Genomic DNA, 121,896 nt, shown 5'->3' on the forward strand with positions numbered 1-121,896 from the left:
AGTAGCAGCAACCCATTGCCTTCTGGCAGCAGACGGTGCAATATGACTGGTAGCCGTCATCGTAATGTCCGAGGTGCTCCTGGCCACGTCGGCCGGGAGCGCCTGGGCAGACATGGGCGCAGGGACTAAATTTGGAGTGACTTGACCAGGTCATTATCTTTAGTCCTGCAGTCAGTCCTATTGAACCATCTTATGGTGAGCAGGCAGGCAATACGAATTGCTAGCAGTCGTACTGTACCATCTTCTGCCGGGCAGGCAAGAGATGAGGATGGCTAGCAGTCATACTGTACCATCTTCTGCCGAGCAGCCATGAGATGTGGATGGCATGCAGTCCATCTGCACTGTCTGCTGCCAGCCAAAGATGTAAAAGATAGATGGAGTGGATCAAAACAAGAAATAGACCAGATTTGTTTTGTACTCATTTGCTTCCCCCCTCCCCTGTCTAGGGGACTCATTCCTCTAGGTCACACTGCAGTCAATCACAGAGAAGGTGCAGCGAGGTAAATCTAGCCATGTATCAATCAGAGGCCAGACTAACCTCCTTGTTCCAATAAGAACAATAACTTAGATGCACCATTTCTTATTGGAACCCTCCGTGAAGTCCTGCCTGAAACACTCCTTGATGTAAAGCCACCCCCTTTGTTGATTTTAGCTCCCTGAAGCCAACCCCATAAGCCGTGTCGTCAGTCGTCCCTCCCTCCGTCAGAGCAATGGCAGACAATCGTTCCACGCCTTTTTACTGTGCTGACGCCATACCAAGGCAAGCGTGGAGGCCGCTCAGCTCACTTTGGCAATTAGGAGCACATTAAACACCACACGCATTATCCAGCAGTATATGCAGCACCAGAACCTGGCAAAGCGATACCGGGCGAGGAGGCGACGTCAGCGCGGTCATGTGAGTGATCAGGACATAGACACAGATTTCTCTGAAAGCATGGGCCCTGCCAATGCATGCATCATGGTGCTAATGGGGCAGGTTCATGCTGTGGAACGCCGATTCTGGGCTCGGCAAACAAGCACAGACTGGTGGGACCGCATAGTGTTGCAGGTCTGGGACAATTCCCAGTGGCTGCGAAACTTTCGCATGCGTAAGGGCACTTTCATGGAACTTTGTGACTTGCTTTCCCCTGCCCTGAAGTGCATGAATACCAAGATGAGAGCAGCCCTCACAGTTGAGAAGCGAGTGGCGATAGCCCTGTGGAAGCTTGCAACGCCAGACAGCTACCGGTCAGTTGGGAATCAATTTGGAGTGGGCAAATCTACTGTGGGGGTTGCTGTGATGCAAGTAGCCCACTCAATCAAAGATCTGCTGATATCAAGGGTAGTGACCCTGGGAAATGTGCAGGTCATAGTGGATGGCTTTGCTGCAATGGGATTCCCTAACTGTGGTGGGGCCATAGACGGAACCCATATCCCTATCTTGGCACCGGAGCACCAAGCTGGTGAGTACATAAACCGCAAGGGGTACTTTTCAATAGTGCTGCAAGCTCTGGTGGATCGCAAGGGACATTTCACCAACATCAACGTGGGATGGCCGGGAAAGGTACATGACACTCGCATCTTCAGGAACTCTGGTCTGTTTCAAAAGCTGCAGGAAGGGACTTTATTCCCAGACCAGAAAATAACTGTTGGGGACGTTGAAATGCCTATATGTATCCTTGGAGACCCAGCCTACCCCTTAATGCCACGGCTCATGAAGCCGTACACAGGCAGCCTGGACAGTAGTCAGGAGCTGTTCAACTACAGGCTGACCAAGTGCAGAATGGTGGTAGAATGTGCATTTGGACGTTTAAAGGCGCGCTGGCGCAGTTTACTGACTCACTTAGACCTCAGCAAAACCAATATTCCCACTGTTATTACTGCTTGCTGTGTACTCCGCAATATCTGTGAGAGTAAGGGGGAGACGTTTATGGCGGGATGGGAGGTTGAGGCAAATCGCATGGCTGCTGGTTACGCGAAGCCAGACACCAGGGCAGTTAGAAGAGCACAGTAGGGCACGGTACGCATCAGATAAGCTTTGAAAACCAGTTTCATGACTGGCCAGGCTACGGTGTGAAAGTTCTCTTTGTTTCTCCTTGATGGAAACCCCCCGCCCCTTGGTTCACTCTACTTGCCTGTAAGCTAACCACCCTCCCCTCCTCCCTTCAATCATTGCTTGCAGAGCCAATAAAGTCATTGTTGCTTCACATTCATGCATTCTTTATTCATTCATCACACAAATAGGGGGATGACTACCAAGGTAGCCCAGGAGGGATGGTGGAGGAGGGAAGGAAAATGACACACAGCACTTTAAAAGTTTACAACTTTAAAATTTATTGAATGTCAGCCTTCTATTTTTTGGGCAATCCTCTGTGGTGGAGTGGCTGGTTGGCCGGAGGCCCCCCACCGCGTTCTTGGGTGTCTGAGTGTGGAGGCTATGGAACTTGGGGAGGAGGGCAGTTGGTTACACAGGGGCTGTAGTGGCAGTCTGTGCTCCAGCTGCCTTTGCTGCAGCTCAACCATACACTGGAGCATACTGGTTTGGTCCTCCAGCAGCCTCAGCATTGAATCCTGCCTCCTCTCATCACGCTGCTGCCACATTTGAGCTTCAGCCCTGTCTTCAGCCCGCCACTTACTCTCTTCAGCCCGCCACCTCTCCTCCCGGTCATTTTGTGCTTTCCTGCACTCTGACATTATTTGCCTCCATGCATTCGTCTGTGCTCTGTCAGTGTGGGAGGACAGCATGAGCTCAGAGAACATTTCATCATGAGTGCGGTTTTTTTTTCTTTCTAATCTTCACTGGCCTCTGGAAAGGAGAAGATCCTGTGATCATTGAAACACATGCAGCTGGTGGAGAAAAAAAAAGGGACAGCGGTATTTAAAAAGACACATTTTATAAAACAGTGGCTACAGTCTTTCAGAGTAAACCTTGCTGTTAACATTACATACATAGCACATGTGCTTTCGTTACAAGGTCACATTTTGCCTCCCCCCACCACGTGGCTACCCCCTCAACCTTCCCCCATCCCCGTGGCTAACAGCAGGGAACATTTCTGTTCAGCCACAGGCAAACAGCCCAGCAGGAACGGGCTCCTCTGAGTGTCCCCTGAAGAAAAGCACCCTATTTCAACCAGGTGACCATGAATGATATCTCACTCTCCTGAGGATAACACAGAGAGATAAAGAACGGATGTTGTTTGAACGCCAGCAAACATACACTGCAGTGCTTTGTTGTACAATGATTCCCGAGTACGTGTTACTGGCCTGGAGTGGTAAAGTGTCCTACCATGAAGGACGCAATAAGGCTGCCCTCCCCAGAAACCTTTTGCAAAGGCTTTGGGAGTACATCCAGGAGAGCCGCGAATGCCAGGGCAAAGTAATCCTTTCACGTGCTTACTTTTAAACCATGTATAGTATTTTAAAAGGTACACTGACCGGAGGTCCCTTCTCCACCTGCCTGGTCCAGGAAGCAGCCTTGGGTGGGTTCGGGGGGTACTGGCTCCAGGTCCAGGGTGAGAAACAGTTCCTGGCTGTCAGGAAAACCGGTTTCTCCGCTTGCTTGCTGTGAGCTATCTACAACCTCATCATCATCATCATCTTCTTCATCCCCAAAACCTGCTTCCATATTGCCTCCATCTCCATTGAAGGAGTCAAACAACATGGCTGGGGTAGTGGTGGCTGAACCCCCTAAAATGGCATGCAGCTCATCATAGAAGCGGCATGTTTGGGGCTCTGACCCGGAGCGGCCGTTCGCCTCTCTGGTTTTCTGGTAGGCTTGCCTCAGCTCCTTCAGTTTCACACGGCACTGCTTCGGGTCCCTGTTATGGCCTCTGTCCTTCATGCCCTGGGAGATTTTGACAAAGGTTTTGGCATTTCGAAAACTGGAACGGAGTTCTGATAGCACGGATTCCTCTCCCCATGCAGCGGTCGGATCTCGTACCTCCCGTTCAGTCCATGCTGGAGCTCTTTTGCGATTCTGGGACTCCATCATGGTTACCTCTGCTGATGAGCTCTGCATGGTCACCTGCAGCTTGCCACGCTGGCCAAACAGGAAATGAGATTCAAAAGTTCGCGGTTCTTTTCCTGTCTACCTGGCCAGTGCATCTGAGTTGAGAGTGCTGTCCAGAGCGGTCACAATGGAGCACTCTGAGATAGCTCCCGGAGGCCAATACCGTCGAATTGTGTCCACAGTACCCCAAATTCGACCCGGCAAGGCCGATTTAAGCGCTACACCACTTGTAGCTACACCACTTGTCGGGGTGGAGTAAGGAAATCGATTTTAAGAGCCCTTTAAGTCGAAATAAAGGGCTTCATCATGTGGACGGGTGCAGGTTTACATTGATTTAACGCTGCTAAATTCGACCTAAAGTCCTAGTGTAGACCAGAGCTAAGCTACTTAAAATCAAATAAGTACACAGCCAATATTCATAACTTCAAATACACAAATGATACCTGCATAGAAATAGGATAAATATATCCAGTAGATCATAACCTTTGCAGAGATATGTTACATGGCATATCTATCATAACACATATTCCAGTTATGTCATATTTACATTTATAAGCATATTTCTATAAAGCATTATGGGGTGCAACGTCACAGACCCTATACCACAAGATTATGGGAAAAGATATAACAATGGGTGATATTGTAAAAAATTAACAGCAAACTAATTAATTTTTTTGCTTACAAGATACCCGGTAGTCACATTTTTCTCACACATGCCCTAATCACAGAGTGCACTATGTGCATAAATGCTAATGAGCTATAGTCAGAATCACATCATAAAAGGAGGGTGCCCAGATTAGGAAAATTGAGCTTCCTATGGGAAACTCCATCAGGAACCATCCCTCCACTGATGATCAACTGGCAAGGCAGCCATCAGACCCTAATACTATTGTTAAGGATGTCAGTATAACTATATTTTTAACTTGTGCATGGGTCTTTATAGAATTTCTATATGCTTGTGTAATCATAACTTTCATTGTAACTGTAATAACACTTGTAAAACAGACTAGACCTTGTATTTGTAAATGTGTGAGTGGTCACTATCCTTGGTCTTGTGTTCCTAGAGACTAAATCTTGAAGTAAGTGACAGAGGTGACTTTCACTCTGTTGAGCTTGAAACAGTAGCCACTGTAGAGCCAAACCATGGTGGTGTAATGCCACATGACAAAATTCACTTTAAATAAAAGGCTACGCAGCATTGAATTTCATCTGCCATTTTGTTGCCTAGTCGCCCAGTTTTATGAGGTCCCTTTGTAACTCTTTATAGTCAGCTTTGGACTTAACTATCTTGAGTAATTTTGTATCATCTGAAGACTTTGCTTTCTTACTGTTTACCCCTTTCTCCAGATCACTTAAGAATATGTTGAACAGCACAGATCCCAGTACAGATCTATTTACCTCTCTTTGTTGTGAAAACTGACTATTTATTTCTACCCCTTGTTTCCTATCCGTTAGCGAGTTACTGATCCATGAGAAGACCTTTCCTCTTACCCTGTGACTGCTTATTTTGACATGGTCCCTAACCAAAAGCTCTCAAGCAAAGGTTTTTTGAAAGTCCAAGTACAGTATATCCTTTGGATCACCCGTCTCCATATGTTTGTTTACCCCCTCAAAGAATTCTAATAGGTTGGTGAGGCATGATTTCCCTTTACAAAATCTGTGTTGACTCTTCCCCAACATATTGTGTTCATATATATGTCTGATAATTCTGTTCTTTACTGTAGTTTCAACCAGTTTGGCTGGTACTGAAGTTAGGCTTACCAGCCTGTAGCTGCCAGGATCACCTCTGGAGTCTTTTTTTTTTTTTTTTTTTAAATCTGCATTATGTTCGCTATTCTCCAGCCATCTGGTACAAGGCTGATTTAAGCGATAGGCTACGTACCACAGTTAGTAATTCTGCAGTTTCACATTTGAGTTCCTTCAGAACTCTTGGGTGAATACCATCTGGTCCTGGTGACTTACTACTATTTAATTTATCAGTTTGTTCCAAAATCTTCTCTAGTGACACCTCAATCTGGGGCACTTCCTCAGATTCATTTAGCATCCCTGCAATGGCCTCATCTTCCTTGAGTGCTCCTTCAGCACCTTGATTGTCCACTGGCCCTAACTGATATTTTGGCAGTCTTCCTGCTCCTGATGTACTTAAAAAGAATTTGCTGTTCGTTTTTGTGTCTTTTGCTAGTTGCTCTTCAAATTCTTTTAGTCTGCCTAATTATACTTGTACACTTGACTTGCCAGAGTTTATGCTCTTTTCTCTTTTCTGCAGTAGGATTTGACTTCCAATTTTTAAAGTTTGCCTTTTTTCTTCTAATCACCTCTTTTACTCTGTATAGTGATGGTGGAATTTTTTTGGTCCTTTTATTGTTTGTTTGTTTTTTTGTAATTTGAGGTATACGTTTAACTTGAGCATCTATTATGGTGGTTTTAAAGAGGTTTTCATGCAGCTTGCAGGCATTTCACTCTTTTGACTGTTCCTTTTAATTTCTGTATAACTAGCTTCCTAATTTTTGTGTAGTTTTGTATTAATCTCTTGGACCAGATGCTGTGGGCCAGTTAGGACTAAATCAAGAATTACTTCTTCTCTTGTGGGTTTCATATCCAGCTGCTCCAAGAAGCAGTCATTAATGATGTCCAGAAATTCTATCTCTGCATCCCCTCCTGAGGTGACATGTTCCCAGTCAATATGGGGATAGTTGAAATCCCCCATTATTATTGAGTATTCTATTTTTGTAGCCTCTGTAATCTCAAACACATGACAAACCATTCTCACTGCAGCTCTGAAGCTGACAAACAGTTGGGGGTGAAAGCATCCGTTTCACATGCGTTTCAGTGAGTATGTCTACACTACACGCTGTGACGTGGGCAGTGTAGACACGCTTTATCGCCGTGGAAGAGCTCTCCCAGCGATTCAAAAAAAAAAAAATCCAGCCCAAATGAGCGGTGGTAGCTTTATCACCGGAAACACGGCTCCCAGCAATAAAGCGCGGCCTATACTGGCGCTTTTCAGCGCTGAAACTTTTGTCGTTCAGGGGGGTGTTTTTTCACACCCCTGGATGACAGAAGTTTTAGCGCTGAAAGTGGCAGTGTAGACACAGCCCTAGTGTTACCGCACAAATGAAAGACAAGTTTTAAATTTGATATCATGTTTGCCTGTGCATTGAAGACAATAGAAATGTGCATGTACATCTCAAGCCAGAGTTTAGTCCTGTCTGTACATATTTTTATAGATTTAGGTTCAAATGATTAGAAAAGATTCTTATCAATGTTAACTCACACTGAAAAAAATTGGCTTGCTGACAATATAGCAAGCATGCCTATTTTGACAAACAGCTCAACAGCTTGAAACTAACAAACCTCTTGGATAATATATCTTTTTGTGAAAATACAGTTTATTGGGAAAGAGAGATCCATCATTTGTGCACACAGATAATTTAGTCAAGCAAAGCCATTTGCACATATGAACGGCATGCAAGTGTTTATGCAAATCCTGCCAATTGCATGTATTTCTGCACACTAGCACTTGTACATGTAAGTGTCAGGGCTGTCAGGTCTAGTGGTTAGCCTAGAGTAGCAGCTGGGTCCCCCCACTTGCCAGGGTTCAGAACCAGGAGCTGAGTTGGTAATTGAGAGTCTGATACCAGGAATCAGACTGAGTCAGGAAACCAGGAGATCAGGATCAGGATATATGTCAAAGATCAGGAACCAAGAGTCAGATACCAGGAGTCAGGTCAGAGACAGGAGTAGGTAGCATTGGATGAGCAGGTCAAATCAGGGTAGAGCCCAGACAATTTCCTGCTCCTCCGTCAGGCTAAAGTAGGGGGAGCAGTCGAATCAGGCACTTCAATGTTCCACCAGTCAGGGCCCCAGGGGTGGAGGTGTCTATTGAAGCTGGGCTTCATGGAGTCTCAGTTCTAGTTGATGCCAGTAAGCTGTCCAGTGGATGGGTGAAGTGTGGTGACCTCCAGGAACCCTGCAGCCCTGATTTGGGAGCTGTAGGTCATGACAAAGTGATTTTGTGTACATGCTAAAGCAGTGGTGGTCAACCTTTTTTTTAGGGGTCCACGAATAAAAAAAAAAAAATCTCAAATGGAAGTGCCAACCCCTTTGGAAATCTTAGCCATAGTCTGTGGACCCCCAGGAGTCTGCAGACCACAGGTTGAAAACTGCTGTGCTAAAGTGAAGGTCAGGTTGAAACTCCTTTAAAAATGTGGCCATAAATGTATGCATACTGTACACTGGGATTTGATATGTTTCTTATGCAGCAAGTTTGCTATTCAGGGCACATGTGGATTTTGGAAATTTGTGCAGTTGTAACTACATTGGTGCCAACCCCAATGTAGACACACCACACCAGTGCGAAACAGGATTTGCACAGGTGTCACTTACTCTAGTAATTTATGAGGGCATATTACACCATCAGTGCAAAAACCTCACTATAGGCAGGGCCTAAGTCTCATATGTTTCTCCAACAGAGTAAGGTCCCAGTTCTGTAAGGTGCTGAGCACCTCCATGGGAGTTGAGGAAGCTCAGTACCTCACAAGAAGCCATTCAGCATTGCCAGCTCTTATGATGTTTGCTTCAGCTCTTCCTAACAAGCCCCAGCCGTAGTCATGCAATGATATGAGAATCTCAGTTCTCATATAAATAAAACGAAGTTTCTAGCCCTCATGGTTGAGGAAAAACGCTGGAAAATGTAAACCCTAAAGGCTCAAAAACCCAAAGGCAAATAACCCCCCTTCCCCTAAAATTTATTAATTTTTAACAAACTCATGATTTTTAAACCAATTTGATTTTGGGGGGCTGAGTCTTGAACGTTGGGATTGATAATACAGACACCTTGAAGGATCAAGGTCTACAAATGGAAATTTAGTACAACACAGGAATACTGGAAAGCCATACTTATTGTCTAATAATCAGATTTAAAGTATATAATATACAAAAGGACTTTTTCATGTAAATGTTCCTTAATTCCATATATATTAAGCTTGTGTGAAATCCTGGTTTCATTGACATCAATGGCAAAACTCCCATTGATTTCAGTGGACCTGGAGTTCACTCCTGGCATTCATATAGAAGTGATGTCTGAAGTGAGTGAGGGAAGATATATGAAAATTGGTATTATTACATGCACAGTTTCTTGTTATGGTGTATGTTTATTTGCTTATAGTATATAATACATGTGCAAAATATTACATACAACATATTATATAGTTATATTCTATTGCATGTGTAAATATATATTAGTAATATAAAATTCAAGAATATGATTTATTTAATCTGGAAAGATAAATAATTACAAAATGCTACAACTGATAAGCCTGTTCCTGGGGAAGAAGGAAATCGGATGGGATTTGTTTGTAGTTAAAAAATAAAACAGAACAAAAACCTTTAGACTTGATACGTGTGTAACTTTTTCTCTCCAGATTTTTATGCCTTGTCCACCCAGTCCTGTGTACATTAGCAGCAGACACCAGTAGACAGGAGTGAATGGGCACTCACCCCCAGAGTTGTTCCTGTAGATTAGTATTTAACGATGATTTCACTGAATCCTCTTATTGTGAAGAATTGCCCCCATTTCAGCTGAAGAAACTTGTAACCCTAACAGTGCTGGAAAGAGTATGTTTGTCACTAACTGTTATTGACATCATGCTAGAGACACAGATTGGACATGGGTCCAGGTGTTGGCCTGTAAACAGAGTTTGAAATTAATATCTGGTAAATATTTGTGGGGGGTGGTGGTGGTGAGAAGGGTATAATATTTACCATCAGGATTTTTCAGTCTAGTTCTCTATTCTCTCTGATCATAAAATAGGTTACAAACATAAATGCAGAACTTGATGTAATTTTTTTTGCCATAAACTGGAAAATAACTTGTTGGAAGATGACTCATTAAATATACAGAGTATTAAAAATAGGTTAGTTAATTTAATCCCCCTCTAATTTAGAAACTAATTAAGGGACAGAGCCTGCAAATTCTTACTGATAGATTCATAGATTCTAAGGCCAGAAGGCACTACTGTGATCATCTAGTCTGACCTCCTGTGTAACATAGGCTAGAACTTCTCCAAAATAATTCCTAGAGCAGATGTTTCAGAAGAATATCCAATCATAGGAGTAATCTTTACCACGTGAGTGGTCACCTTAAAGCCAACCAGACTACTCACGTGGATAAAGATAAGATATTCATATGTGGGCAGATTGATAGCCCTACTTGTATTGAGTAGCACCTTAATTCATAAGTAGTCAGACTGAAATCAGTGGGGCCGCTCATGGAATAAGATACTACTCTGCATCAGTCAGGGTATCAATCTCACCCATTATGAGTAATAATTTACAAGATCAAGCCCTATATTTGAAGTTGGAAGCTAGAAAAAAGAGATGTGAATATCAGGATATAAGATTTAGCTAGATTTGTCAGTTGACTTCTCTGACTTCACCATTTCTGGCAGAAAAATCAGCTACAAAATAAACCTAAAGCAAAATAAAGTCCTTAATAACTGTCTGGATGGGATGTGTATGAGAATAACATTTCTTTTCTCTAATAAAAAGTAATTGTGGGGTGGGAAAGAGACTGTGTCTCAGTTATGTTGTGAAGGCAGAGAGAGCCTAATTCTTTCTCACAAGCAGTTTTACTGCAGCGCAGAGCTATTAGATCTGTCTCCTAACTGGCTTCAGTTGCATTACTCCAGACTTACATGGGTGTAAAAGGAAAAAATCAGGCCCAGAATCTCTAAAAATCCCACAGAAATTTCAGTTCATTTCAAATATTTATAAATCTCTATATGCATGCAAAATTATGAACCTGGCTTAAATAACTTCCTGAACTTTACATATATATTTCATTTTTAAGAGCCTCTGACAGAGACTACTGTGACTGTCATTTCAGAAATGAATTTACACAACTCTGTAAATTGGCTTCCCATAAGTCTCTGAGGCCAGCCCAACTAATAAATGAAATTTTTAAAAAATCTCACATGCTATTAAAAACTGTCTCTTGAAATGCCCCAAGGAATCTTGAATTGAAAAAGAACTACCTTCTACATTAAGACCAGCACTAATGTTCCCAATCTCATCGCACGATTCTGCCCCTCAGGGTACAAGTAACTCTCATTGACTTCAGTGGAAGGCAGATACTCATATACTGTGGGGAAAGAAAGGAGCCTCTGCTGACTGGGAAAAGACAAATTCAAACAAATGGAGAAAATTGGAAACTATTTCCCTTTGCAAAAAATGTATTACTGTTTGCTACTTTCTCCCTCCTCCCCCCCCTTTTTGTTTTAAATTTGATCGCATTCAAACAGAATTTATTAAAAATGGGGGGGAAATGGAAGCAATCATTGATGTTGCAAAAGACAGGGAGAAAAATTTGTGATACTCAACTGGTATAATCTTTGGGCCCGATCCTGCTCCATGCCAATGGCGGTTTTGTCATGAATCTCAGGATCAAGGACCTGAGTTTTAGTCTTCCGATTTTAGAACTTAAAGCTTTTGTCCCTAAAATCTTATCTCTGTTTAGTTTTTATAACCTGTTTGGGGGGAGGAGGGGCGGGGAAGTATTCCTCATTCTAAATATCCAGTAGTTTGGGTTTTTTCAAATGTACCAATCCATCAGGAAGATATTTTGAAAGAAAAAGGCTGCAGTAGAGAAACTGTAAATTACATATTGGGAAAAACTTTACAACTGTAAGGCATTGTTTTTTAAATGCACCCTTTTTAGAGACTAAAGATTATAAAATGGATTTCTGTCTGTGGTGCAGTTTTATGGACTTTCCCCCTTTTTATTCACATTGCATTAAACATGCCCAGATGGAATTAAACTTCATCCTGAGATCTTTATCATAATTGGCCAGGAAAAACAGTTTGGTTAAGACTGACACCTTATTAATGGGCATTAAGTGATAGGTCTCAATGATTTAAACATGTGCAGGGCTCTGACCTTGCATACTTAACATCTGATATTTTAAAGAGGCTGTCAGATTGATGGGATTTTAAATATCAGGTGGATCTCTTCTGCTCCTGATTTGTCTTGCTGAATAAATACAGTAGAACCTCGGAGTTACAAACACCTCAGGAATGGAGGTTGTTCGTAACTCTGAAATGTTCGTAACTCTGAACAAACATGGTTGTTCTTTCACAAGTTTACAACTGAACATTGACTTAATATAGCACTGAAACTTTACTAATCAAAAGAAAAATGCTGCTTTCCCTTTATTTTTTTTTAGTAGTTTACATTTAACACATGACTGTACTGTTTGCCCCGCCCCACCCCCTTTTTTTTGTCTCGGCTGCTGCCTGATTGCATACTTCCGGTTCCAAATGAGGTGTATGGTTGACTGGTCAGTTTGTAACTCTGGTGTTCATAACTCTGAGATTCTATTGTATTGGAAAATCAAAGCGGCCCAGCTTGCCTCTGCCTAGCATTACTGAAGCAGAGGCCTGGGCAAGGGTATTTATTATTAAAAATCATGTACATAGCGCTGTCTATTTGCAATGTGCTTTCTAAACAGTGTAAAACAGTGTCTGATTTGAAGAGTTTGCAATCTAAAGGATTAGTACTAGGAAAATCCAAGTCACAATGATTTCTTCCATGAGTAATGAAAATGTGAGTAAGGCTTTGTAGAACTGGGCCCTAAGATACCCAAAAAGAAAGAAATGCAAGACATAGGTCAAGAGTTCAGGGAAGGGAGTGTGATGAGAGATTGCTGAAGAAAAGTTGGAAGAAAGGATTCCTGGAACAAGTAGGTTTTAAGGAGGGATTTGAAAAAGGAGGGGGGGTCTTGATGGATGCGGTGGTAAACTGTGTCGACTTTGAGGGACAGTATATAGGAAGCACAAAAACAGGAGTGAAAAAGAGATATAGGGAGTGATAAAGTGAATTGATTGGGAGAAGAATAGGGAGCAAAGGCAGGAATAGAAAGGAATGAGAGCAGGGAACAAGATTGTGTAAGGTCTTGACAGAGAGGACTAGGAATTCCAGTTTGATCCAGTAAGAGGCAAAGTAAGCAAACAGATTCAAGGAATGAAGTGTGTGATGGAGGGAGAGCAGAGGGGGAGAAATTTGACTTCAGCCGTTACAAAGGGAGAGGAGAGGTTTCAGCAGTCAAGGTGTGAACCATACAGTGGGGCAGTGTGGCTAGTGAGGATAGGATGGATTTTGATGACACTACAGGAAGGACAGGGCTTAGAGAGTGGCTATGTAGGAAGAGGAGAGAGAAGAGCTGAAGATGACACCAAGATTGTGAGCCTGAGAGATGGGAAGGAGAAGGGGAACTGTTAATAGCGATAGAGAAGATAGGTAGAGGAGAGGAATCAGGAGGAAAGATAAGAAATTCATTTTTGGTGGGGGTTGATGGCAGTGGAACATTCAGTACAAGATACTTGAAGATATAACACTGGATGATAGAGGAGGAGTCATTGGTAAAGAGACAAATTTGGCAATTAGATTTGAGAGACGGCAGATGAAGCCATGGGAGTGAGTGAGATCACCAAGAGAAGAGTATGCAGAATAAAAAATGATGGAACTGAGGACAGAAACCTGATGGATACAGACATTTGGGGAAGAGGGAAGAATGAGGATCCACTGAAGATGCAGAAAGAAAAGGAGTACTTGTGGCACCTTAGAGACTAACCAATTTATTTGAGCATGAGCTTTCGTGAGCTACAGCTCACTTCATCAGATGTATACCGTGGAAACTGCAGCAGACTTTATATACACACAGAGAATATGAAACAATACCTCCTCCCACCCCACTGTCCTGCTGGTAATAGCTTATCTAAAGTGATCAACAGGTGGGCCATTTCCAGCACAAATCCAGGTTTTCTCACCCTCCACCCCCCCACACAAATTCACTCTCCTGCTGGTGCTAGCCCATCCAAAGTGACAACTCTTTACATAATCAAGTCGGGCTATTTCCTGCGTAGATCCAGGTTTTCTCACATCCCCCCCACCCCCATACACACACAAACTCACTCTCCTGCTGGTAATAGCTCATCTAAACTGACCACTCTCCAAGTTTAAATCCAAGTTAAACCAGAACATCTGGGGGGGGGGCGGTAGGAAAAAACAAGAGGAAACAGGCTACCTTGCATAATGACTTAGCCACTCCCAGTCTCTATTTAAGCCTAAATTAATAGTATCCAATTCCTGATAACACCATCCTGGCTACTATGGATGTAGAAGCCCTCTACACCAACATTCCACACAAAGATGGACTACAAGCCGTCAAGAACACTATCCCCGATAATGTCACGGCTAACCTGGTGGCTGAACTTTGTGACTTTATCCTTACCCATAACTATTTCACATTTGGGGACAATGTATACCTTCAGATCAGCGGCACTGCTATGGGTACCCGCATGGCCCCACAGTATGCCAACATTTTTATGGCTGATTTAGAACAACGCTTCCTCAGCTCTCGTCCCCTAAAGCCCCTACTCTACTTGCGCTATATTGATGACATCTTCATCATCTGGACCCATGGAAAAGAAGCTCTTGAGGAATTCCACCATGATTTCAACAATTTCCATCCCACCACCAACCTCAGCCTGGTCCAGTCCACACAAGAGATCCACTTCCTGGACACTACAGTGCTAATAAACAATGGCCACATAAACACCACCCTATACCGGAAACCTACTGACCGCTATTCCTACCTGCATGCCTCCAGCTTTCACCCTGACCACACCACACAATCCATCGTCTACAGCCAAGCTCTACGATACAACCGCATTTGCTCCAACCCCTCAGACAGAGACAAACACCTACAAGATCTCTGTCAAGCTTTCTTACAACTACAATACCCACCTGCAGAAGTAAAGAAACAGATTGATAGAGCCAGAAGAGTTCCCAGAAGTTACCTACTACAGGACAGTCCTAACAAAGAAAATAACAGAATGCCACTAGCGGTCACCTTCAGCCCCCAACTAAAACCCCTCCAACGCATTATTAAGGATCTACAACCTATCCTAAAGGATGACCCAACACTCTCACAAGTCTTGGGAGACAGGCCAGTCCTTGCCTACAGACAGCCCCGCAACCTGAAGCAAATACTCACCAACAACCACATACCACACAACAGAATCACTAACCCAGGAACTTGTCCTTGCAACAAAGCCCGTTGCCAACTGTGCCCACATATCTATTCAGGGGACACCATCACAGGGCCTAATAACATCAGCCACGCTATCAGAGGCTCGTTCACCTGCACATCCACCAATGTGATATATGCCATCATGTGCCAGCAATGCCCCTCTGCCATGTACATTGGTCAAACTGGACAGTCTCTACGTAAAAGAATAAATGGACACAAATCAGATGTCAAGAATTATAACATTCATAAACCAGTCGGAGAACACTTCAATCTCTCTGGTCACGCAATCACAGACATGAAGGTTGCTATCTTAAAACAAAAAAACTTCAAATCCAGACTCCAGCGAGAAACTGCTGAATTGGAATTCATTTGCAAATTGGATACTATTAATTTAGGCTTAAATAGAGACTGGGAGTGGCTAAGTCATTATGCAAGGTAGCCTGTTTCCTCTTGTTTTTTCCTACCCCCCCCCCCCCCCGATGTTCTGGTTTAACTTGGATTTAAACTTGGAGAGTGGTCAGTTTGGATGAGCTATTGCCAGCAGGAGAGTGAGTTTGTGTGTGTATGGGGGTGGGGGGGATGTGAGAAAACCTGGATCTATGCAGGAAATAGCCCGACTTGATTATGTAAAGAGTTGTCACTTTGGATGGGCTAGCACCAGCAGGAGAGTGAATTTGTGTGGGGGGGTGGAGGGTGAGAAAACCTGGATTTGTGCTGGAAATGGCCCACCTGTTGATCACTTTAGATAAGCTATTACCAGCAGGACAGTGGGGTGGGAGGAGGTATTGTTTCATATTCTCTGTGTGTATATAAAGTCTGCTGCAGTTTCCACGGTATACATCTGATGAAGTGAGCTGTAGCTCACGAAAGCTCATGCTCAAATAAATTGGTTAGTCTCTAAGGTGCCACAAGTACTCCTTTTCTTTTTGCGAAAAAGACTAACACGGCTGTTCCTCTGAAACCTGAAGATGCAGAAAGACCCATCAGGGAGATAGGAGGAGATGCAGTAGACCTAGCACAGAAATTTATAAGCCAACAGCATAGAGAAAGCTTAAGAAGAGAGAACAATAAACTGTGTTGAGGATAAATAAATGTTTAGACTTAGCCATGAGAAGATTGTTAATAAGTTTGGTCAGAGCAATTCTAAAAGAGTGGAGAGGAGAGAAGCCAAAATCTACAAATAGCAACACAACTGCTAAAATACTTATTCTTTTAAGATTTGTTTTAAATGATATTTAAAAGGGCTTAAACCATGATAGCCATAAACCACATGTGATTGCTAATTTTGAAGTAGTTACAATATTCCATGGAAAATGTGAATTTTAAGAAGAAAAATGTATCAGGAAGTTTAAATAATAATTTTAATAGAAATATTTGGGGGTGACCTGTATACAAATAGCAATTAAACAACTTGGAGTATGACAGCAAGTAAGCATATCTAAGCAATAATTATTTAGGACCCAATTCTGCCTCACTTACTCAAATTGAGTAGTAGCTTATTTTGAGAGAATATTATTCTTATTCAATGGGGCTACTCCCAGAGTAAGATACTTTTCAATGTGAGTGAGAGCAGAATTGGGTCTTCAATATTTAATGATAATTTAAAAAATTCTCCCTGTAACTGTCCTATGAATTGTCTTACTTCCTTCTATGTTGCCCTTACGTTGTATACTGTATATTATGCCTGGTGTATTTTTTAGTATCTTGTCTGTTGTATCCAGTATGTGTTTAATAAATCCATCACTATCTGTAGTAAATTTGTTGTTTTAAATTAGCATGCATTTGATATCTGCTATATAGTCTGCAATTTTTGTTCATGTATTCCGTAACCTAATAAAATGTTGTGACTAAGTAATAATCCTAGCATTATGTCCGACTTTTCATCCAAGATTCTCAAAGCACCTTACAACCATTAGCAGCCAGATTCTGCCACCACTAACACTCATTGAGCAGCACCTTAATTCACAAGTAGCTTTTTCAATTAAACTACTCCGAGTGAATTACTGTAATATCGAATATCAGGGTAGCAGCATCTGGCCGTAAATACTTAACTGTCATCATACCCCTGTGAGGTAGAAATTATTATCCACATTTTACAACTGAGGAAACTGAGGTCCCAGTTCAGCAAAGCACTTACAAGTTTAAAGTCCCATTGACATCAAAGGGAGTTAAGCAAGTGCTGAAATGCTTTACTGAATCAGGGCTTGAAGTTCAGGAACAGAGAGTAGCAGATCAGTAGCGGACCTGGGAAGTGAGCAGTAGCTCACCAAAGCTTATGCTCAAATAAATTTGTTAGTCTCTAATATGCCACAAGTACTCCTTTTTGCGGATACAGACTAACAGGGCTGCTACTCTGAGACCTGGGAAAAGAACCCAGGAGAATACTTTGTTCCCTGAGGCATTTACTACTGGATTGCTTGACATATGTAAAACTGTACAAATATTAATACTCATTAGGACATTATCTATAGTACCTGAACTATCACAGCAGGCAATGATTAGTCACTGAATATTGATTAGGTCCCCATGGACAGAGAATGGAGCCTTGAGTGATGAAGAAGCCAGAGGTAACATATAGGACTGGAATCTTTGCGTGCACCAGTGTTTTAAAATGGAGTAGAGCAGCTCCAATCTCATGTTTGTAACTGGGAGCCATGGAATGCACAGGGCAGGGAGAAGGGCAATAGATGGGCTTGCTCCCTCCTAGCACTGGGGACTGGAAAGGCCTGAGTTAGTCCATGTCTACACTAGTACTTATGTTGGCAAAACTTTTGTGTCTCAGGTATGGGGGGGGGGGAATGGTCACATCCCAAGTGACGTACATTTTGCCAGCATAAGCACGTGTGTGCCCAACGCTATATCCGTGGGAGATGCCCCGTGAGCCGCTTTTAGTGTGTGGAGGGGAGAGCTCTCCCCCCACCCCGACAACAGGCGGCTACACCAGCACTCTTCCAGCGGCACGGGTAGGGGGCTGCCCTGTAAGCTTAAGGACTTGGGGCACCTAGGAGACCAACACCTTTATTTGCGCAGAAGCTTCCCTGAGCGACAGCTCCCTTCGCAGCCCGCTCCCTGCAGGGGCGAGGGGACCGCGCCATCCGCCTGCACAGCGGGGAGGGAGGCCGAGGGACAGAGCCAGACATCTCCCCCTCCCCCACAGCAGGCCGGTCTGTGTGAGCCGGAGCACCCCCCCGCCTGGGCCGGGGGCGGGGGAGTGGAGGCTCCTTTCCGGAGGTGCCCACGTGTGCCCAGGCGGGGGGAGGAGGAGGAGCGGGGGGAGCTGACGGGAGGGGATGGGGGAGAAAGCTGGCGGGGTGGGTCTGAGCCAGGCGTGAGGTGGGGGAGGGGAGAAGGGCTGAGGCAGGAAAGGGGGGGGCAGGGGGAGGCACGGGGCGGGCGGGGGAGCAGGGGACACGGGGAGGGAGAGCATGAGGGAGGGGAGGGGCGGGGCCTGCGAGGGGAGCGGCTTCCCTCCTCCCTGTTGTTTGTTAATGGGCGGGACCAGGCAGCCCCGCCGCCTGCCCCGTTCGCTGGGGAGGAGAGTCCATTGAACGTGGCGAGAGGGGGGAGTGGCGGGCTGCGCGGCGTGGTTGAACGCAGGCGCTCGGCCCTGGTTCCGGGAGAGCCCGTGCCCGGAGGCGCAGCCAGCGGAGTCCGTGGCAGTCGGGGACGCTGATCGGACCGCTCGGCTCAGTCTCCCCCCGGGTCCCGGCGGGGGATGGTGCCTTCCGCAGCGCGCGCCTTGCTCCCGCGGTTCGGCTGCTCTGACGGGGGAGGGGACGTGAGCGCCAGGCTGGTCCCAGGGAGCGCGGGCCGCGGCTCCGCACGGACTGGACCATGTCGGCGGGCGGGGAGGAGCTCAAAGTGCCCGAGGAGATGTTCAAAGATGTCAAGTTCTTCGCTGTGGGAGACATCGACCCCAAGGTACCGAGTCACCCCCCCCACCCCCGCTGGGCACTGTGGGTTCTTCCACCGCTTCCCCGCGCGGCTCGCGCCGGTGACAGCCGTGGGAGCTCGCGCCGCTTTAAAGCTCGCGCCGCGCAAAGGTGGGGCGGTGGGGAGGGACTCGCGCCCTCTCTGAGGGGGGTGCGGGCGAATGGGCTGCAGCCTCTGTCGACCCCGCGCGCCGTAGAACCGGCCGGCCGCCCCCCGGTGCGCAGGCCCCACAGCAGCCTGCGCCGAGCTGCCGGGACGGGGCTGGGGAGAGGGATTTCCTGCGGAACAGAGGCGGGCCGGGAGCCTGCTGCTGTTGCTGCCCCGGGCCGAGCCAGTGCCCCAGGCCGCTGGGGCAGCGCTGATTCCGGCCCCCTCCGACGGCGGCAGCCCCCTCTCTGGGCGAGCCCGTGGGCACGGCCCCTTCTACCACCCCTCCCCTCGACAGCCCTCCACCGTCCTCCGGGCCAACCCGCGGATACAGACTCCCCCACAGCCCTCCCTTCCCTGGGGCCAGCCTGTAGCCCCCCCCCCGACAGCCGCCTCCTTCCCCTCTGCCCCTCCCCAGGCCAGCCCGTGGGCACTGACCCCGCTGCCAGGCAGCCTCCCCCTTGCCCATCACCAGGCGGCCAATACAGATCCCACTGGCAGGCCCCTTCTCCCCATGCCCAGTTCCAGGTGACAGCCACTGGCAGTCTCTCTCTCCCTGTATGCTCGGCGCCAGCCTGCAGGCACTGACCCCATTGACAGACCCTTCCGACCAGCTCCGAGCCATGGGCACTGACTGCTCCCTCTCGTCCATGCCCAACTCCAGGTTGCAGCGATTGACCGCACTGACATACCCCCTTCACACACACCCCCCATACCAAATTCCAAGCTATGGGCACTGACTCCACTGATAATTCCTCCCCGCAGCACCCGACCATGGGCACTGACCCCAGTGGCAGCTCTCTCCCCAGCTCCAGAGCATACTGGTCATGTTGGCTTTTATGCAGAAAGTTAGCTTGTGGGGGATGGAGAACATACAGAGAACCTTGTCATTGTGTTCTTGGGTTGAAAATGAATACACTTTAACATGTGTGGACTAGGGGTGTGAGCAGCCTACTTAGTTACTATATTTGCACATAACTTTGTTAAAGCAGACAGTTATTACTTTTTTGCATGTGAAAAATGTGATTTGGGGGCTTTTTAGGACTTGTTATAGTTTCATATGATAAACTTGAAACATTCATCTCTGTAAGTATTAGAATTGTATAAAAAAAACTTATCGTAACTAACTGCTGGAGTTGATTAAAAGAACTTTTCTCTACTTTTTAAAGTAAAGTAAATTAGAATATTCTTGCAGTCTAACTTCTTCACAAAGTTTTGGCTGATTGTCAGTAAGTAGCACACAAGGCCCCAATCAGACCATTCTAAGAAATCACAAACATTCCAGGAGTGAAAATAAAACAGAACTTGAAGTACCACCTGCAGGGATACATGCGGAGGGATGGAGGGAGCAGGTGGTGTTGTCAGGGCAGGAGGTTTCTAAATGGTAGGGTGCACTTGCATCAGAGACAAAATAAAAAATGGCAGAGTTTTCAGAGACAATTTACCTAGATTTGTTCTGTTTTTGTAGTTATAATATTATTAAACACACACACCCAAAAATGTTTTTATTATTAAAGTAGCAAAGTAAAGCACCCAAAAGGTAGGAAATGCCAGAATTAATGTTGCCTGTGCAACCTAAATTCAGCTCCCTTATGCATATGCATTATGAAAAGTTTTTTAATTATGTGATCATGTATTATTTTTCCCATAAGACCCCTGCCTCATTCCTTGCAAGTATGGATGTCGCTTACTTAATAAGCGGCTAGCTATTCAGTATTTTGTTTTATCCTCATTGTTCAATGTGTGTGACCCCATGCCTTGTTTACTGCACACTATTCAAACTCTGCTGTGGAGACAGAATTATTAATTTTCTCAAGGGTATTTCTGTGGTGCCCCTCACTGTAGTATTAAAGTGCTTCACAAACATATATTAATTAAATCTTCACAATGCTGCTGTAAGGTGAGGGGACGGTATTATCCCCATTTTACAAATGCAGTCTTAATTTTGTTTTTTCCTAACTTTTGTGTGCTTGACCTGGCAATGTTAATAGTGGTATTTCAATATAGCTTTTTATGTGTAACTTTCTAGGTTTTTAAAAAAACAAACTAAAAAACAGAAATTCTAACGTGGTATTATATTGACACCCACAGTGGTCATCAGCAGGGTTGGAATCTTTAGATCCAGTGAAGAGATCTCTGCTATTGTTGGAACAGACCTCCATTATGGAGTAACTAATAGCAGTAGTAGTTTGTCATCCTCTGTGTGGACCAGCACATTTGCCAGTTGGTTTCATAGATATTTGCTGACAACAGAGGGATAGTTAGCCTCAGCAATCACAAGTTCTAGTCCAGCCTGTGGGGTGGAATGTACCCTACTAGGCACAGACTCTTTGGCAATTCGTCCCAAGCATTAGCCCTTCTACCCTGTCCCTCTTTCAGTCTTGTCTCTTTCCCACCCCTACTTCCTTGTCCCATTCCCACTGTTCTTACCCTTTCAGTCCCAGTCTGCCTTTTCAGGATTCTCATCACAGTCTCTCCCCATTCCCACACCCAGTCCCCATTCACCTCTTCCAGCTCCTCATCTGATCTGTGTCTCCTATCTTCCCACTCCTGCCCCCTGCTCCTTGTCCCAATCTCTTTGCCCAGCCAATCCTAATTCTCCCCTCACATCATAGCTCCTTGTCAGATTTGTCTCCTCGCCCCATCCCTGTACACACTAGTCCTACTCTGCTTTCAGATGTCCAATCTCAGTGAATCCCCTGTTTCCACCAGCAATGTGGCTCTCTGTCCCAGTCCTCCTCCAACATATCCCTTACCAGCTCTCCACCCCAGTTTGCTTGCCCAACTAGCCTTCTCTTCCCCTCCAGCTCCCAGTCTCAGCAGACCGCTCCAAAGCATCGGGACACTAGAGCAGTTCAAATAAAAGGTTGCCAGAATTTTTTAACATGGACAAAACATTGTATTAGTTTCTAGTCTGATTCTCGTAAACGACTGAATTGTTTTGGGGCCATTGCTGTTCAACATTCATAAACAATCTGGAAAAGGGAATAAAAGGTGAGGTGGCAAAGTTTTCAGATGATGCAAAATTACTCAAGATAGTTAAGTCCAGTGGTTCTCAAATTGTGGATTGGGACCCCAAAGTGGGTCACGACCCCATTTTAATGGGGGCGCCAGGGCTGGCTTAGACTTGCTGGGACCCAGGACCAAAGCTCAGGCTTCAGTCCCCCCTCCTGGATAGTAATTTTTATTGTCCAAAGGTGGTCACGGTGTCATGAAGTTTGAGAACCCCTGATTAAGTCAAAGCACACTGAAGAGTTACAAAGGGATCTCACAAAACTGGGTGACTGGGCAACAAAATGGCAGATGAATTTCATTGGTGATAAATGCGAAGTAATGCATATTGGAAAATACCCCAACTACACATACAAAATGATGGGGTCTAAATTAACTATTACCACTCAAGAAAGAGATCTTGGAGTCATTGTGGATAGTTCTCTGAAAACATCCACTCACTGTGCCAAGGTAGCCAGAAAAGCTAATAATGTTAGGAGCCATTAGGGCAGGGATAGATAATAAGACAAAATATTATAGTGCCACTATATATATTCATGGTACGCCCACACCTTGAATACAGCGTGCAGTTCTGGTCACCCTTTCTCAAAAAAGGTATATTAGAAATGGAAAAGGTACAGAGAAAGCCAACAAAAATGATTAGGGGTATGGAACAGCTCCCATATGAGGAGAGATGGAAAAAACTGGGACTGTTCAGTTTGAAAAAGAGATTAATAAGGGGGGATAGGATAGAGGTCTCTAAAATCATGAACGGTGTGGAGAAACTGTGTACAGGGAGGAGTTATTTAACCCTTCACAGAGCAGAAGAATTAGGGGTCACCCAATTAAATTAATAGGTAGCAGGTTTAAAACATACATAAGAAAGTACTACTTTCACATGATGCACAGTCTACCTGTGGAACTCATTACCAGGGGATGTTCGCCAAAAGTATAACTGGGCTCAAAAAAGAATTGTCAAGTTCATGTAGGATCGTTCCAACAGTGATTATAAACCAAGATGATCAGGGATGCAACCCCACGGCCTGGGTGTCCCTGTGCTTCTGACTGCCAGATGCTGGAACTGGACAACAGGGCCTGTTCTGTTCATTTCCTTAGAAACACCTGGCAGTGGCTGCTGTCAGAAGACAGGCTACTGGGCTAGATGGACCATTAGTCTGACCCAGTATGGTCATTCTTACGTACTTATGAAATTTTCCAAAATAATTCAGTATAATTCCCCATGTAAAATTTCAGCCAAATGGTTAAAGTTTGGCAAAGTTATAAGCAACTGAAAACAGGGTCTTTTAATGGGCAGTGTGGGGCAAACTTAATATTAGGCAGTGCTACCAGCCTTGCCTACAACATAATTATGATTTCTATAAGAAGAGAACTAAGTGAAATATTACTTCTCCAACCCCCAAGAGTTGTTAGTGTTGCTACATTAATATTTTTCTCAAGCCAAAAATTATCAGATGACCTTTTGATTTGTCTTGCTCTTTGGTTTTTAGGTTATTCAGCTTCTGAAAGCTGGGAAAGCAAAGGAGGTTTCTTATAATGCACTGGCTTCACACATTATTTCGGAAGATGGGGACAATCCCGAGGTTGGAGAATCTCGTGAGGTCTTCGATCTTCCTGTGGTAAAGGTGAGTAACTACTGTATAACACAGTAGAAATGTTAATATAATTGTTTTCCACTGTAATTCATTGTAATTTGGGGTTGTTTTTTTTAAAGTATCATTCATGTTCACCTGATGTGTGAAGAAAATGGGGGGAGGGGTGTCTAACCTGCTCTAAATTTGGTGCCCAACTTGTTTTCTGAATGACAGTTATAGGTTTTCAAAGCGTCATATAACCCTTTTACCAGCACTGTGCTCTTCCCCCCTTTTTTTTCGGTTATTAGTTGCCTGTTTGTTCTCATTGTCCTTCCCAATTTTTTTTATCACCTTCGCCTTTCTTCTTCCTCTGTTATCTAGGGTGCTGTGGTCCTAGTCACTTTACAGTTATTTGGCCTGGGAAAGTCTGTCTGCAGTTGCGGGCAATAAAATACTGTTATAAAAAATAGTCTGCATATACATTTCTTCTTCACATGCACATTCTGAGACCTGTTTTTTTAAAAAGTAAAGCCTAAATAGATTCCATATAAATCTCAGTGTTGCCAGCTTTTGTGATGTTATTGTGAGTCTTTTGGTGCTTTTTCTTAAAGTGTAGGAGTCTTGTGAATACACCAGAATCTCACTTTTTTTTTTTTTTTTTAATGAAAGCTATGTTTCTTGATTTCATGTTTGTGGAAATAAGCTTGAAAATATGAACCTAATTATTTAAGAGACAGAAAGTCAATATAAAGATCTTAGAATATATTATTTTAAAAATCTCATGGTTTGGGGATGAGAGGTCATGACTCATGATTTTTATTATTATTATTTTTTTTTTAATGCTAGAAGTTGGCAATACTGAATTCTGGTGGCTCGTAATATATTGTACAGTAGAACTTCAGAGTTACGCACACCAGAGTTACAAACTGACCAGTCAACCACACACCACATTTGGAATCCGAAGTCTTCAGTCAGGCAGCAGCAGAGACCAAAAAAAAAAAAAAAAATAATAAGGCAAATACAGTACTGTGTTAAACATAAAGTACCCCCCGCCCCACAAAAAAAAAAAGGGAAAGCAGCATTTTTCTGCAAAGTAAAGTTTAAAAGCTGTCTTAAGTCAATGTTCAGTTGTAAACTTTTGAAAAAATAACCATACTGTTTTGTTCAGCGTTAGGAACATTTCAGAGTTACGAACAACCTCCATTCCCAAGGTGTTTGTAACTTTTAGGTTCTACTGTAGTACATGGGTTTGCATGACACTGTAGAAATGCAAGAAAACTAACAGGACATAGTGGAAGTCAAAAATGAAATACCATTAGGAGCAGGTTTCTATTTAAACACAAATCAAACAAGTCCATTTTGGCTCTTCGGTTTAGTAATAGTGATGATAATACTTTACTAATACAGCTCTCTTTACAATGCTTTTCATCTGTGACATCAGTGGAAGGGGAGTATCATTTCTCCCTATCACATTCTGGGGTGCAATCCAGATCAGTGGGGGGTTGTGTTACCACCTGCCTTCAACATTGGGTGCCTCACTATGCTTTCAGAGTAACAGCCGTGTTAGTCTGTATTCGCAAAAAGAAAAGGAGTACTTGTGGCACCTTAGAGACTAACCAATTTATTTGAGTATAAGCTTTCGTGAGCTACAGCTCACTTCATCGGATGCATGCTGTGGAAAGTGTAGAAGATCTTTTAATATACACACAAGGAGGAGGTATTTTTTCATGCTTTGTGTGTATATAACAAGGTCTTCTACACTTTCCACAGTATGCATCCGATGAAGTGAGCTGTAGCTCACGAAAGCTTATGCTCAAATAAATTGGTTAGTCTCTAAGGTGCCACAAGTACTCCTTTTCTTTCCACTATGCTTTGCTGCCATAGCTCCCAACCTGGGTCCTTAACAAACAGTATGCAGGTCTCTCCCTGAGCATCTGTATTGCTGCAGCCTGCCAGCCACGCCCCAGTCACACTCTGGCTTCCACCAGCCTTGGATACCACTTGGAAGATGACCCCAACCCACTCCCAGTCCCAGAATTTCCCCCAAACGTGTGTTCTTCACTGTCTAGCTGTCTCCTGGACAGTTCAGATGTTAGAGGTCTGTTGCCCCTATAAGGGATCAGTATCCAACAGTTTGCTTTTTAACTGGAGATACCCAAACAGTTCAACTTAAATACAACACTGGATTTAAATAGAACACTCGTTCACCTGCACATCTACCAATGTGATATATCTACCAATGTGTGCCAGCAATGCCCCTCTGCCATGTACATTGGCCAAACCAAACAGTCTCTATGCAAAAGAATAAATGGACAGAAATCTGACATCAGGAATCATATAATTCAAAAACCAGTTGGAGAACACTTAGAATATCAGGGTTGGAAGGGACCTCAGGAGGTCATCTAGTCCAACCCCCTGCTCAAAGCAGGACCAATCCCCAATTTTTGCCCCAGATCCCAAATGGCCCCCTCAAGGATTGAACTCACAACCCTGGGTTTAGCAGGCCAATGCTCAAACCACTGAGCTATCCCTCCCCCACTTCAGTCTCTCTGGTCACTCAATAACAGACCTAAAAGTGGCAATTCTTCAACAACAAAAACTTCAAAAACAGACTCCAATGTGAAGCTGCATAACTGGAATGAATTTGCAAACTGGTTACCATCAGCTTTGGCCTGAATAGAGACTGGGAGTGGTTGGGTCATTACAAAACCTGAACTTAATTTCCTCAATACTAATTTGTCCCTACTGTTACTCACACCTTCTTGTCAACTGTCTGTAATGGGCCACTCTCTTACCACTTCAAAAGTTATTTTTCCTCCCTTGGTATCCTGCTGTTAATTGATTTATCTTGTTAGACTGACCTCACACTTGGTAAAGCAACCCCCCCATCCTTTCATGTATTTGTACCTGCTCCTGTATTTTCCTCTATGCATCCGATAAAGTGGGTTCTAGCCCACGAAAGCTTATGCCCAAATAAATTTGTTAGTCTCTAAGGTGCCACAAGGACTCCTCATTGTTTTTGGTAACACTGGATTAGTTTTGATCTTTAACTACAAAGAGAGATTTTAAGCGAGTACAAGTATGAGGCATTAAAGTCAGAAATGGTTAAAAGAGAAATAAAGATAAAATGTTTTCTGGTAACTAAAACTTAGCAAACGGACTTAGTTCGAGGTAAAATCCTTACACATGTTCCCAGCAATGGGGCTGACCAAATTCTCAGGTCAGAACCCTTTCAAATTCCAGAGTCTGGTTCCTTTGTTGTTTTAGGAGAAAGAGAGCGAGAGACAGATACGGAGAGAAAGAAAGTTAGAATACCTGGGTTGTTTTTGACCCTCACTTATAGTCTAAAGAAAAGGAGTACTTGTGGCACCTTAGAGACTAACCAATTTATTTGAGCATAAGCTTTCGTGAGCTACAGCTCACTTCATCGGATGCATACTGTGGAAAGTATAGAAGATCTTTTTATACACACAAAGCATGAAAAAATGGGTGTTTACCACTACAAAAGGTTTTCTCTCCCCCCACCCCACTCTCCTGCTGGTAATAGCTTATCTAAAGTGATCACTCTCCTTACAACGTGTATGATAATCAAGGTGGGCTATTTCCAGCACAAATCCAGGGTTTAACAAGAACGTCTGGGGTGGGGGTAGGAAAAAACAAGAGGAAATAGGTTACCTTGCATAATGACATAATGCCACTCCCAGTCTCTATTCAAGCCTAAGTTAATTGTATCCAATTTGCAAATGAATTCCAATTCAACAGTCTCTCCCTGGAGTCTGGATTTGAAGTTTTTTTGTTGTAATATCGCAACTTTCATGTCTGTAATCGTGTGACCAGAGAGATTGAAGTGTTCTCCGACTGGTTTATGAATGTTATAATTCTTGACATCTGATTTGTGTCCATTTACTCTTTTACGTAGAGACTGTCCAGTTTGACCAATGTACATGGCAGAGGGGCATTGCTGGCATATGATGACATATATCACATTGGTGGATATGCAGGTGAACTAGCCTCTGATAGTGTGGCTGATGTGATTAGGCCCTATGATGGTGTCCCCTGAATAGACACAGTTGGCAATGGGCTTTGTTGCAAGGATAGGTTCCTGGGTTAGTGGTTCTGTTGTGTGGTATGTGGTTGCTGGTGAGTATTCGCTTCAGGTTGGGGGGCTGTCTGTAGGCAAGGACTGGCCTGTCTCCCAAGGTTTGTGAGAGTGTTGGGTCATCCTTCAGGATAGGTTGTAGATCCTTAATAATGCTTTGGAGGGGTTTTAGTTGGGGGCTGAAGGTGACGGCTAGTGGCGTTCTGTTATTTTCTTTGTTAGGCCTGTCCTGTAGTAGGTAACTTCTGGGAACTCTTCTGGCTCTATCAATCTGTTTCTTCTCTTCCGCAGGTGGGTATTGTAGTTGTAAGAACGCTTGATAGAGATCTTGTGTTTGTCTCTGTCTGAGGGGTTGGAGCAAATGCGGTTGTATCGCAGAGCTTGGCTGTAGACGATGGATCGTGTGGTGTGGTCAGGGTGAAAGCTGGAGGCATGCAGGTAGGAATAGCGGTCAGTAGGTTTCCGGTATAGGGTGGTGTTTATGTGACCATCGTTTATTAGCACTGTAGTGTCCAGGAAGTGGATCTCTTATGTGGACTGGACCAGGCTGAGGTTGATGGTGGGATGGAAATTGTTGAAATCATGGTGGAATTCCTCAAGGGCTTCTTTTCCATGGGTCCAGATGATGAAGATGTCATCAATATAGCGCAAGTAGAGTAGGGGCGTTAGGGAACATCAGCCACACTATCAGAGGCTCGTTCACCTGCACATCCACCAATGTGATATATGCCATCATGTGCCAGTAATGCCCCTCTGCCATGTACATTGGTCAAACTGGACAGTCTCTACGTAAAAGAGTAAATGGACACAAATCAGATGTCAAGAATTATAACATTCATAAACCAGTCGGAGAACACTTCAATCTCTCTGGTCACGCGATTACAGACATGAAAGTTGCGATATTACAACAAAAAAACTTCAAAACCAGACTCCAGCGAGAGACTGTTGAATTGGAATTCATTTGCAAATTGGATACAATTAACTTAGGCTTGAATAGAGACTGGGAGTGGCATTATGTCATTATGCAAGGTAACCTATTTCCCCTTGTTTTTTCCTACCCCCCCCCCCCCCGACGTTCTTGTTAAACCCTGGATTTGTGCTGGAAGTAGCCCACCTTGATTATCATACACGTTGTAAGGAGAGGTTTCAGAGGAACAGCCGTGTTAGTCTGTATTCGCAAAAAGAAAAGGAGTACTTGTGGCACCTTAGAGACTAACCAATTTATTTGAGCATGAGCTTTCGTGAGCTACAGCTCACTTCATCAGATGTATTGTTGTAAGGAGAGTGATCACTTTAGATAAGCTATTACCAGCAGGAGAGTGGGGTGGGGGGAGAGAAAATCTTTTGTAGTGGTAAACTCCCATTTTTTCATGCTTTGTGTGTATAAAAAGATCTTCTATACTTTCCACAGTATGCATCCGATGAAGTGAGCTGTAGCTCACGAAAGCTTATGCTCAAATAAATTGGTTAGTCTCTAAGGTGCCACAAGTACTCCTTTTCTTTTTTGCGAGCACAGACTGATACGGCTGTTAGTCTGAAACTTATAGTCTAATCACCCTTTGAAATGCATCTTCTTGAGGGTTACCCCTAGATAAAATTTCTTTTCACTTTGAGGATGGAGACATGGAGTCTTATGGTGAGAAGTTCCATGTTGCTTCTTAAAATGCAAATTGATCTGTTCTTGCTCCCCGCCAGTGCCAAAGAATGGCCACTTGACCAGTGATTGCCAGTCAGCTTTGATGAAACCTGGCTAGAGGCGTTAACTTGTCCTTTGTCTTTAAGGAACAAGTTTATTCCTCCCAGACTTGTCTGGTAAACACATTTCAGTCATAGTTTCCGCTTATGTTCATAACTTTACCTGTAATGTTGCTACTCACATTTCACCATGATGATATTGACCAGTGAGTTGTTAGATTTCAAATGATGCATCAAAAGGCGTATGTTATACAATGATTATTAAACTAGTGTGTTGGGTGTAAATACAGGGTTGCATTTGGTCACACACCCCACTTCATAGATGGGGAAACTGGCACAAAATTGTGTGACCTTGAGACACTTCCCTGCCAGTCTCACACACACAGCTGGGAAACAGACCCCAGGTTCCAGATACTTACCCATTCTGGTGCCAAGAGGCAGATTAGGGGTTTGTGGGACCCTGGGCCAGAGCAAGTGGGGGTCCCCTGTTCCCCCTCTGCTCCTGCCAGGGAGCTGATGTGGGGAAATCCCCCACCCACCCAGGACTCCTGCCCCGCCCAGTACTCCTGACAGGGAGCAGGGTCGGGGCGCGTGGACTTCCCCCGCTCCCCAGCAGGAGCGCCAAGCAGGTTGGGGCACGGGGGCACCCATTTTTCTGGGGACCCTCAATTGGCCGGGGCCCCTGGGCACAGATTCCGTTGGCCCAGTAGCTAATCCACAACTGCCGGTCCCCTGTCCATGCTGCTTCTCAAACTTTTTTATCTTTTCTGGTAACTCCGTGCCCCTGCTTTTGTATACAGTAGATATGGATCTGTTCAGCTGGGGCACTTGCAGACACATTGTATGCTATGGCTGATGGTTTGCATGGAATGCTCTGTGGCTTACTTCTGTATTCACAAACAAGGAGATTGCTGTAAGTCTTAGGTGCAGAGGAAGGGCTTAGAAACATTAACAGTGCTTTCCACTTCCTAATGGCTTTAATTTAAATAATTTAATTTCATGTAGTAGTACCAACTTTTTTTTAAAACATTTATCAAGTATAAGGGCAGCACTTCTCAGCTGTTTAATCTGATCTAATAACATCATAGTGTGAGCTTGTAAATCAAGAAGGTTTCAGAGTAGCAGCTGTGTTAGTCTGTATTCGCAAAAAGAAAAGGAGGACTTGTGGCACCTTAGAGACTAACAAATTTATTTGAGCATAAGCTTTCGTGAGCTACAGCTCACTTCATCGGATGCATTTAGTGGAAAATACAGTGGGGAGATTTATATACACAGAGAACATGAAACAGTGGGTGTTATCATACACACTGTAAGCCCGTTGCCAACTGTGTCCACATATCTATTCAGGGGACACCATCATAGGGCCTAATCACATCAGCCACACTTTCAGAGGCTTGTTCACCTGCACATCTACCAATGTGATATATGCCATCATGTGCCAGCAATGCCCCTCTGCCATGTACATTGGTCAAACTGGACAGTCTCTACGTAAATGGACACAAATCAGATGTCAAGAATTATAACATTCATAAACCGATCGGAGAACACTTCAATCTCTCTGGTCACTCGATTACAGACCTAAAAGTCGCAATATTACAACAAAAAGACTTCAAAAACAGACTCCAACGAGAGACTGCTGAATTGGAATTAATTTGCAAACTGGATACAATTAATTTAGGCTTGAATAGAGACTGGGAGTGGATGGGTCATTACACAAAGTAAAACTATTTCCCCATGTTTATTCCCCCCCCCCCCCTGACGTTCTTGTCAAGTCCTGGAAATGGCCCACCTTGATTATCACTACAAAAGGTTGTCTTCCCCCCCCCCCCCCCCCCCCGCTGGTATTAGCTCATCTTAAGTGATCACTCTCCTTACAGTGTGTATGATAACACCCATTGTTTCAGGTTCTCTGTGAACATAAATCTCCCCACTGTATTTTCCACTGAATGCATCCGATGAAGTGAGCTGTAGCTCACGAAAGCTTATGCTCAAATAAATTTGTTAGTCTCTAAGGTGCCACAAATACTCCTTTTCTTTTTTTAAATCAAGAAGATAAGCCTAAGTATGAAGAGAGAGGGAAATCAAAGGGACTAAAAGTAGTTATAGTGTGTGGCTAAAATAGGGAAAAGAAATAGAGAAAATGGAAAAGGTAAAGCTGGAAAAAAGTTTAAGGAAAAACAAAATGAATCTTTGGGATGGGGAAGAGGATTAAATCCTCAAAATAAATACATATATTTTGAATTCTTCATATCTTTAAGGGAGTCCAAATATATGGTGTTTAAAGCCGGGGACTGGAAGTCAGGAAACCTGGGTTCTGTTCCAGTCTTTGCTGCTGACTTGCTCTGTGAGCACTAATTTTTTGTGCTTCAGTTTATCTGTGTTTAAAAGCTAGTAATATCACGTGGGCTGTTGTGAGAATTAAGTAAATTGTTTATAAAGCACTTGGTGATCTTAAGATGAAAGGTGTAGAACTGAAGAGTGGTTTTAAAATTAATACAGACAGAAATCAAACTATTATTTGTGTGTGTTGCTGTAGATACTTCACTAAAAATATACTTCATTAATTTTGTCTTGCAGCCTTCCTGGGTGATTTTGTCTGTTCAGTGTGGAGCTCTTCTGCCGTATCCTTCCTATTGAGTTGTTCAAATTGTAACATACGTATGAAAAATATGTAAAAATTAAAGTATATATTTTGCATATTAAATGTTAAAATCTGTTGCAGCAATATGCGCACACTGTTAAAGCCAAAAAATCAGGAAATACAGAAGATAAGGCCCTGATACTGCAAGCATTTACACACGTGGTTAACCTTACTAATGCAGGTGGTCCCACTGTTACTACCTGTGGTAGTAAATGTAAACCACATGCGTACACATTTGCAGTATCAGGGCCAAAATGTCTAATAATAGTGTCATCACAATGCAAATAATAAATGGTAACTCAGCTACACTTCATATGTCTAGTATTATCTATTCCTGTTCTTTCTGATTAAGAATGTAGCTTTATTTGTGTTTATGCTTTAAAAATGTGCATCAGAAGACACTGTGCAGGTTGGCTGAGTCAGTGTTGCTGTATAACCATAAATTTTCACTTTCTTGACTTTATTTTAATTTTGCAACCTTTTCTGACCTAAGTGTTGTATTTTACAATGTATTGTATTTCCATTTAATAAAAAATGAAGACTGGGGGGCAGGTGGGAGTTGCTTGGATGACTTGCAAAGACACCTTCAGCATTCTCAGCATTCAGTGGTTTCAGTCAGGCTTTTAAGTTAAACCTTCAGTGAAGGTGAATAAAGTGCCAAGTTCCCCAGCCTTTGGTTCTACTACTGCCTTGAGACAGTTTTCTGCAAGTCTGGGTTAACTCAGTAGCAGCATGTCTCTTTATGTTGTGATGGTTGTATCTTTTGTATAAAGGGGCTAGAATTATTTCTTTTTAATGGAAGTTTTGAATTTGCAGTATATTGGTCCATGGTCCAGATACTCTAAATTGGTTATCCCTTTATTTTTTTAATGCCCTCAATTTGTGGCAGTTCTTTTGCAGTAACTTGGTTTTGTTTCAATGAGCTATGTACAGTATCTCTGCAGCAAGTTTTCCGAGCAGCAGCCCATGAGTAGCTACCCCTATGCATGTCAGATTTGTTGGGGAGAACATGCAGTATTAATGTAACAAAGAGTGATGGGCCTTAATTAGGTATTGCAGAAATGGTTAGCAGATGATTGATTTAGTATGTCCAAGAGTGATTTTTTTTTTTTAAATCACGTTATTTTGCCAAGTTTTAAAAGCTTGGTCATGGACATACTGGTTTGTGAAGGCTATTAGCAGGGCAAGTTTCAAAGCTGAGCCATTTGAGAATTATTTGGGAAGAAGGGAAAAGCAGTACATTCTTTTAAAATGTGGAAAAGTGGGGATTTTTTTTCACTTTTTCAGAGTTTACACTTTCAAAACAAATAATTTTACAGCAGAGGCAAAGTATGGAAATTTCAGTCAAATAAGTGAATTTCTAAAGATCTGAACATGTACAAATGGTGGTATAATTTATCTGTAATAATTATTGCCAGGCTTCCCCAAACAGGCAGGCATGGCCTCGCCTACACTCCAACTCCAGACCCATCCTGCCAGTTCCCCTGACTCTGTACCATGGCCCTGGCTCGGGCTGGCGCTGGGGCTGCACTGCCCTCCCAGTGCTCCAGGGCTGGGGCTGTGCCACCTGCCCTCCCGGCTGTCCGGGGCGAGGCTTTGGGTGGAAGGGGCAGGACTGGGCACTAGCCTCCCCCAGCCGGGTTGCTGCCCATGTTGCCAGGTGACTTCTTTAATAGCATTCATAACACTGGAGCATGTGGTAGTGCGTTCCCCATGCTATATTACTTCTATGTACTGTTTATTTAAGGTGTAGATTTTTAAAATTTTAGTGTATTTTTCAGTTTGTAGCATTGCCATCCTTAGATGTTGTTTTAGTTGAAGGCTACGGGCTACTTAACATTTTGGCTTTTTTGCTAAGGCAAAGATTGAATGGACATGGACACTAAGGGCTTGTCTACACTGGGCAGGGAGATCGATCTAAGTTAAGCAACTTCAATGTACTTACCTCGGGGTCCACACTATGCAGTGTTGACTGGAAACTCTCTCCCGTTGACTCTCCTTGGGCTTCTTGCTCCGGTGGAGTACGGGAGTCAACGGGAGATGGATTCGCCGCCGATGCATCGATCGCTGTATGTTGAACTCCGGTAAGCGTAGACAAGCTCTTACACTTTTTTGCCAATAGGGATGTCCAGAGAAGGATTTATGCAGTGTTGTAGCCAAGTCGGTGCCAGGATAGTAGAGAGACAAGGTGGGTGAGGTAATGTCTTTTATTGGACCAACTGCAGTTCATGAGTGAGACAAGCTTACACAGAGCTCTTCTTCAAGTCTGGGAAACTTACTCTGAGTGTCACAGCTAAATACAAGATAGAACAAATTGTTTAGCTTAAGTAGTTACTACATATTTCAAGGGACCATTCAAGTGAAGTGATCCATTAACACCTCTCCAGTCATTGGGAGGAAAGCAGTCTGGTTGGTGAGGGGGTGTTGTTTGTGGGTTATAGAATGTTGTAATAAACCATAAATCCAGGGTCTCTAGTCTGTTCCTGATTTTTAGGGTCTAGCACAATTATGAATTTAGGCTCCCAGGCTCGTTTTTTGAAAATGTTCTGATAGGTGAGATATAGAGTAATAGCTTTGTGAAAAGGAAGGATTTGCACGTTGGCAAGGCAGTGTGGGGAAGCCATGCAGCTCCTGCAGATACAGCACAGTCTTTAGGACAGCAATTCAGAATTTTTTTACAATCTCTACATTTAGTAAAATGCAAGCTGTGGAGACACTGGTAACCAGAAAAATACCATGTTATCATTGTAATTTCTGGATGTTGGTGGCCAAATTTTCAGACAGGCCTCTACACTTGTGCATAAGCAGTCTGCATGTGCACAGAGAAACCAGGTAGTTGCCTACCTCACCAGTTTGTGCATAGCCGGTTTGTCCAGGGATGCAGATTGGGTAATGAAGCAGCCTTCTTGCAAGGGTGAAGTTTGAAGCGTGTTTGAAAATTTGGTCCTAGGAGAGCCTTTATAACAGACAGTGATTCAGGCTGATGCTTTCCTTCTGTGAGAATTGCCTGGCAGATGAGCTCAGACTCTTGTTACCTTTTCTTCCCTTTGTACCAGATTCTAAAGGTATAAAAGGATAGCATTCTTTTTGACTGCCAAAGATGCAGTGCGCGTTTTCTGCCCTTTGAATGTTTAAAAGGGCTTGAAATACTTACCAGATAACTACTAGCCAGTAGACTAAAGCTACTTGCCAGAAGCTGATAAAAAAGTTGATAGCTGTTGAGGGTGCACCCCTTATGGGTCCAGGGGACGCTGCTAGAAAGTGTGAGAAGGGATAATCTGAAAACATCCTATGATAGGATTTTTAGAAGTGCTCAGCATTGGCCTTACTACTTCCACAACTTCACTGGCAGCAGAATTAGGCCAACACTTAATCACTTTTGAAATTCCACATTGAATGCTGTACTGCAGAGTTTGTTTACTTATTCAGAGACAGCAAGAGCATGTCCTATATGGGGAGGATCATGTCCTGTATCTGTCCCTGCTGAGCTCCTATATTTTATGTCATTCTTGACTTGTCTGATAAGTTCTTTTGGAGCATGTTGTCTTCATGCTGAGGTCCACAGCTCTGTTATGATTGGTATTTCAGTCTGTTTGCAGAGTAGGGGCAGAACCAGACCTGTCAGAGCCTGGTAGCAAGGGAATGCTCTGCCTTCTGAAGTTCCTTCCGTTTTCTTTTTTGCCTCCCCAGCAGCAGGTGGCTCAACCGGATTCCCTGGATACAGAGCTTTTCTGAGGAAAATTACAAAATTTATTTCAAATGTTCAGACTAACAATTTGGTTCATTACACCAGATTAGTGTCCCAGGGCTGCATTTTAATTTTTGGGAGCTTCCCCTGAACTCCCCATACCCTTCTGAGGTTTTTCCAGCATCTATAGGGATATCTATAGCTTTAATCAAATGTGGTCACAGGACACTGTCCAGAGGTCATACCTTATGGAGCTACGCAAGAATTACAGAAACAATTTTATCTGGTTTCCAGTCTCAGCAACCCATGCAAAGCTATCACATGAATTCAGTCATCAGTCATGCACATCTGGTGATGGATTACAGCCTGCTCCTCATCCTATTTTTAGCCTCAGAGAACCAGGGAGAAGCAGAGCAGGGCCCTGTCTGAAGCATCTAAAGGAGGTTTGTTTTCAGAGCATTCCCATTTTACCATGTTCAGACAATTCTTATCTTTTCCTAACTTGGATCATTTTCATTTGGTGTTTCAATGTGCTCCCTACAGACTCTCTCCAGGATCATGGTATCAATAATACTGGATTTAGGGAAGAAGGAAATTTGCGTATCTTTTTCTAGACAATTTTTCTGATGAGGGATCTGTACCAAGAGAAAGCTGAAGCAAACACACCGAGTGATACGGTTCCTGGAGTATCTTGGATTCAGGACAAACACACACATATGGTAGCAAGGAAGTCAGTAATTGACTGGGGATGAGGATAAATACTGTCAAGTACAAGATTTCATCTTGGAAGAATAACAGAAGATGGCCATAATGGACAGCAAGTAGTATCAGAAACAAAAATCCAATTCTTATTGGAGCCTATTATGAATTCTGAACTCATTCACAGGCATGCTTCTATGCTCTAAAGTGTATATGATACCTGGAATTACTAAATAGATATCTCCTCTGCCTCTTACCCAATCTTACCTGTTTTCAGAGATCTAGCTCCAGTTGTATATTCTCTGCTTTTTTGTTTGTTTGTAGATTCTCCTGATTCTTTTCAGGGAAGGTTCCAGAAAGAGAGAATACAGCATCCACCAGGTAGAACACAGTGATTAATTGAGGTCTCAGAGCACTGTTCCTTCCATAGATAACAGACTTGGTCTGTTAAACATCAAAGTCCAGTCCTTAGGAGCACTGACAGTTTCAGGGCAGGGTAGTCATGTCTCCTATAGAATATCGAGGTCTGATAGACTGCCACATAGTCCTCAATACATAATTTCACCAAATTCTGCATATTGGTCATCCAGTCTTAGTGAATGCCATTTCCTTAGTTTTGGCAGAAGTCTTTTCCATGCTTACTGCCCAGTGGAAGATGGAGGATATAATATATGCACTACCTCATTTTGGATATCCATATTAAAACGATTGCCCTGCTTCTTACCCTGGTGGCACATACCTATAAAAATCCCATTGTAAGAGCTCTGTGGACCTTGGAATGAAGAATAGAAAAATTATCTGTGATTACATGGAAATTTATTTTCTTAGGGTAACAAGGTCCCCAGATCTGGCCCATCCTGCACACAAATGGATCATACAGAATAGAGATGGCAGTGGACATCCAAAGATTTGGGTTTGTTGTTAAGTGCAATTTACCATCCTTTGTAGTAGGAGAAACCTTTATGCTTTTTTCTGAAAATATAGTTAACACAACCTACTATTTAGGAAGGTAGATTTACATAAGAACAGCCATATTGGGGCAGACCAGTGGTCCCATCTATCCTAGCATCCTGTCATTTGACAGTGGCCAGTGCCAGGTGCTTCAGAGGGAATGAACAGGACAGGCAATCTTGAGTGATCCATTCCGTCGTCCAGTCCCAGCTCCTGGCAGTCAGAGGCTAGGGACACCCAGATCATGGGGTTGCATCCCTGACCATCTTGGCTAATAGCCATTGATGGACCTATCCTCTATGAATGTATCTAGAACAGTGTTATAGTTTTGGCCTTCACTACATTCTCTTGCAACGAGTTCCACAGGTTGATTGTGCGTTGTGTGAAGAAATATTTCCTTTGTTTTAAACCTGCTGCCAGTTAATTTCATGGGGGGTGGGGAGGGGAGTCTGGTTATTGTGTTATGTGGAGTAAATAATACTTATTCACTTTCTCCACGCCAGTCATGATATTATAGCCCTCTATCATATCCCCCCTTAGTCGTCTCTTTTCTGAAAAGCTGAAAAGTTCCAGTCTTTTTAATCACTCCTCCTACAGAAGCTTTTCCATACCCTTAATCATTGTTGTTGCCCTTCTCTGTATCTTTTCCAATTCTATTGTATCTTTTTTGAGATGGGGTGACCAGAACTGAAATTGAATTATCCTGGCTGTAGAAGTTATCTCAGTGGGAGGGAACTTATGGGAGCAGGGCATTCCCCTGGTGCCAGCATCTGACAAATCTGGTTCTGTCCCCAACCTGCAAGCAGGCTGACATACACATTGTAATGGATCTGTTGTTCTTATTACTCAAAGAAAAGAAATATTCAGGTAAGCACAGATCACTTTTCCTATTTTACCATCCTGAAAAGAGGGGCAATTATACTTTCTCCTACTAGCAACCGAAGAGGCAGTGGGAGGAGTTTCTCTCTTTCTTACTGCTCTGACAGATGGTAGGAGATAGTCTGCACTCTTCTCCTTCTTTGCTACTGGCAAATAAATGGGAGCTTTACAGTTCTTTCTTTCTCTTTCGTTCTTTCGTCTTCCACTCCCACTTTTCACACCTTTGTTCTGCTTCTTGTAATTTTTCTTAGAGGCAGAATGAAAAGGATCGGTTTCACTCTTGCTCGGTATACAAGTGAGATTTCCATTGAAACTCGAACTCTTGAGCTATTGCTGCTGAGTATGCTATGAGCAGCTGCTAATGCAGGGAATAGACCTCCACCAAGTAGCAGAGGACTGAACCTCTGCCTTATATTATATGTTTCTAAGCAGTATTAAAGTGAAACGTATAAAAACTTTTCATTAATCTTAGTGCTGTTTGAACACTATCTGTAACAGCAGTAAAACTGGTTATATTCTTGTAAATTTTAGTGTGCTGTGGAAGTCATTGACAGCTTTCCACTTGCTATGTACGGTCTTTCTTCAGTCTCTATGGTTTAGTTATTATTTACAAGGTGCCATATATGTTCATGGCACTCTATGGTAATGTAGGAATTAAAGGTGTAATCATAGAGGTTTTTGCATTTTGTGATGTCAGTTACAGTATAAGTGTGTGTGTATTTATATCTATATCAGCTGTATAAAATAATGTCTCAACAATGTGTGTTTTTTCTTAAACATATTAATAACACTATGCAAATTTTAACCACAACATGCATGTTTATGTCCTGTGTATTCTGGGGTGCTGATTTAATTTGAAGAATTTTCCTTCTGACGCCTGGCAGTTTCCAGCATTCTCTAATCAGTATTTTCAATCAGAAACCAAGGCCAGGCAAAAGCTCTCCTGTGTATATTAAAGGGGGAAAAAAGTGAAGCTATGGAGGCGTATGAGAGTACTACATAAAATGACTGTAAATGTTTGTTATCCTCAAAGTTCTGCTGAACGTTGTAAACATTTGAAGAAGAGCTCTTTCAGACAACCTGTTACAGGTTTAGCTAATAGAAATGTACAATAATGAGCATGCTATCGCCATCTTTGAATATGGTTTTTTTTTGTTTTGTTTTTAGTATAGTACTATTAAGCTGTGGTCAGATGAGGAAAGTTATACCTTTCTGGTGAAAGTTCTTATAAGTTTCACTTTGATATCGCTAAAAAAGAAAAAAGAGCTAAGGCAGAATCCTCTGCTGCTTGGATGAAGTGTGATGATGCAGTCTCTGGCTTAGCAGCTGCTCATAGCATATTGAGCAGCAGTAGCTCAGTGAATAACTTCCAAGTGTCTCATTAGTTTCACTGGTGCCCTCAACTGTACAGAGAACAGGAGTATATCAGCAAGAAGTATGCACACGCTTTCTGTATAAATTGTGAAGTACAAATAGATTTTTAATTAGATTTTGTTGGACTTTCTACAAAAAGAGCACCATTTCACTGCTGTGTTTCAACTACTCTGAAAAGACAATGAAATCCAAAAGGCGAAATCTTAGTATTGTTTATAATATTTGATTCCCTTTCCCTTCCAAAACACTTGGTGGGGGCGGAGGAACAAAACTAAGTCAAAATTAAGGTCCTTATTCTGTACATGCTTAACTCAACGCATACGAATGGTCCCAGTGAGTGTGTTAGTGTTTTATTCCTGCTTGTTTTAGGATTTAGCTCCTGAACATAATATCAAAAAGTCAAGCAGAGTTATGTGATTGTGATCTTCCAGTATGGAGGGCTCCTGGTTATAAAGACAAGATACATGTCTGAAAAATAAGTTGATGGTTTAATGTCTTTGTTGTTTTTCTTTTTTTTTCTTTTAGTGGGATAGAACGTGCTGAGAGAGCTGTCCAGGAGGAGTACCATTTGCACCCCCACAGTAGTTCGAAGTAATCTGTATCAGTTTGACTAGAAACTTTTGAATTTTCACTGAAACTTACAACTTGAAGAAAAAAAGCTCTCACTTTGAAGGACTAGCTTTTTTTTGTTTGTTTATTGGTTTGGCTTTTTTAATGATAAAATCTATGCAAAGTGCTGTGCATGATGTCATTAATTCTCTTCTGAAACCCCTAAAGAAATTTCCATTTTGGTTTTGTTATGTCCTTGACATCTGTTGCCCAGGGTGAATGGTTTCTCTCCAGAATCATGTCAGATTTTTTTTGGAGTCACTGCTTGTCTCTCTCAGGTGAGAATATAACGATTTAAAAGAAATATAACTTAGAATAATTACAATACATTTGTATACTTTTGTATTCTGATTCTTGTTTTCCTTATCTTTCTATATGTACCATGACTTTTCTTCTTTGGTGTACAATAGGTGAACTGCTACCTGAGCAGCATATGACTAAATACTTAATTGGATATCAGACATGGGGATCCAAGAATCATTCAACACTTAGCATAAAAGGGGAATGATTTATATGGCATTTAGCAATAAAGAGAAACTATAGTATGCAGAGAGCAGCATGTAGGAATTGAGTGTCTTTTACTTGTAAATTTTTTACAACTTCTTATTTCTGGGTTGTTTTTGTTTTGCTTGTTATCCATGCACTAAGCAGAATAACTGATCACTATGATTATACCTATTCTTCTGTGCACTAACACTTTACTGGAAGTGCCACATCTAAAATTTGAGACAGGCTAGGCTAGAGTCTGGGAAAGATGTATTCATTTGATTAACTCTGAACACTGTGAGCATTCTTATTGAAATCAGTGTGTGAACAGGTGCAGTCACCTTTATAGGGTGGTGCCCTATGGTTTTATATTGCTGGTGCTTTCAGGAAAATGTTAATTTTCTGTTGCATATGAATGATTGTCCAGGTTTACCTGGCATGTCAGGTAGAATAGAGCGTAATCTGTTAGAGGCAACAGGCACTTCTGATTGTCTTCTTGTGTTGTTATATGTGGTCTCCTGGTCTTAATTCTATTTTACTTTGTTAGTGCCTTTCTCTGTAACAGACGTTAATACTTCAAATGAACTTATCCTCATCCTTAAAAATCTGAAGAATGTTGAAATTGGAATTTGTTTAAGGCTGTGGGTGTCTTGGTCATTACAATTACATAAAATGCCTAGGAATTAGGTAGCCATTGCCTTGGATAAACTACAGATTTTGGGTTGTTATTCAATAATGACATTCCCTAGGTTGGAGAATGCTGATACAATAACTAGGACTGCTTTATGGACTTTACTTGCAAGAGGGTTTTTTTTGAGTAGCTAGTTTTGTAAGGTAATGGTTGAAGCTAAATGAACAGGCTGTCTTGAATGAATCTACAAAACCTGATATTTGCATTTTAGTACTATAGTTGTTACTTGCTCCTTCTCCCCCCAAAATAATACCTTAATTTCAGGTTAGCAAAAGTGAGGAACATCTCTAAAGTTTCTTTTCATTGTATGGGTTCAGGAATTGTCCTTCAGTGTTTTGTGTAAACTTTAATACTAATCCTTTATTTAAAAATGGTAGGAAGTAGAACATAATTCAAATTGCTAAACAATATTTTACAAGCTATAATAATGCTCTTCAAGCAAAAGAAGTATTGTTGCATAGATCTAAAAGGTTTATTTTTAACTTCCTATTAGATTTCATCTGAAGACCGAAGTGTGCTGTGGGCTTTGATTACTTTTTATGGAGGGGATTGCCAGCTGAGCCTCAATAATAAGTGTACTCATTTGGTTGTGCCTGAGCCAAAGGGGGTAAGAGTTTATGACATGTACAATCTTTCCTGGTGTAGTTCTCATTTGCTTCTGAATAATCAAACAATTTTCACCTTTCCTGAAGTTCTTTAGAGTCTCAAATTGCTTGCTGGATTTGAACAGCTGAACTGATCATGTTAATGCTTTGCAGCTAATTGTCTCATATTTATTTTCCCTAAAGCTTTGAGTTTGATTAATTCAAAAGGTATCCCAGCTTCAATTTATGTATTTCTAATCTGATTTGTAGCTGCATACAAACTTTAGACATCAAATAGTTATTTGATAAATAACTAACTGGCTTTACAGTTGCCTTCCTAGTTACTCATATACACTAGTCAGTAGAGCATGTGCATTAGTTAGTATATGTCCTTTATAATGACTGCGTGGCATTCCTGAAGAAAAATTACAAGGCTAGAGTAGAAATACTGTAAAACAACATATTGACTCTCTAATCTTATTACTGGACTATCACTGAAAAAAGATTTGCAGTGCCTTCCATTTTGTTGACATTTTAGGGGTATGTGTATGGGGAGAAGAATCCAAAAGGAAACCCTAAATAACAAAATCCCCAAAGGATTTTCCTCTTGGAGGAAGATGAAGGGTTATTTTGTCCCACTAATTACTGCACCATATTTTGATGAAAAATACTGAGCATTTATACATAATTTTTAATATTCAGAGCTCTTCACAAACCCCAGCTAACCTTCAGATTAAATAAGTGGTATTGTCTTTATACAGATGGGGAAACTGAATAACAGAGGCTAAGGGATTTGCTAAAGATGGCACATGGAGACAACACCAGTACAGAGTCTTATAGTGTCCTATTAGTAATGCTCTAGTTATGGCAGTTCCAGTATAATTACTTATGTCAGGAGAAAAAAAGTCCTACTGTGTGTTCTCAAACCATAATTAAATATTTTAAAAAGACCAAACCACAAAATATTCTACTTAGACATTTCTAGCTACCTGATACAGCAAGGTTTTCCTTGGTTTTTGTTTTGTTCTTTGGTAACTTAGGCACTGATCCTGCAAGTACTTCAACACATGCTTGACATTATGGATGTGAATGGTCTAAAAAAATTGTGACGTTAAGCGTGTGTCTGAAGGCTTGCTGAATTGGGGGGTCTAAAATATATACTTTAAACTTGTGTAGACCTTTGTCAAGTTTGGAAATTTTTTGATTGAGAAATAAATTTTTTATAAATGTTTGCAAAGTACATAGTGTCTGTATGCAGTACATTGATTCAATTTACTACCATCCCATCAACAGTGTGATTTTTGTTTTTTTTCACAGCTATAAAATTAATCTGGGAAATCTTTGGGCCTCTTGTGGCCTGGAGTTGGGAGAAGGAAAAGGTATTCCTATTGATTGTGTGCAGGAATCTTAGTATTCCTCCCTCTCTTCCCCCCCCCCCCCCTTTCTCCACCCTCCAAAATAAATAAATAAAACTAAAACACTATATCAACCAGTACAGTTTAATAGGTTCCAGTACATACGTAGTACTGGTATCCAAAGCATACATTGAATGATTCAGAAGCCTTGAAATGACTGATATGTCTATTGTGACCCAGGAACCTCTTAGTGCCAGAGGGCATAGGGGATGCATAGGGTTTTACAGGGATCCTCTGGGTCAGATATATGCATATTAAGTTCACCTAAGGGTGGCATGTGAGGTGTCTATCAAGACGCAGTAACCCACTGGTCGCCATGATCATTTTGAAATGTATGTAAGTATAGTATTTAAGGAGTTATTTCTCTGTACTGGAAATTATGTTCTCAAAGCCTTGGAGTTAAGGCAGGGAACCAAAAGGTGACTTGTCTTAAACAGGTTCCTTTCAAGAAGTAGCAGACACTTATTTGTCTATCTGGTCATTATATATTGTGTGTCTTATAATGGAAGCCTATTTACATATGGAGCCAGATGCTAATTAAATTATTGCAAAGCCCACAAGAGAGGGAGACCCCAAGAAAAAACAGTCAGCAGGGAATGTCTTGTGTATGAATAAGAACAAAGACTATTGTAATATGTCTAAGGCAGTGGTTCTCAATTTGCGGCCCATGGTCAGCTTGCGGCCTGATCAGCACACAGCAGCAGCCCATGTGACATCCTCAGGGCCATGTGGGTAGTATTGGATGCAGCCCACATAACATATTGTGGGCCGCATTTGCGGGCCACAGTAGTAACTAGGTTGAGAACCACTGGTCTAAGGGTACCAAGAAACACCCAGCATCCTTCACCAAGGAGACAAGCTGACAGTATGGCTTGTCTCATGAAAAAGGGATCACAGCCTTCCTGGATGAAAAATGCTAGAAGGGCTTTGGGGGTGAACTTCTGCTCTATAAGACATGAAGTATTTATAGGTTCTAGAATGCATGTTAGGACTCTCTTATATGTAACCATTTGTTTCCAGTACTTGCTATCACTTGAATCTCTATTCTTTTGGTAAATAAAACTGTTGCTTGTATTTATTTATTAACTTGTTTGAGTGCTGTATGTTAAGTGGAGTGGTGATCTAAGTTGTAACTGAGAAGCTGGGATATACTGCTTCTTTGAGAGAAATGAATCCCTGAATACTGCAAATGGCCTATTGAGCAGAGGCTAGACACTCCAGGGAGATGCTTGGAAGGCTCAGGAGTTGCCTATCTCTAACACGGGGGTGGGCAAACTTTTTGCCCCAAGGGCCACATCTGGGTATAGAAATTGTATGGCAGGCCATGAATGCTCATGAAAACTGGGGGTTGGGGTGCCGGTGGGGCTGAGGATGAGGGGTTGGGGGTGCAGGAGGGTGCTCTGGGCTGAGACTGAGGGGTTGGGAGGGCGATCAGGGGTGGGGCAGTGGATTGGGGCACGGGAGGGGGTCAGGGATGTAAGTTGTAGGGTGCGCTTACCTCAAGCAGCTCCCAGAAGCTGTGGCATGTCCCCCTTCTGGCTTCTACACAGAGGCGCAGCCAGGCTGCTCTGCGCACTGCCACGTCCGCAGGTGACCCCCTGTAGCTCCCATTGGCCGTGGTTCCCGGCCAGTGGGAGTTGCAGGTTGGCACTTGGACTGGGCCAGTGTGTAGAGCCTCCCGGCTGCCCCTATGCTTAGGAGCCGGAGGGGGGACCTGCTGTTGCTTCTGGGAGCCGCGTGGAGCAAGGCCAGCCCCTGACCCCGCTCCTCAGCAGGAGCTCGACGGCCAGATTAAAACATCCGGAGGGCCGTAATTTGTCCACCCCTTCTCTAACATGTAGAGAGAGAGGGGCCTGCATAGGCTTAGAGGAGAGCTTGTGTTGCCTGTGGCTGGTTGAGTCAGGAAGCTGACCCATGGCAGGCATAGACAAGGCTTCTGACCCTAAGGGCAGGTGGTAGTGAAGTGTCTCACAATCCTGGTTACCCCCAGGAAGTATCACATCTGCACTGTAATATCTAAGCACCAGAAACTGAGTGGAAGATTTGATTTATTTGCATTTACTTGCAAATAAACTGTCTTGTATTAAAAATGTTAGGTGCGTTTTTAACAAGTTTATTTTAGATTAAGCAAAATAAGTATTCCCTTCAGTGCCTAATACAAATATTTATTGAACAGTTCATATGAGGATCATCGGTGCAGTAGTGAGTGAAATTAATTTGTCCCATTGTTATGTTTTCTTCAGTGTTCAGATATAACTACATTATTTTTAGTTATAAGTTTTACAGGTTACCTGCTTTTTGCTCACATTAAAAAATCTCCAGGTTCCTTGACACAGACTGTCAAAGTAGGCTTCTAAAATTTGTCCACAATCTTATTAGCTCCCTCCAGTAGATCATCTGAATAGTCAGAGGAATGATAATATTCTGTGTCTGGTAAATTTGTGTAGTATGTATCTGGTGCTTAGCCATAAGGACCTAAACCCATTCAGAAACTCATCTTCCTTATTGATACCCTCCTTACCTTATATGAGCACTGAAAGCAAATTTTCCTTCTGAAAAAATTGTTTTCTTGTTGTTTTGTGGTAGGGGACCTGAGCATGTTTGTCAGAATCTGAGAGGGGGTGGAAAGTGGGACGGGTTTTCACCTTGCATGTCATATGATCCCCTTTTTTTCTTTAATTCTTTCCCCTTTCTCTTCCTGTCTAATGCCACACATGCAGTATACTCCTGCTGCTGCTAGAGGATTCATCTTAACACAGTGGAGTCGCATCATACGCGCATTTAACTTACGTGAATTCAACTATATGCATTCGGCAAAAAAAAAAGAAAAATAACAATAACTCGTGGCGGTGGAGTACTGTACAGGAGTCGACAGGAGAGCGCTCGGGAATCGATTTATAAATTTTTTGTATTTTTTGTACAACATGGCCCCTAAACGCAAGCCAACTACTTCATCTGGTGCCCAACCTCAGAAACAGCGATCTGTTCCAACGCTGGAGGAAAAACTGGCTGTGTTGGACTTATCGAGAGACGGTATGTCGGTCTCCGTAGCGCGTAAATATGTCCGCAACGAACGTAGCATCTGTGCCATCAAGATTCGAGAGAGAGAAATTCATCAAGCTGTGGCATCAAGTACTCCAGTAACTGCTAAGGTGACGAGCCAAGTGCATGGTAAGACTTTAGTAAAGACTGAAAAGGCATTAAACTTATGGCTGGAAGACATGAACCATAAATGTGTGCCTATTGATGGCAACACATTGTGAGAAAAGGCTCTTAGCCTCTACGCACTGTTCAAACCTCCCGCCGAAGAGGGAGAGCCTTCTGATGAGAAGGAATTCAAAGCCAGCCAAGGTTGGCTTAACAGTTTTAGGAACCGCTTCAACCTCAGAAACGTTCAGACTACTGGAGAAGCTGCATCTGCCAATGAAGAGGCAGCAAAAGTCTACCCCAACAATTAAAGAAAATCATAGAAGAAAAGGGCTATCTTCCGGAACAAGTTTTAATGTTGACGAGACTGGGCTCTTCTGGGAAAAAAAATGCCCAACCGCACTTACACTTCAAAATCAGAAAGACAAGCCCCTGGCTTCAAAGCAGCTAAAGACCATGTGACTGTGTTGTTAAGTGGAAGTGCGGCTGGGCATTTAATAAAGCCGGGCTTGCTCTACAGGGCTGCAAATCCCCGTGCCCTAAAAGGCAGGAACAAAAATCTCCTGCCTGTGTTCTGGTAATCAAATAAAAAGGCTTGGGTGACAACAGCATTATTTCTGGATTGGTTCCGGAGGTCAAGCGGTACCTCGAAGAGAAAGGACTTGACTTTAAAGTGTTGCTGATCATAGACAAAACTTCTGGCCATCCTGAGGCACTCCGATTTGCGCATAACGACATTGAAGTAGTCTTTCTCACTTTTTTATTCTTTCATTCTTCTATCTCTCTCTGTTTTTGACTATATGCGATTTTCGCCTTACGTGCTGATTTTAGAACCTAACCCCCGCGTAAGATGCGACTCCACTGTATGGTACACAGTAGTCATTTCTCAGTTTTCCTTCCATCTGCTTACCTGCCACATTAACTTTTTCATCAAATGGTGCAGAAAAAACTAATAGTGTTCCTAGACTTTGGTTTTTGCTCTGGCACGATGATATGCTATTAGTAAAGCAGCCATTGTGTTTGTTCACAGGAGAATTTAGCTGCTCTCCCCTTCCCCTTCCTTGGGCTATAGGGCTTCTTCGTTATTTTTGGTCTTCTATCACAGAAAAATATCTTGGGTATTTTTTCCACACTTTTTTGACGGTGCATTTATTCCTGTGGAGGAGGTCAGCTGTTTGATATGTTTGACTCCCTTATTCTGGTACAGATGTTTGAAACTCCTTTCCTGACCTAATCTCCCCTCTTCCTTAAGCACCCCTTCTGAAGACACACTTCTTTTATTAAACCTACAAATCCCCTCTCCTCAATCATAACAAAACTGATTTTTTGATGTGGATGTGGAGCCCTGTTGAGTTCACTGGGGCTTTCCACAGGCACAGTGGTCTGCGTATGTGCTATGTATTGGGGGATCTAAGCCCTACGTTCTGCCCTAAAAAGCTTATAAACACTATGTTTTATGTTTTGAGCTCGATGCATATTGTGACAGGGTCAGGCCAGATGGCTACAGGAGAGTAATAGAAGGCAGATATATTAGCCCCAGGTTAAGTAGGTCCCTTTTCCTAAGGGTAAGCTAACAGGGAAGGTTCCAGAACAATCAGGAACATTCCGGAGACAATTAAGACAGACAGGCTGATTAGAACACCTGCAGCCAATCAAGAAGCTGCTAGAATCAATTAAGGCAGGCTAATCGGGGCACCTGGGTTTAAAAAGGAGCTCACTTCAGTTTGTGGTGCGCGTGTAAGGAGCTGGGAGCAAGAGGCACTAGGAGCTGAGAGTGAGAATGCATACTGTTGGAGGACTGAAGAGTACAAGCATTATCGGACACCAGGAGGAAGGTCCTATGGTGAAGATAAAGAAGGTGTTGGGAGGAGGCCATGGGGAAGTAGCCCAGGGAGTTGTAGCTGTCGCACAGCTGTTCCAGGAGGCACTCTAGACAGCTGCATTCCACAGGGCCCTGGGCTGGAACCCGGAGTAGAGGGCGGGCCCGGGTTCCCCCCAAACCTCCCAACTCCTGGTCAGACACAGGAGGAGTCAACCTGGACCGTGGGTTCACAAAAATGGCCAAACTGAGGGCTGCCGTGAAGCTCCAAGGCGAGCAAATCCTCCAATAAGCGCAAGACCCACCAAGATAGAGGAGGAACTTTGTCACAACTGGTGTCAGGAATGGGATTTGGTGTGCACAGCACAGCGGAAGAAGGAGGATGTTGGGGGGTGGGGGGGAGAGGGATTTTTTTTTTCACCACAATGGAGGATGTAGTGCAGGCACTGATGCAAGCCACAGCTGCCCAGCAGGAGGCTACCTGTATCCAGGCAGCCGTCCAACAGGAGGCTGTGCAGCTGCAGCAAGAGACTAATCGCCTGCTGATGGACCAGGCTGCTCAAGACTGGGCTATGTTGCAGGAACTGGTAAACCAGGTAAAGGCCCTTACAGAGCTGAACCCCCACGGCCATGATGGGACGCAGATCATGCAGGCCAGCAATTAGCTGCAGAAAATGACACGGGAGGGTGATGTAGAGGCATACCTCCTGGCCTTTGAGAGGACAGCCCTGCGGGAGGCTTGGCCCCAAGAACATCCTCGCATCCTCGCTCCATTCCTGTGTGGGGAGGCCCAGAAGGCCTACTATGATTTGCCTGAAGAGGCTGCAGCAGACTACCCCCAGCTGAAAGCAGAAATCCTGGCCAGATCTGGGGTAACGACCGCAGTGCGGGCCCAGCGATATCATGAGTGGAGCTACCAGGAAAACAAAACCCCATGGTCCCAATTATATGACCTCATCCATCTCGCACGAAAGTGGTTACGAACTGAGTCACAGAGTCCAGAGAAGGTAGTAGAGGTTCTTGTCATCGACGGGTACATGAGAGGACTACCGCCAGACCTTCGTCCCTGGGTAAGCCAGAACGAACCTTCCACCTACGAAGAGGTTGTCACGCTGGTAGAAAGGCGAAGGACGGTGAGGGAGCTGACCCGACCAGTTAAGGAAGAAGCACGCCGGGTTAAACTAGCAGCACCAAGCCCTAGAGCTCAGGTGACTGGGTCACCAGGAGAGCCCAGGGGGAAAAAGAGAAGGGCTGAAGGCCCACCAGAAGCCACAAAGAGTCGGAGCACTGAGGGGGAAGAGGATCGTGATGTTAGACTGCCCAAACCAAGAGACCGGGGAATGCTTAGGGCTCCATACAGATGTTACACCTGCGGGGAGTGGGGACACATAACTGCACAGTGTCCCAATGCCAAGGAGCCTATGCAGTGTAACCTGGGGAACTGGGCAGACCCATGCACCTTAATCCTCCTTGTGGGGGTCTCACTAACCCCACATATGTACACCAGACCAGTAAAGCTAAATGGGGTAGAGACCACAGCACTAGTTGATTCGGGGAGTACTATCACGCTTGTCTCGGGGAACCTCGTGAAGCGTAGTCAGCTGCTGTGGGCTAAGCGTACAGGGATAACATGCGTCCATGGGACAGTTGGTTATTACCCCACCATCCCAGTAAAAATCGAGATTCAGGGGAACACTGCTGAGGTAGCAGCAGGTGTAGTCCCTAAACTCCCATAGCCGGTGCTCATAGGGAGGGATTTCCCAGGGTTTGAAGACTTACTCCCGGTCGGGGAATTGGAGAAACGGGGAAGCCCTGAAAGTAGTGAGGCATCCACAGTAGACTGTCAACCCCCAACCTTCTCTGAAATATCCCCAAATTTGTTCTCCGCTCCCAGACAGCGTAGAAAGACGAAAAGGGAAAGAAGGGCAGCTAAGGCCTTGGGAACCAGAATACTGGCCCAAAGTCAGTGGGTCGCTCTTGTAGGTAGGCGGACCCGAGCAGCTGAAAAGGAGGCCACCTAGGAGGGAGAAGCACCTAAGTCTGACCCACACCCTAATGCCTCTGAACCAGTAGAGGCAACAGAGACTGGCTCCCTAGATCTCGGGCAGATTAGCCCCGGGAGAGGAAATTTTGGACGGGACCAGGCTGAAGACCCAAGGTACGACAACATTAGGAAGGAGGTGACCGAAATAGATGGGGGTCCCCATGGAAGGGAAAACCCATGGACCAGGACCCTACTTCATAATGAAGAAGAATCTCTTATATCGGGTTGCACCAGTACAGGGGCAGAAGGTACAGCAGATCCTAGTACCTCAAAAACACCAGAATGCTGTATTAAGTCTGGCCCATAGCCCTTTATTTGGGGGTAGAGAAGACCCTGGCACGAGTCCTGCAACGATTCTTCTGGCCCGGAGTACATGAAGAAGTGCGGAGGTACTGTGCATCCTGCCCGGAGTGTCAGCTGCATTGTTCCCATCCCTACTTGAGGGTAGCTTTAGTACCCCTTCCCATCATAGAGGTCCCCTTCGAGCGAATAGCCATGGACCTAGTGGGACCCTGGAGAAGACAGCTCGGGGCCACCAATATATACTTGTCATTCTGGATTATGCTACTCGCTACCCAGAAGCCGTCCCCCTGCGGAACACGGCCTCTAAAACGATAGCTAAAGAGTTGGTGGGGATCTTTGCCCAAGTGGGGCTACCAAAGGAAATATTAACAGACTAAGGTACCCCATTTATGTTGAAGCTAATGAAGGATCTCAGTATGCTGCTCCATATACATACCCTGAGAACTTCAGTCTATGATCTGCAGACCGATGGGCTGGTAGAAAGGTTTATCCAAACCTTCAAGGCAATGATAAGGAGAGTGGTAAGTTGGGACGGGAAGGATTGGGACACCCTACTACCCTACCTTATGTTTGCAATCTGGGAGGTACCTCAGGCCTCAACTGGGTTTTCCCCCTTTGAATTATTACACTGATGCCACCCCTGTGGCATACTAGATATTGCAAAAGAAATCTGGGAAGAGGAACCTGATGAGGGGAGAAATATAACTGACCATGTGTTGCAGATGCGAGAACGGATAGCCCGGGTCACCCCTATTGTACGGGAACATTTGGAAAAGGCGCAGGAGGCCCAGCGAACCCATTACAATCACCAGGCAAAAGTCCGACAGTTCCAACCAGGGAATCGGGTGATGGTGTTGGTACCCACGACAGAAAGCAAGCTTTTGTCCCAATGACAGGGGCCAATGAGGTGGTTGAACCCGTGGGGGAAGTAACATACAAGGTGCGGCAGCCAGGATGCCGGAAACAAGAACAAATTTATCACATTAACCTCTTAAAGCGTTGGCACCAACGAGAGGCGTGTGTAGTGGCCCAAGAGACCCCGCTCCAGGGAAATAACATGCAGGAGCAGATCTGGATATCCCCTGATCTGACACCAAACCAGAAGAAGGAGGTAACTGAGATGATCAACCGATACCAGGACATGTTTTCAACCAAACCAGGTCGGACCATTGAAGCATATCACCACATTATCACAGACCCTGGGGCAAAAGTAACTTTAAGGCCCTATCGGGTCCCAGCGGCAAAAAGGGAGGAGATCAAGGCAGAGGTAAAAAGGATGTTGGAGCTGGGAGTCATTGAAGAGTCCCACAGTCAGTGGTCAAGCCCGATTGTGTTGGTACCCAAGCCCGATGGCACCACTAGGTTTTGTAATCACTTTCGCTGGCTGAATGAGATATCCAAATTTGATGCATACCCCGTATCGATGTGTTAGTTGACTGCCTGGGCAATGCCCAATTTTTGACCACCCTTGATTTAACAAAGGGATAGTGGCAGATTCCCCTTGCCAAAGATGCGAAAGAAGAGACGGCATTCTCTACACCAGAGGGTCTGTTTCAATATATTTATTGTTCTTCCTTTTAGACTGCATGGGGCACCTGCCACCTTCCAGCATCTTATGGACAGGCTCCTATGGCCCCATACCAGTTATGCAGTGGCATACCTGCATGATGTGATTATTCACACCCCCGACTGGGAAGCCCACTTAGGAAAGGTGGAAGCGGTTCTGGACACGCTAAAACGGACTGGCCTCACAGCCAACCCAGCCAAGTGTGCTATAGAGCTAGCCAAGGCTAAATACATTGGCTACATTGTAGGAAAGGGCATGGTCAAGCCCCAACTAAACAAACTAGAGGCTATCCAAAATTGGCCCCGGCCGAATCAGAAAAGCAAGTCCGGGCATTCCTGGGTGTGGTGGGGCACTACCGACAATTTGTTCCCCATTTTGCTACCAGGGTGAGTCCCTTGACCTCATAAAAGACCGGGGTCCAGACATGGTGAAGTGGACAGATGTTGCAGAGAAAGCATTCATGGATCTAGGGACAGCCCTCTGCAGTAACCCCATGCTTATAGCCCCAGGCTTCAACAAAGAATTCATTTTACAAACAGATGCATCTGAAGTAGGAGTGGGAGCTGTCCTATCGCAGATGGTCAGAGATGAAGAACACCCAATCCTCTACCTCAGCAGGAAACTCCTCCCGAGAGAGCAGAAGTATGCCGTGGTTGAAAGAGAGTGCCTAGCTGTGAAATGGGCCATGGAAAAACTACTTTATTACCTTCTGGGACGACGGTTTACCCTTGTGACCGACCATGCACCCCTCTAGTGGATGCAGCGAAATAAAGAGAAGAACACAAGGGTGACCAGATGGTTCCAGTCCCTACAACCTTTCCAATTCACCATACAACATCGGGCTGGAAGCCACCATGGCAATGCAGATGGCTTGTCTTGAGTACACTGCCTGTCATCCCAAGTTGCCCAACCCCGTAGTGTTGAGCAGAGTGGGGGGATATGTGACAGGGTCGGGCCAGATGGCTACAGGAAAGTAATAGAAGGCAGATGTATTAGCCCCAGGTTAAGTAGGTCCCTTTTCCTAAGGGTAAGCTAACAGGGAAGGTTTTTTTTTTTTTTTTTTTTTTTTTTGAAACAGAAAAGAAATTTATTTGTAACAGTTACAGAGAATACAAAAGGATAAAGAAAAACTTAGCAACAAAACAACGCAATCAGAAGGTATAACACAACAGCTTTCAGGAGGGAGAGGTGTTCAGGTTAGCCCAGGCCCAGAGCGGGGGGGCTTCCTCGACACTCGTGGTCTTCCACCCTCCTGAGTTACCTGGTGGCCTAGAGCGGGGGGGCTTCCTCGACACTCGTGGTCTTCCACCCTCTCGAGTTACCTAGTGCCACGCCCAGGGTCACCGACCCTCCCTCTCCTGAGAGTGCCCGACAAGATGGGCACGGCTGCGGGGTGGGTGGTTGGGAGGGAGGGGGGTACACCCATGTATTATAGGACCCCTCTTAGAAGACAGTAATGATGGTATTCACAGCAACTAACGGCTGTGGCTGGCGGCTCTCGCTCTTTCCCTCAATCAGAGGGTCAGACGGAGGGAACCGGACGGGGTCACCGAGCAGAGAACCCCGGACAGCGCCCACCGCTCCTCAAAGGTGTCAAGGGAGTCGGTGGACGCTGCCCAGAGGAACTCCGCCCGGATACGTGAATGTACTGAGAGTCGGAAAACGGCCTCACAATCGCAGGACGCCTCATGAGCCAACCTCCGCTCTCTGGCCTTATAAATGGCTGTTTTAGCCAAAGCTAGGAGGAGGTTAACCAGGAGATCCCGCGACTTGGTGGGGCCACGGATGGGGAGTGTATAGATAAAGAGGTGGGGGGAGAAATGAAGCCAAAAGCGCAAAAGAATATTTGTGAGGAGCCGAAAAAGAGGCTGCAATCTGGCACACTCTAAATAGACGTGCGCCAGGGTTTCCCTCACGTTGCAAAAAGGGCAAGTCTCCGGAAGGGAGGTAAAACGTGTCAAAAACACGCCCGTGCTCACAGCCCCGTGAAGGAGCCGCCAACTGATGTCCCCGACGGGCCTCGGGACCAAGGTGGAGTACAGGCTGGCCCACCGAGGTTGCTCACCCTCCAGAGGTGGTAAGAGATCTCGCCACTTTGTATCGGGGCGGGACACCAGGGTGCGGGCATGAAGGGTATGAAGCGTGAGTATATATAAATATTGCCGTGATGCAACTTGAAAACCGACCGGTTGCAGTTCATGCAGCCGGCTTGCAGTGAAAGGATGAGGGGTGTGTTGGGATCGGCAGGGTAGGGGCCCGATGGAAAGGTCCGGCGGGCCTGGGGTAAGGGATGGGCGGGGTGCGCCCTCGCGCAAGGCTCGGCTAACATAAGCCCGAGCGGCGGGGGTCAGAGCGGCCTCCACCTCCTGAAGCACGCGCCGGGGGGTGCGAAGGCTGGAGAGCCCCATGCGTCGAGCGAGCGTCAGGGGATCCAGCCAGTCCCCCCGGTCGTAGTCCAGGAGGTCCCCGACCCTCGTAACTCCCGCCAGGACCAACCTCTGGCGCACCGTGCGGGACTCCGCCGCCTGCACACAAAGTTGAGGGTTGTGTAGCAGGGGCTCCGTGAGGAGATCTGCCCCCACGATGGCCGCCACGGACCTGGTCGTTGAAAACAGTTTCCAGGCCCGGAGGAGGTCCTGGTAGAAATCCGGCAGCCCGGAGAGGTCTCGCGGAAAACCTCTCGGACAAAGATAAAAGAGCTGTCGGTCATATCGGAGCCCATGGAAGCGGCGTAAAAAGGCATGCGCCAATATGCTCCACGTCGAACTACCTGCACTATAAAGGAGCCTCTGCAGGGCCTGGAGGCGGAAAACGCGGACCTGAGTGTATAGACACTGCAGGCCCTGCCCTCCTTCCTTCAGGGGCAAGTGGAGAACTCCAACAGGGGCCCAGTGCAATCCTGACCAAAAGAACTCCAGAATCAATCTCCGGAGGTGGGACAGGAAACCCGGGGCCGGGGCTAGGGTGTTGAGCCGGTACCAGAGCGTGGACAGGACTAGTTGGTTAAGCACCAGTGCTCTCCCCCGAAGGGAGAGACATCGGAGTAGCCTCGTCCATTTCCTGATCCGCTCAATCACGCCGCCTTCCAAATTTTGCCAGTTCTCCGGCGGAGAAGGGTGCGTGGCAGAAAGGTAAACGCCGAGATAGAGCAGAGGGCCGGCACTCCACCGGATGGTCTGAAGCGCGGGTGGGAGGGAGCTTACCTGCCGCCAGCCCCCCACCGCCAAGCCAGAGCTCTTGACCCAGTTGACTCGGGCGGAGGAGGCTGCCGAAAAGATGGTTTGGCATGCCTCCACTCGCGCCAAGTCGCCCGGGTCCTGGACCACGAGGAGGACGTCATCGGCGTACGCCGACAGGACCAGCCGCAGCTCTGGCTCCCGCAGCACCAACCCCGTCAACCTCCTGCGGAGGAGACAGAGGAAGGGCTCGATCGCCAGAGCGTACAGCTGGCCTGAGAGGGGGCACCCCTGCCGCACCCCTCGCCCAAAGCTGACCGGTTCGGTCAGGGTCCAGTTGAGCCTAACCAGACACTCCGCGGAGGCGTACAGCACCTGGAGAAAACTCACAAACTGAGGTCCGAATCCAAACGCTCGCAGGGTGCTCAGGAGGTACCCATGATCTACCCTATCGAACGCCTTCTCCTGATCGAGAGACAGGAGGGCGAACGACAGACCGTCTCTCCGCCCGAGTTCCAAAAGGTCTCGGACTAAAAAGAGGTTGTCAAAAATGCTGCGACCCGGGACAGTATAGGTCTGGTCTGGGTGAATCACGTCCGCCATCACGGACCCTAGCCGCAGCGAGATTGCTTTCGCTACGATTTTGTAATCCGTGCTGAGGAGTGAGAGGGGACGCCAGTTTCGTAAGTCGCGGAGGTCCCCCTTCTTCGGCAGCAAGGCGAGCACCGCTCGTCTGCACGAGAGAGGGAGGACCCCGCCCTGCAAGGACTCAGCCCAGACAGTAACTAGGTCTGGGCCAAGGATGTCCCAGAACGCGCGGTAAAACTCCACGGTCAGCCCGTCCATGCCCGGAGATTTATTGGTGGGCATGCGACGGAGGGCTTCCGAGAACTCGGCCAGGGTGAGAGGCAGCTCTAGTCGGTCTCGGTCGCCCACGTTGACCGTGGGGAGTTCCTCCCAGAGCACCCCGCAAGCGCCAGGATCGGTCGGATCCGGGGAGAAAAGGTTTGCGTAGAAGTCACGGGCCCTCCCACACATCTCCTCCGGATCCGTGAGGGGGGTGCCGTCTTCCGCTAGAAGGCAGGTGACGTGTTTTTTGGCCCCCCTCGTTTTCTCCAGGGCGTAGAAGAAGCGGGAGCCGCGATCCATCTCCCGAAGGAGGCGGATGCGGGACCGGACAAAGGCACCTCGGGCCCGGTGGTCCTCGAGGGCTCGAAGTTCCTCCCGCTTCTCCCGGCACGCTCCGCAGAGGGACGGGTCCCCGGGGCTGGCGGCCAGGCGCCTCTCCAGCTCTAAGACCTCCCGTTCCAACTGCTCTATCGCCGCATTTCTCCGTCGGCTGGTGCCCCGAGTGTAGTTGCGGCAGAAGAGCTTGGCGCGTACCTTCCCTAAATCCCACCAGCGCCGCACCGAAGGAAAGGCACGCCACTGCTCCCGCCAGGCCAGCCAAAACTCCCGGAAGGACATCACAAAGCTCTCGTCCTCCAACAGGCTGTTGTTAAAATGCCAGTAAGCCGGCCCCGGTCCCTCTGCACGGAGGGAGACCGTGACGGCAACTAAATGATGGTCGGAAAAAGGGGCCGGCCGAATGGTGGAGGAGTGGGCCTGTGAGAGATGGAGACGGGATAGGTAAATACGGTCTAACCGAGAGCGGTGTGACCGACGGGCCTCCACCCGAACAAAGGTAAAGGTGGAAGTATCATCTGGGTGATGGTCACGCCAGACGTCCACTAGGGAGTGATAGTCGACTATGTCTCGGAGAATGGTCGCGGCGGCCGGGCTCGGCTCGGCCCCCGAGCGGTCCCGTTCCTCGAGGGTGGTGTTAAAGTCCCCTCCCAGGATCAGGCACTCGTGTGAATCTAGGGTGTCGAGAAATTCGGACACCTGCTGGTAGAATTGTGGCCGCTGTGAACTCACTTGCGGGGCATAGATATTAGCAAGATTGACCACGAGCCCCTCCAGACGAACTCGGAGGTGCAACAAGTGGCCCGGCACGGCCTCAGTGACTCCTAGCACCTCGGGCCGCAGGGTGGGGGAGAACAGGGTCGCCACTCCAGCTTGCCAAGCCGTGCAGTGGCTGAAGTATACCCCGTCCCCCCACTCCAGCCGCCACCTGTCCTCGGCGGTTGGGTCCGTGTGGGTCTCCTGCAGGAAAACCACAGAGTACCCCCCCTCCCGAAGGTAGGAGAGCACCTGGGACCTGCGGAGAGCCATCCTACAGCCCCTGGTGTTCAGGGTTACAATAGTGAGAGGTGTCATGCGGAGGGCTGGGGGAATGGGGAGTTCTCATTGGTGGGGGTACTCAAGGCCCCCGGCGGGTCGCGTAGCAACCCGTGTCCCATCCCGTGAGTAAGTAAATCTTTCCGGAAGCTGCGGGCCCGCTCGTAGGCCGCGGCACCGCCCCTCCCTTGCCGTCTACCCTCCCTCATAAGGGCTCTCGCGGCCCGGAGGAGTCGATCAAAGTCCCCCCATTGCTGGAGAGCCAGCTGTGCCCTATCGCGGGCACCACGGCATTGTTTTAAGAACTCCCGTAGTGCGTGCTGCAGCTCATGGGGGGGTAGGGTTACAATTCCCAGAGCAGTCCCTGGTGGGGCTTTTGATACAGCCTCGTGGTCCGCTAAGGCGGGTAGGCAGGGTGCGGACCGCCGACGGGGTGTCTGACAGGCTGGGGTTATTAACTCCATCTCATGCCTTGGGGTGGACGGGGATGGCAGGGGGAAAGGTGCAACTCCTGGGGAGTCGCAACTAGAAAACGTAAAGACTGCTCCCTGGGGGGAATCTGCAAAAGGCGGAAAAGAAATAACCCCAGGGGCGGCGGTAGCCTTGCAGGAGGAGGGAAACGGAACCGGAATAGGGGTGGGGGCAGGGGCAGAGGTAAGGCCCTGGGCTTCAGGAGGCGAGCAACAAAAAGAAGGTGCCTCCCGAGCAGGGTCGGGGGTTAAGGGGCAAGGGAGGGGGCTCCGAGGAATGCTAGGTACTGGCTCCGGGGTGGTCGTGGCAGCCATGGCCTCAGGTGGTAAACCACTTTCCGTGGGGTGCTCACCCGGAAAGGCGGTCAGGGGGAGAGAACATGGGGAGAGGGGGCCTGGGGTGAGATTGCCCAAATCGAGGCCGGCCGGCAGGAAATCATCCCCTCCCTGGGTGACCGGGGTCAAATCAAGGGCTTCAATCTCTGCGTACACAGAGGAGAGGCCAACTCCCACCACCCCAGGGGCCTCTCCGCTAGGGCCCGCCTCGACGGTCACGTCGGGGTTCGTTGGGAGTTCAGGTGGTATCCGGTTAGAAGGGGCTTCCCCCGGGGCTTCGGAGGGGAGGGTCCCCCGCGGAGGGGGGATTCCACCCTCCAATGCTGGTCTATCTTCACCTCCCGACACCAGCGAATGGATCTCACTCGTGGCCGAGGCGGGAGGCTCAAGGTCGGTACCTCCCTTCCTGGTCTTCCGGGGGGCTTCCGCGTCAGATGAATGCAGCGGAGCTCGAGCCCTCCGCTTGCCTCGCTTCCCCTGGACTACAGTCCAGCCCTCCATGGCGTCGTCCGGGGGTTGAGTAGCAGGGGACGGAGCGGGGCGCGGAGGCAGAGGTTCAGGGGTTTGGGGGGGTAGCGGTAAGGCAGCATTAGGGGCGGGGGGTTCTCCGTGGGGCGAGCCCTCTCCTGCACCCGGCAAAAGCTTTGCCACACCCCCCTCCATGGACTCTGCCGAGGTGGTTACGGCAAGAGTGGGACTCCCGTGGTCGCCCGGGCGTTGTTGGAGGGGCGCCTCTTGGGCCCGGACGGGGGCAGCGGTGGATCGGGTGGGAGGGGGGGTGGTGTCGGGTGCCGGGTGGCCGGGGGTGTCGGCAACAACAGGGCCGATATCCCGCCGGGTCTCGGGGGTCTCAGGTGCCCCTCTCCCCCGGGCCAAAGGGCAGTCCCTGCGGACATGCCCTGCCGAGCGGCAGAGATAGCACCGGGCCTCTCCGGTGGAATAAAAGACCCTATAGCGGGCTCCCTGGTAGGGAACTTGGAAGGACCCCTCGAGCGCCTCTCCGTCACGCACCCCCGCCGGCAGTGAAATCTGCACTTGCCGGCGGAACGAAAGGACGTGACGGAGGGCGGGGTCCCTACAGCCTAACGGGAGAGGGCTAATAACAGAGACAAGCTTCCCCAGGGCGGAAAGAGCAGGTAACAGGGCAACATTAGGCAAAAAGGGAGGAACGGAGGTGAGGACGAAGCGAACGCCCAAATCTTCTAGCGGTTCTAGGGGGAGAAACACCCCCCCCACCACTAGGCCCTTCTCCACCGCCTCCTGGGCGGCAGTCTCCGAGGCCAGAAAAAAAACGACCTTCCCATACATCTTGGAGGCCGCCACAATGGCCATGGGTCCTACCACTTTCGCCAACGCCTGCACGTATGCCTCCACGTGGGGCGAGGCGGGCACTAGGAGGCAACGGACACCGTGCTTCCTGGTCAGGGCGGGAAAAGGGCCCCGATTGCTAGTGATGGCAGCGGAGGCAGTGGGTGGGCGAGATGAGGAGGCGGCAGGTGAGGGGGGGCCTGTCGCCACCCGGGCATACGTCCTGGGGGCCGGGGGAGGGATAATCGCAGAGCTGGTGGAGGGAACAGCTGGGAGGGGTGCCGCGATCGATGACGAGGCCACTGTGGTGGGGGCGGCCTCTGCCACGGAGGGTCCAGCGGCATTAGCGGGGCCCTTCCCTTTTGGCCCGCTTCGATTTTTCCGTCTAACCGGGGGGGGGTTCCTAGAATCTAATGGGGCAGAAACCAGAGCAGCAGTAGTAAGCGCCCCGGTGCCTCCTACTGCCGATGCCCCAGCGGGGGCGGTGGCAGGGGTTCTAACAATGGAGGCGGTGGGGAAATCTTGAGGGGTGGGCAGGAGGGTAGATAAGGAAGGGGCAACCAATTTCGGTGGAGGGGCCTTGCGTCCCTCCTTCTCTGCCATTGTAAGCAGGGAGTGACAGGGAAACACTGGGAGGGGGAGGGGGGGCAAAAATCGGGGTCCGGCAGTAGGGGTAGGCTATGGGGTAAACAGTCCGGGGGGGGGGGTGGAGGGAGGACAACCCACCACAAGTGTCCAAAGAGTCTCGCTTGGTCGGTTATTATGCCGGTCCAAAAGGCAAAGTCCAAAGCAAACAGCTGGATCCGAAGGCAGATGGCAGATTGCCAGCAGGGACGAAGCAGCGGGGGCCGTGATAGTCGTAGTAGTGGTGGGGGGGTTGGGGGCACCGATGGATCTGGGGGTAGCTCCCTGCTACACCCCTGTGCCGCCGCAGACGCAGCTGAAATGCAGTCAACTCCCCCCCCGGAGGGTAGAAATTCAAAAGAAATCCCTCAGTCTTACGGCCTCTCTCCACGATGATTCATAGCTGCCCGGGAGAAATTCTCCGGCCTCTGGCGTCTGCTACAGCTGTTGGCTCTGTCCCAAGGCTCTCGGAAAAAGTCCAGGCAAAAAACAAAACAGCTGGGTCTGGGGGGGTCCACTCCCCTCTCCGGACAACAGGTCGGCAGTCCTCCCCCCCTCCTCCGGGGGTTTCAAATTAGCAAAGAGCAAAGTCCAAAAGCAGGCATCGGAGGGGGGGGTGCTGGCGACCGGCCAGCACACTGACGCAGCTCAAAAAAACGGGAAAAAACGAAACCAAAAAAACAAAGCGTCCGGCCCAAACGCGGGGGGGGAAACTAAGCAAAAGGAAAAGTGTGAAAAATCCGGGCCGGGGGGCTTTAGGAAAGAAAGGAAAGCAGATAGCTCAGGAGCGAGTGAAGAACGATTCCGTCTCCTTAACAGGGAAGGTTCCAGAACAATCAGGAACCTTCCGGAGACGATTAAGACAGACAGGCTGATTAGAACACCTGCAGCCAATCAAGAAGCTGCTAGAATCAATTAAGGCAGGCTAATCGGGGCACCTGGGTTTAAAAAGGAGCTTACTTCAGTTTGTGGTGTGCATGTAAGGCGCTGGGAGCAAGAGGTGCGAGGAGCTGAGAGTGAGAACACCTACTGTTGGAGGACTGAAGAGTACAGCATTATCAGACATCAGGAGGAAGGTCCTGTGGTGAGAATGAAGAAGGTGTTGGGAGGAGGCCATGGGGAAGTAGCCCAGGGAGTTGTAGCTGTCACGTAGCTGTTACTGGAGCCACTGTAGACAGCTGCAATCCACAGGGCCCTGGGCTGGAACCTAGAGTAGAGGACGGGCCCGGGTTCCCTCCATCCCCCCAACTCCGTACTTGATATCAGAGGAGTTGACCTGGACTGTGGGTTCCACCAGGGGGGAAGGTCTCTGGCCTGTTCCCCGATCCACTAGGTGGATCAGCAGAGACTGCAGGGATTGTTGTTCTTCCTTTCCCCATGCTGGCCAGTGATGAGGCTAACTGAGTGAACGGCAGATTTGAGCCACGAAAGTGGCCAAACTGAGAGCTGCCGTGAACCTCTGAGGCGAGAAAATCCGCCAATAAGCGCAGGACCCACCAGGGCAGAGGAGGAACTTTGTCATACCTTTTATACATAATGCCCAGAACTCTGTCAGGCACTCCACGGAAACACACAAAAAGTCATTTCTGTGCCTTTCCATGTAAAGATAACAACATAACAAAGGGAGACAAACAAAAAGGTGGCAGGTAGGGGTCATGGGGATAAGGCTTACAAATGTAACATGAGTTTGCTTTTGAGGGTTCCACGTTTACCTTTATTTTGGGTTTGTAGAGGTCTTCCTGTCTCTATGTGGTGGTGGAGGGATGTTTAAAATGAGGTGGCAGTGAGTGGGGAGAGGGGGGATGAAAGGAAGTAAGAAAGGGAAATAGAGATCAAGGGAGAAGTAGAAAGTTGGGACAGGGAGAAGGAGACCAAAGGGATGGAAAGAGAAGTTGATGGAGGAAATAGGATTGTAGGAATTGCCATACTGTATCAGACTAGTAGTCCATCTAGACCAGCATCTGATTTGTGACAGTGGCCAGAACAAGATACTTCAGAGGAAGGGGTAAGAAACTCCATAGTGAGCAGTTATGGGTTAGCTGACTTATACAAGCAGTATCTTCCTAAGGTCCTGGGCATGAGGGTTTATATCCTTTCTGGTATTTAATTCTATTAATGTAAATGTAGTATCCTTATTATCTGTACAATCCTTTTTTGAATCCTATTGAATGCTTGGCGTCTGATATCTTGTGGGGGTGAGGCCCACAGATTGTTCTCTTATCCGTTTTAAATAAGTCATTCAATTTAATTGAACATCCTCTTCTATTATGAAAGAGAGTAAATAGAATGGAAATAGGGAGAGCATGATGGAGAGAAACATGGTGGGCAGGGAGGTTGAGGTTTGCTTCAGGAGTAGAATAACTTGGACTAGGGTAGGTTGGGATGCTAATTGTGTTACAGTAGCACCCAGAGGCCCTAGTTGTGCAGGGAGCTATAAAAGACGTTACCCCAAAATGTGTACAAACTAATTCATTAAAGGTAAGAGGCAGCAGGCTTGTGGGAATTGGGGTGAGGCAGGGATAATAGAAACAACAATGCATGGTTATGTAGACGAGTAATGTGCACAATTTGGAACAGAGAGCTGTTCATCTGTAAAGTGACCATAGATCTGTTTGTAAAAGTCTGATGTCAGGAAGTTGGCGTGGGTGTGAAAGGCTGTTGTTGCTGGTGGAGGAAAAGGAGCTATAGCTTTTAGGCCAATCCAGAATGTCTCCTGCTGGTGCTGTGCCCCAACATGAGCAATGTAAGAGGTGAAGCTGCTGAGCTAATATTTTAACAATGGCTCCCTTATAGATTTGGGTAGGAGTGGAGTGTGGTGAACCGGGACCGTGACTCTCAACCATCCAATCTACCAGTGTGCAATACAAGCAATAGAAATGTGTAACAGACTGTTAAACATGAGGCGCCTGTATTTTGTTATGCATTGTACCATTATAGATTATAATGGATTTTTAACTATAAATTCAGTTTTAAAGGAAGCTTTCTCACTGTGTGAATTAAATAAACTGTGTTTAAAAATGAGAGCTGGAAAAATCAGATGCCATCATTTGCAGTCGTAAGGACTCTTCGTATGGACTGTAAACTGGATTTGAACTCTGGACCTTCAGATCCCTAGCACAGACCTCTAATTCTTGAGTTATCCTCAGATTTGGCACATGGGGTTTGTAAGGCAGTATGACTGAGACTTGTTTGCTCTGTTAGAGACTAAGTCCTGTTCTGAGCTCTGTCTGAAGTGACCTTCTACATTTCCACAGTTAACTTATTTGTAAAATCAGTGTTGTTGGGGAGGGCTGATACTGAGGTAGGAGTACAGGCCTAATAGAGAGAAATGTAAACAATAATGAGTAGAAGAGGTGAGTTTTGAATTTGTGGTCCTGGCTTCCCGCCTGATGCACTTTTCTCTCGTCTAAAGCCTGTGTGTCTGTGCCAGTCAGCAAACATGCTGTGGCAGAGGCAGGCTAATTCTGCTGAGGTATGGAACTATGGCTATTAGCCAGAATGGGCAGCGATGGTGTCCCCAGCCTCCGTTTGCCAGAAGCTGGGAATGGGCAACAGTGGATTGATCACTTGATGATTGCCTATTCTTTTCATTCCCTCTGAAGCACCTGGCATTAGTCACTGTCAGAAGACAGGATACTGGGCTAGATGGTCCTTTGGTCCGACCCAGTATGGCTGGTCTTACATTCTTATGTTCTAATGACTAGCAAAATCTGGTACACTTGAAAATGACCTATCCCCCAGATAGAGCTGTTCTGGCTTCTGCTGGTGGAAGGGGAAATCTGAGGCTGAGGATAATATAGTAGCACACTTATTAGCGTATTGTAAAATGTAATTTAAGTGCTTTAAGCAATAGGATGTTACCATTACTTCCCTTGGTTGCACTGTCTAGATTTCATTTTGAGGAGTGTGTGTGTGTGTGTGTGTGTGTGTGTGTGTCTCTCTCTCTCTCTCTCTCTCCCCTTTACTTTCATCTATGTACCCCTTTTAGGGATCCTTCAGATACCCAGGATCTTATGTTCTTTAGTCCTCACGACTAATTCAGCAAAATCGGAACCATGGAATGAATATTCGGTGCTAGATTTTCAAAAAGTGGCATCCATTTTGGGGTTGTAATTTTGTGGCCACTGTTAGTTGAGGTACAAATTAAGTGCTTGAATATCTGAATGACTTACATTTCTCCTGAAGTTATTTGCACCTGAGAGAGTTATTTGCACAGTGAGATTCCATGAGGTTTGGAATGAAAATCATGTACTCTGTGTCCAATTTGTTTTTTGTACTTTGAGTCTGAAGTGAGAATGATCACAAAGGAAGAGAGGTGCCCTAATTCCTTTAATTAGTCTGCTGTTGCTTAAGCCTCCCATGGAACAGGTCAAAGTGTCTCCATTGCAGCCCATCTTTGTTTTAGAAAGACTGTTAAGTATAATCTTGACAGTCTGCACACCCCAGAAAATAAAGCAGACTAACTAATAGTAGCATTAAATCTGAATACGGCAACTTCCTGCACAAGTGTGACTGTCCTGCTGATTTGAACAGTTTTATTGGCCACAGACGATAGGATGTCTGTTGCTTAATTCTATGGTAGGAAGTGTGGTGTAGTTTAGAGCCTCATGGATTTGTCCAAAGGCTTTTATTACACATTTGGTCTTTTAGCAGTGTGGGCTTAGTTATTTTATAGGTTCACTGTGTTCTTAAAATACTTGCTAGTTTGTTTTTGCATAGCAGCTCCACTCGCAGATATGGTCACATTATCAATATAGTTCTAATGTGAATCTTAAATCTATTTTGTACAATGCCTTTAAAATACTGAGGCTCACCAAACCAAATTGCACTTTGTTTTAAATACAATACTCTTAAAAGCAACAACTTAATGTAGGATTGTGTGTTAAAAGCCCCACGTAGGAGGTTTAAGAGAGCCTGTAGCACATAACTGATTTTTGAATTTGTCTTTGTTTTCAGGTCCCATAAAATAATAGATTGTTGGCCCCTTTTTCCAAGTGATGCCCCAGCATTGCTTATGTTGGTGATGTCACAACTTCTACAGCACTGTGCTGGAGCTTGGAGCCAGCCTGTAGAAGGTCAGGTTTTGCACGCACACACACAAAAATTTAAAAAATTTAACAGTTTACACCTTTGGGGATTTAAAATAATGAAATGAAAAGCTGCATCATGTCATATGAGAAGAATACTCGATCCTCTTAGGCTAGCTATAAGATCCACTAAGGTTCCTTTGTGGCTCTGATGTCAACAGTCTCATGGTACAGGTATCATTTGGCATGGGAGACAGCAATCTGTGATCTAATAAGTGAGGAAAATGTTTGTTTGAAATCAGTGTTGAGTGGCCCTCTTACTTCTAGTGGTTGGGACAGTTAGCATATTAACCTCACAATTAGTTGATTTTAAAAAAAAGTCTTTCGGATTATGTTTAGGATTTTTAATATAGTTATTTTTATTTTATTTCGGTAGCATCCAAAGGTCCCAATCAGGATCATAATTTGAATGTACCAGGTGCTTTAAAAATACATAGAAATAGAGAGCCCCTGCCTTGAAGAGATACAGTCTGAATATACAAGACCACCAAAGAATGGAGAAAAGAAATGCAAAATATACTTTTAGCCTGAGTTTTTCAAAGGAGTATAGGAATGCTAGGGACCAAACTCCCACTAGTTGAATGCCTAACTTCATTTAGGTCCCTTTTGAAAATATCTAGAATGTGATGACAGTGCTAGATTTTTTTTTTATATGCGTGCGCACGCACACACAGAGCAATTATATCAGTGCTAGATTGCTTTTAAAGCCTAACAACCCTTGTTGGATATTGGTGATTCGTTTACCTGTCTTATTTAAAATGTAATGTTTAAGTTCACAGTTTAGTTTGCATGAATACACTTATGATTCATATATTGGACTTTTCCATTAATAATAAAGTGAACATTGAGTAATTGGTATTTCCAACTCACAGACATGCCAGATTTTGGTTTTCTTCAACGTTTTCTTATGGTGATACTGATGTTAATGCTTTAAAACATCAATAGGTACAGTCTGATCAGTGTTGGTTTCACTTATCTTGTGGAGAACTAGGTTCAAATTACATTTATTTCAGTTATATTTGGTCTTGATGCATTATAAATTAAACTTATTAAACTAGTTTCCAGATTTTGCACTGTACAGCTTTATAAAACATTGTGGAAAACATAATGTGCTTGTGACAACTTCGGTTTTGATCTGTTTTTCTCTCTTCCATTTGGAAGAGCCTAAACGTTCACTAGATACAGAGAAATCGAACTGTGAACAACAAAAGAAATTCTCAAAAACAAGAGAGGAGAAATATGTGTTTAATAGCAGACAGGAGTAGCTAATTAAGGAGCTGTTTTATATTATTGCAGTGCTCCGATTAAGCTTGAGAAGGCACTTGTCCTCTGAACCTGCAGTTACCTATAACTTTTTTAAAACATTTACCTTTGGCAGTTGAAAATTCTTATGCTTTCTTTCAATCCAGAGGCTAAATATTTTAAGTTTGAAAAATGTCTTTTGCCAAGTTATGATTGGTCAAGAATGGAACTGTTTAAAAAATTGTTCAGATTATACTTGGACTTTGAAAAATAAAAATGGTGCTCGTTTTTAAAATATGGTTTTGAATTAGTTTTTAATGCAAGTCCCTTGTCTGAAGAAATTATATTGTAATTTGTTACACGCTTTTATTATGTGTGGCCATATGAAGTTCTAATTTACTGTCTTTTTTATTTTAAGTTAATATTAAAATCTGATGACTAATATATGCCACCAGTGACTGTTGAGTTTTAGGGCCTGTCCACACTTGAAACACTACAATGGCACAACTGTAGCAGTGCTGCTGTAACACTTCAGTGTCTACACTGTCTACGTCAAAGGGAAGAGTTCTCCCATCGGCATAGGTAGTCCATCTCCCCAACAGGCAGTAGCTAGGTTGATGGAAGAATTCTTCCATTGACCTAGCTCTGTCTACACCAGGGTTAGGTTGACTTAAGTACTCCACTCAGGATGTGGATTTTTCACACCGCTCAGTGACATAGCTTGGTCGACCTAATATTTTAGTGTAACGCAGGCCACACTATGGTAAGAGAGGTTACTGGATGTTGTCATCCAACAGATTGATATATCTTCTGAATAGTTTGGATCCTTTTACTCAGGATGAGAACCATTCAGCACCACTTCTCAGCAAGAGTGGTCTTTTATTTAAAAATGTCGCTGTCACGGTTATTGACCATATTTCTAAAGCTAGTGGCATAACAAACTAATGACATGGCAGTTGTTAAAGTGCATCCATAAGTGAATGAATAATTACATGAGTTTTAATAGATTTCAACTGAAAGGGTTAGAGTTGGTTGTTTGAAAGCAGTTGCCTTACTTGACTTAATATGTCTCATCACTTCTTTCTTGGTTCTTAGTTTGGGTTTTGTTAAAGTGTAATTTGTAAATGTTCAGTTGTTGCTGTTTTACAGATTCCAGTGTAGTCATGTACACTGTGACACCAAGATAAAAGTGGATAGTGATGGTGTCGGCTAAGTGTATATGAAATCATATTCAGAGCTAATATTATTCATATCACTAGAATTAATTAAATCTTGTCTAGTTATATGTGGGAGGGGATACCTAATACATTTTATTTATAGTCTTTTCTTATGCCTCGTCCACAGGAAAAATATGAATGCGCTTGTAAACGAGAGAGCATTAAAATTGTGACACCTGATTGGGTACTAGATTCTATATCTGATAAAGCTAAAAAAGAAGAGATATCCTATCATCCACGTCTAATTATATATGAGGAGGAAGAGGAGGAGGAAGAGGAAGACGCAGAAAATGAAGAACAAGATTCTCAAAATGAAGCTAGTACTGATGAAAAATTATCAAGCCCAGCATCATCTCGAGAAGGATCCCCTTTGGGTGACCAGGCATTTTCACCAAAATCTATTAGTGCTGATAAAACAAAAGGGGAATTGATGTTTGATGATTCCTCAGATTCCTCTCCTGAAAAGCAAGAAAGGAATTTGAACTGGACACCAGCTGAAGTCCCACAGACAGCTGCAGCCAAGCGCAGGTTGCCTCAAGGCAAGGATTCTGGGTTAATTAATTTATGTGCCAATGTCCCACCAGTACCAGGCAATATTTTGCCTCCGGAAATCAGAGGTAATATTATGGCTTCCGTTCAAGGTACCCAAGGCTCTGAACGACCAGAAATGATGACTACGTGGAGTCCAGCAGTGCGGACATTAAGAAACATTACTAATAGTGCTGATATTCAGCAGATTAATAGACCATCAAATGTAGCACATGTAAGTGTTGGATTTTTAATTTACAAAATATTGGGCTAACATTTTAAAGAACTTTGTTTCCTTTCAAAATCCTCAAAATATGATAAGGGGGGTAAAATATTCCCAGGTTACATAGAGATTACATACAGCTAGATTAAACTTTGCCCCAGTAGTAAACCTATTCATTAGTATTTTAGCGTTACAAAAGGAAAAATTTGTGAACTGGTGGAATATAGTGATATTACAAAAATTAGGATTTAACTCCAGCATTTGATACCAAGATTCATATTAGGCACTTTCACTGTTGGCAGGAGCACAAAGTGATTCACAGTCTTCAAGCTAGTTACCCTGTTTATTAAACCAAACTTTGTGTCCTTCAGTACTTTTATTCAGTGCAATAAATTGCCATGTACTATACTCAGAAAATTTTTAAAGTTGATGGCTCTCTCAAAGAGCTGCAGTTTGATTCATATTGTGCATTTTCAGTGTTTAGTACTACTGAGTAATGTTAAATTGCGATGCAGTACAGTCAAGGTACAGTTGCAAAAGTCCTAATTTAGAAGTTCTATCTCCAGTGCAATCCACATAGTTTTGGTGTAAAATAGCTATGGTTAATCTAGTTCTTCTAGAAAAGAATATGAAATGAGTGATTATGCATTGAAATAAACACACTACTAGATTTCAGTGAATGCATGTTGAAAGGATGGAAGTGGGGAAAGGCAAGGTGCTGGTGAATTTATTTGACTCTTATAGACAGTGAATTTTATTCAGATAATTGTACTTGAATATGCAACAGTTGGACCAGGGTAAAACTTTCAAAAGTGCCTAAGGGTATGTCTACACGTCAGTGTAAGTCCAGGGTTAGTGGAACTCAAGTAAGCAGACCTGGGTTTGTTAACCTAGGGCCTGAGCATCTACGCTTATTTGTAACTGGTTCCAAAACTAGGGGCTCTAGAGGCTACACTGCATTATACAGGACTGAGTCCAATCATCCATATCCCAGACTTCATAGTGCCCTCCCAAAATGTGGCCGCTCTAGCCCTTTTCTCATGGTGCAGTGTGGGAAAACTTGACTGTCCATCAAACTTGACTATCTAGAGCACAAAGAAAGTCAGCCCATGGGATCATGGGATACTTTTGGTAGTCTTCCAGAGTACAAGTCCGGTGGAGCTGCATCTAAACTACAAAGTGATAGGGCTTGAACTCTGGATCCCAGTTTGACTCAGGCTCGAACTCTCCCACCCCGATGGGGTCCTGGGACCCTGGGTCTCACCTTTGGGTTAGCACAATTTATGTGTGGACAGATGGGTGCTTTGCCTTGAACCCGAGTTTGAACCCTGGGCTTGCATTGCAGGGTAGACAGACCCCAAGTGACATACGAAGGCACATCCCATATTCAGAAATGACTGAGTCACTCAGGAACCTAAATCACATTGAAAGCTCCCGTGTGCCTAAGTCAATTTAGAAAATGGGACTAGGGCTCATAGGTCACTTAGGCACTTCTGAGAGTTTTGCCCCACATCTTGAAATATAACCTTTGTTTGCTGTGTGTCCTGCAGACTATGGGACCTTTTGGATTCTGTGCTTGGATGAGGTGGGAATCAATATACAGATCTCCTTGCATACTAGGATCCTTCCAAAGCTATCCTCTCTGTGTGTGCTTATTATTATGTAATGTTTATATTATAGCCTCTAGAGGCCTCCGTGAGGTCAGGATCCATTGTTGCGAACTGCTACACAAACATAGACTACATAACAGTCACTGTCCCAAGGAGCTTACAGTTTAAAAGATATAACAGGTGGATAAGAGAAACAAATGAGAAGGGATTGAGGAACAAATGTAATATTTTTAATGTATAATAAATCCTACCCCAGTGGTTCTCAGTCTTCCCAAACTACCGTACCCCTGAAGCCCAAGCCCCGCTGTGTGGGGCTGAAGTCCGAGCCCTGCAGTCTTGGGCTGAAGCATGTAACTTAGCTTCGTGGGGCCCCCTGTGGTGTGGGGCTGCAGGCAGTTGCCCTGCTTGCCACGCCCTAATGCCAGCCCTGCACTTGCCACCTGTTTAAACCTGTCCCGCAACTCTTGGGGGGGGTCGCAGCCCCCCCAGGTTGAGAAACACTGATTTAGATGAGTTGATATACCCCCTGGAAGACCTCTGCGTACCCCCAGGTGTACAGGTACCCCGATTGAGGACCGCTGTCCTAGCCCCATCTTCTCCTTTTAAGATGGAATCAGAAGGGGCTTACGATGTCTGACAGCCTTTCCATTGGTGGGCAGAGCAGTGCATACCACATAACATTGCCTACGCACTATCAGACAAAATGAAAAATGGAATGACGTGCTAAATTCTCAATTGTTTTTATTTGCAAAGGTAAATTAGACCTATATATAATATTTGAAGAGGCATGAGATGCACACACAAGGTTGCAGTCCTAAGTTTTTGTGCATGCTTAACTGTTGATTGCTTGAGTAAATGAGACACGTGTGTGTAGATCATTAGGTGTCTCCTTGGCTTTCTGCTTGTGCCGGTATCTGGCTTTCAATTGCACATGCATACACAACAATGCATGTACAAGCAGGTCTTTTTAATAATTTGGCTTTTGAAGACACTAAGCAACTTTTTAAAATAGATGTTTTTTCCCTCTTTTGTAGCAGTAGAACAACCAAGTATAACTAATGCAAATTTCACTTAAGCTTTCATTTTAACCTATGAGTCTGTCTATGTCAGATTTTAACTGATGTTGCTGATATGTGTTTCACAACTGGGACCAGTTATGCAGCCCTTATGCAAAAACTACCATTGATATTAATGGGGATCTTGTGTAAGACAGGAGGATCAGACCTTTAAGATTTTCTGTGTTTTTCTGTTTGATTTGAAACGGAAAATCTAATGCTGGCTGTGCTTTTAATTTCCCTTCCACTAGAATTCTTGTTTTCCCTCTTCCCGCTGCATCCTGTACAATCTCAGAGATTTTTTAAAAAAATGTTTATAATAAAATTTACTGTAGTAAAGACTTTGTGCGGGAGGTCATCTCAAAAGGATTTGCTTCTAGAAAGAAGGATGGTTCTGTGCTTAAGATACAAAACTGGGGCTTGGGAGATTTAGGTTCAGTGCTTGGTTCTGGCACAAGCTTCCCATGCATCCGTGAGACAATTATTTAATTCCTCTGTTTCAGTTTCCCATCCGTAAAATGGGGTAATTGTATCTTTTCTGGGGTAATTGTATTTTTGTATCTAACAGGGAATTTGGGAGGACAAAATTCATTAATTTAATTCATTATCTGTTGATATGTTCAGAATCTTGAAGTGATAGGCCCACATAACTGTCTCTTATGGGCAGCTCTGCACTGCCTGCTGATCAGTCCTGACACCAAATGAAGTACCGGCCCTGAGTAGTGGCATCTCTTTTAACAAGGGATGTTTGCTTTTGGCTTGTGGGTACTGTGATGGTTGCTGGCCCTCATAAACTGTGCTGCATTGAGTAAGATGGCTGGCGCCAGCACAGAAGGCATTTCTGTCTACTATTGTATGGGAAGACTGAAGTCACAGAAGCGCCAAAAGTGAAAATGTATTAAACAAAAATGAAAGTGGGCTTCCTGACCTTCCCTTCTTTTTTTTTTTTTTTGGACACAATATTGGATTTTTTCAGATGCTAAAGAACTAAACAAGAAAGCCGGGGGAACAGGATAGTTTATCATCTTAATTTGCCATCTTTAAATACGATTTATTTTAGTCTTTTTTCATCAGTAAATTCAGATTTTGTTTAGTGAAGTAGTCCAATAAACCAGTTTTGATTGTTTCAGTATAACTTCTAGATTCCTCTTCATGAATATTGCGTGTTTTGAAAGACTTTTATGAAATTTGTAGATTAGTAGTTCATGGAGACTACTGTATCTTTCTGTGGCTTTTTGAAGTTGATTATTTGGGGGGGATTTGATAGCTGCTTTCAACTACCTGAGAGGTAGTTCCAGAGAGGATGGTTCTAGACTGTTCTCAGTGGTGGAAGGGGACAGGACAAGGAGTAATGGTCTCAAGTTGCAGTGGGGGAGGTTTAGGTTGGATATTAGGAAAAACTTTTTCACTAGGAGGGTGGTGAAACACTGGAATGCGTTGCCTAGGGAGGTGGTGGAATCTCCTTCCTTAGAAGTTTTTAAGGTCAGGCTTGACAAAGCCCTGGCTGGGATGATTTAATTGGGGATGGGTCCTGCTTTTGAGCAGGGGGTTGGACTAGATGACCTCCTGAGGTCCCTTCCAACCCTGATATTCTATGATTCTATGATTTATTAATGTTAGAAAAGTATCTGCTGTTTTAGTACACATTTTGGTATTATTGACAGTTTGCATAGTTTTTCTGTTATGGAGTACCTTTTTTTAACAAAATTAAATATATATGGTATCTGGACTTCTGTTAAGTGTGAGGCAGTCTTTCTTAATTGTGAACTGCAAAGTACAAAATGAAAATTAAGCCCCAGAGGTATATGACTGTTGCCATTAATATAGACATACTAAGTTTAAAAAGAAATACCCCTCATATTTTAGCAGCTTTTAAACTTTTTTGTAAAGGCCATATCAGAATAGATAGTTTCATAACATCACAACTTCCTTTGACTGCATTGCAACTGCTAGCATTTGTGCTGTTACAGCATGATCCATTTTTGGATGCCCACAAAAAGATTTGTGGAGGGAAAAATGTGGCCTGTGCTGAATTCCCCTTCCCAAACAACCTAGACAGTTGGGACTTTCTGCACAGATTTTTGGAGTTATTTCCACTTTCATGTTTTCTTTACAGTTTAGCTATTCCATTTGTAGTGCAATTATTCCTTTAAATATGCTCTTTCCATTTTTGAATGCTCTAATAGTGATGATATAATAACACACATAAATGAAGGATTTTGTTTACTTTGAAAGGTATGTAAAACATAGGCATATTATATTTACTTTTTTAAAAGCTAAATATTTTTCCAATTTGTTGTTTATATTTTTATATCTGAAAGGTCACAACATTAATCTTTGTTTTCTAGATCTTGCAGTCCCTTTCAGCACCTACAAAAAGTTTAGAACAACAAGTAAACCATAGCCAACAGGGACATACAAACGCCGTGTTGTTTAGCCAAGTGAAATTAACTCCAGAAACACATTTATTACAACAACAGCATCAAACACAGCAGCAACAGCACCACCCTCTTTTACACCTTCAACCTCAACAACTCATGCAGCTGCAGCAGCAGCAGCAGCAGCAGCAACAACCACAGATTCCTCAACAACCTTTCCCACAGCAACAGCCTCATCAGTTTTCACAACAGCAACAGCAAGTCCATCAGCAGCACCAGTTTGCACAGCAGCTACAGTTTCCACAGCAACAGCTACATCCTCAGCAACAACTTCACCGTCCTCAGCAACAGCTGCAATTCCAACAGCAGCATGCCTTGCAACAGCAGTTGCATCAGTTACAGCAACAACAGTTGCAGCAGCAGCAGTTACAGCAAATACAGCAGCAGAACATTCAACAGCAACAACTGCAGCAGCAACAGCAGCAAATTCAGCAACAGCAGTTGCAGCAGCAGCATTTACAGCGATTACATCAGCAACATCAACAGCAGCAACTGCAAACTCAAGCGCCGCAACATTTGACTCAAACATCTCAGCCACTCCAGCATCAGGTGCCCGCCCAGCAACTACAGCATCACCAGCCGCCACAGCCGCCACAGCATCAGCTGTTTGGACATGATCCAGCCCTAGAGAGTTAGTAATGATTGATTTATAATCCTGAAAGTGATGGCCAGTCATATGAAATGTTTGTTGGGTTAAAATTTTGTTCTTGATCAAAAATATAATCTACTATAAACACATAATAACTAGAGACTATCCGGTACTCGATGAAAGGTGAACGCATTGAGATATTTTTATTTTCTGGGTTTTTTTTTTTTTCGCCACTACCATCTAAATGCATATATTGTTCTGTGACTTCAGTGTTAGTCCATGTGTACTGTACACACAAAAGCAAAACACAATTTTCTTTTTTGAGAGGCAGGGAGGGAAATTTTCAAAAAGAGAGAGGTTGAGGAAGAATATTCAACAGGCTGGGGAAACTAGATGGCTCATGAGAGAAATTGATATTCTGTTACCATTCACTTCTAGATTTCTGTTTCAGCTCCTGCCTGTCTTGGTATCAGCTGAAAAGGTTTTCCATCTGACTGGTGGTGGTGTATGTGAAATGAACAGCATATAATTCTTGGTTGACGTAGTTTTCATTTCACATTGGGGGAAAATACACTTCTTGAGCTGAATTGTTGATAAGCAGGACTTCAGTGTCTGGGGTGTCCAGTTCTAGAACCTTTGAGCATTAAATTCTTTAAAAAGAAAGAAAGAACGTTCAAATTTCATTTATTCCATAGCTGATAGTGGGAAATTTTAATATATATAACAAATGTGGTCTGAAATGGTAGCCTCCAAACTGCTTTAGTTTACAATTTGCTATTCTTTCATCTGCAAACTGTTCTAGTTCCAGAAGAATATTTCCTGTTGGGCTGTGTTTTTGCAATTGCTGATTATCCAGAACAGATGTCTGACAAACAGCTGTTAGCAACCTGGAAACGGGTAAGATTCCACCGTATTCAAAAGAACCAAATTAATGTAATATGATAAGTAAAATCATTAGAATGCAAAGATTGCAAGTATTGTGGTATTAAAACACTACAGACTTTGTGTTACACATTCCAGATGTTTTGTTATATAATTTATGACATAAACAGTAATATTAAACTACAGAGTTAACCAGACAAAACAGGAATAGAAAATGCTACATATGCAATATGGCTCAGTTAACGCTGCTATTGGCAGCACGATTTAGCATTTTCTGGCAAGTTGTGCACACATAATAACTTCAGCTGTTAAATGGGCCTAAGTAGGCTGTGAAACACACATCTGGTGGAGGTGAATGAGATGGGAGAGTAATGTATTTTCACCTTTGCTGATGAATAAATATTGGCAAAACCTAACCCTGTTCTTTTCTAATTGAGAGGAGGCTGATCTTCTTGGAGCTTCTGCTGGACAGGTTGTAGACAAAGTTACCAAGATCATCCACATCAAATTTTGCATAATAAAATACAGTTAACAGTGAATGTTCTGTATGGACTTTGTGTTTACTATCCAGGCTGAATGCACGATTTTGTAAGCTAATTTTATAGCTAAGCCCTGCTCAGTTTTCTAAAGAGTACTAATAGTTATTACATATTTGTTTTTCTAATACTTCTAAAGATGAGAATGCATCTTTTGTCATTCAGCGAAAAAGTGTAAACTCTAGTCTGTTTCTTCCCTTTCATTCAAATACTAATAGTTCTTCTTCAAGTGCTTGCTCATGTCCATTCCATATTAGGTATGTGTGCTCGCCACGTGCACCGGTGTCAGAAGTTTTTTCCCTCCGTGGTTTCCGTAGGGGACCAGCTCTGGCAGCCTCTGGAGTGGTGTGCACATGCTGCGGTATAAGGGACGCCGCCAGCTCCCCCCACCCTCAGTTCCTTCTTGTCACCAATGACGGTTCTGTAACGTCTGCTGCTTCGGCTAGCTTTTTTCACTTCGTTCAGTGTTTCAAACTTTTCTTGTAATATAGTTGTACATAGTTAAGTTTCCCATACTGTGTTAGTGTTAGAGTGATTTACTTGGTTAGTCCTGAATGAGAATTAGTCTAGGTTTGGTCCCAGGCTTAAGCCCTGCAATCGCTGCAAGAAACCAGTGCCCATCAGTGATCTGCATAATAGTTATTTAAGGAGTCTCAGCAAGTCGCGTATCAGTGACAAGTTCTGTATCTGCAAGTCCTTCAAACCTCCGACTAAGAAGAAGAGAGACATCCATCTCAAAGTGCTCCTAATGTAGTTGGCTCTGACTCTGGCACCAGAGCAGTCGAGGTCTGACTCTGCCCCGAGCACCACAGTGTCAGTGCAGAGCTCCCCACCGGCGCCGTCGATAGACCAGCGCTAATCCGCCTCCCCAGCAAAAGAAGACCGGGAGAGGAAGATCTCCTACATCCCACAAGGGGAAGGAGAGGGTAAGAGGGGAGCCAAGGCCCGAGGAGGGCGACTTAATGCCTCCTACCGGGAGTTGGGCCCCAGCTCAGGTTGAGCGGTCCAGCCTGCCTGACCCATGGCTGCCACTCTGGACAGTGATGAGGGCCTTTGTCAGTTAGAGATCCTGTTGATCTCCGAGGCCCTGCAGGCAGCACAGGATATCCTGGTGCTACTGGAGCCGCCCACACCGGCTACAGCAGTACTCCGGTCTAAGGGTAAACCCGCTTTGGGTCCTTTCTGTAACTCCCTGTCTCAGCGGCACTACTCCCCATCGTGGGGGACGGAACAACCAGGCCTTGAAGGCAGAGAGGCAAGCTCGGCAAAGCCCTCGCCAGTGTCCAGACTGACGGCACCGCCTGCAGGACTTAAGAGGCACCTCGCCGGTGACCTGGCACAGGTCTATAGAAATCCGCCCAGTGCTTCACCCATGGCTCGTCTCTGGTCACGGGCCCAAGACAGTCTGTCACAGGAGTGGAGTTATCGGTACACGTCCTCGCAACACAGATCCCCTAGGTCAGGAGGAAGGTCTTCATGGAGATTGACCCAATGCAGTTCCCGGTCCCGCTCCAGATCTTGGTACTGGTTGAGCAGCATGAGGCTTAGATCGCTGGAATGCCGTCGCTGATTCGCTGAACATCACTGGTCCCTGAGGACCCACAGAACGGACTCGTCCCGAGTGGAGAGTTTCCCTTCCAGGAACAGCGATTGGCACCACAGTGATCGGAATAGCCGATCTACTCGCTCATGGTCACCTGAGAGCAACCACTTGGCCTCGAGCTCCAGCACCGGTCAGGAGTCATTGCTGGTGGACCAAAACCCAATACCGGTGGTCCCCTCAACATCAGCGGTACCGCCAACTACCCCATGGCCGCAGGGCCAGTGGCCGGCTGCCTGGTACCCATGTAACCCATGGGGCTTTACCCAGCCTTCACAAGGGCTCAGGGCGGTGGCGGGGGCCTCGAACAAACCATCGGCCTCGGTATCCCGCCCTCCCCCAGAGTCGGCCATTCCTGAAGAGAGAACCCCTCAGTCTCACGCAGACCCCATGGCACCAGCTTCCTCCTCATCTTCGCCTGTTGAGGCAATTGCGGGGGCCCTTCACGCAGTTCCTCAGGATGATGCTAAGGCTCATCAAGAACTGTTGAAAAGAATTGCCTCTAACTTGGGGCTCCAGGCGGAGGAGTTGGAGGAACGGTTGGACTCCCTATTCGATGTCCTCTGCTCAACTGCACTGGCCAGGTGCCTCTGCCCCTCCATGAAGGGGTGTCTAAGATCACAAACACCCTGTGGCAGACCCCCTCATCCCTGCCCCACATCTCCAAGAGAGCAGAAAGGAAGTACTTTGTGCTGGCTAAGGATCATGAGTCCTTATATACCGACCTGGCCCCAAGCTTCCTGGTAGTAGTGACTGTTAATGAGCGGGAGAGACAAGGCCAACCAGGAGCTACTCCTAAGAATAAAGACTCAAAGAAGCTAGATTTGTTCGGACGCAAAGTTTATTCATCCTCCATTTGAGGGTGGCCAACCACCAAGCCCTCCTTGGCTGTTATGACTTCAATATGTGGCAAGCCATGGCCAAGTTTGAGGATTCGCTTCCCGAGGACACCAGGAAGGAGTTTCGGGCGATTCTCGATGAGGGCAAGGCTGCAGCCAGAGCAGCCCTGCAAGCAGCCTCAGACGTGGTGGACTCCGCGGCACGCAGCATGGCCTCAGCCATCTCCATGTGGAGGGCTTCCTGGCTCCTTCTCTTGGGTTTGTTGATGGAGGCCCAGCAGTCCATACAGGACCTTCCCTTTGATGGCCAAGCGCTGTTTGATGAGTAGACAGACAATAAATTACATAGGTTGAAGGACTCCTGTGCTACATTGAAAATCCTAGGGCTCTACATCCCAGGTCCAGCCCATAAGCGGTTCAAGCTGCAATACCCCAGGGCCAAAGGAGCCAACCGAGGCAGGAGATAGCTCATGAGAAGAGCAGAGGCCACAAACGTCTCCAGAGCCACCAACCTCCGCCCTCTATGCAATTGGGCGCCTACCACAACAGGCAGGGTGGCAAGGAGGCTTTTTGAGGGTGCGTCTGAGGGCGACCTACCAGACTGTACCCCAAATCCATCCTCCCTATGTTTCTGCAACCGCCTTTCTTTCTTTTTTCCTCCCTGCATGGACCACAATAACTTCAGACCGCTGGGTCCTCAACGCAGAGGCCCAGGGCTATACCCTCCAGTTTCTTTCATTCCCACCCCCAATCCCTTCCCTGTCCCTCTTCAGGGACACTTCTCGTGAAAGTCTCTCCACATAGGAGGTGAAGGGCCTGCTGCAGCTGGGAGTGGTGGAAGAAGTTCCTCGCAAGTACAGGAACAAGGGATTCTGTTCGTGGTACTTTCTAAGACCCATCCTGGACCTGCGAGACCTCAACAAATATCTAAAGAAGTTGAAGTTCTGCATGGTCTCCCTGGCCTCCATCGTCCCCTCCCTGGATCCGGGAGACTGGTATGCTGCCCTCGACTTGAAGGATGCATACTTTCATATTGTGATCTTTCAAGTACACAGAAGCTTCCTGTGCTTCACAGTGGGATTGGACCACTACCAGTTTGCCATTCTCCCTTTTGGCCTAGCAACAGCACCGAGGATGTTTACCAGGTGCATGTTGGTTGTAGCAGTTTACCTCCGGCATCAGGGTATTCAAATATACCCATGTCTCGATGACTGTCTGGTCAAAGGCCGCTCCAGGTCTCCAGTCCAAAGGGACATCGCGATGCTACAGGTCACATGCCAGTCCATGGGCCTATTGGTGAATGACAAGAAGTCAAAGTCAATGTTCGTTCCGATGCAAAGGATAGAGGTAATTGGAGCAGTGCTTGACTCCACCTGCACCAGAGCTTTCCTGCAGCAGGAGAGGTTCCAGATGATGTTGGACCTCATCGCGGGGGGTCTCTGCGTTCCCTCTAACCACAGCCCAGGTATGTCTGCATGTGCTGGGCCACATGGCAGCATGTACATATGTTGTCCACCATGTAAGGCTCAGAGTGCAACCCTTGCAGCAGTGGCTGGTGACAGTCTATTTCCAGTCCAAAGATCACCTGGACAAGGTTGTTACTGTCCCACCAGTGATACTTACCTCCCTGCAATGGTGGACCAATCCCAAGGCAGTCCTGGAAGGAGTTCCGTTCGACAGCCTGCTTCACTCTGTCAAACTGATATCAAAGACGCTTCGGACATCAGTTGAGGAGCGCATCTAGGCGAGCTACAGACCCAAGGGACGTGGTCTCCGGAGGAGATGATGTTGCACATAAACATCATGGAGCTCAGAGTGGTACATTTGGCCTGCGGGGTCTTCCTGACACATCTGTCAGGCAAGGTGGTGAGAGTATTGACCCACAATACGGCCTCGATGTTTTACATCAGCAGACAAGGGGGAGTATGCTACTCAGCTCTGTCAAGAGGCTTCTCTGACTGTGGGATTTCTGCATCAAGCACGTGATGCACCTGGAGGCCTGTCACCTCCCCAGCATGACCAGATCACTTCAGCAGGTCTTTTTTCTTTCTCCACAAATGGTTGCTGCATCCAGAGGTAGCCCAAATGCCCTTCCAGAGGTGGGGAACTCTGCAAGTGGACCTGTTCGCCACCAGACAGAACAGAAAATGTCATCAGTTCTGTTCCCTGCAGGGTCTGGGCAAGGGCTCTCTCTCCGACGCCTTCCTCCTGTCATGGTTGGAGGGCGGGGGCTGGGGGGTCTGATGTATGCATTCCCACCGATCCTGCTCATTAGCAGAGTCCTGTCAAAAGATCAAGAGAGACAAGGCCCAAGTCATCATGATCAGTCATCATGACGTGGCCACACCAACATTGGTTCAGCACACTGATGAACCCAGCAGCAGCCACTCCCTAGCCCCTTCCTGACCGACCATGTCTGATTTTGCAAGATCATGGGCACCTCCTCCATCCCAACCTCACCTCCCTCCACCTCACGGCATGGATGCTGGATGGTTGAACCCGGAGGAGCAGGCCTGCTCTGATGAGGTCCAGAAAGTCCTCCCTCCTGGAAAGCGGGAAGCCTTCCACCAGAGCAACCTACCTGACCAAATGGACGAGGTTCTCCCACTGGGCACCTGAGCATCACCTGTCTCTGTTGTGCTCCTCCTTACAATCTGTATTACATTACCTGCTTCATCTTAAGAACCAGGGACTGGCCCTCTCTTCCATCATGGCGCATCTTGCGGCCATCTCCTTTTTCCACCCACCTATCCAAGGTCAGATGGTGTTCTCGCATGACGTGTCAATCAGATTTCTGAGAGGCCTCGAGAGGCTCTTCCCGCCAGTCTGGGCTCCTGTGCTACTGTGGGATCTTAGCTTGGTTCTTTCTAGGCTCATGGGTCTGTTCTTTGAGCCTATGGGCTCCTGCTCCCTTTCCCACCTGTCATGGAAAGTGTTTCCTTGTGGCGATAACATCACCGAGACGAGTGTCAGAAATGAAAGCCCTGACATCGGAGCCGCCGTATACGGTGTTTTGCAAGGACAGAGTTAATCTGTGACCCCATCCAGCCTTTCTGCCGAAAGTGGTGTCTTCCTTCTATGTCAACCAGGAGATCTTCCTCCCGGTGTTTTGTCCCAAGCCACACACCACTAGTGAGGAAAGGAGGCTGCAGACGTGCCTTGGGGTTTTACCTGGAGCGTACCAAGCCCTTCCACAGGTCGACCCAGCTCTTCATCGCGACAGTGGACAGAATGAAGGGCCTTCTGGTGTCCTCGCAGAGGATTTCCAACTGGATCATCTCCTGTATCCGGTCCTGTTAAGACAGTGGTGGGCAAGTTGTGGCCCGCGGGCTGCACGCAGCTCGTCAGGGTAATCCACTGGCTGGCCGCTAGACAGTTTGTTTACATTGACCGTCCGCAGGCACGGCCGCCCGTAGCTCTCAGTGGCAGCAGTTCACTGTTCCCAGCCAATGGGAGCTGCGGGAAGCGGTGGCCAGCCCACACCTCTTCCCGCAGGTCCCATTGGCCAGGAACGGCAAACCGCTGCCACCTAGAGCTACAGGCAGTCGTGCCTGCGGACGGTCAATGTAAAAAAAACTGTCTTGCAGCCCGCCAGTGGTTTACCCTGATGAGCTGCTTGCAGGTTGCCCACCGTTGTGTTATGAGCTGGCACAGGTCCTACCACCACCAATCATGAGGGCCCATTCGGCCAAAGACCAGGCATCCTCTGCCGCCTTCCTGGCGCACGTTCCCATCCAGGACGTTTGCAGAGCCGCAGTGTGGTCTTCGGTTCACGCATTCATGGCGCATTATGCCATCACTCAGCAGGCCAGAGATGACGCTGGGTTCAGCAGAGCTGCGTTGCAGTCTACACGTCCACGAACTCCTACATGCCTTCCTTGGTACTGCTTGGGAGTCACCTAGTATGGAATGGACATAAGCAAGCACTTGAAGAAGAAAAGACAGTTACCTGTTCCATAACTGGTGGTCTTCGAGGTGTTGCTCAAGTCCATTCCATGATCTGCCCTCCTTCCCCACTGTCTGAGTTTCCGGCAAGAAGGAATTGAGTGTGGGGGGAGCCGGTGGTGCCCTTTATACCGTGACTTGTGCGCACCGCTCCAGGGGGTGCCGAAGCCGGTCCTCTACAGATAGCACTGAGGGAAAAACTTCCGGTGCATGTGGCGAGCACCTAATATGGAATGGACACGAGCAACACATCTTGAAGAACACCAATTACGGAACAGTTAACTGTCGTTTTTAAATTCATACAAAGAGAAGCTGTTCCCAAGTAATGCATTTTTAAATCATTATGAATGAATGTGTTTTTAAAGATGAATAAGCAAGAGAACGCACTTGTCATATTGATGGATTGATGTATGAAAGAACTTGGCTTTGTTTGCAAAACTTTCTTGCTTCTTGCAAATATGCAATCTTTTTTTAACTGAGGCCAGCACTTAAGATGTAAAAACACTCCACTAACATGAAGTCTGTTAAGCAGAGGACTCTGTTTGGAACTGTGGGCTTGTTAGGTTAACGAACATTTTAATTAAAAATTTGGTTTTAATGGTTTACCAGATCATTCAAGCACATGGCGGCACTGTGGACCCTACGCTTACAAGCAGATGTACGCATCTTCTCTGTGAAAGCCAAGTCAGTAATATGTATGTTCAGGTAAGCAAAATTAATAACATAAGTTGACACATGCTCATGTACTGAAGTATCACTGAAGTATGTCAATGTTTGCAGGTTTTATTGTACAGAATAAATAACACACTATTGGTCAAGTTCTTCAGTTTTCACTAACACAGAACACATTCCATTGCTGTTTCTGGGAATTTGTCTCAGTAAAGAGTGCAAGATTTGTCACTGTATTAATAACTTCATAGCTCCAGTGGGGAAAGAAGTTGACAGCATATGTGAAACTGTCACAGTTATTAGATTCACAGTGTGGAGTATCAATACAAAGAATTGGAGAAATTATGAGACCCTGCAATTTAAGACTAGAAAATAGATTTTTAGAGTAGTTCTACATTAAATATTTACATTTTTTTCATTATTTCTTTTTTAACCTGCTGTGTGCTTGTCTTTCTGACAGCTTGTGATCTGATCTCATTAATTCACCATTTTCCTTTTAAATGGAAGTTGTTTTATAAGTAAGACTACAATGTTCAGTATTTCAGCAGATACGTGATCTGTACATACAGTTGAAAATAAGTGATAAAGTGGAACCATACAATATAAAACTTGTCCTCACTCTGAGGACACAGGCTATGTCAATGTTGTTTTTAAGTGACGTTTCAGAATTGGATGTTTGCAGGTTTGCCACTTGGTCTTCTGTGCATACATTTACCAACCATTATGCCATTCCTGCGGCATCCAGAGCAGATGCAAACTTTGTTAGAGCAGTCCTGCAGTCCTTGTTTAAGTAGATGCCAGGCCCCACCTATGCAGGTACTGCTTGTGAGTCACCTAAATGGAATACACGTCTGAATCTGCTCAAAGAAGAAACAGTTACTTGCTGTAACTGTGTTTCTTCAAGATGTGATATAAATGTGTATTCCACATCCACTCCATCCCCTCTGCATTGGAGTCTATACTCTTGATTTTTGGTGTGAAGGAACTGAGGAGGGTCGCAGCGGTGCTGCCTCGTGGAGCCAGGGGAGGGGTTACACCCAGGAGGTGCAAGCGTCACCCCCCAACTAGTACTGCTAGGCAAATTCTCTGGTTCTGGTGCTCTGGGTGTGTACATACCTAAGTAGAGTACACATCTGCATCACATCTCAAAGAGCTATAGTTACTATAGGTAACCGTTTCCTTTGACCAGCTCCTCCATAATATTACAAGAGAAATAAAATGTATATTCTGGAACACCCAGGTCTCATGTTCATGGTATGTCTGAAGGAGATGTAGTGTGAAAGAGGGCACCTAAAGGGCTGGGGAAAAGTATTATATACTCTGGGAGCTCAAAAGAGCAAAACATGCCTTTTTAATGGGTTACATGGGTGTCCTAGCATACTGTTTTTAATATAAGTTAAAGCAAGAGTAACAACTTCTAACTGTATATACATGTGTTGGTAGGCTGTGAGAGAAAGGAAGAGGTGCATCACAGCACACTGGCTGAACTCCATCTTGAAGAAGAAGAAAATGATACCACCACATCGAGCCCTTCATTTTCCAGTGGCATTCCCACCAGGAGGAAAACCATGCTCTCAGCACGTAAGAAAACCCGAAGTTAAAACAACTAGCATTTTCTTTAAAAGCTTAATTGCACCGAGTATTGAATATGTGTTGTATTGGGGCAGCATTTACATAGAAAATACCAGAAAATACCTATTTGAAGTAAAATGTGGACTCCTTTTCCCAATGGTGGAATTGGCTTCAGATACATGTAAATAAAGGATTTTCTCTTGTTCTTACAAGTGGTAGTTAGAACTTTTCACTTCTATGGTGTGTACCATCCATTGATCTCAAAGTGTTTTACGCATTAATGAGTTTTAAGCCTCACAACAACACCCTTTAATAGTTCTCCCTCTTACACACGAAGAAATTAAGGCACAGAGATTAAGCAAATTGTCCAGGATCGCACAGCAAGAATCGAGATTAGAATCTAGGTCCCCTGTTCTTTAACCACTAGACTGTGATCACTTTTATTCCAGTATTCTGCGCCCCCACACCTAACTTCATAGATGCTAATGTTCTTGCAACTGTAGCAGTTTTTATGTTTTCATTTTTAATGCTCAGCATTGGGAAATCCCAATTTGCAGGACCAAAAAGAATAATGAAACCTGTTCTTTGACTGATAATTAACCATTCACAAACTCAAGAGATTGGATTTTGATACTTAAGGTTGAGAAATGATATTTTTTTGAGTGCAGTGGATGGCGTCTTAGTTGCACCACTTTCATTACCACTAACGGCAAAACCCGCCACAAGACATTGAACTTTCCCCATACAGGTCCTGATCCTTCAAACGTTTGTGCATGAAGTCACTGAGTAATGTTTGCATGATTGGGGCCAAAGCCAGTAGTTTCAGTTCCTGTAACTTTTATGAGAAGATTTTGAATTCAAGTAAGGAGGGACATGTAGCATAGGAGATAGAAAGCATCATCTTAATATAGCTGTTAACTGGGCAATGAAGACTGGAAGATTTTTCAATGAGCAGAATTTAATGTTTGCACTGATGCCTGAAGCAGGATTTGTAAAGGCCAAAAGCAACCTATTAATTTGGGTGTTAAAATATTTAATCTTGATGCATTCTCAATAAAGAAAGGTTGATGAGGACTTCGTAGGGGTCAGACAGCAAGAAATCAAGTAGTCAGTCAGTACTGTTCAGTTCATTGCAGTATAGAAACCGATCTCATTGGTCCCAGATCTCAGTTACTGAGGTCCTGCACTTGAGCCGGGAGTATATTGAGGGAGCATAATTAGCTTGAAGTTACCTTTTGTGCCCCCCGTATTCTGATGCAGCTAGGGTCCTGCTGTGCCCCTGGTGTAAATTAGTCCAGTCTAGCTTCAGGGCCCTAGGAAGGAGAGAACAGTTGCAGTGCCGCAGCTGCGGCATGTGGGAGTGGGAGAAACGCTGATGGAGAGCCCTTATGCCTGCTGAAGAGGCACCCTATGAACCGCTGAACATTCTGCAGCCTCAGGGCCCAAGTAAGTGGGCTCTCCTGGTTAACGAAGCCTTATTGGAACCAGTGAGGGTGTTCTGGCATATTCCAGTATTCTGCGCCCCCACACCTAAGAGGGCCAAGAGGGGCTATTTTGTCCAGGCAAAGGGAGCCGAATTTATGTTCTCCCACTCTACCCCCAACTCCCTGGTGATACAGGCTGCTACAGAAAGGACTAGGTCACAATACTTTTGGACCACCCCATCAGACAAGGACTCCAAAAGACTCTACCTTCTGGGGAGAAAGGTCTTCTCTTCTGCTGCTTGCAATTTTGCATTGTCAATTCCCAGGCCTGCTAGTTCAGTACAACTTCAGCAACTATTCTAGGCTGGTAGCCTCTCAGGACAAACTTTCCCCTGAAGACAGACCCCAATTCCTCTCCCTTCTAAAGCAGGCAAGTTAGTGGGAAAAACAGCCCTTCAGACTGCAGTTGATGTAGTGGATACAGCATCAAGAAATTTAGGCACTGGTATGGTTATGAGAAGGGATTTTTGGTTGCAATCCTTGGTCTTTCCCAGGGAAAAGAATACTATCCAGGACCTTCCCTTTGACGAGGAAACCGATGAGACTCTTCATTCGTTAAAGGACTCGAGGTCGACCCTCCACTTCCTGGGGATCTACACACCAGCTCCAAAAAGGAGGCACCAGAGTCAGACCTATAAACCAAGACCGCCTCCCCCTCCTCATGCTTTCTACTACCAATGTCCTGCCAAGTCTCCATGCAAACAGAAGACTCAGAGGCTCTGCTTTTCAGCCCTCTCTACCACCATGATTGTGACCCATTCTCAGCCCCCTCATAGGATCCACGGTAGATCCATGCTTACCATCACTGGTGCCACATACCCCTTCTCCTGCCACTTTTGTAGGCCGTTTTACTCTTTTGCCCACAGTTGAGAGCTAATCATGACGGACAGTTGGGTCTTGAAGCTTATCCATCAGGCATCCTCTATAAGTTCCTCTCTTTCTGTTTTTACAAACCCCCTTCCTGGTACCCCTTCAGGGACCCCTCTTACAAGGTGATTCTTTAACAGGAAGTGGAATCCCTACTACAGCCTCTGTGGTGACAGCCCAGATGAGACCTCAGGGCCGTACAGTTTTTCCATATCTGGAAGACTGGCTCCTGGTAGGATGCTCTCGATGGGAGGTCAGGTCAGCTACACAATTCCTCATTCAGTTTCTCGCATCCCTGGGGATTTGTCTGAACAGAGAAAAGTCCATTTTATCCCTCACGAGGATGCTCAACTTTATTGGGGCAACATTGGATTCTGTTTCTACAAGTGCCTTCCCTCCTCCCTGCAGAAAGATTTCAAATGATGTGCAACCTGATTTCTCTGATATCCTGCAGACCAAAGACTACTATGAGAATGTGCCTATCCCAGTGAGGCCACTCGTGTGACACCCTTTGTCAGGCTTCATCTATGATGCCTAAGGGCCCGGCTCAATTCAGTCTACTTGCCCAATAAGGCCAACATCAACGCCAAGGTGATCATTCCTTCCAGGATCGTCGCTTCCTTCATATGGCGGTCGAACCTAGAAAAGGTGAGAATGGGAGCCCCCTTCTCTACTCCCACTCCTGTTGACACCATTGTAACAGATATTTCCCTTCTGGGGTAGGGCACCCACCTGAACAATCACACTGACGGGACACGTGGACCCCACAGGAGGCCAGGCTACACATCAACATAATTGCAACTGTGGGCACTCCGCTTCATATACAAGGCCTTCCTCCCACTTGTATGTGCCTTCCATATCCAAGTGATGTCAGACAATATCACTGCCTCGTCTACGTAAACAAACGGAGAAGCAAGATTTCTACCACTTTGTCTGGAAGCAGTCAGGCTTGGAACTGGTCCATCAAGCACAACATTCCTATCCAGGTAGCATACCTCCCAGGTATTCGCAGCTCCTTAACAGACAACCTCAGCAGGTACTTCTAGGCAGACTGCAAGTAGGAAATCCACAGCCTATTCCGACAGACATGTTCATGCAATGGGGCACACCTCCTGGGACCTCTTTGCATCCCAAACAAAAAACCCCTTCCCCTATGTTGCTTCAGGGGAGCCATAGGCCATGACTTCCAAGATGACGTTCTCCTGTTGTTGTGGACGAACGTTTTCATGTATGCCTTTCCTCCCATTCCCCTGCTTCCACAGGTCCTGAGAAAGAGGTGCAGCAAGGCCAGCATCATTCTCCTAGCACCCTACTGGTGCAGTTTTGGTTCCCAGAGCTGCTGTCAATGTCAGCCTACCCTCCAGTAAAGCTCCATCCCTTCCCAGAACTCCTAATGCAGGACAGGGGCAGAATCAAAGACCCCCTGCCTGAGCTCGCTCCGCCCCAAGGCCTTGTGTTTGAATGGCCGTTGGAAGTAGAACTTTCTTGTTCTTCTCCTGGTCCAAGCTACACTTACCCAAAGTAGAAAAGATTTGACTAGGACTTGCTCTTTAGCTAAATGGAAGCATTTCTCCACCTTTGCACAGCACAATCAGTCTTACCCAGTCACTTCAAGTATCCTGATTGTTTTAGATTACCTCCTGTCTCTAAAGAAGTCTGGTCTTTTGATCGGCTTGTTATAAGCTCACCTTGCAGCCATTAGTGCCTTCTTCCCTCCAGTAGCTGGGCACTCTCTTTTTACCCACCCAGCTATGACACAATTCATGAAAGGTCTCATTGAGGCCTTCCTGCCAGTTATTAAACCTATATCGCTATGGGATCTTAACCTCGTGCTGTCAAAATTCACCAGACTACCGTTGGAACCTTAGCAATGTGCTTCATGTCCCACCTATTCATGAAAGTAGTGTTTCTAGTGGCCCTCACTTTGGCCAGAAGGGTCAGCAAACTGGGAAGATCCTCCCCAGAGGCCTTTCAGAAGGAAGAGGTATCCTTTTGCCTCCAGCCTAAATTTCTCCCCATGGTTATCTCTCAATTTCACATCACCCAGTGTATTCACTTATCTGTCTTTTTTTCTAAAAACCCCATGCTTCTCCTGAAGAGAAGAGACTTCACTCCCTTGGCATCCCACATACAAAGAACCAAACGTATCAGAAAGTCACCAAAACACTCTATTGCAATTGCAGAGAGATCCTGAAGTCAGGCCATATCTTCTCAAAGAATTTCTAAGTGGGTTTCTGGCTTCATTGTCAAATGCTACAGGCTAGCTCACAACCCACTCCACAAGAATACAAGCCACCACTATCGGATCTGTGCAGGAACTCCCAATGCAGGACATAGGTACAGCCACCAGCTCCATACACGTTTCCTAGACACCATGCAGAAGTCCAGGCCTCTGTTGCAGATACAGCAGTGGGATCTACAGTATTGAAAGCATCTTTGCTTCTGGCTTCCTCACACCCCCGTTCCAGCTTGCCACTCACTCACGTGTGGAATATACATAGGAGCCAGCACTCGAAGAAGAAATGGAGGTTACTTTCCGTACCTGGAAGTTCTTTGAGATGTGTGATCCCTATCTGCATGCCACTACCTGTCCTCCATCCCCTCTGCTTTGGATCTGGTTAGATTTGCGGTAAGAAGAGGAACTGGGTGGGGGGCATCCACCCTCACTGCCGTTTATACCCTCACTCAGAAGCACAAGGAGACCTACTGTGCAGGTGCAGTCCAACGGATACTGCTTGTTAAACTCTCCGGACTCACGTCCACGGTGTGCATGTGTACCCACACGTGGAATACAGATAGGGACCACTCCTCTCCAAGAACTTCCACTTACAATAAGTAACCTCCATTTTATTGAGACACGCTGACAAGTTCACCAGGCTAGAGAAGAATAATCTCTCATTTATTTGCAACCTTTGTGTGCATCTGTGTAAATACTGCCTAGTTCTTTTATTATTATTATTTATTATTACTATTATTATTTGTAACTTTCGTTCTTTTCTACAATAGATTATCTCAGTGACCGGATTTGTTGATAGTGACAGAGATGATCTCAAACTAATGGCTTACCTAGCAGGGGCCAAATACACAGGCTATCTGTGTCGCAGCAACACAGTTCTCATCTGTAAAGAGTAAGTGGTTTATTTCAACAGCATTCAAATCTTCAGTAACCTATTTCCAGTCTAGCTACAAAACTATCCTTGATTATGTTAGTGACTTCCTTGCTATGTTATTCATTTATAGCTATTTCATAATAAAGGCACTTACGTGTTAATTATTTTTTTCCTGGAGTGATCCAGATAACTGCAGTATGGATGCCCAGTTTTATTAATTATATTTCTAAGTCCTGGTATATTCCAGTAATTACAATTTTTTACTTCTGACTTTAGAAAGCTAACTTTTGAGCCTTTAAGTGTAAATTTTATTTCTTTTAAAGAGAAGGTACAGTTATTAGGCCATTTATAAGTAAATGGTTAATACTGATTGGTTAAAAGGTCTTCAACTAGAGCCATTTTAGATCTTCTGTTCTGGGCAGAAATTCTAGCTCACCAACCACTCACATGTATAGCAAAAACATGTCTTAGGAAAAACAGTATTTGGCTGCAACTACCAATAAAAAATACCCAGAGGGTAGGCTGAAAAGAGAATGTTGGTATTCTAGAACTTACTGAACAAAGTACCTTTTTACTAATGTGAATATTCCCCCCTCCTCCCCTCCACACAATAAGGCCTACTGGGTTAAAGTATGAGAAAGCCAAAGAATGGAGGATACCATGTGTAAACGCACAGTGGCTTTGCGATATATTGCTTGGAAATTTTGAAGCATTACGGCAGATTCAGCATAGCCGATATACAGTGTTCAATCTTCAGGATCCACTTTCTCCTACTCAGCATCTAATTTTAAACCTCCTCGGTAAGTGGGAATTTCCATTCACAATATCCTGTATACCACAGAGATTAGCCTACTGGACAAAATTATAATTGTACTCAGTCATATTGGACTGTGTCATATCTTTTTTGTAACAAATTACTCACACAGTCCTATATGTTTTTTCTTCACCTCTTGTAGATGCTTGGAGAGTGCCATTGAAGGTATCATCAGAGCTACTAATGGTATGTTGACTTAGTCTTTCAGTTGTGTTTTCAACTAGTTATTGCTAGGGTTTTGTTGTATCCATGTATGAGAGAGTAGGTGAAAATCAGGATGGGTATAAAAGTATATTTTTTTAAAAAGCCTCCTTCCTGTATTTGATAATGTTCTCCATGTTAATTTATTTTCATGCTTCAGCAGAAAAAGAAAAGAAATCATTTTGCAAAATCCAAGCAATTTTGGGTGCCCACTTGAAATCTCTTAAAGGATTCTGGTTTTCAGAGGATCAATATTCAGCACATTCTGAACCTGAGGCCCCTTTTAATATGTTTCAGGTTGGACAACCAAAATCATTAGTCACTTTTGAAAATCTTGGCCTTAATGCATATGTCAAGGTTCCTCCCCCACTCTGAACTCTAGGGTGCAGATGTGGGGACCTGCATGAAAAACCTCCTAAGCTTATCTTTACCAACTTAGGTCAAAACTTCCCCAAGGTACAAAATATTCCACCCTCTGTCCTTGGATTGGCCGCTACCACCACCAAACTAATACTGGTTACTGGGGAAGAGCTGTTTGGACATGTCTTTCCCCCCAAAATACTTCCCAAAACCTTGCACCCCACTTCCTGGACAAGGTTTGGTAAAAAGCCTCACCAATTTGCCTAGGTGACTACAGACCCAGACCCTTGGATCTGAGAACGATGAAAAAGCATTCAGTTTTCTTACAAGAAGACTTTTAATAAAAATAGAAGTAAATAGAAATAAAGAAATCCCCCCTGTAAAATCAGGATGGTAGATACCTTACAGGATAATTAGATTCAAAAACATAGAGAACCCCTCTAGGCAAAACCTTAAGTTACAAAAAAGATACACAGACAGAAATAGTTATTCTATTCAGCACAGTTCTTTTCTCAGCCATTTAAAGAAATCATAATCTAACACGTACCTAGCTAGATTACTTACTAAAAGTTCTAAGACTCCATTCCTGGTCTATCCCCGGCAAAGACAGAATATAGACAGACACACAGACCCTTTGTTTCTCTCCCTCCTCCCAGCTTTTGAAAGTATCTTGTCTCCTCATTGGTCATTTTGGTCAGGTGCCAGCGAGGTTACCTTTAGCTTCTTAACCCTTTACAGGTGAGAGGAGCTTTCCCCTGGCTAGGAGGGATTTCAAAGGGGTTTACCCTTCCCTTTATATTTATGACAGCATAATATTTATACTGCGCAAAATTAAGGCAGAATTGTTCCATTCATATGGCTTCAAGTACTGTTATGAGTACACAATATGAAGTCCCAAAATCACGGACTTGGTACCAAGTGAAAGGCATTTGTTATCTTATTTAAGAATATTATGTTCTAAAAAGTTGTCTTGATAAAAAATGTGGTAAGACTGTAGTGTAAACTGTCAAAAGCAAGGAAATTTAGAATGACTGTTCCACATTTTCCTCACGTTTTCTTGATATTGCAGTCCATACTGTAGACTATGTAAAAGTTCTTTTATTTTATTTAGACTAATATAAATACAAAAATTAAGGTTGAAGTGACAACTTCCACTCTGAATTTCCTTTTTTGTCAATGTATAATAACATTAACCTATTTTATGATCTTGAAAACTTTTAGACTAGCATTTCTCTAGCTTTTAACAATTTCACGTTTGACTCGATTTTATGTTAATTCTAGTTTGCACCAATGAATATACAGTTCAGTTGTACAACAGATGGCATTCAGATAAAATTTCACATTGCACACAAAATACTTGCCTTATCTTTTCTGTTCTGGATTATTTGTTATGTCAGTTTTATTACCATACTCTTTAGTAAGCAAGAGCTGATTAACCTCTACATCATTTGAACTTTTTTTTTAGCTGTCAAAATATTTTAAATAATTCCATTTTTTTTCAAGCACTCAGCAGTGGACAAAACCAGTACTAAAGTATCCCTGACACCTGACCTTAAGCCCGATGCCGTCTTCCAGTTTTTTAAATGGATTTTAGATACTTAGGAATATGGTCTTGTGTGCCTGCACTATTTGGTACTTACCACAATATTTATGGAGGGACTGATTGATTAAGTAGGATATGCAGCCTTCAATTTCTAGGTTGCCAGTTGAAATGTAGCCTGTGCTAGCACACATTTTTCATCTACATGTAGATTTAGTTGCCTTCATATACTTTAAAATAGGGGTTCTCAACCTTTTTCTTTCTGATGCCCCCCCCGCACCCCCAACATGCTATAAAAACTCCACGGCCTGCCTGTGCCACAGCAACTGTTTTTCTATATATAAAAGCCAGGGCTGGTGTTAGGGGGTCGCAAGCAGGGCAATTGCCTGAGGCCCCATGTCACAGGGGGCCCCACAAAGCTGAGTTGCTCAAGCTTCAACTTCAGGCCCAGTGGTAGGGCTTGGGGCCCCAGGCTTCAGCACCGCACAGATTTGCTTTCTGCCCTAGGCCCCAGGGAGTCTAACACCGGCCCTGCTTGGCAGACCCCCTGAAACCTGCTTGTGGCCCCCTCAGGGGTCTCCAGAGCCCTGGTTGAGAACAGCTGCTTTAAAATATAGGAGTTAAATGTTTTATTGTGAAACAGAAAAACTAGGATGGCTAATCAGAAAGTTTGTGCTTACTTCAGACACAAATGTATGGTGGTCTAATTGCAGGGTGTGAGATTGCCCCTGAAACCAAAGCAAAATGAATCAAGTCTTCAGCCTTCTTCTAAACGGGCAAGGTAAGAATAACTGGCAACCAGTGACAAAAGCTCATTAACTTCCTTTTGCACAGGCTTCTGTTTCCTTTGCTATTAAAAAACTTAGGAGAATGTCCACAAAACTGTCCATTAATTGTCCGCCTGTAACCATCGAAGCCCTTACTTAGTAAGATGGTTGTATCTGGCAAAAATTTTCTACATGTTGCCACTAGGGCTGTCAATTAATCGCAGTTAACTCACCCGATTAACTCAAAAAAATAATCACAATTAAAATAAAATAATTGTGAGTATCGCACTATTAAACAATAGAATACCAATTGAAATTTATTAAATATTGTTGGATGTTTTTCTACATTTTCAAATATATCAATTTCAATTACAACACAGAATATAAAGTGTATAGTGCTCGCTTTATATTATTTTTTATTACAAATATTTGTACTGTAAAAATGATAAAAGAAATCTTATTTTTCAATTCACCTTATACAAGTACTGTAGTGCACTTTTTTTTATCATGAAAGTGCAACTTACAAATATTGGGTTTTTTGGTACATAACGGCACTCAAAAACAAAACAGTGTAGAACTTTAGAGCCTACAAGTCCACTCAGTCCTACTTCTTGTTCAGCCAATCGCTAAGAGAAACAAATTTGTTTACATTTACAGGAGATAATGCTGCCCATTTCGTAATTACAATGTCACCTGAAAGTGAGAACAGGCGTTGCATGGCTCTGTTGTAGCTGGCGTCGCAAGATGTTTACGTGCCAGATGCGCTAAAGATTCATGTGCCTCTTCATGCTTCAGCCATCGTTCCAGAGACATGCTTCCATGCTGATGACACTCGTTAAAAAAATAATGCATTAATGAAATTTTGACTGAACTCCTTGGGGGAGAATTGTTTGTCCCCTGCTCCGTTTTACCGCATTCTGCCATATATTTCATGTTATTGCAGTCTCGGATGATGACCCAGCACATGTTCGTTTTAAGAACACTTTCACTGCAAATTTAACAAAATGCAAAGAAGATACCAATGTGAAATTTCTAAAGATAGCTACAGCACTCGACCCAAGATTTAAGAATCTGAAGTGCCTTCCAAAATCTGAGAGTCATGAGGTGTTGGAGCATGCTTTCAGAAGTCTTTAAAGGGGAACACTGATGCAAAAACTACAGAACCCAAACCACCAAAAAAGAAAATCAACCTTCTGCTGGTGGCATCTGACTCAGATGATGAAAATGAATAAGCGTCGGTGCACACTGCTTTGGATCGTTATCGAGCAGAACCCATCATCAGCATGGATGCATGTCCTCTGGTGGTTGAAGCATGAAGGGACAAATGAATCTTTAGCGCATCTGGCACGTAAATATCTTGCGACGCCAGCTGCAACAATGCCATGCAAGTGCCTGTTCTCACTTTCAGGTGACATTGTAAACAAGGCAGCATTATCTTCTGCAAATGTAAACAAACTTGTTTGTCTGAGCGATTGGCTGAACAACAAGTAGGACTGATTGGACTTGTAGGCTCTAAAGTTTTACATTGTTTTATTTTTGAGTGCAGGTTTTTTTTGAACATAATTCTACATTTGTATGTTCAACTTTCACGATAAAGAGATTACACTACAATACTTTTGTATTGGTAAATTTTGTTTTTTACAGTACAAATATTTGTAATCAAAAATAAATATAAAGTGCGCACTGTACACTTTGTATTCTGTGTTGTAATTGAAATCAATATATTTGAAAATGTAGAAAACATCCAAAAATATTTAAATACATGGTATTCTATTATTGTTTAACAGCAGGATTAATCGCGATTCATTTTTTAATAGTGGGATTAATTGCGACTCATTTTTTAAATCTCTTGACAGCCCTAGTTGCCAACTATGCACTGGAGGAGATGGAAAAAAGAGAGTACACCCAGGTAGTGAACTAGAAGAGAGAGGGGAGGATAGGATTTGGAGAAATTGCGGGGGAGAAATTAGAGAGGCAGAGAACTGGGGGCTTCACAAGCAGGTAAAAGGAAGAAAGCAGAGACAGTGAGAGGAAACGGGATGAGAAGTGGAGAGGAAAACATGGAAGTAAAAAATAGAAAGCAAAACTGAAAAAAGGATTTAAAAAGGCAAAGAAACAAAGAGAACATAGAAAAGGTTGGGAGGGGAAGAGAGAATGGACAAAAGAAAGTGAAATGGAAACACCATATTCACATAAAAACATAATAATTGCAAAGGCCTCTTTTTAAATACACTAAAAAGTGAACTCATGAGCCTTTCATGAATCCGAGACTACATCATCTTGTGAAAGATTTCTTCACTCTGTCTCCAAAACTGGGCCGAGCAATTGAGCAGAGACTTCTAAAGGGTTAGCATTCATGGCACAAACAATATGTTGCCTGTTAATGTAAATGCTTAACTCTAGATTAAAATCATGCTGGATGATTGGTTTGACATTGGTGATTTTTCTCTAGGGAATCATTCTGCCATTCACTGTGTAAAGTCTACAGTCCTTTATAATGGTGAAATGTTTAACTTTATCTACAAGTATAAATAAGAAAAGCAGCCAGGGCATCCAATATGTTTCTGGAAAAGTGCTGCAGCTTAAGAAGCCTTTTTGGAGATAGTCTGACCTCCACTGGGTCAGGACTGTGCTCAGTCTGTGCCTTGAACCAACTTAAACACATCTTGTTCTCAGGTTGGCAACCTTTTATCAAAAAGTCATAAATCTTGAAAACCTTTACTTGTGCGGGTAGTCCCATGAGTAAAATTTTGCAAGATTGTGCTTCAGTGGTTTTAAAATAAAAACATTGGTCCCAGTCTTCATGATGTCCTGTATTTTTCTATTTTGTAGAATTGAGGACATACCACCACCTACTAAAAAGCTCTCACCAGAATTGACCCCAATGGTGCTCTTCACAGGATTTGAGCCTACACAAGTCCAGCAGTATATCAAGGTGACTTTCATATTTGTCACTTATGCACAATATGTTGGAACGTTTAGCAACTTTAGATTATTTTCCCGAATACATCAAGTTTAATTTGTGTCTACAAGACTTTAGCAGAACAGGCCTAATGGATATAAAGAGAGAAAATTGTAGGGAATGGTTTTAAAATAGTAGAGAGTATAGTTTTCGGTATATTGAGTTTTATCTGCTAGTTTCTATCCAAGTTAGCCTTACTCAAGTACTTCATGCTTGTGTCTAATTTTTTCTTTCCTCATGTTCATTTTCAAAGGGGTGGGGGTACCTTCTGTACCTCCAATAGCAAACTAAATGACCAAGTTCAGGTGAGGAACATATGAATTACGATACTGAATCAGACCCAAGGTCCATCTGGTGCAGTATCTTGTCTCTGACTCTGTGCGGAACCAGATGCTTCAGAGGAAGGCGCAAGATTACCCTACATCTGCCTACTCCGAGTTATCTGTCTCCCATGAATGTTTAATCCTGCTTCTTCACAGACATTGTTTTACATTTTAAAGCATGAGGCTTTATATCCATTCCAAAACTTACTAATTGTTAAAACTCTGGATATTCTTGTTACCCATATAAAAGTCCAGTCCCTCTTTGAACCTTGCTATGTACTTGGAGCTAGATTCAGAAATGAACTTAGGTGTAGCGATGTTCAGCCTCAACATGCCTAACCATGCCTAGAAAATCCCTGGGATTCTCAAAGCCTGAATTAGGTGCTCAGGCTCCTTATACAATGCATGCGGAGAGATAGACTCATCAGAATGGGAGTCACAAAAGCAAGCACATTAAATGGATCCCTGCCTAAGCCAACCAATGGGAGATGCCAAGCAGAGGGGTGTGTCCTAAGCCCCACCCCTCTCAGGGAGGAGGACCTCCCTCATAACTTTTAGCCCAGTGAGGTGTATTCCACATATGGGTACATACGCGCCTGAGTCCAGAGACTTTTTAGTAGTGCGTCCATTGATCTGCATATGCGCAATTGTTTTTCTTGTGCTCTGAACCAAGGGTATAAGGGGCAGTGAGGACTGGAGCCTCTCCAGTTCCTTTGTATCATCGCATGGCCTGAGTCAGAATCTTCTGTGTCCACAGCTTCGTTCTTTGACTGCCTCAGTCTGTGTATAAATATTGTAAATAGTTTTACTACTTTACTCTTTTAGTGTTAAGTACTAGTATAGTTAGTTAGTTGTTTTTCCCCATCCTGGGGAAATCATCCACGGGAGGCTAGGATTATGACCAGAGTCCCAGGGTTACAGAATTGTGTTTCTCGCCCCCCCTCTCCTTTTCAGTGAGTGACAAACACCAGCACTGCTTTTAGAGCCTAGGCAAGGCTCACATCTTGGCTAAGTGCAACATTTGTTGTTCCTTCCCTCCTAGAACTCGTGCGAGTCAAGACTTAGAAAAGGCCATGAGATCTCAGTCAGATCCGGGCTAAGGACAACCCCCTAGACATCACCTTTAGTCAACAGGAAGAGTCCCTCCAAGCATAAGCTTAGGGCTCGAGACTGAGACTTCTAAGCCTAAGGTGAAGGCTTCTCATGAAAGTAAGGGGCATTGTCACAAGCACAGAGACAACATTCTTCCAAGGCTGCCCCAAAGAAAAAAAGACACCCCCCCCCCCCCAACCCCTTCAAGTTGGGAGAGTTCTTTCCCCCTGGTCCTAAAGATTAAGGCCAAAGTAAACCACCTCAGCAGGAGAAAGTGGCACGAAGGAGAATGGATCCATTTGTTCCAGTACTGGTTCTGATATGCTGACAGAAAAGCATTCACTGCCACTCCCTTTAACATCCAGATCATACTCTGCCAATAACATCACGGCCCTGGAGGGATCCAGCTTCCAATGTGACTAGGGAAACACTGGATCCGACAGTTCCACCAGCTGATTCTCTCCATATCCCTAGATGGTCCGAGACCTACGTCTCTCTGGAGGACATCTTTGTTCTCCCCTATCCTCACTCCCCCCTACTCTCAGGTTCGCCTTTATTCACAGACATAACTGCTGCAGAAGAGGAAGCTATTTTGCGGTCCTGGGGTCTCTCTCCTCTCCCACCCTTGAACCTGGGTACTGTATCACTTGTTCTGCCAGAAGTTCAGGATCCAGCTTTTTCATCTGATGAGTCAGAGGTTCTAGAAGAGCCCCACCCTATCATGCAGAAACGGGCCTAGAGAGATCAGGGTTTCATCCTGTAATCAAACTATGACTTTCTCAGAAACAGGTGGCACCCAATGCCAGGGGGTTCACCTCAGCTGGTTTATCCTTCATACTGGGATTACCCAGGATCAGTACATGAACCTTACATGCCATAACCTGGCCAACGCCAACTGGCCCCATCGGAATATGTAGAAGACTGAGCTGAACTGGATCCAACAGTTCCAATGGTTTTGGGAGCAATTTCATTGTCTTTTCCAGATGAGGCAGTTATCCCATCTTCACCATCTCTGCCTGACAACTAGAGGCAATATCAGTAGCTCCTACAAAGCGTGGTGTCCAAGCTCCAGATACAGCTTGAAGAGGTTCAGGAGTCCCAACATAGATTGCTGGATATCTTGCAACCTTTGGGTCCCAGTTGAGCAGCCCTCCCTATCAACAAGGCCATCCTGGATCCAGCTAGAACTTCTGCTTCCTGCGCTCCCACCCCAAAGAGTGCTGAGAAGCGCTACTTTGTTCCATTTAAAGGGGCAGAGTTTCTATTCTCTCACCCATCATCCAACTCTGTGGTGGTACAAGCAGCCACTGAAAGATCCAGGCTGCAGCACCCCAAAACTACACCCTCGGACTGGAGTGCCAAGTGACTAGTCCTCCTAGGAGGAAAGGTCTTTGCCTCACTCCAATTTAGAATTTCAAATTATGAGGCCCTTCCTCCTAAATACGACGTCACTAATTATGCAGAGTTTGTTGGATTTTCAGGACAAGCTCCCTCAGGAAGATAAAGTTCAGTTCCAGTCCTTAATTGATGAAGGAAAATTATTGCCCAAAACTTCTCTCCAGGTGGCAGTAGATGCTGCAGACACTGTGTCCAGAGGGATGGCTGTGGCCATTGTCCTGAGGAGAGATTCCTGATAGAATCCTCGGGTTTCCCTGGCGAGGAGCAGAGTACCATTCAAGATCTCCCCTTTAATACAGTCAACCTGTTCAATGAAAAGACTGATGAATCTCACCACTCTCTCAAGGACTTGAGGACAACAGTTTGTTGTCTGGGTATCTATTCATAAACCTAAGAGGAACCATCATAAGCAATGGTACAGACCACTTCTTCAGTCATTTTACCACCAGTGCTCCCAGGAACCACCACACAAACAGACAATACAAAGGCCAAGATACACAGCTCCTGCATCATCAATTGCCACACCTTACTCTCACCAAAAGAATTTCTTTTGATGAGACTGTTGAGACCTGTATCCCTTTATTGATGCCACATCATCCTACCCTTCAGTATTTTGGAGGCCACCATATCCAGTTTGCCCACAAATGGAGGGCTTTCATAACGGGTGATGGAAATTATTCACTATGGCTATCTGATCAAGTTTCTGTCAATCCCTATCCACAAACTTCCTTCCCGGCTCCTTTGCTGGGACTAGTCACATGAGGAAATTCTGCATAAGAAGTGGACTCCCTTCTCCACTAGGGAGCCATAGAAAGAGTTCCATCTCAGCATCAAGGGAAAGGAGTCTACTCCTCATACATGTTAGTCCACAAAATGAATGGGAGATGGAGTCTGATTCTCATATTCTGTGCCAACTAAATACATTATTCATCCAAAAATTAAAATTCCGCATGGTCACACTGGCATCAATAATTCCCTCTCTGTAAGAGGGCAAACTGTTTGTTAAATAGTTTGCCCTCTTCCATGGAGGGAATTATTGATGCCAGTGTGACCATGCGGAATTTTAATTTTCATATAGACAGTCACCCATCCCACAGAAGGTTCCTCAGGTTCCTTCTTGGTGAAGACAATTACCAATACAGAGCCCAGTTTGGGCTAGCCACAGAACCCTGGGTCTTTCCAAAAGTCATCAGTGGTGGCAGCTTGGATAAGAGGAAATTGGTTTACCATCTTCCTGTAACTTAAGAACTGGCTTATGACAGGCAGATCATACAAGGAAGTCCAGTTGGCTACCCAATTCCTGCTCCATTTATTATCTTCCTTTGGAATTAGTGTCACCCAAGAAAAGTCCACTTTGACTACCACAAGGTCCATAGATTTCATGGGAGCCACCTTGGACATAACTACAGCAAGAGCCTATTTACTTATCAAGATATTCCATGTGATGGAAGAGCTCATAAAACAGGTCATTCTCTGACCTCTGACTTCGGTCAGAACTTGCCTTTCCCTTTTTGGTCACATGGCCTTATGCACATACATGACACCATTTGCCAGGCTTCATCTTTCTTGCCTGCAAAATTAGGTTCAGTCAATCTTCTCACCAGAAAAAGTCAATGTCCATGCCAGAATAACTGTTTGTCCAAGTTTCTGGCCTTTCTTATCTGGTAGACAAAGCTGGAGAAAGTTTGAGTGGGGACTCCTTTCCTCACACCTACAACTAAGGCAACTATTGCTACTGATGCCTCCCTCTTAGTTTGGGGAGCTTATCTGGACAAATATACTGCACAAGGCATCCAAACCCTTTTGGAGTCCAGGGTGCCTATCAGTTTACTGGAACTAAGAGCAGTCCACCCGGCCAGCAATGCTTTCCTCCCACTCATCTGGTCCCAGGATATCCTGATTGTATGGTTGTCATATTGTCTGACATTATCTTCACTCATCCCATGACAACTAGATTCCTGAAAGGACTTCTTAGATCCTTCCCACCGCTGGTGAAGCCAATTCTTCATTGGGACCACAACCTCATTCTTTCTTCTCTCTCCAAACCTCCTTTTGAACCTTTAGCCACATGTTCTATATCTCATCTGTCAATGAAGGTTCCCTTCCTAGGCACCATCACATCAGCCAAGAGAGTCAGCGAGCTGGGAGCACTGATGGCAGACCCACCATATACTACCTTCTATAAATAAAAGGTCTCTCTTTTCCCCCACCCAAAATGCATCACCAAAATAATTCCAGAGTTTCACATTCATCAAACCATCCACTTCCAGATATTTTCCCCCAAAACTGCATGCCTCTGATGAGGAGAGAGAAAGCTTCAATCTCTGGACATCCTAAGAGCACAGGCATTTATCTGCAAAGAAAAACGGTAATTAGAGACTTTTTGTTACTATAGCAGAGAGATTGAGTGGTCAAGCTATATCTGCACAGAGACTTTCTAAATAGATCTCTGGTTGCATTATCCTTTGTTATCAACTAGCTCACATCCCTGCCCCAGAGAGGGTGAGGGCCTATTCCATCAGAGTGCAAGCAACTTCTACTGCATGTTTGTGACACTAGACTACTGCATCTCTACTAGAGATATATAGGGCAGCTACCTGGAGCTCCTTTCACACCTTCACAAAACATTACACTTTGGTCCAGTCTTCTACTACAGATACAACTATGAGGACAGAGGTATTACAGTCAGCCATCATTTCTGCATCCGTGCACCCATCTCCTGTTAGACTACTGCTTGCTCATCTCCCACATGTGGAATACACATAGGAACCACCACTTGAAGAAGAAAAGGAGGGTACTAATCTGTAACTAAAGGCTCTTTGAGATGTGCGGTTCCTATTTGTATTCCACTACCTGTCCTCCGTCCCCTCTGCTGTAGATTATAACTGGATTTGTGGTAGGAGAAGGAACTGGAGAGGCGCCGCTCTGCACCGCCTGCCACGTATACCCTAGGCTCAGAGAATGAGGAGAACTGCACATATGCAGAACAATGGACACTGCTTAGTAAAAATCTCCAGACTCAGGCACATGGTGCGCATGCATCCCCATGTGTGGAACACAGATAGGGACCACACTTCTCGAAGAACCTCCAGTAACCTCTATTTACACTGTATAATGTTTATCTAAACAAAAGCTCACTGTTGGTACAATTGTTTTGTCTTTGATATTTACATGGCATAGCTTTGTAAACCTATTGAAACTTTAAAAATCACCTATTTATTTCATGTAGGAAGTGTGTACACTTCATAGATTTACCAGTTTGGCATTTATAAGATGCATATATGTGCTCTACAGAAAGTGAATATTGGGGAGTTTCATTGGTTTGGAATGAAACTTCCACATCTTCCCTCAGGCCCAGATACTTTTGCCTGAACATCGCCCAAGTAAGCATGATATGAGGAGGATATGCTGGGGTGTCACGGAGTCTGCCTACCTTAGTACCATCACCACTAGCAATCAACAGAGCATCACTATAGAACTACATAGCAGCTAATGCAGCCTCTGGGCTGTAGTAGTGTTGATGACTGCTTTATGCTTCCCACTCTATCCTTTTTAATGTTTTTATTAATGTAATCTTAAAAATGTAAATTCAGGCTGGGGAGAAGTATTTCTAGTTCAAACAGGAAGAATTGAGGACAGCTATGCTCATGATTGAGCTATATTTGATAGTAATAATTCTGGTTCCTTGTTAAATAGTGGTGTTCACAGTAGTCTGTACCATGGTAGATTTCACTGCATTTGTGAGAATCTATTTGTAATTTTCTTGTGATTAGTATGGGATACATGTCTCCAAAAATATATATTTTTATTTAATAGTTACTAGACCTGCTCAAAACATTTAGGCCAAACAATTTTCTGTCAAAAAGTACAGTTTTGTCAAAATAAACATTACTGCAAAACATGTCTATGTTGATGAAATTTTCAGTAAAGTCCAAAATGATTCATTTTGACTTTCCCATTTCATTTTGAGAACGTTGACATGTTTTGTTTCAGCTGTATTTTATTTATATTTTATTGTTTTAACATTATCAAAATGTTTGGACATTAGTGAATTGGAATATTTTGATGATTCCAAATCTTTTTTTTTTTTTAATTTTTTTTCTGCAAGAAATTTCAATTTTAAAATGTGGAATTTCCCATTTGATGGAAATTCAGTTTTCCAACCAGTTCTAATAGATACAGGAATGAGTTTATGATGGACCTCTTGTTAATGTGCATTTTAGACAAAGCCACAAATATCCTATGTTTCTTATTTAATCGGTACCTCATTTGTATTGCATAATATTGCTGTTTTTCATAATGATGCTGTGGATGAGATATCATTTAGTTTTTAGTGAGTATTCAGTTCCTAGTTTGTTTGGAATTGAGGCAAGCAACAGAAATGATAAAAGGAGTAGAAAAATCTGACCTGTGAGCAAAGGTTAAAAAACAGTTGGCATGTTTAGTCTTGAGAAAAGAAGACTTGGTTGATGGAGGGGAGGGAGCAGTCCTAATAGTCTTCAAATATATTAAGAGCTGTAATGAAGGGGTCGATTGTACTGCATCTCCGCTGAAGATAGGACAAGAAAAATGGGCTTAATCTGCAACAAGGGAGATGTAGGTTAGATAGCAGGAAAAACTTTCCAACTATAAGGATAATTAGGCACTGGAATAGTTTTCCAAGGGTGGTTGTGGGATCCCCATCATTGGAGGTTTTTAAGAACAGATTAGGTAATCTAGATGATCTAGGTTTATTTGGTCCTGCCTCAGCACAGAGGACTGGACTAGATGACTTCTGAAGATCCCTTCCAGCCCTACATTTCTATAATTCTATGATTCTAACTTTCAGAAACTCTACATTCTTGGGGGTGAAGTAGCAGAATCTGCACAGAAATGCACACATTTAGTTGCCAGCAAAGTGACCCGTACTGTAAAGTTCCTGACAGCAATTTCAGTAGTCAAGCACATAGTAACTCCGGAGTGGTTAGAAGAGTGTTTCAAATGCCAGAAATTTGTTGGTAAGTGAATACTAGAATCACTCATTCACTATCGATAAACTGAACTTTAAAAAAAAAAAAAAGTATGCAAGGGTGGTAATTTGAACAAAACATATGTTTTGGTGGTTGACTTTGTTTAGACAGCCTTTTTGGAATGTGATATTAGGCATTCAGTTATTGTATGAATAAATTGTATGTAAAACTTCAAACATAATTCTCCACATAGTTGACAGCTAAGACTTTAGCAGTCTGTTTTGTATTTTAGAACTGACAAAATGTTTAATTTTTTAAAAATATTTCATGGTTGAATAAGGGTTCTGCTATCGGTTTAGTGCTATCACAGGAACAAAATTCACTTTGGTTTTCTATTAACTTTTTCTCTTTCAATTAAAGCCCTCTGCGTTCAGCTTTACGCATGGTTTAATACCAATTACTTTACCCAAAGGAAAGAAAACTAGTTCCTTTTTTCTTAACTTTTAATAACTTTTAATAAAATGTTTATTTTTTAAACTTTCTGAATTATCAAATAGCATAGTATGCACTAATATTACTTCAAGCCTTCATAACCCTCCCTCCCTTTTCTGTATTTCTGTTTTTGCCAACCATAATTTTAACGAGTGCTTCACCCACTTGCACTTCTGCTACTTTTTAGGTGTCCAGGTTGGTTGGTTGGGTTTTTTTGGGGGGTGGGAGGGGATTTATTAATTTATTTATTTGGAAAAACAGTCAAAAACAAAAGTGCACATTTTATGCATTATGTTGGTAGGCATGACTGTAATGTAGACAAAGAAAAAATAACTAATGTTGATCCACCTCTTTTATTAAATTAAATTAGGAGGTGTGCTTAACAGGAATTTTTCTTAAGTAAAGATGAAAGCTTGAGTCCAATGCACTTGTGGATAAAAGTGCATTTAGGACTGGAAGTGTGTGTGCTTGTGTATATATATATTGATCGTACAGTGGCCCCACTGGTTGTTTAGCAGGCTTCCTACTTCTGATGTACTTAAAAATTTTTTTGCTATTACTTTTTGAGTCTTTGGCTAGCTATTCTTCAAATTCTTTTTTGGCCTTTCTAATTATATTTTTACACATCACTTGCCAGAGCTTTTGTGCTCCTTTGTATTTTCCTTACTAAGATTTAATTTCCACTTTTTAAGGGATGCCTTTTTGCCTCTCACTGCTTCTTTTACTTTGTTGTTTAGCCACGGTGGCACTTTTTTTGGTTCTCTCACTACATTTTTAAATTTGGGGTATACATTTAAATTGAGTCTCTATTGTGGTGTCTTTACAAAGTTTCCATGCAGCTTGCAAGGATTTCACTTTTGGCACTGCTCCTTTTAATTGCTGTTTCACTAACTTCCTCATAGAATCATAGAATATCAGGGTTGGAAGGGACCCCAGAAGGTCATCTAGTCCAACCCCCTGCTCAAAGCAGGACCAATCCCCAATTAAATCATCCCAGTCAGGGCTTTGTCAAGCCTGACCTTAAAAACTTCTAAGGAAGGAGATTCTACCACCTCCCTAGGTAACGCATTTCAGTGTTTCACCACCCTCCTAGTGAAAAAGTTTTTCCTAATATCCAACCTAAACCTCCCCCACTGCAACTTGAGACCATTACTCCTTGTCCTGTCCTCTTCTACCACTGAGAATAGTCTAGAACCATCCTCTCTGGAACCACCTCTCAGGTAGTTGAAAGCAGCTATCAAATCCCCTCTCATTCTTCTCTTCTGCAGACTAAACCATCCCAGTTCCCTCAGCCTCTCCTCATAAGTCATGTGTTCCAGACCCCTAATCATTTTTGTTGCCCTTCGCTGGACTCTCTCCAATTTATCCACATCCTTCTTGTAGTGTGGGGCCCAAAACTGGACACAGTACTCCAGATGAGGCCTCACCAGTGTCGAATAGAGGGGAACAATCACGTCCCTCGATCTGCTCGCTATGCCCCTACTTATACATCCCAAAATGCCATTGGCCTTCTTGGCAACAAGGGCACACTTTTGACTCATATCCAGCTTCTCGTCCACTGTCACCCCTAGGTCCTTTTCCGCAGAACTCATTTTTATGTAGTTCCCCTTTCTGAAATTAAATGCTACCATGTTGGGCTGCTGTGATGATTTCCCTGCCACAGGGAAGTTAAATTTAATTATATTGTGGTCCTATTATCAAACGGTCTAGTTATATTCACCTCTTGAATCATATCCTGTGCTCCACTGAGGACTAAATCAAGAATTGTCTCTCCTCTTGTGGGTTCCAGGACTAGTCACTCCAAGAAGCAGTCATTTAAGGTGTCAAGAAACTTTATCTCTGCATCCTGTCCTGAGGTGATATGTACCCAGTCAATATGGGGATAGTTGAAATCCCCCGTTATTATTGAGTTTATTTTTATAGCCTCTCTAATCTCCCTGAGCATTTCGGAATCACTGTCACCATCCTGGTCACATGGTCAGTAGTATATCCCTACTGCTATATTCTTCTTATTTGAGCATGAAATTACTATCCATAGAGATTCTATGGGACAGGTTGGTTTGTTTAAGATTTTTTTACTTCATTTCATTCTACCCTTTCTTTCACATACAGTGCCACTTCCCCACCAGCACGACCTGTTCTGTCCTCCTGACATATTTTGTACCCTGGTATTACGGTGTCCCATCAGTTATCCTGGTTCCACAAAGTTTCTGTGATGCCTGTTTTATATCAATATCCTCATTTAATATGAGGCACTCTAGTTCACCCATCTTAGTATTTAGACTTCTAGTATTGGTATGTAAGCATTTTAAAAACTTGTCACATTTTAGCTGTCTGCCATGACATGTTGTAATTGAATGGGACTCTTTTTCATGTAACTGTTTCTAATCATATCCTACCCATATTTTATCATCTTCAATCCTCTCCTCCTTACTAGGACATAGAGAATCTCCATTTATAGATCCTCCCCTTAGGGATGTCTCTGTCCAAACCATGTACTTCTCTGCACCTGTCAGCTTTCCCCCAGCCCTTAGTTTAAAAACTGCTCTATGACCTTTTTAATTTTAAGTGCCAGCCATCTGGTTCCATTTTGGTTCAGGTGGAGCCCATCCTTCCTGTATAGGCTCCCCCTTTCCCAAAAGTTTCCCCAGTTCCTAATAAATCTAAACCCCCTCCTCCCTACACCATTGTCTCATCCACACATTGGTACCCTGCAGTTCTGCCTGTCTAAGTGGCCCTGTGCGTGGAACTGGAAGCATTTCAGAAAATGCTACCATGGAGGTCCTGGACTTCAATTGCTTATCTACCAGCCTAAATTTGGCTTCCAGCACCTTTCTTCTATCCTTCCCTTTGTCATTGGTACCTACATGTACGACGACTACCTGTAAAAGCTCACAGTACCGTGTGTGTGTATGTATAATATATATAATATGTGTTTGAACTTTTTATTTATTTGGTTAGTTAAACACATGGTGTTGCTGCCAAACCACTGCAAAGACTTAAAACTATAGATAATAAGCAGGAAATATTTTCTTGTTTATAAACGTGAGGTAGAGTTTTATCTTGCTTTGTCCAGCCATATCAAACAAAACAATAAACTGTAAGAAAGCTATTAAAAGGTGTAACTAAAAAATGTGAGGAGAAGTTGACATTCTCACACTGTATAGAACTGAAGGGAGACTATCAGTTTGAAATGTAATCGATAGTAGTAAAAGGAGTTATGTATTTTCAGGTACAACATCTATCCCAAGTCACCCTACCTGTCTTTTTGATTTTACTATGCTTTTTTTAAAAAAAAATAATAATAATTTCCCCCTCCTGTTTTGGTATGAGGGTAGGGATGGGGTGTGAGTGAGAGACCTGAGGGAAGAAAATCCCGCCCAAGCAAAAGGAAATGCTGACTGACTATGCAGGGGAAACAAATGGAAAGATTGCCAGGTGGCTACGGCTGTGGACTGGGAGTCAATTCCATGGGCTGTCACATATTTCCTTTGTGTCTTGGGCACAACTCAGTTAACCACTTTGTGCCTTTGTTTTCATAAATGGGGATAAATGCATTAATGTGGCTTGAAGCTCTCCAGTACAGAAATTATGGGGCCCATATAAGATAGAAAATGCTGTCAAATGGACAAAGTAAACGCAACAAAAATAAAGAAATATTAAGAATTTTTGTCAGTCAGTAATTTTGGTTGATCCTCAACAATAATAGTAAAATTAAATAATAATAAAAACACATTTTATACAGGAGTCGTGACTTTTAAATGTACAACATTTTTTAGTTGCTTGACTTCAGTAAAAGGCAGCTTTTTCTTAACAATGGGATTATGTTCATGTCACATCAAAACAAGTGAGATTTTTAATTTTTTTTACCATTAGTTTTTTATAACTAAGTTTGAAATAGGGTTTGAATCTGGATAAAGAGTTACATTGACATCTTTTCTTCCTTTGTCACATTTGTAATGTGTATATTTTTTTTTTCAGATGAGCAGAACTTCATGCTCCGAGATGCAGAAGCTGAGGTGCTTTTCTGCTTCAGTTTAGAGGAGTCTCTAAAGAGAGCACAAGTGGCTCCGCTTTTTAAGGTACACACATTTTAATAACATGCGTAAATACATATTTTTTGTTTCATTGCTACAATAAAGGACAAAACATGCTTGGTCGCTCATTTGATCAATCTTAAGTACATTTTTTTGATAATTATTAATGCTTTTCCCAAACATGTGCTTAAGTAATAAGACAGCTTTCCTCTGCAAGAAGGCAGAGTAACACAAAAGGCTAAAAACTTGGGTGTCTAAAACCAAATGAAAGAACTCTCTAGAATGTGTTATTGCTATTTATAGCTGAAATTTATACATGCACTTATAGGGGAAACAATCTTATATATATGTTTATTGCACAATGCTGATACAAGTGTGATATTTTTATTGTTAGCTTTGAATTAAAGTTCCACTTAGAGCCAAAGTTGTAATGCAGTTTCATAATCTTTCAAAGCAGTCTGACTTCTTAATAGAAAACATATATGCAAACTAGTTTCATCTGTACAGTCACTTCACTTTCAGACTCCTGTTAAGAGCAGAATGATATGATTCTTCTAAGAATATTTGTATGGGTAGATTTCTAAATATTTCATGTAAAAACTTACAATGAAATAACCTGGAAATTACTAAAATCATATGTCAGATAGTATTGCTATTGGAATACACTACATCTATTCACTGTTGGTTTTATTCTTATACGTAAAGAAAAACTGTTTCTGTTGGCCTTTCTGTGCTGTGTTTTCACAGCAAACAAGAAAACACATTCACCTTTGTCCTGAAAGCAATACATAATGAGACACATCTCATCTAAAAGATGACTTTCCTGAACTTTGCCCCAGGATTGTGCATTATACGAAACAATTTGAGATTTGGAGTGGAAGTGTTGTTTTAACAGAGACCAATTTACCTAGACATTTTTTTTTTTTAATCTGTCACTTTCGGCATGTCAAAATAACTCGTGAGGGATCTAGCATAAAACCTTTTGCACCTGGCATACTTCAATCAGAAATTCAGAAGCCAAAAATAATGTAAAACTTCAGTTTTTTTCTGCAAGTAAAGTTGGCTGGAGGATCAAAAGTTAAAATAGCATCTCTTCACCAGTTCAGATGGCAAGAACACATCTTCCCTCTAGCAAGTAGGAACAGATAAAATACACTGTATATGATCCCCTGTATTAAGAGTCTCAAGCAGGCAGAAAGCTAGTTGTAGTTTTGTTGGCAGACAATAGAAATTAGTGGTTATAAATTGGACAGTAAGAAATTGTCTGTGAAATTAGATAGCTAGATACAGAAATTAGATAGAAATAGAAATTTAGTGGTTATACATTGGACAATAAGACTTAACTTTTCTTTGTAGAAGTCCTTTTGCAAGCCATGGGGCAACCACACGGTTGAAATAGGGTGTTTCTTTTTACATCCTTACCTAATTGCTGTTTAGTATTCATTCAGAAAATATTTACCATTTGAAGGTTTTATGGTCATTATTGTAAGTGTCACAGAAAGATTTTAGGTAAATAGGGGCAGATCTTTATCTCATGTAAATTGTCATAGCTCTTAATGGAGCTGTGACAGTTTACACCAGCTGAAGATCTGCTTCATAATTTATAAAATGACCCTTGCATTATAGTGGATGTCAGCACTATACAACTCATCAGGTGCTAAAGGATCAAAAGTTGTATTCTTTACTTTCCCCTTTTTTTACATCTTATTGATAGGTGTATGTGTATGTTTTTTAAAACATTGTTTGTTTTTAGGGAAAATATTTTTACATTACGCCTGGAATTTGTCCTAGTCTTTCCACCATGAAGGCAATTGTGGAATGTGCAGGAGGGAAAGTATTATCCAAACAACCTTCTTTTCGAAAACTTATGGAACACAAACAGAACAAAGTGAGTACAGTATCGCTTGGCTTTCTAACTATTATGTATAAAATATATTGTTCTCTTATTTGAACTCATATTTAGTATTTTTTTTAATGTAGAGTTTGTCAGCGATAATCTTGATATCCTGTGAAAATGATCTTCACTTATGTCGAGAATATTTTGCCAGAGGCATAGGTACGTGTGAACTACTAATAGAATTCCAAATCATAAATTTGTTGACTGTATTTATTTTTCATTTTGTTTAAGTACATGCACCTATTACTGGGAACAGTCCTAGATTAAAATGCAGCTAAAGGAATACTGTCTACTTCAAAAAAAAAAATCAAATATGACGAAGCACCTTTTTAATATTATGTCCTCGGTTCTAAAATAGAATATATAGGGGTTTTCCTGTTCACCTGCTGATGCTTGAGTAGACCCATTACTGTCCCCCAATAGGTCAGACCCCTACCTTCTCCTTCCTGCCACCTTTATGTGCAAATTTTCTGCTGCCTTTCAGTTTCAGCTCTGCTACTGCAGAATACTCTTCCAGGACCAAAAAGACTGCATGTTAGTCCTTGCCAACTCGGTAGTGCTTGAGTAATGTCATCATACCAATTCATAAGACAGAAAATGCAGTTGACTAGCAACAAATGCACAAACTGCATATCTTTCTCTGTTTTAGGTTTATTTTCTGATCTCGGTATATCTCCTAAAATCCTCATAACTTAAATAGTAGGTACAGCATTTTCAGATGGAAATGTGATTTTGAAGTTGTCAGTGTCTCCAAGGCAGAGTAATCAATTTTTCTTCAAGTAGTGTCCCTCTGGGTACTTTATTCTAGGTGTGCTTGCTCCTTCTGTGCGTTTCGAGATTTCAGATAAGTGCCCATTTGGCCTGTGCATGTGTGTCACCCAGTCTTATGCTCCACACCGTGGTTATATAGCACTCTGTGCGCGAACCACCCTCAGTTTCTTCTTAACTGCCTTGGTCTGAGACAGAGCCTTAGCAGCCATCCGTGTTGATGTTTACCTCAACTGGGACCCCATAGCTCTTATAATAGTTGTTGTTAGTGTGTAGTTATTCATATATAACTACACATTAACAACAACTAGAAAGATATATATTATGGGCATGCCTGGTTATCCTGATTTCAAATGCTGCCTATCATGCCAGGAGGCAGTGCTAGTGAGTGAGAGACACTCCTAGTGCATCCATTGCCTTAGGGAATCTCATATATCCCAAAAGTGCAACTTCTGCCTGGCATTAAAATCTAGAGCCAGAAAAAACAGGATCAAATTTCAGCTCCTCATGATGGAGAACTTGCTGCACCCAGCCTCTGAACCTCGCTGCACCTTGCTATATGCTGGTGTCTGAATAAGTGGGCTACCTCTACTGTCTCCCATCTAAGAGGAGAACCCACGATTCCTCTCAGTCTTCCAAAGATAGTGCTTTGAGTTCTCCAGGAATGGAATCTACCTCAGAGAAGCCTTGGTGGCCAAGGACACCAGCTAGTTCAGCACCCATTGGTCTCCAACCTGGCATCCACTAGGCTGCTGGTTTCTCAAGTACCAAGGACACGGTTAAGCCTAAAGACTCCGGATCGTCGGGCTCCAGTAGGCCATTGGTACAGTCAGGGAAGCAAGGCAGCAAGAAGAGCTCTACCTCTTCTCACTTGGTACTCGCTCAGGCTCCATCTGGACTCACCTCAGAGCATTTGAGACACATAGTCCCCGCAACTCCCTCAGCCACCATTACTTCGGCTCAGGCCATGGACGTGGTACTGACAACACTCTCGGTACTGCAAAAGTTTTGTTTTCCCCAAGACCTCGCTGTTTCCAAGATGCCTGACTCACCATTGTTTGACTCTGATCTGCTCTCAGTACCAACGACCTGCAGCTCTCCTGACACCCGTCCAGTACAGACAGTTTTACCTTCTGTTTCTTCCAGTGCTCCACCACTCCAGAGTGATCTGGAAAAGGAGGATTCTGATGAAGATCTTGCCTCGGTCTCTCAAATATCTGTCCAAGGCTGCCCTCTCCACCCTTATAAAGGCACTTTTCCAGAGGCCTCTAAGGAATTTAATCACATTCATGAGAGATGTCCACAGCCACCATCTCTCTGATAGAAGCTCCCATGGATGCCTCCACCCATGCCATATGCACCACCCCATTGGCCATACTGGGCCCCTAAGTGGCCTACCATCAGCAATTCTCTAGGGCCTCAAGTACCACCTGTCAGAGAGATAGATAGCCTTCATCACCCTCTCTCTCTCTCTCTCTCTCTCTCTGGGAGACCAGAACCTCAGGAAGAAGCCTTTGAGGAACAGGAAGCTAGGGCTAATGAAGAGGTCTTTCCACCAGCCAACATCTCTCCTTAATCCCCGGATGAAGCTGTTAAGCCACCTCCACCATCCCTGGCTGACAATTTTCGGCAGTTCCAGAACCTTATCAAGAGACTCATGGATTCTTTGAAGATCCCTCATGAGGAGGTTAAAGAGCCATATCATAAGCTGCTTGACATCCTTCATACAGCTTAATCGGCCCACATGGCCCTGCCTGTTAATGAGGTCTCCTAGACCCTGCAAAGGTTATCTGGCACACCCTGTGCACAATTCCATCCATGTGCAAGAGAGTGGATAAGAAATATTATGTCCCCTGTAAGTATTCAGAATCTTTATTTTCATATCCCTCTCCTAACTCCCTGGTGGTCAAGGTGGTTAATGCACACACAGAAGGCAGCACCACACTAAATGTCTGCTCTATGATAGAAATCATAAGAGTTTCAACTTGTTCAGTAGAAAATCTTGTTTGTCAGCTACTTTACAGTTCAGAATAGCCAACCGCCAGCAATTGATGGCAAAATATAACTATACAAATTATACCGAGCTGAATTCCTTTCCTGAGCATCTACCAACAGAACAAAGAGCAGTTCCAAGCAACTATTGCAGAAGGCCAGCTTCTTGCCAGAACATTTCTGCAGGCCTCTGTCGACGCTGCTGATACTGCCACTCGTTCCGTTTCTACAGCGGTAGTTATGAAGAGGGCCTCCTGGCTGCAGCTCTCCGGATTTCCAGAGGAGGTCCACAATATGGTCAAAGACCTCCCGTTTGAAGGCACTAAACTGCTGACAGGGCAGACACATCTCTGCACATGTTTAAATGACTCTAGGACTTCTTCGTGTTTTTGGGGGATTTATATACCTACCCACAAGTTTAGTAAGTCCCACACAGTGCAGAGATCCTGCCCTGTCCAATTTTCAAGCTCCCAGAGATCATATAAACCTCAACACAAGAGACAGAAGTTCTAGAGGAGAGAAAAGTACCCATTTCCCAACCTTTGACCTCTCACCCTTCCACCTTGAAAACCAGTTTTGACAGGGTTGTCAAGGTACTGAGCTCCCATCCCCATTCATACCAACTGCAATGATTCACCTGCATTCCTCCCTTCAGAGACTGCCTTTACCACTTCCTGCAGGCTTGGGAGTCTATCGCTACAGACAAGTGGGTTTTGGAAATCATCTCCATCAAGTACTCCAGTCGAGGTCACTTTTCTTCCTCCTGCCAATCCCCCTTCCCCATCCCTCTTCCGGGAACCCTCTCGTGAGCCCCTTCTAAGATAAGAAAGACGCTCTCCTACTCTTGGGTGCTATAGAGCCTGTTCTCATGCAGCACAGAGGGAAGGGTTTTTATTCCAGGTTCTTCCTGGTTCCAAAAATAAGAATAGCAGTTGGAAACCCATCCTAGATGTAAGGTAACTCAACATATTTGTGAAGGCACAGAATTTCAAAATGGTGACACTTGTAGCAGTAATGCCATCTCTGGACCAAGGGGATTGAGTCTGAGTCCTCAAACTTCAGGGCGCATATTTCCATATAGCGATCCACCTGTTTCACAAAAGATTCCTATGTTTTACTGTTGGTCAGGACCACTTTCAGAGCAGGGTTCCCTTTTGGTCTCTCATCTGCCCCAAAGGTTACATCAGTAGTAGTAGCACACCTCCGCAGACAAGGAATTCTGGTGTTCCCTTACCTAGATGATTGGCTTCTGAAAGGTTGTTCTCATGACAAAACTTCACTGGCTACTTGCAAGGCCATGGACCTCTTCCTTGAGCTGCGCCTACAATTGAACATTCACAAGTCCTTGATCTGTACAAGGGTTAGAATTCATAGGAGCTTATTTTGATTCAATAGCAGCAAGAGCCTACCTCCCAATGCACAGATTCATGGCCCTATCCAACATAGCACAATCCAGATCAGCCCACAGACTCCAGTCAAGAACTGTCTACAGCTGTTGAGACATATAGCAGCTGACATTTTCATTTATAGACCATGTAAGACTGAATGCGTTGCCTTTAAGGGTGCTCAGGACTGTTTATTCACCAGGCAGACCCAGACTAACCACATTATTTTCCATACCCACCTTTGTTGAAGGAATCTCACAACGTCTGCACAGGAGTCCTTTTTGCCTGCCATTCCTCAATTATTGTTATAACGACCGATGCATCCCTGTTAGGTTGGGGAGCAAATCTGGACACCCACGTAGCCCAGGGCAGGTGGACCTCTCAGGAGGCCTCTCTTCACATCAACCTCCTAGAGTTCAGGGACATCATATGCATGTATCCAATTTCTACCATTGATCAGGGCAAACACATAAAGGTCATGATGGACAACATATCAGCCATGTTCTATTTTAACCATCACAGCAGCTTACCTTCCAGGTGCTCAGATTGTGACTGTGGATACACTCAGCAAATACTTTTCTCAGAACCATAAGTGAGAAATAGATTCCACTGCATTTCACCACATATTTTGGCAATGGGGCATCCTTTGGATAGACCTGTTTGCCATGGCCAGAAACAAGAAATGTGCTCAGTTTCTCTCCAGAGGCAGGCAGGGTCACCAATCCTTTCACCTTCAGTGGACATCAGGTCTGTTGTATGCCTTCCCTCTGACTCCTCTAATATCCAAAATTCTGCTGAAGATGAAAAGGACAAAGGCAGAGTTATTCTAAGAGTTCCAGACAAACATGGTTTTCTTACCTCATACAGCTGACCGCTTGCTCACCAATCATTCTCTGGACCATTCTTTATCTTATCTCCCAAGAACATGAGAAGATCCTTTGTCCCAATCTCTTAAGTTCTTTGTCTCAAAGCATGGCTAGTCTATTGTTCACAGGTTCAGAGACAACCTGTTCGGAGGGAGTACAAAGAGTACAGTTACGCAGCAGGAAGCAGTCAAGGTGCTACACTCACTTGCAGAAATGGACAGAATATCACTGCTTCGTGTGACCTTTCCACTAGTAACCTCATTGCTGTCAGATACACTGGAATACATCCTGAAAGTTTTAAAAAAACAAACAAACTTGGGTTTGTTGCTGAGCTCCAGTAGGGTCTAGCTACAGTCATCACAGCCTTCCACTACCCAATAAAGGATTATTCCATGCTTGCTTACCCAATTACAGTGAGATTCCTCAGGGGATTCCAAAATCTCTTTCCGCAAGTCAATAACCCTACTCCAATTTGGGACCTTAGCTTGGTTCTTAAATGTCTTATGAGAGCTCTGTTCAAACCAGTGGCTACATGTACACTTCTCCATTTATCAATGAAAATGGCATTCTTGGTAGCCATCACGTCAGCTCGACGAGTTGGGGAAATAGAGGCCCTTATGGCATACTCCCCCTTTCACTTTATTTTTCAAAGATAGTCACATGACAGTTTCTCCCCAAATTTCTGCGAGTGAGAAGAGCCCTGGCCTTCTGTCTTGATGGGACTAGATCTTTCAGAAAGTGTCCCAAATTGTTTGTCTCAATTGCAGACAGATCAGAAAGGTCTGCAGTCTCAAGGCTTTCCAAATGGATATCCGGCTGTTTTAGTTGTTGCTATCAATCTTGCAATTTCCAAGCAGCCTTGGACATGCGTACTCATTCTGTGTGGTCTATCTAAGCCTTTTTGAAGAATGTTCCCATTACTGAAAATGTAGCACTGCAACTTTGACCCCTGTACATGCCTTTGCTGAGCACTATGCGAAACCTCACAACTCTGCTTCTGGTGCTGTGTTTCAGAGGTGACGCGTGGAGGGGCGGGCATGCGGGGTCATGTGTCATTCCCCTCCCGCCCCGATTTGTTGGGGCGCCCAGCAGCAAAGCAGCAGCAGCTCCCCTGGTGGCTGCACTCGTCTGTCCATGCAGCGTGGGGAGGGAATAAGAAGCAGGGTGACTGGCTGCAGGCTGAGCTCCTTCCCCCTTGGTGTACGGGGCTGCTTCTCCATCCCTGCTGCTGGAGTGCAAGCACTTCCCACTGCCAGCTTTGTAGACCACCTTCTGAGGTGAGTCAGAGAGTGGAAGCAGAGGCAACACGTGGGGAGATCACCTGCCCCTCCCAAAGCCTTTCAATTGTGCCCCTCCACTATCCACAGTTATGTCATCTCTGCTGTGTTTAGCTTTATTACTTTATTCAATATGGACTTAACTCTGAAGCCCCCTCCTCCTTAAGGGGAACGGCTCATAGTCGCCTAGAATGGAGCACAGACGGAGACACTACTCAAACGAGAAGAAGAAATGGTTACTCAGTGCAGTAACTGGCTCTTTGAGAGGTATTTCCCTACAGGTGCTTCACTGTTCGCCCTCCTTCCCCTCTGCTTTGGAGCTGTGTGCTGTGGAGCTTCACAGCAGAGAAGGAACTGAGGGCAGTTCTGCACAGCATTATATGCTGCACGCGGTGTGGAGCATGAGACGACGTAGCGCAGGGATGACCAACCTGAGCCTGAGAAGGAGCCTGAATTTACCAATGTACATTGCCAAAGAGCCACAGTAATAAATCAGGTTTCAGAGTAGTGGCACCTTAGAGACTAACATGGCTGCAAGTCCTCCTTTTCTTTTTGCGAATACAGACTAACAAATTTATTTGAGCATAAGCTTTCGTGAGCTACAGCTGCATCCAGTGAAGTGAGCTGTAGCTCACGAAAGCTTATGCTCAAATACATTTGTTAGTCTCTAAGGTGCCACAAGTCCTCCTCTTCTTTTTAGTAATAAATCAGCAGCCCCCCACCCCGCTCCCAGCGCCTCCTGCCCACCGGCAGCCCCGCAGATCAGCGCCCACCCCCACATCCTGATTAGCTGTTTTGTGGCATGCAGGAGGCTTGGGGGGGGGGGGTAGGGGAAGGAGCGAGGGCATGGCAGGCTCAAGGGAGGGAGCAGGAAGGGGTGGAGTGGGGGCAGGGCCTGTGGCAGAGCCAGGGTTGAGCAGTGAGCACCCCCCCGGGCACATTGGAAAGTTGGCGCCTGTAGCTCCAGCCCCAGAGTCAGTGCCTATCCAAGGAGCCGCATATTAACTTCTGAAGAGCCACGTGTGGTTCCGGAGCCACCCCAACGTAGTGCATGTGCAGGCCGAACAGACACTGCTATGAGAAATCTCCGATCAAAGGCATGGGGGCACAAGTACACCGAGAGTGGAGCACCCATTGAGATGTGTCCCCCTAAGAACCACAGGGTGAGAATCCATTTCATAGGCAGATATGACGCCATCATTGAAGGGCAGGGCTTAAACACTTGGGTCTGTGTTTGGTGTGAGGTGGGGGAATTGCCTTGATACCAATCCTGAAGGATCTGAAGAAAATAAATTTGTCAATAGGACAGAAGAACACAAACTAATCCTGCGCTGGAGAGGGGACAAACAGAGACGTTCTGACTCTGCTGTGTGTAGCAGGGAGGACTGTAGGCAGTTTCAACTCGCTGCCATAGGCAGTCAGAGGGAACTGAATGGCAGTTGGGGCTGCACTCCCTTTTATGCCCTTGGGTTTGGGAAACTGGGACATGCAGGGTGCATGTGTGGACCCAGTTGACACTGCTGGCCAAACTTTCTGAACCTGCGTGCATGAGATGCCCAAACACCAATAGCGGGATCTACACAGACAGTACTTGAACGTCTACATGCAGTAGCCACAAATACGGACCCAGTGCAATAACCAACAGTAATCACGCTTCAGACAAAAGAAAAAAACAACACCTTCCTAATCAAAGCTTTGATCCTGCACTGAACTCCGTGTGGACAGACCCCTCTCCCTGTGTGCTCCTGTAGTGCTTCACTGACAGGACTGCACTCCTGGGGTGCTTCAGTGATTTACAGGGTTTTTCTCAAACAGAACTTTGCGCAGGATCAGGGTCCGTTTCAGGCAAGTGGTCAAGCAGATAGGCCAAGTCAGTAGACTTCAGCTGTGTTGCACTGGTAGAGGAAATATGGTCACAGTAAAACAATCCTAAGAGAATGCCCATCTTCCAGTTCTTCAGTGTTCAATGCTAGGTCTGTCAGTGGACATCTCAGCTGATTCCCCCATGCTCCTTGTGATGTAGAATGAAGAAGGCTCTCTCTGTAGTATATTAATCTTTTTTTTAATATTTCTAGATGTCCATAATGCTGAGTTTGTTCTGACTGGAGTACTTACTCAAACACTGGATTATGAATCATATCCTTTTTATATGAAAATCAAGAAATGCTTCAGTGATTGTTGGGAAAGGTTCTGTGGTTTTACTAAATGTATTTATATACTAGGAGACAAGGTAAGTTACAATGTTAGTCTGTGGTTTCTGGAGATGTAGGTTCAATTTAAAGTGGAATGAATGTGGTGACTTTTTTCCAGTCACAGAAGGCATTACAATCACTCATATGTGTAATCTCCTCTGTCATATTCATCCTCCTCCCTTTTTGCACAGTTAGACCTATCTAGACACTGCCTGCTTTGTCTTGAATTTAAGACTTGGGTGCATTTGTGGAAAACATACTTGCTGTTTTCCCAGTACCTGACAGATTACTTCGGATGCCCCAAAGCAGAGAACACTTTGGGGTAGGTGAGTTGGGGAGTGATCTGAATAATTAATTTTAAAATGTCAGATTTTATCTGGATTACTGAAACTAAACATTTTTGGATTGCAATAATGTATCAAAGATGGATAAAGAAGGTACTACATAAATATGATGTAATTGATTGGTGTGGGTGGGGGGGAGGAATCCTAAAAATTTGTGGCTTGTTTGAAGTATATTCTAGAAAAGATTACTCTGAACATAGAATTTATACTTTTGCTTAATGTTATGTTCAATCTAATTTTTTTTATGTCAGTGGTTTCTAGAAGTAGCAAATAGCTCATTAGTCCAGAATGTTGTAAACCCTGTAGCTATCAGTAATATTCACGTAAGAAAAGCAAGTAGTATACTTTGAGTTAATGTTTTATGTAAATGTTTTCTGCACTGATTTTTCAAAGTTGTGTTCCCTTAACAAACTTACATATAAATTTACTTGATGGATAGTAAAATGCCTTATTGCTTTGGAGTCCTTGGAGCATTAAATCTAGCTGTTCCAGCCACTGTGTAAAGTAACTAATACTTCCTGTGAGTGCTGTTTTCCAGCTGTGTTCCTTGGGATGATGAGCAGTTCAAAGCAGGAAAGCAAAAATAAACTGCATCTTTTTTAGGATGTGTAATTTTATTATGAGAAAAACATAATTTACTATGTTTTGTATTATACTACTGTTTTAAAAGATCCCGTTTTAGATATAATTAATTAGTTTGCTAGTTTTTAAACATTTTAACTATGGTACTTCAACCTAAAGGAAAATTTGGATGTGAAAATAAAAATAAAAAGGGCTTGCTGTCTCTTAAGTTATGGATTTGAAGACTGAAAATGTTTTGTACTTTATTTCTTACTCTATTTTCTTTTATATTGGTATTTTTCCCAAGTTTTAAATAAATGTACTATAAGTGTTTTACTCTAAATTTTAGTGGTGTTTTTTTAAATATTGTGCAGTTATGGCACTCTGGTAAAAGAAAGTGAATCATTTTTCCAAGTGGTGTAAGATTTTAAGTTTATTTTTTGGGGTATGTAAATATATGAAAGCCAGGTAAATTAAAGGGAAATTCTTGTAAGTGTATAAATGTGTTGGAAGGAACACATTTATAAACTTGAAGGAGGGAGTGACTACAGCCCACACTCTTAACTCTGTTGTGATAACTTTCTTCTGTATAATCAATTTTATGAAATATTTTTTAAAATCTCAATTTTTTCACTTTTATTTTATCAAAAGTGAACTGTTCTTGCAATACACATGCCATTACATCTTATTTATTGCTTTAGATTCCTAATCCTGATCAACAAATAGATAAAAAAAGTCTGAGAGCACCTATATTTTGCTTAATCAACAAGCAGTTATGTTTACCTCTCCCCTGAAGAGTTTGTGCTTGCTCGTGAAGCAAATACTATTTAATTTAAAACTACGTACTTTGTGTTTTAGAGAATACATGGGTTTCAGAGTAGCAGCTGTGTTAGTCTGTATCTGCAAAAAGAAAAGGAGTACTTGTGGCACCTTAGAGACTAACCAATTTGAGCATGAGCTTTCGTGAGCTACAGCTCACTCTGATGAAGTGAGCTGTAGCTCACAAAAGCTTATCCTCAGATAAATTTGTTAGTCTCTAAGGTGCCACAAGTACTCCTTTATTAGAGAATACATAAAATCTGTGGTATTTTACCTCTGCTTCCCTTCTGGGAATGTTTAAAGTTAGGCATATGGTTAAGTACCTTGCTGAACTGGAGTCCTGCACTCTGATGTGATTTCTTAACCATTTTTTGCTCCTCCCTGGGGTTGCTATAGTACATGACATCTTCAAACTATACAGTCTGTTTACTGCTGATCTTAGAGCTGGATAAAATTTTGAGTTAAAAATTTTGCTAAAAATTTTCATGACTTTTTTGCCAGTTCTAGTGATATCTATTGGAATTTTTTTGTTGTTGTTGAAACATGTATCATTCAAAATAAATATTGATTCTTCATTGAGTATTGCCTCTGCAGAGTCTCACTCTTGGGCATGTGGACATTGTCAGCAAGAGCTCTGAAAGTATTTAGAAAGCAGTGAATGTTGGTACACTGCACTCTTCTAGAATCTGAGAGTTAAGTGTGAAGATATTTAAGGAAACAGCCTTGTTGTCCTAGGTTCTTACCACCATGGAAAATATCTATCACTTAAGTTTTCTTTAGCATTGTAGTTTTCACTTCCTA

The 121,896-nt window shown here is 44.2% G+C and overlaps 1 protein-coding gene across 2 annotated transcripts; it reads left to right on the plus strand.

The window, feature by feature from the left end:
* The first annotated feature begins 18,583 nt into the window (after window positions 1–18,583).
* On the plus strand, window positions 18,584–120,619 carry PAXIP1 (PAX interacting protein 1). Of its 2 annotated transcripts, XM_075125992.1 has the most exons (21): window positions 18,585–18,999; window positions 23,658–23,792; window positions 32,113–32,156; window positions 40,591–40,654; window positions 42,047–42,160; window positions 68,240–68,875; window positions 73,877–74,597; window positions 75,358–75,452; window positions 82,967–83,062; window positions 84,470–84,607; window positions 89,956–90,077; window positions 90,675–90,859; window positions 91,016–91,059; window positions 93,688–93,755; window positions 96,574–96,676; window positions 104,345–104,513; window positions 108,939–109,039; window positions 110,748–110,882; window positions 110,975–111,050; window positions 119,255–119,314; window positions 120,131–120,619. In XM_075125992.1, the coding sequence occupies exons 1-21, from the start codon at window positions 18,913–18,915 to the stop codon at window positions 120,145–120,147; spliced, it is 3,210 nt and encodes a 1,069-aa protein (XP_074982093.1). In that variant the 5' UTR covers window positions 18,585–18,912; the 3' UTR covers window positions 120,148–120,619. The 2 variants fall into 2 exon arrangements, with proteins under 2 accessions (XP_048693543.2, XP_074982093.1); XM_048837586.2 differs by lacking the exons at window positions 119,255–119,314; window positions 120,131–120,619 and having other exon boundaries at window positions 18,584–18,999; window positions 110,958–111,045.
* Window positions 120,620–121,896: the final 1,277 nt, after the last annotated feature.

The sequence above is a fragment of the Caretta caretta genome, chromosome 2 (genome assembly GCF_965140235.1).
Source record: "Caretta caretta isolate rCarCar2 chromosome 2, rCarCar1.hap1, whole genome shotgun sequence".
Taxonomy (NCBI): Eukaryota; Metazoa; Chordata; order Testudines; family Cheloniidae; genus Caretta; species Caretta caretta.

Excerpts from the sequence above, each read along its gene's own strand:
- PAXIP1 (XM_075125992.1), top strand. The coding sequence starts at position 18,913 with ATGTCGGCGGGCGGGGAGGAGCTCAAAGTGCCCGAGGAGATGTTCAAA. Across the intron at positions 84,608-89,955 it reads GAAAACCATGCTCTCAGCAC|ATTATCTCAGTGACCGGATT; the intron begins GTAAGAAAACCC and ends TTTCTACAATAG. Across the intron at positions 90,078-90,674 it reads ACAGTTCTCATCTGTAAAGA|GCCTACTGGGTTAAAGTATG; the intron begins GTAAGTGGTTTA and ends CCACACAATAAG.